At 44.9% G+C, this 131996-nt stretch overlaps 3 protein-coding genes and 1 long non-coding RNA gene across 10 annotated transcripts; 3 read left to right on the plus strand and 1 right to left on the minus strand.

Annotated features, from left to right (window-relative positions):
* Positions 1-11644: 11644 nt before the first annotated feature.
* On the minus strand, positions 11645-18124 carry LOC133162985 (uncharacterized). The gene is made up of 3 exons (XR_009716309.1): positions 13028-18124; positions 12625-12914; positions 11645-12268 (listed from the first exon to the last, which is right to left on the minus strand). It is a non-coding gene; the product is annotated as an uncharacterized LOC133162985 (long non-coding RNA).
* A 22012-nt stretch (positions 18125-40136) lies between these two features.
* On the plus strand, positions 40137-47761 carry stc2a (stanniocalcin 2a). The gene is made up of 4 exons (XM_061284281.1): positions 40137-40454; positions 41908-42050; positions 42682-42893; positions 43002-47761. Exons 1-4 carry the CDS (start codon positions 40316-40318, stop codon positions 43354-43356), a joined length of 849 nt encoding a protein of 282 aa, XP_061140265.1. The 5' UTR covers positions 40137-40315; the 3' UTR covers positions 43357-47761.
* An 11477-nt stretch (positions 47762-59238) lies between these two features.
* LOC133151356 (cytoplasmic polyadenylation element-binding protein 4-like) lies at positions 59239-94186 on the plus strand. Of its 3 annotated transcripts, none has more exons than XR_009713894.1 (11): positions 59239-59391; positions 60266-61382; positions 61838-61936; positions 63982-64075; positions 85725-85775; positions 86144-86320; positions 86405-86494; positions 86576-86694; positions 86772-86833; positions 90286-90400; positions 90481-90620. XR_009713894.1 is itself a non-coding variant. In XM_061274315.1 (11 exons), exons 2-11 carry the CDS (start codon positions 60324-60326, stop codon positions 91514-91516), a joined length of 2214 nt encoding a protein of 737 aa, XP_061130299.1. In that variant the 5' UTR covers positions 59239-59391; positions 60266-60323; the 3' UTR covers positions 91517-94186. The 3 variants fall into 3 exon arrangements, 2 of the variants coding, with proteins under 2 accessions (XP_061130299.1, XP_061130305.1); XM_061274315.1 differs by lacking the exon at positions 86772-86833 and adding an exon at positions 91289-94186 and having other exon boundaries at positions 90481-90662; XM_061274321.1 differs by lacking the exons at positions 59239-59391; positions 86772-86833 and adding exons at positions 59467-59833; positions 91289-94186 and having other exon boundaries at positions 90481-90662.
* A 9841-nt stretch (positions 94187-104027) lies between these two features.
* LOC133154093 (GPI mannosyltransferase 3-like) lies at positions 104028-113750 on the plus strand. Of its 5 annotated transcripts, none has more exons than XM_061278515.1 (12): positions 104034-104443; positions 108333-108480; positions 108671-108788; positions 108875-108979; positions 109054-109184; positions 109264-109404; positions 109488-109539; positions 110162-110373; positions 110453-110517; positions 112292-112496; positions 113290-113467; positions 113538-113750. In XM_061278515.1, the coding sequence occupies exons 1-12, from the start codon at positions 104335-104337 to the stop codon at positions 113652-113654; spliced, it is 1581 nt and encodes a 526-aa protein (XP_061134499.1). In that variant the 5' UTR covers positions 104034-104334; the 3' UTR covers positions 113655-113750. The 5 variants fall into 5 exon arrangements, with proteins under 5 accessions (XP_061134516.1, XP_061134499.1, XP_061134535.1 ...); XM_061278524.1 differs by having other exon boundaries at positions 104050-104443; positions 108357-108480; XM_061278532.1 differs by lacking the exon at positions 113538-113750 and having other exon boundaries at positions 104028-104443; positions 112292-113433.
* The last annotated feature ends 18246 nt before the right edge of the window (positions 113751-131996 follow it).

Below are 131996 nucleotides of genomic sequence, written 5' to 3' on the forward strand. Positions count from 1 at the left end.
TGGAAAATTTACTCCTAACACACAAGTTCAAGTGTGACCGGTTGTAAGTTCAGTGCATTGCTTGGTTTTTGCCGTTCAAAATTTCAGAGTGCACCAAATACAGAGTGGCAGTGTGCGCACCCGGCACTCTGACTCGGGACATGGTGCGCCAATGCGTCCCGAAGTACAAGGGTAGCGGCGCACGCACTCTGCCTCTCAAAACACGTCCACTCGCAGAGTAGTGCATGGGAGCCAGTATTAAACATGCTAAAAAAAATATTCATATGCTGTGCTAATAAATCCCTAACCTGAAAAATCAATGTTAAAATGTTCGCAAATGCTGCTAGTCCAACTCGCTATAGAAGCGTGCATGAAACTGGGCCCCTCATACAACACCATTTTGTTCGTAGCGAGCCAATGTGAAATGGCATAGTCACAGGTCAGCCATCTTGAGACAAGGCTGCTGGATCACTCAGCACCTGAACATTTCTCACACTCGTTAGTGCACCCAAAAGTCTGACATCTCAGCAACACTCTAATAAGTGTATTGATTCAGAGGCTAGGTGGCAATGTCGAGGTTGGAATATAGAACAATATCCTGATTTATAACAATTCATACGCAAAATCAACAAGGTACTGCAAACTCTTTATTTAGGAAATTACAAGAGTATTGTAGTATACAAAGTGCTTATTCTAACACTGAACTTTGATGTCGTGTTTTTTCTTTAAATGTGCGGCGAGATTTGTGGTCCCTGAATATTTGATCACCGCATGGCAGGATTTACAAACTGCACGTGTCTTGTCCGTTGAGCCATCTTTTCTTTGGAATCCAAAGTGCTTCCAAACAAATGATTTGAAGCCTAAAGGGGAGCAAATTTCCTCGTCTTTTTGGACACTAGCCATAGCACCAGCCCAGGAGCCGCGTACTAGTTGTCGACTCCCCTTTCACGTGCCTGCTCTGCTCACAACACAACAGTGCCGCGCGCACTGCTCCCGGAAAGAGGAAGCAAGCAACAATTAACTGGATTTCAAAATAAAGTCGCGTCTAATGTCCGAGGTCAAACACGGCGATATAAATCGATGTTTACGTTTAGCATCGATGCCAATAAATCGTAGAGCATTACCGTTTTTTTCCGTGTATAGTGCGCAATATTTTCCTAATTTATTGTCCTAAAATCTGGGGTGCGTATTATACATGGGTACAAAAAAAAAAAATTTTAATTTTTTTTTTTTAAATTTTTTTTTTTTTTTTTTCTTAAAGAAAGTCATGGTACAACAAAACCAACAACAGGACTGACCGACAAAGTCGTGGAACAAAAAGACAGGGTGACATTACCAAAGACAGGAACAGAATGACAGTAACACATGCAATGATCCAACGGTGAGCGAGGGGCAGACAGGACTTAAATACAAAACACGTTACATCGATTGAGGTGACACAGGAAGAGCGGGGTGACACGAACAGAAACTATGGCAACCTAGACACATAGCAAAACTGGGGACGAGACATGACAAATCTCCCCCGAAATAAAACTCACCTTTCTTCTTGTTTGTTGTCAATCGCGCATCGCATTCAGCCATCCTGCCCAACACACTTAGTAAAATTCATAATTGACGACACATCGTTTGATGCGATGGTGCAATCCTCGATGGTGTGTTATTGTCAAATATTGTTTGTTTTTTAATCTCCATCGCGGACCGGACGTCATACGGAGGCCGCCATTACAGATGCGCAGAACGGTTGCGCAAGACACGTCAGCTATATAAAGAGCGAGAGTTCAGTTCTCCACCTATTAGTTTCAATTCACAGTTTAATTAGCAGTTTCAATCAGCAAATAACAAAATGCGTATTACAGGTAATATTTTATTTCACAACATTTTGCCTTGTTCCTTTCGTCTCTGCTGTTCATTTCAAACACGCTCCATACGACCGCAATGCTCTTGTATCAGACGCTCGCTCGATCACCTGCTAGTTTGCCGTCTGTCACAATGTACCCTACACAAATCCGAAACATTTGTTGCGGCTCCGAGTCACGACGAGGGGCAAGTTTTGGTTTCCAAGGGTGTTTTTATTCCTCTTCAACGTCTCTCCCATACAGAGCCGCCGTGTGCGCACGGAGCGCGGTGGTGCGTTTAGGGGCAGTCGGAGAAATCAACGCCAACAAAAAAAATGACATCCAGCCTAGTTAAGACCATACCAAAGACTTTAAAAATGGGACCCATTGCCTCCCTGCGTGTGTGACGATCTTTGGGACTTAAAAAAAATAAATAAATAAATTAAAAATTTTTTTTTAAAGAATTCATAAAAATTGGGTGCGTATTATACATGGGTACAAGCTTTTTTCCAGCATCAGCATGCCATTGTTAGGGGTGCGTACTATACATGGGGGCGCACTATACACGGAAAAAAACGGTATATCGATTAATCGATGTGTATCGATGAATCGTTACACCCCTAGTAAACAGTGTTGACGGTGCACTACTTCCCCCTCCTGAGACGCCGAATGGTGGACCAGAATTTCCTCGAAGCCGTCCGGAAGTCAATCTCCATGGCCTCGCCAAACTCCTCCCACGCCCGGGTTTTTTCCTCAGCAACCGCTGAAGCCGCGTTCCGCTTGGCCATCCAGTACCTGTCAGCTGCCTCCGGAGTTTCGCAGGCCAAAATGGCCCGATAGGACTCCTTCTTCAGCTTGACGGCATCCCTTACCCCCAGTGTCCACCAGCGGGTTAGGGGATTGCCGGCACGACAAGCACCGACCACCTTACGACCACAGCTCCGGTCGGCTGGTTCAACAATGGAGGCATGGAACATGGTCCTGCAGCGCATAGTGAACACGGCTGGTAAGATTATTGGTGCTTCCCTCCCCTCCTTGAAAGACATTTACCGTTTTTTTCCGTGTATAGTGCACCCCCATGTATAATACGCACTCTAAAAATGGTATGCTGATGCTGGAAAAAAGCCTGTACCCATGTATAATACGCACCCAATTTTTATGAATTTTTTTTTATGACATTTTTTTTTTTTTTTTTAAGTCCCAATGATCGTCACACACGCAGGGAGGCAATGGGTCCCATTTTTATAGTCTTTGGTATGGTCTTAACTAGGCTGGATGTAATTTTTTTTGTTGGCGTCGATTTCTCCGACTGCCCATAAACGCACCACCGCGCTCCGTGCGCGCACGGGAAAGAGGCGTGCGGACGTGAAAAAGGCGGCTCTGTATGGGAGAGACGTTGAAGAGGAATCAAAACACCCTTGGAAACCAAAACTTGCCCCTCGTCGTGACTCGGAGCCGCAACAAATGTTTCGGATTTGGGTAGGGTACATTGTGACAGCAAACGAGCAGGTGATCGAGCAAGCCTTGTCTGATACGAGAGCATTGCGCTCGTATGGAGCGTGTTTGAAGTGAACGGCAGAGACGAAAGGAACAAGGCAAAGTGTTGTGAAATAAAATATGACCGACCTGTAATACGCATTTTGTTATTTGCTGATTGTATTAAACTATCCCATTCATTGTCAGTCAAGAAGAGAAGAGGACTATATTGCTGAAGCCTTCGCTGTATCAAATTGATTTTTTTTCTTCCTCCAGAGTCTTATGTTTGACTCATTGACGTCAAATTGGCGCGCAGCTGCCCTATTGCCTAATTCTTCTGCCACTTCAATGACTTTCTTTCGAAATGCTACAGTATAACTTGCTCTCTTATCCATTCTGATGAAAATGCTAATTAAACCAAACTCTCGCTAATTAGTAAATAGCTGACGTGTCTTGCGCATCCGTTCTGCGCAGCTGACCCATAGTGCGCATGCGCAGTCATACTGCTTCCGCGCAAGCACAGTCATACTGCTTCCGCATGACGTCCGGTCCGCGATGGAGATTAAAAACCAAACAATATTTGACAATAACACACCATCAAGGATTGCACCATCGCATCAAACGATGTGTCGTCAATTATGGATTTTTTTGACTAAGTGTGTTGGGACAGGATGGCTGAATGCGATGCGCGATTGACAACAAACAAGAAGAAAGGTGATTACAAGTTTTATTTCGGGGGAGATTTGTCATGTCTCGTCCCCAGTTTTGCTATGTGTCTAGGTTGCCATAGTTTCTGTTCGCGTCGCCCCTCTCTTCCTGTGTCACCTCAATCGATGTAACGTGTTTTGTATTTAAGTCCTGTCTGCCCCTCGCTCACCGTCGGATCATTGCATGTGTTACTGTCATGATGTCTGTTTGCTTTCTGTTCCTGTCTTTGGTAATGTCACCCTGTCTTTTTGTTCCACGACTTTGTCGGTCAGTCCTGTTGTTGGTTTTGTTTTCTTAAAAAAAAAAAAAAAAAATTTTAAAAAAATTAAAATATTTTTGTACCCATGTATAATGCGCACCCCAGATCTTAGGACAATAAATTCGTTAAATTTTGCGCACTATACACGGAAAAAAACGGTAATTTGTTGTGAGTTCATGCATTGTGTTGGTTTTGTTCTTTGAACAAGTGATGTTCATGCACGGCTCATTATTTGCACCAGTAAAAACATCTATGTGTTAAATTTGATAAAAAGAATGTTATTTTTCATTAAAGAGGGGTTTGGTGAATGCGTATATGAAACTGGTGGACTTCGGTACCTCCGGCAAAGTTAAGAACCGCTGCTCTAGTGTTAACTTGTAAATAGGATGTTTTGGTGTGGCACATGGGACATTTCCAATAAATGCCTTAACAACGTTTCTGCCGTTGGTGCGTAAAAGTTGCACTTATTGTACATCAATTCCGTTCACTTATGCAGTAGATCTGCAAACTCGAACAAAATTATTTAAAGTATTTCAAACAGCCAATAAAGTTATCACAATGGTTAGCATCTTCTCAGAAAAACACGAGGTTTTGGGTTCAAATCTTAGCTTACACCCTCCTGTGTGGAATTCATTTATCAATTCTTCATAGGTGTGAATGGTTGTTTGTGACACTATACACATGCCTGCCGACCTGTCACCAGTGTATCCTAGCAAAGGTCAGTCAGAATGGGCTCCATCTCACCCACGTCTGTAAAGAAGACAAGCGGTAGAGAAAATAGCTGAATAGTAAACGTCGTAGATTTAGAAATGTGTTATGTGCTGAAGCACATAACAATAGAAATCTATAAATGCAAGACGACATATGGTAAAACTGTACTTGAAGTGATTGTCACAGAGATTTTCTCTCCATTTATTCCCTCTTTCTTCTCAAAGGTTCTACATCCAATCTGCTCTTAATTTTGGTTGTCACTATCCACATGTGTTGATGTAGCTAGATGAGTAATTGGAATGTGCACATGTGTTTGTACGTGCATGCACATGTTCATTCGATGAGTGCTGGGGTTGCAATGGTCCAAGGAGACTTTTCATCTGCTGCTGCAGCACAGCCCCCGCTGCTTTCAACTAGCTTTGCGGAAAAATCCAATGAGTCCCGACACGCACATCACAGCGATCAATTACCCCTAACGTTGTAACGCACATTGTAAACAACAAATATCCCAAGACATCCTACAATTGAAACATGATAGCATTGTGGTTCAGAAGCATATGGGAAATGTCAGTTTGATCAAGATTGACCACTAACTCATGAGCTGACTAATTAACCACAGCTATTCTAAATATATAGTGTGCTTTATTTATATCATGGCCAGTCTCCCGCTTGAAAAGCATATGTTTTTCTTCAAATAACACTGAAAAGGAATTATATGGGACCATTATGCTACAGCTATAAAAGTTTTTTTTTTGTTATCAGAAATGCCAGGATTTATATGAGTGTTTTCCAAAGAGGCCTTATAAAACAACACGTTCTCAATGGGATACCCAACAAGGTCATTATTATTATTATATTGTTATTATATTATTATAAATAAGGTCTGCAGAAAAGATAATCGGGACCAACCATCTATCCAAGACTTGTATCTCTCCAGGACCAGGAAACGTCCAAGTAATATCTCTGCAGACCCTTCTCACCCAGGTCACAGTCTGTTCAAACTACTCCCCTCCGGACGGCGTTACAGAGCGCTGTACGCCAAAACCAGCAGACACAGACACAGCTTCTTCTCCCAGGCTGTCGCTCTGATGAACTCACACCACTCATAGAGACTCAGAGACATCACTATGCAATAACATCCTGCTCTCACCACTTAAATGTTGTTAGTTACCTGAATGTTGTCAGTCACTTAAATGTTGTACCAAGGCTGAGAGCAACCGGAGTCAAATTCCCTCTTTGGCATGCAGAAAGTTAGTCAATAAAGCTGATTCTGATTCTGACAAACCTGATGTCAAAGTAAACATTAGCCTTTTCAAATCAGTTCTCACTATAATACATCCCATCCTCAGTGAGCCGTGGCATGGGTGCTGTTGACAGAGGTGGCAGGTTAAAGCTTTCAAGATTCAAGATTCAAGAGTGTTTTTATTCGCCATGTTTGAGCGTGCCAAACAAGAAATTTGACTTCGGTAAAACACACCCTCTGTTCAACATTTAGGTGACTAACAACACTCAGGACATGTGAAAAATGGCAAAAAAGGTGTGAAGAGCTGGATGTTATTGCACAGTAATGTCTCTGAGACCCTAAGAGTGGTGTGAGTTCATCAGAGCAACAGCCTGGGGGAAGAAGCTGTCTCTGTGTCTGCTGGTTTTGGCGTACCGAGCTCTATAACGCCGTCCGGGGGGGAGTAGTTCAAACAGACTGCAACCTGGGTGAGAAGGGTCTGTAGAGATGTTCGTTGCACGTTTCCTGGTTTCCTGTGCTTGTCTGGTTTGGAGGCCGATCCAAACCAGACAGTGAAGGAGGTGCAGAGGACAGACAGGATGATGGCAGTGTAGAAGGTCTTCAGAAGCTCTCGCGGCACGTTGAACCTCTTGAGCTGTCTCAGGTAGTACAGCCTCTGCTGGGCCTTCTTCCGGACAGAGTCTATGTGGCCGGTCCATTTCAGGTCGCGAGAGATTGTGGTTCCCAGGAACTTGAATGTGTCTGTGGAGAGAATAGTATTACTGCGGATAGTGAGGGGTAAAAGTGGTGAAGGGTCTCGCCTGAAGTCCACTGTCATCTCCACGGTCTTGAGCGGGTTCACCTCCAGGTGGTTTTGGCTGCACCAGTGGACCAGCCGCTCCACCTCTTGTCTCTACGCAGTTTCATCACCGTCCTGGATCAGTCCGATGAGAGTGGGGTCTGCACACTTCAGGAGCTTCACAGGAGAGTCACCTGAGGAGAAATCATTGGTGTAGAGAGAGAAGAGCAGTGGGGAGAGGACGCACCCCTGAGGGGCTCCAGTATTGGTGGTCCGGGTGTCAGATGTGATGCCCACCGGCCTCACACGCTGTCTCCTTTTGGTCAGGAAGCTGGTGATCCACTGACAGGTGGAGGCAGGCAGGAGCGATGGTGTTGAACCCCGAGCTGACGTCCACGAACAGGATCCTGGCGTACGTTCCTGGGGTTTCCAGGTGGTGCAGGATGTAGTGCAGTCCCATGTTGACCGCATCATCCACTGACCTGTTTGCCCGGTAGGCAAACTGGAGGGGGTCAAGCAGGGGGCCCGTGACATCCTTCAGGTGGTTCAGCACTAACCTCTCGAAAGATTTCATGACCACAGATGTCAGTGCGACAGGTCTGTAGTCATTCAAACCTGTGATGGCGGGCTTCTTGGCCACTGTAACGATGGTGGAGCTCTTGAAGCACGAGGGCACCTCACACAGCTCCAGAGAACGGTTGAAGATCCGTGCAAAGGTGGGCGCCAGCTGCTCAGCGCAGACTTTCAAGCAGGAAGGTGACACGCCGTCTTGGCCCGGTGCCTTCCTGGTCTTTTGTCTTTGGAACATCTGGCGCACTTCCTCCTCGCGGACCTGGAGTGCGGGCGCGGCCTCTGCAAGAGAGAGAGTGGGGAACAGTGATGATAGAGGTGTGGACAGAGCAGTTGAGGACTGTGAGGAAATAGACAGTGGAGTCAAAGCAGGACCTCCAAGCCTGCTTTGACTGCACCGATTGGGGTGTTTTTGAAACTGCAACTTCAGACTTGCATGAACTCACTGACACTGTCACATCATACGTCAGTTTTTGTGAGGATCTGTGTGTGCAGATTAAGACCTTCTGCACGTACAACAACGACAAACCTTGGTTTACACCGAACCTCAGGATGCTGCGCAAAGTCAAGGAGGGGGCCTACAGGAGTGGGGACCGTGACCTGTTCAGGCAGGCCAGAAACACACTGACCCGAGAGATCCGGAAAGCTAAGAGGAGCTATGGGCAGAGTTTGGAGAGACACCTCTCTTCTAATCCTGATCCCTCATCGGTGTGGAAAGGCCTGCAGAGCATCACGGGCTTCAAGAGACCAATCTCCCCTGTGGTCTCCTGTGGAGAACCCAAAGCTTGCAAACCACCTAAACAGGTTTTACTGCAGGTTTGAACGGTCCAGTCACACAACAGGACATCCTGCATCACAATCAACCCACCCCCAACCTCCCTGTTTACACCTCCATTACTATTATCACCCACTCTCTCTCTTTCAGAAGCCGCGCCCGCACTTCAGAGCCGCGAGGAGGAGATGTGTCCGATGTTGCGGAGACAGAAGGTCCCCCTCCTGCCTGAAAGTCTGTGCTGAACAGCTGGCACCCACCTTTGCTCGGATCTTCATCCGTTCCCTGGAGTTGTGTGAGGTGCCCTCGTGGTTCAGAAGCTCCACCATCGTACCGGTGTCCAAGAAGCCCGCCATCACAGGTTTGAATGATTTCAGACCTATCGCCCTGACATCTGTTGTCATGAAATCTTATGTGGTTCCCACGTGTTTTTATAAGGTACATAACTGAGTGTGAGGAGCTCAAGTTCAGACTATAGTCTCTATTCTTACACATCTTCTGTATCAAGAGGAGCATGTGTGCATTTTCGGGACAAAGTGTCATCACATTTGTGTCATAGGACAAATGTATGGGACAAAACGGGACCTTTGCGTCATGAATTGAAGTCAAAAGTCACTAAACCTCTCACTTTCACATGGTCACTTCTGTTTTTTCCATGCACCACCTTGGGTCAATAGCATTCGACTGTTTGAATTTGCATAACATGCTTCTCGGTTGCTCTTAAAATGGTGCACTCTTGCTGGGTGTTATAACAATGGCAAGAGAGGGAAAGATGTATCCATATATTTGATGCTACTATATTCCATTCAAGCAGCACTGCCGGTCCCAGCCAGTAGTCTTGAATGGCATTGTCTGCAGCAACCGCTGGCAAGTATTAACAGAAACAACATTTATAGTACATATAAAACATAGACAGAAATCATCCTGAGTAGGTCGATACGATTTGTCAGAGCTGAGTGGTGAAGGAAAAGGACTTCCCTGACACAGCCATCTTGGTTAGAGAAATATTTTATTTCTGCTCACGAAGTCTCCCCAGTACATGATGTCTGCACGTCCGTATGTCCGTGCGAGCGTGTCCGCTTACCCAGCGACCCCTTCTTTAAGGACACAGCCTGGATATGTAAGTGTACTGAGCACTACTGCTTCTATAGGATCATGTTCCCTTTGAGGCAAATGGTCACAATACATTGCAATTACCTTCTTTGCCATCAGGAACTGATAACACCTTCAAGCAACTATAAACTGGGTAAGGGCAAGCAACCCTTTGTTTTCTTGACTTGCAAATTGACAGAAGGTCTACGTATATGTAAATCAATTTACGTATCAGACTGTAACTTAAAGTCTACTAATTATTGTGAATGTCATACTAAATGTGCATATGGGGAATATACCTCAGAAACAAAAATGAATCTTCATTATTGATGTCTAAAGGGTTTGTGGCTCTTGTGTTTTTTTTTTATGAGACGTGTTCATATTGCCAACTTCAAAAAAATATGTTCCTCATCACTTGCCGTACAGTGATTGTGCCAGGGATGGTCTCAACAACTAATTAAAAAAATAAACTGCAACCAAAATTCATGTTGACGTCTCCACTTATGCGCACATCAACCTCTGAAAATATTACAGGAATCACCCCTATATTATAACTATGTAGCATTTACCTTTCTGTAGCTCACTACAGAAGCTTTTGTTGCTTAAGCATTAAAGCGCTCTGTCCTTAAAATACAAAATATTGGGCTGATTTTTGTCATGTATTCTTAGGTCGATGTACGTAGGCATAAGTAGTGATGTCCACATACCGTACAATTTGGTGACGAGTGATTGCAGTTTTCTGTTATTTTAAGCAACATAATCTTTTTTTACCCTTACCGTTTTTTTCCATGTATAATGCGCCCCCATGTATAATACGCACCCTAAAAATGGCATGTCGATACTGGAAAAAAGCCTGTACCCATGTATAATACGCATCCAATTTTTTTTTTTTAAGTCCCAATGATCATCACACACGCATCTGGGTGTGGTGAAATTTGTCCTCTGCATTTGACCCATCCTCGTGTGATTTCGATCCATCCCCTGGGAGAGAGGGGAGCAGTAGGGGTGTAACGATACATCGATACACATCGATTAATCGATATAATGCTCTACGATTTATTGGCATCGATGCTAAAGGTAAACATCGATTTATATTGCCGTGTTTGACCTCGGACATTAGACGCGACTTTATTTTGAAATCCAGTTCATTGTTGCTTGCTTCCTCTTTCCGGGAGCAGTGCGCCCGGCGTTGTTGTGTTGTGAGCAGAGCACGCGCGTGAAAGGGGAGGCGACAACTAGTACGCGGCTCCTGGGCTGGTGCTATGGCTAGTGTCCAAAGAGACGAGGAAATCACCTCCCCTTTAGGCTTCAAGTCATTCGTTTGGAAGCACTATGGATTCCAAAGAAAAGATGGCTCAACGGACAAGACACGTGCAGTTTGTAAATCCTGCCATGCGGTGATCAAATATTCAGGGAGCACAAATCTCGCCGCACATTTAAAGAAAAAACACGACATCAAAGTTCAGTGTTAAAATAAGCACTTTGTATACTACAATACTCTTGTAATTTCCTAAATAAAGAGTTTGCAGTACCTTGTTGATTTTGCGTATGAATTGTTATAAATCAGGATATTGTTCTATATTTTTTATTAAAAAAAAAAAAAAAAATCGATCGTAGAGCACTATATCGCGATATATCGTGAATGAATCGCAGCAGGCTTTAAGATATCGGCAAATATCGTATCGTAGTTCTTTATATCGATATTGTATCGTATCGTGAAAAAACCCGCGATTTACACCCCTAGGGAGCAGTGAGCAACAGCAGCGCTGCGCTCGGGAATCATTTGGTGATCTCACCCCCCAATTCCAACCCTTAATGCTGAGTGCCAAGCAGGGAGGCAATGGGTCCCATTTTTATAGTCTTTGGTATGGTCTTAACTAGGCTGGATGTATTTTTTTTGTTGGCGTTGATTTCTCCGACTGCCCGTAAAGGCACCACCGCGATCAGTTCGTTTAAAATGAAAAGAGGAAAGTGACGTGCGGACATGTAAAAAAGGCGGCTCTGTATGGGAGAGAAGTTGGAGAGGAATAGAAACACCCTTGGAAACCAAAACTTGCCCCTCGTCGTGACTCGAAGCCGCAACAAACGTTTCAGATTTGTGTAGGGTATATTGTGACAGCAAACGAGCAGGTGATCGAGCAAGCGTCTGATACGAGAGCATTGCGTTCGTATGGAGCGTGTTTGAAGTGAACAGCAGAGACAAAAGGAACAAGGCAAAGTGTTGTGAAGTAAAATATTACCTGTAATACGCATTTTGTTATTTGCTGATTGTATTAAACTATCACATTTATTGTCAGTCAAGAAGAGGACTATTCGCATCGGATCTATACTGCCTCCGTATGACGTCCAGTCCGCGATGGAGATTAAAAAACAAACAATATTTGCCAATAACACAGGTTTCTGTTCCTGTCTTTGGTAACGTCACCCTGTCTTTTTGTTCCACGTCTTTGTCGGTCAGTCCTGTTGTTGGTTTTGTTAGAGAGTTATGTTAGTTTACCAAGTCTGTGTCTCAGGAAGTACAGCCTCTGCTGGGCCTTCTTCCGGACAGAGTCTATGTGGCCGGTCCATTTCAGGTCCCGAGAGATTGTGGTTCCCAGGAACTTGAAGGTGTCTGTGGAGAGAATAGTATTACTGCGGATAGTGAGGGGTAAAAGTGGTGAAGGGACTCGCCTGAAATCCACTGTCATCTCCACGGTCTTGAGCAGGTTCAGCTCCAGGTGGTTTTGGCTGCACCAGTGGACCAGTCGCTCCACCTCCTGTCTGTACGCAGTCTCATCACCATCCTGGATCAGTCCGATGAGAGTGGTATCGTCTGCATACTTCAGGAGCTTCACAGGAAAGTCACCTGAGGAGAAATCATTGGTGTTGAGCAAGGGTCACCAACCCGCGGCGACCACATCAGTCACCCGCAGCGACCACATCAGTCGGCTATAGGCCAGTTCTAAAAATAGTTTACAGTACACTGGTGAAGAGCATGCAATGCCAGGCTTCCCACTAACATTTATGTTCAGTGTCTTCACATAGAATATCATTAATAAAAATATAAAATTAAAGGTACACTGTGTAACTTTGTTATTTCTGAAGTGTATTATCAAAGTGGTCGCCCTTTGCATTATTCGGTGCCCTTGAAGTAGCTCCCGACTTCAAAAAGGTTGGTGACCCCTGGTGTAGAGAGAGAAGAGCAGCGAGGAGAGGACGCACCCCTGAGGGGCTCCAGTATTGGTGGTCCGGGTGTCAGATGTGATGCCCCCCAGCCTCACACGCTGTCTCCTGTTGGTTAGGAAGCTGGTGATCCACTGACAGGTGGAGGCAGGCACCGCAAGCTGGATGAGCTTCTGTTGGAGGATGTCAGGAGCGATGGTGTTGAACCCCGAGCTGAAGTCCACGAACAGGATCCTGGCGTACGTTCCTGGGTTGTCCAGGTGGTGCAGGATGTAGTGCAGTCCCATGTTGACCGCATCATCCACTGACCTGTTTGCCCGGTAGGCAAACTGGAGGGGGTCAGGCAGGGGGCCTGTGACCTTCTTCGGGTGGTTCAGCACTAACCTCTCGAAAGATTTCATGACCACAGATGTCAGTGCGACGGGTCTATAGTCATTCAAACCTGTGATGGCGGGCTTCTTGGCCACTGGAACGATGGTGGAGCTCTTGAAGCACGAGGGCACCTCACACAGCTCCAGAGAACGGTTGAAGATCCGTGCAAAGGTGGGCGCCAGCTGCTCAGCGCAGACTTTCAAGCAGGAAGGTGACACGCCGTCTTGGCCCGGTGCCTTCCTGGTCTTTTGTCTTTGAAACATCTGGCGCACTTCCTCCTCGCGGACCTGGAGTGCGGGCGCGGCCTCTGCAAGAGAGAGAGTGGGTAACAGCGATGATAGAGGTGTGGACAAAGCAGCTGTGGGGAGAGGTGAGTACCGTTTTTTTCCGTGTATAGTGCGCCCCCATGTATAATACGCACCGCACCCTAAAAATGGCATGCTGATGCTGGAAAAAAGCCTGTACCCATGTATAATACGCACCCAATTTTTATGAATTTTTTTTAATGATTTTTTTTTTTTTTTTTTAAGTCCCAATGATTGTCACACACGCAGGGAGGCAATGGGTCCCATTTTTATAGTCTTTGGTATGGTCTTAACTAGGCTGGATGTAATTTTTTTTGGTGGCGTTGATTTCTCCGACTGCCCATAAACGCACCACCGAGGCGTGCGGACGTGAAAAAGGCGGCTCTGTATGGGAGAGACGTTGAAGAGGAATAAAAACACCCTTGGAAACCAAAACTTGGTGATTTCAAGTTTCATTTCGAGGGACATTTGTCACGTCTCGTCCCCAGTTTTGCTATGTGTCTAGGTTGCCATAGTTTCTGTTCGCGTCGCCCCTTTTAAAAATTAAAAAAAATTTGTACCCATGTATAATGCGCACCCCAGATTTTAGGACAATAAATTCGTTAGATTTTGCGCACTATACACGGAAAACAACGGTAAGTGTGTTGGGCAGGATGGCTGAATGCGATGCGCGATTGACAACAAACAAGAAGAAAGGTGATTTCAAGTTTTATTTCGAGGGAGATTTGTCATGTCTCGTCCCCAGTTTTGCTATGTGTCTAGGTTGCCATAGTTTCTGTTCGCGTCGCCCCTCTCTTCCTGTGTCGCCTCAATCGATGTAACGTGTTTTGGATTTAAGTCCTGTCTGCCCCTCGCTCACCGTTGGATCATTGCATGTGTTACTGTCATGATGTCTGTTTGGGTTCTGTTCCTGTCTTTGGTAATGTCACCCTGTCTTTTTGTTCCACGACTTTGTCGGTCAGTCCTGTTGTTGGTTTTGTTGTACCATGACTTTCTTTAAAAAAAAAAAAAAAATTAAAAAAAAATTTTTTTTAATTTTTTTGTACCCATGTATAATGCGCACCCCAGATTTTAGGACAATAAATTAGTTAAATTTTGCGCACTACACACGGAAAAAAACGGTATATAGATTGTGCTGCAGGAAGTCCCGTTGTGTGGGAGATCCGATCAAACCAGCAGTAGAACTTGTTTAGCTAGTTAGCAAGCCTTGGGCTCTGTCACGGCTTCGGAGTGGAGAAATGGAGCAGGGCGACCAAGTGCAGCTTGGACCAGGGTTTATTGCAACAAACTCAAAAAGACTAGGCAAACTGACGTGACTAACCAACAAACTAACAAGACTAACCGACTAAATTGCGAAACAAAAGACAGGAACAAAACCAACCGTGACCGTGAGACATGCATGGTCCACGTGTTACACACGCACACACAGACACACAATGCTCCGACAGCGAGTGACACTCAAACAGAACTTAAATACAACACAGGTAACGAGAGGCAGGTGCGTGTGATCACTCTAAACAAGGGCACACAGGAAGGGAGGGGCGAGCACACAGACACAGAAACGATGACACATAACCAAAACTGGGAACGAGGCATGACAGAACCCCCCCCACAAGGGACGGCTCCCGACGTCCCAAAAATCCAATCCCTCACGACGGCACGCGGGGGGGCGGGGGGGCAGAGAGCCGCACTCGGGCGACGACTAGGGGCAGAGAGCCGCACTCGGGCGGCGACTAGGGGCAGAGAGCCGCACTCGGGGGGCGGCGACTAGGGGCAGAGAGCCGCACTCGAGGGGCGGCGACTAGGGGCAGAGAGCCGCACTCGGGCGGCGGCGACTAGGGGCAGAGAACCGCACTCGGGCGGCGGCGACTAGGGGCAGAGAGCCGCACTCGGGGGGCGGCGACTAGGGGCAGAGAGCCGCACTCGGGGGGCGGCGACTAGGGGCAGAGAGCCGCACTCGGGCGGCGACTAGGGGCAGAGAGCCGCACTGGGGCGGCGACTAAGGGCAGAGAGCCGCACTGGGGCGGCAACTAGGGGCAAACAGATCCGCACTCGGGCGGCGACTAGGGGCAGAGAGCCGCACTCGGGCGGCGGCTAGGGGCAGAGAGCCGCACTGGGGCGGCGGCTAGGGGCAGAGAGCCGCACTGGGGCGGCGGCTAGGGGCAGAGAGCCGCACTCGGGCGGCGGCTAGGGGCAGAGAGCCGCACTCGGGCGGCGGCTAGGGGCAGAGAGCCGCACTCGGGCGGCGGCGACTAGGGGCAGAGAGCCGCACTCGGGCGGCGACTAGGGCACACGGAGCCGCAATCGGCGGACACCCGGGGAAACAGAGCCGCAATCGGCGGACACCCGGGGAAACAGAGCCGTAATCGGCGGACACCCGGGGAAACAAAACCGCAATCGGCGGACACCCGGGGAAACAGAGCCGCAATCGGCGGACACCCGGGGAAACAGAGCCGCAATCGGCGGACACCCGGGGAAACAGAGCCGCAATCGGGCGGACACCCGGGGAAACAAAACTGCAATCGGCGGACACCCGGGGAAACAAAACCGCAATCGGCGGACACTCGGGAAAACAGATCCGCAATCGGCGGCAACTCGGGGAAACAGATCCGCAATCGGCGGCATTCGGGGAGTCCATGCCGCAATCGGCGGGATTCGGGGAGGCGGAGTTGTGCGCAGCGGCACGAGTCAAGCATGTTGCCTTCCTAGATGTCGGGTGATGATCGCAGGTTCTGGCGCTGCTGGCACAAAGACCAACGGCGGCCGTGGGTCCAGCGTCGCTGGAGCAAAGTCCGATGGCAGCCGTCGAGTCTGGTGTCGCCGATGGGCGAAGTCCGATGGCAACAGCGGAGCCGGTCGCACCGGGAGGAACTCTGATGGCGGCCGCGAAGCCCATGGTGCTGGAACCTGCTCGGACGACGGCCGTGGATTGCAGGTCGCGGACGGGAGCTGATCCTGGAAGGTCCAAGCGCTGGTCGCTGTGATGGTCGGAGCATTCTGTCACGGCTTCGGAGTGGAGAAATGGAGCAGGGCGACCAAGTGCAGCTTGGACCAGGGTTTATTGCAACAAACTCAAAAAGACTAGGCAAACTGACGTGACTAACCAACAAACTAACAAGACTAACCGACTAAATTGCGAAACAAAAGACGGGAACAAAACCAACCGTGACCGTGAGACATGCATGGTCCACGTGTTACACACGCACACACAGACACACAATGCTCCGACAGCAAGTGACACTCAAACAGAACTTAAATACAACACAGGTAACGAGAGGCAGGTGCGTGTGATCACTCTAAACAAGGGCACACAGGAAGGGAGGGGCGAGCACACAGACACAGAAACGATGACACATAACAAAAACTGGGAACGAGGCATGACAGGCTCTCCACAGGACGGTTCGTTTCTTGTAGCCTGTGATGCTCTGCAGACCCTTCCACACTGTTGAGGGATCAGGATTGGCAGAGATGTGTCTCTTCATGGTCTCCCCGTAACACCTCCTGGCTTTCCTGACCTCTCGGTTCAGTGTGTTTCTGGTCTGCCTGAACAGGTCGCGGTCGCCGCTCCTGTAGGCCTCCTCCTTGACTTTGCACAGCCTCCTGAGGTTCGGTGTAAACCAAGGTTTGTCGTTGTTGTACGTGCAGAAGGTCTTAATCTGCACACACAGATCCTCACAAAAACTGATGTATGATGTGACAGTGTCAGTGAGTTCATGCAAGTCTGAAGCTGCAGCTTCGAAAGCTCCCCAATCGGTGCAGTCAAAGCAGGCTTGGACCCTGCCTTGACTCCACTGTCCACTTCCTCACAGTCCTCACCACAGGCTTAGAAGTTTTTAGTTTCTGCCTGTAGGCCGGGATCAGATGAACTAGACCAGGGGTGGGCAAACTACGGCCCGCGGGCCACATCCGGCCCACGGGACCGTTTAATCCGGCCCGCCAACCCTGAACAAATTGTATTATTAAACTTTGTTTTTGGGTCATTTTTCCTGCAATGACTGCGTTTCCCCAGTAGATGGCGAAGCGCTCGCCTGCGCATTTACTACCGGAAGCCGTGTCAGAAAGCTCGGTGCACACTCAAGTGCGTATACGTACTCAGTAGTACGGGCATGAGCGCGCTCTCGCTCTATTCGTTGCAGTCCCGAATTTAGAGCTGAATTTTCAGATGCAGTTTTGCGCTAAAGCCACCCACAAACCTTCCCCTGGAATCCTTCCATTAAAATGAGTGGCCCGAAGAAAAGAAGTGAGTGCCGAATGTTAAAAAAGAGTGGCCAATTTGGCTCGACGTACGCGACGTGACGTTCAGCCACATGAACGTCAACATCAACCCGTCACAGATCGAGGTAAACGGACCAACACCTCGGATCTCTCCTAAGAATTGCCACAACAAATTTTACTCCAGACTATGACGCAGTAGCAAAAAAGGGAGACCAACCACACTGTTCCCACTGAAAATGAAGGGGAGGCATTTTGAATATGATTTATACACATAGCACGGATTGAAACTAGCGACCATTCTCATTTTCAAACAATGCAGGATGCTCAAGGACATTGATGCACCACCTATTTGCGACTAATCTTAACCTGTAAAGTTCTTAAGGCTTACGGGAAGTGTTTCCCGTTTCCTCACCTCTGTTACCAGGTGTTTGTGAGTTAAAACTCTGCTCTGATTTTCAGATACCCCTCACCGTGTTGCTGTTTTGATTACTTTATTTGGATGTATGCTTTCACCGATTCTTCAAGATGATATATTTGGTCAGAATGTTTGCCGTTTGATGTGATCTCATAAAATAAACATCTTTCATTAATCTGACCTGCAGGCACTGAAGTGATGGAGACTGTTATTCATAATAACAGTGTCGTATTTTATGAGAATCACCGATAGCAGTTTTTTAGTGAATTATTATTATTATTGTTTTTTAATGCTGTTAATAAATGCATTTGTTTTCAAAAAACTTGTTTGGAATATCCATGCTTTACTACCTACTAAAGGCCAAAATCTTTTATGCAATGACCTTTACAGGTCGCTTATATGACTTCACACAAAGCCTACGTCCATCTGCTCCTGGTTCGGCCCTCCGGTCCAAATTTAGAACCCAGTTCGGCCCGCGAGTCAAAAAGTTTGCCCACCCCTGAACTAGACAGTGGTCCGAGAGTCCTAAAGCTGCACGATCCGCAGAGTGGTATGCATCCTTGATCAGGGTGTAGCAGTGGTCCAGAGTCTGTGCCGCTCTGGTGGGACACGTTACGTGCTGTCTGTACCTGGGGAGTTCGTGTGCGAGGTTCGCCCTGTTAAGATCACCCAGAACAATGATTAGTGAGTTTGGTAGAAGTTTCTCCATGTCTGTTACCTGGTCAGCCAGTTTCTGCGTGGCTTCACTTGCACGTGCGTGTGGTGGAATGTAAACAGCCGCCATGACGATCGAGGAGAACTCCCGTGGTGAATAGAACGGCCGGCAGTTTATGACAAGTATTTCTAGGAGAGGGCTGCAAAACTCTTTCAACACTGTGACATCAGTACACCAACGTTCATTAATGTAGAAACAGAGACCACCTCCCTTTGATTTTCCGGAGAGCTCCGCGCTGCGATCTGCTCGCGTTAGCTGGAACCCCGCTAGCTCCACGGTGTGGTGGGGGGTTCGTTCGCTGAGCCACGTTTCCACAAAGCACAGCGCGGCGGATCTGCTGAAGTCCGTGTTCCTTGAAGTGAGGAGCAGCAGTTCGTCCATCTTGTTTGCCAGTGAGCGGACATTTGCCAGATGAATTGACGGTAGGGCAGAACGGAACCCTCTCTGCCTCAGCCTTACGAGTGCTCCGGCTCGTTTTCCGCGCCGCCGTCGTCGCGCTAGCTTGTACAGCACCGCCGCTCAGGCTAGAATCTCCGACAAACAGAACAGGAGAGAAAATACCAGAAGAAGACTGTCCGATGTTTAACAGCGCTTCTCTGGTAAAAGTGATCCGGGATGGACAGCAGAGGACAGAGAAAACACACAAAATAAGACAAAGAAACAGAGAGCGACTCACCGTGGCTGCCATCCGCGGCGCCATCATATGGCCTTGTGCAGAGGCTTGTGCAGTTAACATCATTTTCAATGAGGCTGATAGGCTGTATATTTTTATTCTCTAAGTGAGAAACAACTTACCATAACATTATCATTTCACAACACAAATTTAGCTGATATGATCAAATATATTTATAAAAAAAAATCCATCTATCCATTTCTGAACTGCTTATTCCCACTCATGGGGGTGGGGATGTGTGTACAGGCACCTTCGTGGGCGGGCGCGGACCCTTATGGCCTGCTTGCGGGATGCATCTGAGTAACAGTATTGCTTTAGATGAGCATGTAATTATTGACCGACTTTGTTTTACTAACCAGTGAATCCATAAATAGATAGCTGGTGTCACAAACCCCTATAAGCACACATTAGTCCCCCCCACCCCCTTTTAGAATTACAATAGACAGAGGTATTGTTCCACTGCAAGAATACTGTGAGCGGGCTTGTCTTCTAACACGGTCTAATGATGCAGCAACAAACGTTTCTCCACTAACACTCTTTGTCTACGTGCACTTCCCTGAATATTGTCAATAATCCCCCATGGGTTGGCTGACCTGACTCTCAATGTGGGTCAGAGGCCGCACAATCACCTGGTAATTAACAGAGAGTAAACAACCCAAGCCAATGGAGAGCTTTTAATGATTGTCAGGCTGCCACAAAGGGCCCTTCATCTCTAATGAGAAGTAAGTGTGTCATATTATATTGCATAATTGTTGGATCTGACCAACACGATGAATATAGTATCTCTGGCTGCAATGTTATGGGATCAGGGAAAATTTGAGGGCTGATGTGTGATAGGAGTGTAACTCTGGCCTCTGTGATCTGGTGGTGTGTGGTGTGATCTGAAATGACCTTACATAATAAGCCCTTTGCCCAGTTCTTGAATCAGATGATTAATTGCTCAGCAGTCTTTCAGCAGCTATGACACCATGTGCCACCCACGGAGTGTATTTTGGCCTCCTGTCTCAGGCTCATTAAATGGGGCCTTTGTCTACAAGCTGCTCCTCATTTGTCCCAGCGCGTCCACCTATCAGAGAGGTCGACCCCTGTGTCTCTAGTCGAGATGACATCACCTTCTCATCAAGGCGAAGGTGATGTCTCTCTGTGGGCCATCTCTTTCCCCTTATCACTCAATCACTCCTTTGTGCTTGCCAGGCCTGCGGGATTATATGGACGGTAATGAGACTTTGCAATGTGCCAGCGCAATATAAACCAAACAAAGCAACGTCCATAATAGCACATTGTTTTAAGTGAGGTTCATGGGATGAGGTGCGCTCTAGTGTTGTGTCCCTCGAGAAGGATTCGTTCAAAAAGAACGAATCTATTCAGTGAACGCGAGTGAACGAATCACTTCATTTGACCTCAACCAACATGCAATTATGTAACTTATCCAACACAGTAGGTGGCGGTAATGCGTCTTTAAGCTGATGCCTCTCTGCCGTAAAACAAAATGAAGAAGAAGAGTTACGTAACTTCCCGTTCACGAACGAGTCAGTGAACTGCATTTCTCGTTCATCAATCGAATGGATCAGTGAGTGAACTGCCTTTACCGTTCAACAACTGAACGGATTAGTGAGTGAACGACTTGAACATGCTTACTTTCCCGTGAGTGAGTGAGTGAGTGAGTGAGTGAGTGAGTGAGTGAGTGAGTGAGTGAGTGAGTGAGTGAGTGAGTGAGTGAGTGAGTGAGTGAGTGAGTGAGTGAGTGAGTGAGTGAGTGAGTGAGTGAGTGAGTGAGTGAACTGCCTTTCCCGTTCATCACATGAACCAATCAGTGATTCGTGAGTGAACTGCGTTTCCGTGCATCAACAGATCACGAAGTGAACCGATCAGTGAGTGAACAACTAAACGTGCTGACTTTCTTGTTAAAGTTAAAAAAGTTAAAGTCCCAATGATCATCGTCACACACACATCTGGGTGTGGTGAAATTTGTCCTCTGCATTTAACCATGTGATTTTGATCCGTCTCCTGGGGGAGAGGGGACCAGTGAGTAGCAGCGGTGCGCGCTCGAGAATCATTTGGTGATCTAACCCCCCAATTCCAACCCTTAATGCTGAGTGCCAAGCAGGGAGGCAACGGGTCCCATTTTTATAGTCTTTGGTATGACCCGGCCGGGGTTTAAACCCACAACTTTGCTGTCTCAGGGCGGACACTCTACCACTAGGCCACAAAAGAGTGCATGCATGTTTGCGAAAGAGTCAAAGTCAAAAGTCAAAATCTGCTTTATTGTCAACATCTTCACATGCCGAGACACACAAAGACATTGAAATTACGTTTTCCCTATCCCACGGTGACAAGACATATTACACGATAGACACACAAGTAAACAACGCAATATAAAAAATAAGAAGGCACAAACAATAAATAAGAGTAACAATAAATAATAAATAAATAGATAACACAACGAATAAAAGCCAGTGTGCATACAGACAGTAAAAGTACAGGATGCTAAGCAGAAAGGGGAAGCAAGTTCAGGATCCTGACTGCCTGGAGTATGAAGCTGTTTGAGAGTCTGGTGGTGCGGGAGCGCAGGCTTCTGTACCTCTTCCCAGAGGGCAGAAGCTCGAACAAAGAGTGAGCGGGGTGACTCACATCACTCACAATCGTGGTCGCCTTGCGGGTGAGATGGGAGGTGTAAATGTCTTTCAAGGAGGGGAGCGAAGCACCAATAATCTTACCAGCCGTGTTCACTATGCGCTGCAGGGCCTTCAAGTTGTAGTCAGTGCAGCCGCCACCCCAAACAGCAATACAGCTGGAGAGGACGCTCTCAATGGTGCCGCGGTAAAATATAGTCATGACGGCCGGAGGGGCGCTCGCTCGCCTGGGTTTCCGCAGGAAGTACAGGCGGCGCTGGGCTTTCTTTGTCAGTGATGCGGTGTTGGTGGACCAGGAGAGATCCTCACTGATGTGCACCCCCAGGAACTTGGCGCTGCTCACTCTCTCCACCACAGCACCGTCGATGGTCAGCGGCAGGTGTTGGGTGTGACCCTTCCGGAAGTCCACAACAATCTCCTTGGTCTTGTCGACGTTCAGCAGGAGGTTGTTGTCCCTGCACCACGTGGTCAGAAAGTCAACCTCCAGCCTGTATTGAGTCTCGTCTCCCTTGGTGATGAGACCCACCAGAGTCGTGTCGTCAGCAAACTTCACTATACGGTTGTCGCTGTAGGTTGCAGTGCAGTCATGCGTCAGGAGGGTGAAGAGCAGCGGACTGAGCACACAGCCTTGGGGGGCCCCCGTGCTCAGCGTGATGCTGGCGAAGATTTTGTCGCCAACACGTACTACCTGTGGCCTCTGACAGAGGAAGTCCAGTAGCCAGTTGCTGAGGTAGGTACTGAGGCCCAGCGTGTCAAGTTTGCTGATGAGGCGTTGTGGCACAATGGTGTTGAAGGCAGAACTGAAGTCCACAAACAGCAATCTCACATACGAGTCCCTTCTCTCCAGGTGGGTGAGGGCCGAGTGGAGGGCAGAGCAGATGGCATCCTCAGAGGACCGTTTGGCTTGGTACGCAAACTGGAAGGGGTCAATGGTGGGGGGGAGAACGGATCGGATGTGCTCCATGACAAGCCGCTCAAAGCACTATGTGATGATGGGCGTAAGTGCCACGGGGCGGTAGTCATTGAAGCAGGACGGAGCGGGTTTCTTCGGCACAGGTACGATGGTGGCAGCTTTGAAACATGACGGGACGATGGCCTGCTGCAGGGAAGTGTTAAAGATGTCTGTGAAGACATCCGTCAGCTCACCAGCGCAGTCCTTCAGCGCAAGACCCGGGATGTTGTCAGGGCCCGCCACCTTACGGATGTTGATAGCGGCAAGCGCCCTCCTCACGCTGTCGGCGGAGAGGGACAGGGGCAGCTCGTTTGAAGGGGGAGTGGCCTTCAGCGGGCAAGTGCTGTTCTGAGCGTCGAAGCGAGCAAAGAAGCGGTTGAGGTCATTGAGCAGACGGACGTCGCCCTCACAGCTCTGCGGCGCGGGCTTGTAATCCGTGATGCCCTGCCAAAGGCTCCGTGCGTCCCTGCTGTCCTTGAAGTGGGCGGTAATTTTGCACGAGAACGCCCTCTTTGCATCTTTGATGCCCCGGGACAGGTCAGCCCTCGCAGTCCTCAAGCCAGCCTCATCCCCCGCTCTAAAGGCTTTGTCCGTGGCCCTCAAAAGCCTGAAGACAGCCCCCGTCAGCCATGGCTTCCGGTTAGCCCGAGTGACGATGGATTTTGAGTGAGTCACATCATCAATGCACTTCCTGATGTAGAAGGAAACAGAGTCAGTATACTCCTCAATGTCTGTCCGATCGTCGCAAGTGGCAGCCCTCCTAAACATGTCCCAGTCAGTAGAGCCAAAGCAGTCACGCAGTGCATCAGAGGCACCCTCAGGCCACACCCGTACCTGCTTGTGAACTGGCCTGGACGCTCTCACCATTTGTCTGTATGCGTGCAAAAGCATAACAGTGATATGGTCAGAAAGTCCAAGATGGGGGAGGGGGGCGGCTTTGAAAGCTCCTTTATGCGAAGAGTAGACCAGGTCCAGGAAGCTGTCGCCACGCGTAGGAAAATTAACATGCTGGTGAAGCCTCGGAAAAACAGACTTCAGGTTAGCATGATTAAAATCCCCAGCGAAGATGGTGAAACCGTCAGGGTGCGCTGTCTGTTGTTCACTGACAGCCTGGTACAGTTCACTAACAGCCACGATCCTGTCGCCTTCGATGTTGGAAGGCGGGATGTAAACCGCGACGAGCAGAATCGCGGTAAATTCCCTTGGCAGGTAAAAAGGACGGCACTTAATGATCACGAACTCCGCCAGTGGCGAGCAGTGCTTGCATACCACTACAGAGTCCCGGCACCATTCGTCACGGATGTAGACGCAAATTCCACCTCCACGAGATTTCCCCCCTTGTACAATGGCCCTGTCCGCCCGATAGCACGCTAGTCGCTCCAGATGTACAGCAGAGTCCGGAATGTTGACAGTCAACCAAGTCTCCGTGAACACGAGCACACAGCAGTCCTGCACTGTCCGGTTTGCAGATCGCAGCAAGCGAATGTAATTTTTGTAAATGTAAAATTTCAATAAAAAAAAATTCATAGAAATTGGGTGCGTATTATACATGGGTACAGGCTTTTTTCCAGCATCAGCATGCCATTTTTAGGGCGCGTATTATACATGGGGGCGCACTATACACGGGAAAAAATGGTATATGTATATAAGTCACTCCTGAGTAAAAGTCGCCCCCCCCACCCAAACTATGAAAAAAAACGCGACTTATAGTCCGAAAATTCCGGTAAATGTATTATTTATTTATATAAATGCCGGTCCGCGAAAATATTTCTGACATCTAACCGGTCCGTGGCGCAAAAAAGGTTGGGGACCACTGGTGTAGGGTACATTGTGACAGCAAACGAGCAGGTGATCGCGCAAGCGTCTGATACGAGAGCCTTGTGTTCGTATGGAGCGTGTTTGAAGTGAACAGCAGAGAAGAAAGGAACAAGGCAAAGTGTTGTGAAATAAAATATTACCTGTAATACGCATTTAGGTACAGAACTGAAGTCTCGCTCTTTATATAGCTGACGTGTCTTGCGCATCCGTTCTGCGCATCTGTAATGGTGGCCTCCGTATGATATCCGGTTTGCGATGGAGATTAAAAAACTACCGTTTTTTTCCGTGTATAGTGCGCAAAATTTTACTAATTTATTGTCCTAAAATCCGGGGTGCGCATTATACATGGGTACAAAAAAAAAAAAAATAATTTTTTTTTTTTAAGTTTTTTTTCTTTTTTTTTTTTTTTTTTTTTTTTAAGTCCCAATGATCGTCACACACGCAGGGAGGCAATGGGTCCCATTTTTATAGTCTTTGGTATGGTCTTAACTAGGCTGGATGTAATTTTTTTTGTTGGCGTTGATTTCTCCGACTGCCCGTAAACGCACCACCGCGCTTCGTGCGCGCACGGGACAGCAAACGAGCAGGTGATCGAGCAAGCGTCTGATACGAGAGCATTGCGGTCGCATGGAGCGTGTTTGAAGTGAGCAGCAGAGAAGAAAGGCAAAGTGTTGTGAAATAAAATGCACAGAACGGATGCGCAAGACACGTCAGCTATATAAAGAGCGAGAGTTGTTTTCTTCCTATTAGTTTCAATTCACAGTTTAATTAGCAGTTTCAATCAGCAAATAACAAAATGCGTATTACAGGTAATATTTTATTTCACAACACTTTGCCTTGTTCCTTTGGTCTCTGCTGTTCATCCTAAAACACAAAGGCGCTCTTTAAGCAATGCGACAGTGAGCGCCCGGCGCGCTGCGGTTGCGCGACCGCACCAAATTAAGCTCCCTGCGCAGTGCGCACTGAGGTCCACTTAAATTTTAGAAAGTACATCAGGACTTTAAAAATATCTTCTAAATTTCAGCGACGGCTCTGTCACAATAATCGGCCAGCCCGGTGCAGTTGGGCGGTCGGCGGCGCGCTACGGTTGAGCGTTCTCTCGCACGCTCTCTCTCTCGCTCTCTCTCGCTCTCGCACACACGCAAACCGGATATCATACGGAGGCCGCCATTACAGATGCGCAGAACGGATGAGCAAGACACGTCAGCTATATAAAGAGCGAGAGTTCAGTTCTCTACCTAAATCCGTATTACAGGTAATATTTCATTTCACAACACTTTGCCTTGTTCCTTTCTTCTCTGCTGTTCACTTCAAACACGCTCCATGCGCACGGAGCGCGGTGGTGCGTTTACGGGCAGTCGGAGAAATCAACGCCAACAAAAAAAATTACATCCAGCCTAGTTAAGACTATACCAAAGACTATAAAAATGGGACCCATTGCCTCCCTGCGTGTGTGACGATCATTGGGACTTAAAAAAAAAAAAAAAAAAAAAAAAAAAAATTAATTTTTTTTTTAAAAAAAATTCATAAAAATTCGGTGCGTATTATACATGGGTACAAGCTTTTTTCCAGCATCAGCATGCCATTTTTAGGGGTGCGTACTATACATGGGGGCGCACTATACACGGAAAAAAACGGTAACAATATTTGACAATAAAACACCATCAAGGATTGCACCATCGCATCAAACGATGTTGTCAATTATGAATTTTACTAAGTGTGTTGGGCAGGATGGCTGAATGCTATGCGCGATTGACGAGTCTTGCGCATCCGTTCTGCGCATACTGTCATGGCGGCCTCCGTATGATATCCGGTCTGCGATGGAGATTAAAAAACAAACAATATTTGACAATAACACACCATCAAGGATTCCACCATCGCATCAAACGATGTGTCGTCAATTAGGAATTTTACTGACTAAGTGTGTTGGGCAGGATGGCTGCATGCGATGCGCGATTGACAACAAACAAGAAGAAAGGTGATTTTATTTCAAGGAAGATTTTCTTCAAAAATTGTTTTACCCATGTATAATGCGCACCCCAGATTTTAGGACAATAAATTAGTTACATTTTGTGCATTATACATGGAAAAAGACGGTATTTCATTATCATGTATACTAAATAATGATGGGATTCTGTTACGCGTTTTACGTTTCAGTTTTTATACCACTTGTGGTTACAAGCGGTATGACAGGGGTTTAAGGGGGTGCATCGGGCTGTAGTTGGGGACACCCTGAACCGGTTGCCAGCCAATTGCAAGGCACACACAAACAAACAATCATCCGCACTCGCACTCACACCTAGGGGCAATTTGGAGTCCTCAATCAGCCTACCATGCATGTTTTTGGTATGTGGGAGGAAACCGGAGTGGCCGGAGAAAATCCATGTGTGCACAGGGAGAACATGCAAACTCCACACACGGAGGGCCGAACCCGAACTGTGAGGCAGACGTGCGCCACTGTGCCGCCCAATAAGTTATACAATATTGGGTATATGGAGATCACAGATAGGTGAATTGGGCACTTGTGCCACAGCAAATGGGATCATTTAAAAAATATCTAGTAAATATGGTAGTAATAATAATAATAACAATACAATCATTAAAATTTTCTGCAATGATTCAGAGGGTTTACTGCACACTGTTTTCACATGTATGAAGGAAATACAATGACATCCACCACACATCCAGTGAGCTTAAATCTTTCTGCGCCATTCATTAGATGTCGTTCCAGCACTTAGAGAAGTGCACACTCAAGTGCAGCGGTCTCTTCTCCAAATATGCTGCCATTTATCTTTAGGTTTTTCCTTCTGTAATATTGACCAGCTATTATTTGTTATTTGTCAGTTTGTTTTGTAGCTTTTACTGTATATAATATGAGGTGCTGATACATTGATTTGGGTTGACAGTCATAATGGCCCTCCGAAAGAAGCTATGACCACAATGCGGCCCTAGAAAAACATGCGTTTGACACCCTTGGTGTAGAGCAGTGCTTCTCAATTATTTTCTGTTACGCCCCCCCCCCCTAGCAAGAAGAAAACTATTCGCGCCCCCCCTCCCCACCGTGACTATCCTAACTTGTCTTGTAAGTCGTAAAATGTTGCACTGTCGCAAACGTGACAGAAGTAACAATGAGAGCGCCACTGCCCCCTGCTGTAGTAAACGCGCAATTACACTTTATTCTAGTACTGCCAAAAAAAAAGCCTGTTCCCCAGGGTCACACGCGCCCCCCCAGGAATAGCACCGCGCCCCCCAAGGGGGGCGCGCCCCACTATTTGAGAAGCACTGGTGTAGAGTAACATAAGTGTGAAGGCCTTTGCCTTCACACTAATTAAATGAATCATACTTTAGATAGTAAGATGAATTTTGTCTCACATTTTTCTTCTTAATGAACAAATTGGTGGAAACTAAAAAAGGCAGCATGTTGTGTGACTTTCGGAAAGGAGTTGAGACAGGCTCTGGGTGGGCAGGAGGCGCTTCCAGATGACTGGACAATTACAGCTAATGTGATCAGGGAGACAGGCAGGAGGGTACTTGGTGTGGAAAGTCGATAAGGAGACTTGGTGGTGGAACGAGAACGTGCAGGACTGTATATGTGGCAAAAGGTTAGCTAAGAAGAAGAAGACACCGAGAAGACTGAAGAGAGTATACAGGGATACAGGGAAATACAGCGTAAGGCGAAAGCAGAAGTGGCAAAGGCCAAACAAAGAGCATACGAAAACCTGTATGCCAGGTTGGACACTAAGGAGGGAGAGAAGGATTTGTGCAAGCTGGCAAGACAGAGAGACAGAGATGGGAAGGGCGTGCAGCAGGTTAGGGTGATGAAAGATAGACATGGAAATGTTTTCACAGATACTAGAAGTGTGATAGGAAGATGGAAAGAGTACTTTGAAGAGTTGATGAATGAGGAAAACGAGAGAGAACGAAGCGTAGAAGAGGTGGCCACTGTAACCAGAAAGTTGCGAAGATCAGTAGGGATGAAGTGAGGAGGGCACTGATGAGGATGAAGAGTGGAAAGGCAGTTGGATTGGATGATCTACCTGTGTAGATTTGGAAGTGTCTTGGAGAAGTGTCTGTAGAGTTTTTGACCAGACTGTTCAATGACATCCTAGAGAATGAGAGGATGCCGGGGGAATGGAAGACAAGTGTATTGATACCTACCGTTTTTTTCCGTGTATAGTGCGCAATATTTAACTAATTTATTGTCCCAAAATCTGGGGTGCGTATTATACATGGGTACACAAAAAAAATTTAATTTTTTTTTTTTTTAATTTTTTTTTTTTTTGAAAGTCATGGTACAACAAAACCAACAACAGGACTGACCGACAAAGTCGTGGAACAAAAAAACAGGGTGACATTACCAAAGACAGGAACAAAATGACAGTAACACATGCAATGATCCAACGGTGAGCGAGGGGCAGACAGGACTTAAATACAAAACACGTTACATCGATTGAGGTGACACAGGAAGAGAGGGGTGACGCGAACAGAAACTATGGCAACCTAGACACATAGCAAAACTGGGGACGAGACATGACAAATCTCCCTCGAAATAAAACTCACCTTTCTTCTTGTTTGTTGTCAATCGCGCATCGCATTCAGCCATCCTGCCCAACACACTTAGTAAAATTCATAATTGACGACACATCGTTTGATGCGATGGTGCAATCCTCGATGGTGTGTTATTGTCAAATATTGTTTGTTTTTTAATCTCCATTGCGGACCGGACGTCATACGGAGGCCGCCATTACAGATGCGCAGAACGGTTGCGCAAGACACGTCAGCTATATAGTAAAGAGCGAGAGTTCAGTTCTCCACCTATTAGTTTCAATTCACAGTTTAATTAGCAGTTTCAATCAGCAAATAACAAAATGCGTATTACAGGTAATATTTTATTTCACAACACTTTGCCTTGTTCCTTTCGTCTCTGCTGTTCATTTCAAACACGCTCCATACGACCGCAATGCTCTTGTATCAGACGCTCGCTCGATCACCTGGTAGTTTGCCGTCTGTCACAATGTACCCTACACAAATCCGAAACATTTGTTGCGGCTCCGAGTCACGACGAGGGGCAAGTTTTGGTTTCCAAGGGTGTTTTTATTCCTCTTCAACGTCTCGCCCATACAGAGCCGCCTCTTTCCCGTGCGCGCACGGAGCGTGGTGGTGCGTTTAGGGGCAGTCGGAGAAATCAACGCCAACAAAAAAAATGACATCCAGCCTAGTTAAGACCATACCAAAGACTATAAAAATGGGACCCATCGCCTCCCTGCGTGTGTGACGATCTTTGGGACTTTAAAAAAAAAAAAAAAAAAAAAATTAAATTTTTTTTTTTTAAAAAATTCATAAAAATTGGGTGCGTATTATACATGGGTACAAGCTTTTTTCCAGCATCAGCATGCCATTTTTAGGGTGCGTACTATACATGGGGGCGCACTATACACAGAAAAAAACGGTATCTATAAGAACAAGGGGGATGCGCAGAGTTGTGGCAACTACAGAGGAATAAAGTTAATGAATCATACAATGAAGTTATGGGAAAGAGTGGTGGAAGCTAGACTTAGAGCAGAAGTGAGTATCCTTGAGCAGCAGTATGGTTTCATGCCCAGAAAGAGTACTACAGATGCAGTATACAGAGAGGGTCAGAAGGAGCTGCATTGTGTCTTTGTAGATCTGGAGAAAGTATATGACAGGGTGGCCAGAGAGGAACTGTGGTATTGTATGAAGAAGTCTGGAGTGGCAGAGAAGTATGTGAGAGTGATACAGGATATGTATGAAAGCTGCAGGACAGGAGTGAGATGCGCTGTAGAAATGACAGAGGTGGAGGTAGGACTGCATCAAAGACAGGAGAGAGATGTGGTGTAGGAAAGACAGAGGTGGAGGTGGGACTGCATCAAGGCTGAGCTCTGAGCCCCTTCTTGTTCGCTATGGTGATGGACAGGCTGACAAATGAGGTCAGACAGGAATCTCCATGGACCATGATGTGCGCAGTTGACATTGTGAACTGTAGTGAGAGTAGGGAGCAGGTGGAGGGAAATCTAAAGTGGAGGTATGCCCTAGAAAGGAGAGGAATGAAGATTAGCTGAAAGAAGACAGAATACACGTGTGTGAATGAGAGGGATCCAAGTGGAACGGTGCGGCTACACGGAGAAGAGATCCAGAAGGAAGAGAATTTTAAGGACTTAGGGTCAACAGTCCAGAGCAACGGAGAGTGTGAAAAAGAGATGAAGAAGCGCATCCAAGCAGGGTGAAACTGGTAGAGAAAAGTGTCAGGGGAGATGTGTGATAAAAGAGTATCAGCAAAAATGAATGAAAAGTTGTACAAGACAGTGGTGAGACCAGCAATGCTGTATGGTTTTAGAGACAGTGGCACTGGGGAAAAGGCAGAAGGCGGAGAAGGAGGTAGCGGAGATGAAGATGCTGAGGTTCTCTTTGGGAGTGACACGGTTGGATAAATCGGGAATGAGTAAATCAGAGGGACAGCGCATGTTAGGTGTTTCGGAGATAAAGCCAGAGATGCCAGACCGGGCTGGTTCGGACATGTTCAGAGAACGGATAGTGAATATATTGGTAGAAGGAACCTGAGGATGGAACCACCAGGCAGGAGGTCAAGAGGAAGACCAAAGAGGAGATTTATGGATGGAGTGAAAGAGGGCATGAAGTTAGTTGGGGTGAGAGAAAGGATTCACAGGATTGGGTGAGATGGAAACAGATGGTTCACTGTGGCGACCCCTGAGGGGAAAAGCCGAAAGGAAAAGAAGAAGACTATCCCTGGCACAAAATAAAAAAATATTACATGTGCGAAAAGCAGAAGTCATTAATTTTATTGTGATGTCATGCACTAATCTTCAACCTCTCTTTGAAGTTTTTGATTGACCTTAAATTGACCTAGTAATTTTTCCAGGATATCATTACTGAAATGCCAAGTTTACCACTTTGAGGATATTCAAGGTTCTACTGTTAAAAAAAACTACTGTTATTGCTGAAGTGTTTCCAAGGCAACCTTGTGCAAAATGGTTTGCGTGTTTTTCAGAAGTGTGAAAATGTTAATGCTTTTGGCATCAATAGGAGCATGTCTTTAAATGATGAACATACTTGTCTAGAGCCATCGTATTAGTTTGGGTTTGACCACATTTCTTCCCATGGATTGTGAATGCAGCATCAGACAGAGGTGACTCGCATTAGTGGCCTGTGGTCAGATGCAACTCACTGATTGGATCAAATTGAGGGTGTGTTTATAGCGAGGGTGGGTTTCAACCGACATCAGTTGAGCAGGAGATTCCAGTTTGTGGTTAAAGCTTGAGTGGAAACATGCAAACCCTCCCGAGATGTGTGCCATGGTGCGTTACACTCTCCTAATGTGAGTTACCCAAATATTGTATTGCTGCATTGCAATTTCCACTCTGCTCCCGTCAACCTAAAACATTTTGTGGTGCATAGACTGAAACTTTTTTTTGTTTTTTGTTTGAGTGTTATGTGATTATTAAAAGAGTCCATCATGTGATTATCTTATTGAAATAAATATGAGGGTGAATAAATACGAGAATTATTTTTCCTACATTTCCCTAAATATTAAACCCATCTATTTCCTATATTGCTTAACCTCAATCGGCTCGATAGTGAAGCCTAATCTAAGAAGAGGCGGCGTGCATTTTGACTGAGGTGACTAACCACGCACCCACCATTCCACCCCAAATAAGACAATGAGAAGGAAATTGAAATGCTGAGGTTTTGAAATTATTTACTAGTAGGGGTGTAAATCGCGGGTTTTGTCACAATACGATATCATATCGATACAAAGAACTACAATACGATATTTGCCGATATCTTAAAGCCTGCTGCGATTCATTCACGATATATCACGATATAGTGCTCTACGATCGATATATATATATTTTTTAATAAAAAATATAGAACAATATCCTGATTTATAACAATTCATACGCAAAATCTACAAGGTACTGCAAACTCTTTATTTAGGAAATTACAAGAGTATTGTAGTATACAAAGTGCTTATTTTAACACTGAACTTTGATGTTGTATTTTTTCTTTAAATGTGCGGCGAGATTTGTGATCACCGCGTGGCAGGATTTACAAACTGCACGTGTCTTGTCCTTTGAGCCATCTTTTCTTTGGACTCCAAAGTGCTTCCAAACGAATGACTTGAAGCTTAAAGGGGAGCCAATTTCCTCGTCCTTTTGGACACTAGCCATAGCACCAGCCCAGGAGCCGCGTACTAGTTGTCGACTCCCCTTTCACGTGCCTGCTCTGCTCACAACACAACATGCCGCGGCGCGCACTGCTCCCGGAAAGAGGAAGCAAGCAACAATGAACTGGGTTTCAAAATAAAGTCGCGTCCAATGTCCGAGGTCAAAAACGGCGATATAAATCGATGTTTACGTTTAGCATCGATGCCAATAAATCGTAGAGCATTATATCGATTAATCGATGTGTATCGATGAATTGTTACACCCCTATTAACTAGCTAAAATACTCAACTGCACATTCCACTAATTAACTTCCATTAACATTCCACTAATTACCCTCCATTAAAATGATGGATATTACCATTATATATACTGTTTTTTTCCGTGTATAGTGTGCCCCCATGTATAATACGCACCCTAAAAATGGCATGCTGATGCTGGAAAAAAGCCTGTACCCATGTATAATACGCACCCAATTTTTATGAATTTTCTTTTATGAAATTTTTCTTTTTTTTTTTAAGTCCCAATGATCGTCACACACGCAGGGAGGCAATGGGTCCCATTTTTATAGTCTTTGGTATGGTCTTAACTAGGCTGGATGTAATTTTTTTTGTTGGCGTTGATTTCTCCGACTGCCCGTAAACGCACCACCGCGCTCCGTGCACGCACGGGAAAGAGGCGTGCGGACGTGAAAAAGGCGGCTCTGTATGGGAGAGACGTTGAAGAGGAATAAAAACACCCTTGGAAACCAAAACTTGCCCCTCGTCGTGACTCGGAGCCGCAACAAATGTTTCGGATTTGTGTAGGGTACATTGTGACAGACAGCAAACAAGCAGGTGATCGAGCAAGCCTTGTCTGATACGAGAGCATTGCGCTCGTATGGAGCGTGTTTGAAGTGAACAGCAGAGACGAAAGGAACTAGGCAAAGTGTTGTGAAATAAAATATGACCGACCTGTAATACGCATTTTGTTATTTGCTGATTGAAACTGCAAATTAAACTGTGAATTGAAACTAATAGGTGGAGTGGAGTTGGTTGGCATAATTCACCCGGAACCTAAGTTTATGTTGCCGAGTTCCGGTGGGATGGTTTAGAGGTGTGGGAGTTTCCTGTTTGGTTTAGTTGGTGTTAGGATCTCGAGGGGAAAAGAGTCGGCCCGTGGTTGAATGAAGATAATTATAAATGTCATTAAAACAACTGCCGTTGGCACCGTCATTTGTCACTCCGCCTCCAACTCCAGTCCTTGCACACCACAGGAGAACTGAACTCTCGCTCTTTATATAGCTGACGTGTCTTGCGCATCCGTTCTGCGCATCTGTAATGGCGGCCTCCGTATGACGTCCGGTCCGCGATGGAGATTAAAAAACAAACAATATTTGACAATAACACACCATCAAGGATTGCACCATCGCATCAAACGATGTGTCGTCAATTATGTTTTTTTTGACTAAGTGTGTTGGGACAGGATGGCTGAATGCGATGCGCGATTGACAACAAACAAGAAGAAAGGTGGTTACAAGTTTTATTTGGGGGGACATTTGTCATGTCTCGTCCTCAGTTTTGCTATTTGTCTAGGTTGCCATAGTTTCTGTTTGCGTCGCCCCTCTCTTCCTGTGTCACCTCAATCGATGTAACGTGTTTTGTATTTAAGTCCTGTCTGCCCCTCGCTCACCGTCGGATCATTGCATGTGTTACTGTCATGATGTCTGTTTGCTTTCTGTTCCTGTCTTTGGTAATGTCACCCTGTCTTTTTGTTCCACGACTTTGTCGGTCAGTCCTGTTGTTAGTTTTGTTTTCTAAAAAAAAAAGAAAAATAAATAAATAATAATAAATTAAAAAAAAAAAAAAAAAGTTTTGTACCCATGTATAATGCGCACCCCAGATTTTAGGACAATAAATTCGTTAAATTTTGCGCACTATACACGGAAAAAAACGCTATTCAAAATAAAAATGCTTGTATAAAAATATTTTTCGAGTTGAAAATAGTTTTGCTTCGCATTGGTAAATTACTATTAATATAATATTTAAAACTATTTATTTTCAGGTTTCACCTCCATTTATTTTTAAGTTTTGAGGTGTTTTTTTTCCAGTTACGTGTTTTATATTTTCAGATTCATCTCTTTTGTTCAGGTTCAACTCTTGTTTTTTCAGATTATTATTGTTTAGATTTAAATCTTTCTTTCGAGTTTCACACTTTTGATCCAAATTTGACGTGGGGGGCGAGGTACTAGCTAAGCGGGGCGTGGCATCACAAGTGACAGCCTATTTTCAACCGTTGGTCCGCGGTCCTCTAGTGGTTCGTGGTGGTATTGCGGGTGGTCCACCATATTGGAAATGGAAAATAATCATAACTTTTTAAAAAAGTTTATTTTTTTTATTATTGAGACTTGATTTATTTTCCAGCTAATTTTGTAAATTGTTTACCATCCAAATTATGTCAACTGTATCTGTGATTTCTTCTGTATTCCTTCAGTGCAAAACAAAAATAATATTCCGCCAAAGCAGTGAGTGGTCCCTGAGTTGCCTCTTAGTTATAATGGTGGTAACTGGACAAACCAGGTGTAAATAGTATAATTACACTTCGCATGTAAAATGATTCATATAACTATAACTTCACATATTTTAATATAACTAATATATAACTACTACTTTATATTACTTCATATACGGTCAGATCTGAGTAAGGTTAAATTAATATGTCTAATTCGTTGTCCAACTTGCCGCATGTACTACCGTAATTTTCGGACTATAAGTCGCGTTTCTTTTCATAGTTTGGGTAGGGGGGCGACTTATTCTCAGGAGCGACTTACGGTATATGTTTTTTTCCACAAATATTTACTTGATCATTAACACATCACTTACAAGTATAGTTGACCACTTCATATGTTATTTTTAGTATAGTTGATCACTTCACATGCTTTGATATGTTTATCTTGAACATATTCAAAACATGAAAAATAGAGAGAAAAAATCAAATAAAGTGATTAACACTTTAAAGCGCCATATCCTCTGGACATGTCCTCTGTCACCAGGATGACATAAAGGACGAGAAATTTGATCGATGGATTTAATGATTTGGAGTGACACAAATGGTTTGATAATATTGTTGTTTATGTGATAGTTGTTTAAAATAGTTTATATATCGTTGTATGGGCCTGTGGAATAATTTGAACTGCGGCGCGGCACACGCTATTCTTGACAAAGGACGATCGATAAAAGACGAGAAATTGAATCGATGGATTTAATGATTTGGAGTGACACAAATGTTTTGATAATATTGTTGTTTATGTGATAGTTATTTAAAATATAGTTTATATATCGTTGTATGGGCCTGTGGAATAATTTGAACTGCGGGGAGGCACACGGCATTGTTGACAAAGGACGATCGATGGATTTAGTGAATTGGAGTGACACAGATGGTTTTATAAACGTGTTATTTGTGTAATAGTTTTTTTTAAATAACTGAATGTCAGGCCCGTTCTCAGCTCCTCGTTTGTGTTTGTCACGTTAGCATACCGTATCGTTTAGCCTGTTTTTGCTCGTTCATGTCTGTTCTTGGTGTTGGATTTTGTCGAATAAATTGTGCTTTGCAACAAAACTGTTACAAGTTTGGTTATTGGGCCTACTTATTTCCTTTTGGTTAATGTTGGCCCGTAATTACCGTTTTTTTCCGTGCATAGTGCGCCCCCATGTATAATACGCACCCTAAAAATGGCATGCTGATGCTGGAAAAAAGCCTGTACCCATGTATAATACGCACCCAATTTTTATGAGTTTTTTTTTAATTTTTTTTTTTTTTTTTTAAGTCCCAATGATCGTCACACACGCAGGGAGGCAATGGGTCCCATTTTTATAGTCTTTGGTATGGTCTTAACTAGGCTGGATGTAATTTTTTTTGTTGGCGTTGATTTCTCCGACTGCCCGTAAACCAGTGCTTCTCGAATAGTGGGGCGCGCCCCCCTTGGGGGGCGCCGTGCTATACCTGGGGGGGCGCGTGTGACCCTGGGGAACAGGCTTTTTTTTTGCAGTACTAGAATAAAGTGTAATTGCGCATCTTCCCAGCAGGGGGCAGTGGCGCTCTCATTGTTACTTCTGTGACGTTTGCGACAGTGCAACATTTTACGACTTACAAGACAAGTTAGGATAGTCACGGTGGGGAGGGGGGGGGGCGCGAATAGTTTTCTTCTTGCTAAGGGGGGGCGCGAATAGTTTTCTTCTTGCTAAGGGGGGGCGTAACAGAAAATAATTGAGAAGCACTGCCGTAAACGCACCACCGCGCTCCGTGCGCGCACGGGACAGCAAACGAGCAGGTGATCGAACAAGCGTCTGATACGAGAGCATTGCGGTCGCATGGAGCGTGTTTGAAGTGAACAGCAGAGAAGAAAGGAACAAGGCAAAGTGTTGTGAAATAAAATATTACCTGTAATACGGATTTAGGTAGAGAACTGAACTCTCGCTCTTTATATAGCTGACGTGTCTTGCGCATCTGTAATGGCGGCCTCCGTATAATATCCGGTTTGCGTGTGTGCGCGTGTGCGTGTGTGCGCGTGTGTGCGAGAGCGAGAGAGAGCGAGAGAGAGAGCGCGAGAGAGAACGCTCAACCGTAGCGCGCCGCCGACCGCCCAACTGCACCGCGCTGGTCGATTATTGTGACAGAGCCGTCGCTGAAATTTAGAAGATATTTTTAAAGTCCTGATGTACTTTCTAAAATGTAAGTGGACCTCAGTGCGCACTGCGCAGGGAGCTTAATTTGGTGCGGTCGCGCAACCGCAGCGCGCCGGGCGCTCACTGTCGCATTGCTTAAAGAGCGCCTTTGTGTTTTAGGATGAACAGCAGAGACCAAAGGAACAAGGCAAAGTGTTGTGAAATAAAATATTACCTGTAATACGCATTTTGTTATTTGCTGATTGAAACTGCTAATTAAACTGTGAATTGAAACTAATAGGAAGAAAACAACTCTCGCTCTTTATATAGCTGACGTGTCTTGCGCATCCGTTCTGTGCATTTTATTTCACAACACTTTGCCTTGTTCCTTTCTTCTCTGCTGTTCACTTCAAACACGCTCCATGCGACCGCAATGCTCTCGTATCAGACGCTTGCTCGATCACCTGCTCGTTTGCTGTCCCGTGCGCGCACGGAGCGCGGTGGTGCGTTTACGGGCAGTCGGAGAAATCAACGCCAACAAAAAAAATTACATCCAGCCTAGTTAAGACCATACCAAAGACTATAAAAATGGGGCCTGAATTGCCTCCCTGCGTGTGTGACGATCATTGGGACTTAACAAAAAAAAAAAAGTTAAAAAAAATAAAATAAATTTTTTGTACCCATGTATAATGCGCACCCCAGATTTTAGGACAATAAATTAGTTAAATTTTGCGCACTATACACGGAAAAAAACGGTAGCTAATGTTCATTCCTGAAACTACCGTGTCTTTCCATGCAGAATGTGCAAAATTTAACTTATTTATTGTCTTAAAATCTGGGGTGCGCATTATGCATGGGTGCAACAATTTTTTAAAAAAAATCCCTCAAAATAAAACTTGAAATCACACCTTTCTTGTTTGTTGTCAATCGCGCATTGCATTCAGCCATCCTACCCAACACACTTAGTCAGTAAAATTCATAATTGACGACACATCGTTTTATGCGATGGTGCAATCCTTGATGGTGTGTTATTTTCAAATATTGTTTGTTTTTTAATCTCCATCGCAAACCGGATATCATACGGAGGCCGCCATTACAGATGCGCAGAACGGATGCGCAAGACACGTCAGCTATATAAGGAGCGAGACTTCAGTTCTCTACCTAAATGCGTATTACAGGTAATATTTTATTTCAAAACACTTTGCCTTGTTCCTTTCTTCTCTGCTGTTCACTTCAAACACGCTCCATACGAACACAATGCTCTCATATCAGACGCTTGCTTGATCACCTGCTCGTTTGCTGTCAAAATGTACCCTACACAAATCCGAAACATTTCTTCGCTATCGAGTTTGCTAGCGCATGCGCAGTGATACTGACCGGCAGAATAACATCCGGTTGTTCCCAAAGAGGCGGGCCGGTGGCGCACTGGGTAGCACGTCCGCCTCACAGTTAGCAGGGTGCGGGTTCAATTACACCTCCGGCCCTCCCTGTGTGGAGTTTGCATGTTCTCCCCGGGCCCGCGAGGGTTTTTTCCGAGCACTCCGGTTTCCTCCCACATCCCAAAAACATGCTTGATAGGCCGATTGAAAATTCCAAATTGTCCCTAGGTGTGAGTGTGAATGGCTGTTTGTCTCTGTGTGCCCTGCGATTGGCTGGCAACCGGTTCACGGTGTCCCCCGCCTACTGCCCGATGACGGCTGGGATAGGCTCCAGGGGGACTAAGCCGTTCAGAAAATGGATGGATGGATGTTCCCAAAGATGATCTTTTTTCTGAAATAATTTTACGTTGACGGACTTAAGTAAGAGTCAAAATTTGGGTGCATATTATACATGGGTACAGGCTTTTTTCCAGCATTGACATGCCATTTTTAGGGTGCGTATTATGCACGGGGGCGAATTCTGCATGAAAAAACACGATAGTTCCACAGACATACATTTGTCATTTGCTCGCACAACTATATTTTGTGACAACTGTTTTTTGTGTCACAACTGGAAGTGGGCTAGGCACAGAATTCGGGGCAGTCACCGAGGAGCTAATCGGTCCTCCTTCCTTGAAAGACTGATTAATGTCGATTATGACATTCATTACATCATTATTTTAATTATTACTTCAATTATTATGGTATTTACGTGAATGATATTTACCTTGCGGCAAGCCCGCGACCCCCGTGGGGATACAGCGGTACAGAAAATGGATGGATGGATCGATATTTACCTTGTAAACGCATGTTTATTTAAATTCATAATTCACGGAGGGATGTTTTGTACTATTAGGAGATATTTAGAGTTATATTGTGGTATATCAAGTTCAATTATAATTGCATTTACAGGAGCTATTTTCAAATATTTTGGTGCATATGCTGTTCTCAGAAAAAAAAAACGTCTGTGTGAAATAAAATTCGGGTTTTTGGGGGGGGGGCGCTCGGAAGTAGTCTCGATCAGTGAAGAACCGCAACTGATTCCAGTTTACTGTCGAGCGTTTCTTTATTAGACCCACAGTTTTGTGTTAAACTTTATGTGGCCACGCCCTCTCCAAGCAACGGACTTGGATGTCGAGGCCTCTGATTGGCTGAGAGGGGCCGAGCGACAACACCTGCTTAACTCCTTCATCCAAATTGACACGCGCGACTCTGAGAGATATAGCAGCATCCAAGGGAGCGCATGCATTCATTTCGACACCGAGCCGCAGCTGCGCGGTTCCCACATCTAAGGTGAACTATCACGTGCCATCCAGGCACGCTTTCCACGGATACTGGCGGATCTTTGCCGGAGAAGAGGCGGAGACGCAATGTTTCTTAAAGTGGCCGTAGCGCTGCTGGTTCTCTCCGTACTGGAGCAAGTGGTGGGCTCGGATAATATCGATATTTACGACACCCCGCCGGAGAAACCTGCCATCCCCAAAGGACGCCTCTCCTTGCAAAATACAGGTTAGCAACAGAGTGCAATTAATTAAGAGGCTATACGTGGTGGAGCCAGTAGGACACGTGTGTGTAAAGGGGAGCGTAGGAGTCGGGTCCAGCCATTAGGATATTTCTTTACAGCTTTATGCTGGAATGCGTAATATAGGAAGACACAATGCAATATATTGATGTCCAAATAATTGTGCAATGGAATTTAGTATGTTGCCAATCAAATCATAGTTTGTTCTAATGCAAATACGTTACCCAATCTTTATTGAGCAAAGGCATTACATTAAAAGAAAAATCCCGACTGCACACCAACAAACCCAAACGTCACAAACAGGAGATACACAGGTTAATTGTGTACCTTCTGCCATCTAGTGGAAGATAATTTCATTTTTCTGCATGTACGTCGCTGACATAGATGGGTAATCAAAGCGTTACATGTGTACTATATGTAGTCAATAATTTCAGTGAGTATAATCTTTTTGCAGATTGACCTCAGGCAATTGGTCATGTGTAAGATGGTACTTCTAGTCAAAGACAGTGTGACATCCTCACAACTAATTACTTGTTTTATGAGCTTGCACCTGTATACATTATAGAATGCAGCCCCAATCATTCGCTGTAGCCGAGGTATTGGAGGCTGATTCTCTTGGTAAAATGACAAATTCCACAGCGGGTTTAATAGTGGACCCCCGCCCCCTTTCCCCCTCCAAGTCCCGCAACAGCAGTGTGTAACTCAATGCTCGTACGATCCAAGCACATTCCCCTGATGCCAAAACAAGCACTGCCATCAGCGGCTCACTTTTCCTGCACTCTTAAGTTCAACTAAGGCCTACAAACCAGGTTGTTTGTGTGCCGATTTTGCACACAAAGCTTTCCGAGCTAACTTACCATTGATCACGCTTACTCGAGTCCAACAATTGTGATGCAGAACAAAAAATCTCGACTTTCAGCAGTATTTATGTGGCTTGTCCGTGTCATTCACGACTGTAGTGAGTCAGAAAGTGTGATGCAGAACACAAAATCTTAAGTGATTGACTTTCAGCAGTATTTATGTGGCTTGGTCGTGTCATTCACGACTGTAGTGAGTCAGAAAAGGAACAACCAGTAAGCAGTTTCCACCGAGTTTGCTCCTGTTTACAGTTGTACATATTCTCTAATTATTGTGTAATATTTAGCCAACTTAAATGATGGCATGCACAGTGGAGTCTACCAGAAGAAATTAAGCCTGCATGCATCTGTAATGCACCATCCAATGTTGAATTCAGCCATAGCAGGTGGACCATGGTGCAGTTATTTCAACCGCCAAGGGAAATAAGACCTTAGCTCCTCTTGTGTCCTGCTTGTATTTTTCTTTTTCAGGCTAACCATTCACTTACATTTGTGCAAATATTTGTATGCGACGTGTCCAGCAGCTTCACTTTCAACTCACTGCTGCTGCCACCTCACGCAACATGTTCTATTCTTATTCCAGCTGAGATCCAGCACTGTTTGGTGGGCGCAGGCGACGTCGGCTGCGGCGTGTTTGAATGCTTTGAGAATAACTCCTGCGAGATACGAGGGCTGCAGGAGATCTGCATGACGTTCCTGCATAATGCTGGAAAATTTGACTCTCAGGTATTACGGGACTGTTTGCAACAATTGTGTAACCAGAGAGCAACATTCCTGAACACTGACTCGGTGCTCCAGACTCATCTGCGAAGATTTATTTTTGTTTGCGCATGCCTCAAAAGAGGGGATTGGTTTTGTAAAAATGCAACCATGGCATCACCTTTTCTAACTGCTTAAGTTGATGCACATAACAGTTATGACTAAGTTTCAAGCTGGCTGGCCAAAAGTCAATTAAGCCAGTTTATTCAGAGCTGTTTGTAATAATTCCACACGTGCATGGTGGGCTGGCTCTAACATTCTTTACCATTATGTGAATCTTTTTACTTGGCACAGTGTGCCTGTATTACCTCCGAATGGGACATGATTTTGTATTGTCATTAACTATATTCTAGTGTGACATCACTTGCTGTTAGTCTACGTGATTTGCTTAATTGTAGTTATTGAAATTGTTCCCCTTTCTTCACCATTCTGTGGCATTTGTTTAACAACCACAGAGTGAATGTTTGTGTGGACAAAGATTTGCAGTGTCAGCACTATTTTGGGGCTGAAATGATATGTTTGGCTCCCATTATAATTTAAATGGAGAGTACGCCATTAATGACATGCCTTTGTGGTGGGTTTTTCCCTCTTTTTCCAGGGTAAATCCTTCATCAAGGATGCTCTGAAATGTATGGCCCACGGTCTTCGCCACAAGTTTAGCTGCATTAGTAGAAAGTGTGTTTCCATTAAGGAGATGGTGTTCCAGCTGCAAAGGGAGTGTTATGTCAAACACAATCTGTGCTCCGCTGCTAAAGAGAATGTGGCCGTCATGGTGGAGATGATCCATTTCCAAGATCTGTTTCCCAAAGGGTAAGTGATTGGACAGTGTGGTTTGAAATAAATGAAATAAATAATAAAGTGTGTGTGTGTGTGTGCGCGTGTGCGTGCGCGCGCATGTATGTGTGTGTGTGTACCTAGTCCTTATGTGGAGCTGGTGAATATTCTACTGGGTTGCGGAGAGGAAGTGAAGGAGGCGTTAACTCGTAGTGTCCGGCTTCAGTGTGAGCAGAACTGGGGAGCTTTGTGCGACAGCCTCAGCCTCTGCTCCTCCCTGACGCCCTCGCCCTCAGCTGCCGAGCAACGCCGCCCCTCGCCATCCCACCCACAGCTTGAGCACCCTCGCCACGCACGCCACGGCGACAGGGACAAAGCCAGCAAGGCTGGGTTCCACACCCACCCTCGCGGTCGCAATCAGGGACTGCGCCGCCAGGGTTCAGATGTTGGTGTTGCAGTAGAGCAGGAAGACCCAGAGGCAAGTGACATTAGGAGGTGAAAATATGTGGGAGATTACAACACTGATAACCCTTATCACCATCTAATAGCACACTTGGACATTGACACACACACACACACGCACACACACACACACACACACACACTGAGCAGAGGGAAACAAATCCTTTTTCTATGTTTATTTTTTTCACCTTCTCCAGTCATTCCAGCAGTCCCACGTGGTAAACTTGCAGGGCAATTGTGGCATAGCATGTATTGTTACTAGGGGTGTAAATCGCAGGTTTTGTCACGATACGATATCGATACAAAGAGCTACGATACGATATTTGCCGATATCTTAAAGCCTGCTGCGATTCATTCACGATATATCACGATATAGTGCTCTACGATCGATATATGTATATTTTTTTTTACTAAAAAATATACCGTTTTTTTCCGTGTATAGTGCGCAAAATTTAACTAATTTATTGTCCTAAAATCTGGGGTGCGCATTATACATGGGTACAAAAAAAAAAATTTAATTTTTTTTTAAATTTTTTTTTTTTTTTAAGTCCCAATGATCGTCACACACGCAGGGAGGCAATGGGTCCCATTTTTATAGTCTTTGGTATGGTCTTAACTAGGCTGGATGTAATTTTTTTTTGTTGGCGTTGATTTCTCCGACTGCCCGTAAACGCACCACCGCGCACGGGAAAGACGCGGCTCTGTATGGGAGAGACGTTGAAGAGGAATAAAAACACCCTTGGAAACCAAAACTTGCCCCTCGTCGTGACTCAGAGCCGCAACAAATGTTTCGGATTTGTGTAGGGTACATTGTGAGACAGCAAACGAGCAGGTGATCGAGCAAGCCTTGTCTGATACGAGAGCATTGCGGTCGCATGGAGCGTGTTTGAAGTGAACAGCAGAGAAGAAAGGAACAAGCCTAGTTAAGACCATACCAAAGACTATAAAAATGGGACCCATTGCCTCCCTGCGTGTGTGACGATCATTGGGACTTAAAAAAAAAAAAAAAAAAAAATTAAATTTTTTTTAAAAAATTCATAAAAATTGGGTGCGAATTATACATGGGTACAAGCTTTTTTCCAGCATCAGCATGCCATTTTTAGGGGTGCGTACTATACATGGGGGCGCACTATACACGGAAAAAAACGGTAGAACAATATCCTGATTTATAACAATTCATACGCAAAATCAACAAGGTACTGCAAACTCTTTATTTAGGAAATTACAAGAGTATTGTAGTATACAAAGTGCTTATTTTAACACTGAACTTTGATGTCGTGTATTTTCTTTAAATGTGCGGCGAGATTTGTGGTCCTTGAATATTTGATCACCGCATGGCAGGATTTACAAACTGCGCGTGTTTTGTCCGTTGAGCCATCTTTTCTTTGGAATCCAAAGTGCTTCCAAACGAATGACTTGAAGCCTAAAGGGGAGCCAATTTCCTCATCTTTTTGGACACTAGCCATAGCACCAGCCCAGGAGCCGCGTACTAGTTGTTGACTCCCCTTTCACGTGCCTGCTCTGCTCACAACACAACAACGCCGCGCATCGCTCCCGGAAAGAGGAAGCAAGTAACAATGAACTGGATTTCAAAATAGAGTTGCGTCTAATGTCTGAGGTCAAACACGGCGATATAAATCGATGTTTACGTTTAGCATCGATCCCAATAAATCGTAGAGCATTATATCGATTAATCGATGAATCGTTACAACCCTAATTGTTACGCCTGACTGTAGGCCACTTGGGTTTTTGTTTTTCTAACAAATGATGGTTGTCATTATTATGATTATTTCTATTTTTAGGACTGTTTTTGCTCTAATCTAGCATTTCTTTAATCCTACTTAATGTCAGATTTGACTCTTTGTATTATTTATTTTCTTCTTTATGCAATGTTGAAATATACAAATGTAAATAGGTGGGAAAAGTTATCTATATTTATATGAACATGTATAAATATAGTAAAATCTAGACGTTAGAGGTAATATACAGTGTTTTCCTTACAGTATTGCACCTATCTCACATTGTTCTGTAGATATGTAACATATACAGTCTTGTTTGCAAGTGGAAATGTGTCTTGTAATTGTATAGCTACTTGATAGTGGAATACCAATTGTACATGTTTGAAGTCCACTTCTGGCACATATTAATCATTGCGCATCGACACCAACAGAAAAGTAAAATTAGAAAACGACCAAACAATTAATTGATTCCGCATCAGGTAAAACTTCAAATTGTTGAAAAAATTAACTCCCTGCAGACATGAGTAATTAACTTGGATTTTCTTTTTTATTTCTATGCAGAAAAAAGTCAGATCATTCATTGAACAGAACAGACAGATGTTACTTTTAAGCTGTTCTTGAGCACCGGCAAACGTTTCACCATTCTCTTCATCCTTCTTTTTCATGTAGCCATCCGCACGAGTTACATCTCACAGGTGAACTATTAGGCAACGAAAGGGCGTTCTATTAAAAAAAGTGGGGTAATTGAGTGTTCTGTCTTTATGATTTTGAGCGACAAATGTCTTTGTTGTTGTACTTTCGTTAGCTTTTGTTGGACTGCTGAAAGTCTAAGACAGGGGTCCCCAAACTTTTTCCTGTGAGGGCCACATAACCTTTCCCTTCTCTGATGGGGGGCCGGTGTCTGTTTGTAACAGAAAAAGTGTGACGATCGTAGGGGAGCTTAAAAAATGTATTGTTTTCCAGAAAGCCACACATAACCAAATAACGGTTATATAATAACCCTTTCCAGGTTCTTTACAGAAAAAAAGTCAGGAAACAAATAATAACACTATAAATGAAATAAATAATAACTAAATAACCCTCTCTGAGTTCTTCACAGAAAAAACAGGAAATAAATAATAACTAAATAACTCTCTCTGGGTTCTTCATAGAAAAAAAAACATGGAACATTAATTTTCTGTTGTGCCATGCACAATCTTAACAGATAAAAGTTCAGCTCAGGTGTCAGAGCAGAATCTCTCTGACGTATATGAGCAGTCTCTTAAAGTTCTTGTGTTCCTTCCTTATAATCCTTTTGTAAATTCCAGTAGGCTTGTAGACACCGCTGTCTTTTTTGTTAAAGTTTGCTAGTGCGTCATAGTCTTGAGTAAAATTTGTTGTGGCAATTCTTAGGCGAGATCCGAGGTGTTGGTCCGTTTACCTCGATCTGTGACGGGTTGATGTTGACGTTCATGTGGCTGAACGTCACGTCGCGTACGTCGAGCCAAATTGGCCACTCTCTTTTAAACGCTCGCCACTGTGTCCACCTTGCTTTTCCTTGGGCGACTCATTTTAATGGAAGGATTCCAGGGAAAGGTTTGTGGGTGGCTTTAGCGCAAAACTGCGTCTGAAAGCTCAGCGCGCGAATTACAAGAATGCTGTCGTCACAGCCCACGCTCTAAATTCGGGACTGATACAAATAGAGCGCGAGTGCGCCATGTCCATACACGCACTTGTGAGTGTGCACCGAGCTTTCTAACACGGCTTCCGGTAGTAAATGCGCAGGCGAGCGCTTCCCCATCTACTGGGGAAACGCAGTCATTGCAGGCAAAATGACCCAAAAAAAAGTTTAATAATACAATTTGTTCAGGGTTGGCGGGCCGGATTAAACGGTCCCGTGGGCCGTATCCGGCCCGCGGGCCGTAGTTTGGTGACCCCTGGTCTAAGAGAACAAACCATGTGACCCACCATCAACCCTCTCAACAATCTACTACTTAATTCGACCAAGCATCATCTATCACCAAGTCCTGTATGTGTGCTCATTGATCTGGGCTGGATTGAGCCATGTCACCCATTGCTGTGCCCCCCCCCCCCACACACACACACACACACACACACCTTGCATACACCCTTGAAAGTAGTCCCCCTCTGCAGCAATGTGGGGGCCTGTTATTCAGTCTGTTTAAGATGCAGGCAATACATCAAGGACCCAGGAATAGGGTTACATCCACACATGGGATATGTTATTATAAATGTTATATTTACAGAGGCCACCAGAGCATTCCTCTGGGCCTCATCCAAGAGCCAGCAACTCCAGGAGGCAAGCCTGTGTAGGAAGGAGCCGATAAAAACCTTCTCTCAGACACAGGCTGCTGACCTTTTAAGGCCAGCCATGCTTTTGCAGTAGAAATCAAGTTCAGAAGCATGTCATAAATCACTTCCAATGGCAATGTACAATCAATACAATTTCACTTTTCATTTTGTTAGCTGTAATGTAAAACCCTGTAATTTAGAAATCAATACAAACTCCATTTTTAAAAGTTTTTCCCCCCCTCCATTCTGTTAGAGGTTGGCGACCTAACGAGACCTAAGCTATTTTTATTGACTATGTACTGTATATGTGTAACATGACATTCTCTGTAATATAGAGGCTTTTCTTTATATATTTATATGTACATGTATGTATGAATGGTTGGAGAACAATAAACTAACCTGTTCCTTTTATCATCACCCCATGATGTATTTTATGTTCCTTATATACCAGTGGTTCACAACTTTTTTGTGTTCACAAAACCTATCTGTTGGAATAATTGTTTTTGCAGAAGCGCTGGTCGGCCTGAACCGGAGGCCTCATATGTTCGCTCAAGCAAACATATCTGTCTAGCTCTGGGGAGTTCTTCGACTCCCTTCCTTTTCTTATCTGTGAGAGGCCCTCACTAGTTATGAACAGAACACCTTTGTTCTTTGTTTAGTTCAAGAGAAGTTCTTTCTCTTTTATACTTAGTAGTTTCTATTCATAAACTGTTGTTGACCGGGACAGTTTTTAAGTTATCCCATATTTACTCCATGTTTGTTTAAGTAGACTTCATGCAAGTTATCTCACTTCAACTTAACGTTTGTTGGAGTGTATGCACGAGAGGTATCTGATTATTTACTCATTATTATTATTGTGTGATACTTAGCAAGAAAGTCTGGAGTGTTGTTTTACAGGGACACGGCACCCAGCACGTTTGAAGATCGCAGCCTAGGACGAGACTGCCAACCAACTAAGGACTGACTGCATTGCTGGGGTCACATATCGGCCAAGGCCTCGCACCACACAACATCCTTTAGTTAGCTAAATCAGTGTTGCCACAGCCACAATCTCCCCTCCCTTTAGTGTAGCAATGCCTCTTGTAACCAGGGCAACCCAAAATAAAAAGAGGAGATAGCGGAAGAAGAGTACAGAATTTGTGGAGGACTAACTGGGCCTTCTACGTAATTCTCCTCGTGAGCAAAAGGAACACTGGTTGTCTTCTCCTCTTCTTTCAGTGTATAAAATAATGTCTTGTGGTACTTAGACCTGACACTATCATACAATGAATACCCCCTCACTCATGGGTTGATGATTCGCCAAAAGTAGAATGTAACACTTATTTTATGTACTAAGTCATCCATCCATCGATTTTCTGTACCGCTTGTCCCCACGGGGACTAGAGCCTATCCCAGCAGTCATTGGGCAGTAGGCAGGGGACACCCTGAACACGGTTGCCTGCCAATTGCAGGGCACACAGAGACAAACAACCATTCGCACAAGCACTCACACTTAGAGGCAAGTTGGAGTGCTCAATCAGGTTGCCATGCATGTTTTTGGGAAGTGGGAGGAAACCAGAGTGGCCGGAGAAAACCCTCACAGGCACGGGGAGAACATGCAAACTCCACACAGGGAAGGCTGGGGATTGAATCGAACCTGCACCCTCTGAACTGTGAGGTGGATATGCTAACCAGTGCGCACCGCGCTCTGAGAGTCATTATTTTTTAATTCTCAGGCATCACTGTATCTTCTTTTTCAAGTCAAGTGAATTATATTTATATAGCCTAAACTTGTCTCAAAGGGCTTTACATGGCCTCAGTTGACGATAAATCTCGACATCCGCTTATCTTAACTCCCAGGAGGGCAAGGAGAAACTCCCAAAACCTCAACTGGGGGAGATTTTTATTAACTAATTATAAATAATTAAACAACTTAATTAGTTTGATTTAAAACTTAAACATAAATTGATCACCATCCATCCATCCATTTTCTTCTGCTTATTCCTTCTCCCCAGCCACTTCATCCAGCTCATCCCGGGGTATCCCAAGGCGTTCCCAAGCCAGCCGAGAGACATAGTCTCTCCAGCGCGCCCTTGGTCGTCCACGGGGTCTCCTACCGGTGGGACATGCCCGGAACACCTCCCCAGGGAGGCGTCTGGGAGGTATTCTGATGAGATGCCCGAGCCACCTTGTCAGGGTTTTCCAAACTATCTTGATCTGTGATTATGTTGGAATGTATGTAACCGGTAATAAATAACTTAGCTTGTCCCATCCTACACAATGTCGTAAAACATCCCCTGCTCTGCTAATCTAGAGGTCAACAGCTTTAACTTGTTTATTCAGTCCACTGTCACCCCCACCCTTTTTCTCTTAATAAAGATGCTCTTGTGGGAAACGAGAGTCAGACTTCATTCGACCATCGCTGTAAGCACAGCGACGAGTGAACTCTCCGCCTGCAGGTGTCTAAAACGACTAACTTGTCTCCGAGTGGTTCTTGCAAAATAAGTTAGAGTGAGCACCACTCTAACACACCTCATCTGGCTCCTCTCAACGTGGAGGAGCAGCGGCTCTACTCTGAGTCTCTCCCGGATGACCGAACTTCTCACCTTATCTCTAAGGAAGAGCCTGGACACCCTGTGGAGGAAACTCATTTCGGCCGCTTGTATCCGGGATCTCGTTCTTTTGGTCACGACCCATAGGTGAGGGTAGGAGCATAGATGGACCGGTAAATTGAGAGCTTTGTTTTTTGGCTCAGCTTTCTCTTCACCACCACGGACCGGTACAGAGTCTCCATTACTGCCAACGCTGCACCGATACGCCTGTCGATCTCGCGCTCCATACTGCCCTCACTCGTGAACAAGACCCCAAGATACTTGAACTTCTCCACTTGGGGCAGGATCTCGTCCCCGATCCGGAGAGGGCATTCCACCCTTTACCAACCGAGGACCATGGACTCGGATTTGGAGGTGCTGACCCTCATCCCAACCGCTTCACACTCGGCTGCGAACCGCTCCAGTGAGAGCTGGAGATCACGGCTTGAAGAAGCCAACAGCACCACGTCGTCTGCAAAAAGCAGAGACGCAATGCTGAGGTCCCCAAACCGGACACGCTCAACGCCTTGGCTGCGGCTAGAAATTCTGTCCATAAAAGTTATGAACAGAATCGGTGAAAAAGGGCATCCTTGGTAGAGTCCAACCCTCACTGAAAACGAATCCGACTTACTGCCGGAAATGCGGACCAAACTCTGGCATCGGTAATAAAGGGACCGAACCGCCTTTATCAGTTGGGTCGGCATCCCGTACTCCCAAAGCACCCTCCACAGAACTTCCCGAGGGACCCGGTCGAACGCCTTCTGTGTGTGATTCCTTGAATGTAAACCAGCGGTGTCCAAACTACGGCCCGCGGGCCGCAGTCCAATTTTTATTGGCCCGCAGCAAATTCTGAAACCATAATTGAATATGGCCCGCACAAGAAGCTCGAGCTCAACTCTGTTGCACTTCTCAGTTTCGACACTAGATGGAGCCCGCCAAACAAATGAAATCAAGCAAAGAAAAACTTTTACCGCGAGTCCCCAGAAATGGCTGCACCGAAGAAACGCAAAAAAACAAGTGAGTGTAGAATATTTCAAACACGTTGGGAAAATGAGTATTTCTTCAAAGAAATCAACAGAGAGTGTCTCTTTGATTTGTAATGAAGATGCTGTGATGAAAGAGTATAATGTCCACGCATTTACTCCCGGGAGCCGTGTCAGAAAGCTCGGTGCACACTCACAAGTGCGTGTGCGTACTCAATAGTACGTAGTATTTTCATCTATCAGTGCCGAATTTCGAGTGTCAGCTGTGACGTCAATATTCTCGTAATTCGCACGCTGAGTTTTCAGATAGTTTTATGCTAATGCCACCCACAAACCTTCCCCTGGAATCCTTCCATTAAAAAGAGTGGCCCGAAGAAGAGAAAGGTGGACACTGATCCTGATTGACTGATGGATCTGTGACGTCACTCGGACACTCCATTAGGTACACACCCATTTTGAGGTGTACCTCCTGATTGGCTGTTGGATCTGTGACGTCACAAGGACACTCCATTAGGTACACAGGTTTCAGGTTTACCTAATTTTTGTTTTTTCCTCAATAACAGGCCACTTGATTAGGGAAAAGTCACGATCAAAGCTTAAGTGAAAGTGCCAATTTGAAACTCATGTAAATGTAAGGTATTTCAAACAGTTTGTTCAATGTTAACTGATTCTTCAGATATGAATGAAAGGCAGAATGTGTTTTTAGAGTTGTTCACATCTGCCTGAATGGGTTATATTTGGTTATTTTGTCATTTGAAAAATAAAGACAATTGTGACAATGAAATTTGTGTGTATTTGCATGACATTTTTGTAGTTAAAAAATGTCTGAAAAAACTATTGGCCCCCGGGCACCTTCACTTTACTAAATCTGGCCCTCCTTGCAAAAAGTTTGGACACCCCTGATCTAAACTAAGGATGTAATAGACATTTTAAAAAGAAATCAATTATTCTGAAGATGAATGAATGAATGAAGGAATGAATGAATGAATGAATGAATGAATGAATGAATGAATGAATGAATGAATGAATGAATGAATGAATGAATGAATGAATGAATGAATGAATGAACGAATGAACGAATGAACGAATGATTTGATTTCTCCAGGGAAATAAGTTGTAGAGCACCATATTATTAACGGGTTTATGAAATGACAGTGAATAATTAGTTATTTCTAACCCAAATTTTGGGTGTGGTGATAGAAAATGACCACTAAGTGGAGACATTTGTCAGCTGTTCTCCAGAGGGAAGTTGAAGCAAAGCAAAGCAGGTGTTGTGCTTGATTTGGTTCCCCCGTGAGATTTTGTTCCCCCTGCCGCGGGAGCGCGCACGCCTTATTTGGAAAGCAAAAACCGATGTCGTACGGCGTTGTACGGCGTCAGCACTACGTTGTTTTCAATAAAAACATGAAGAACTCATGTTTGCGTCAGTCAATTTTAATTTTTATAAAGGATTATTCTCATTTGATGTCTTTAAATTCATCCGCGTTCTGCCTTTGAAGCGGGGTGCGTTCAAAAACCAGTCGTACAGGCGGAATGCTCATTCACTTCACAAAAACGCAACAATATAATTACGTGAGCTCTTTGCATAAACCTCGATGCAAAGAAACTCCTCTTTTTGGGTACAGGCTACAAGGAGTATATATTACAAAGGAGACTTTCTACTTAATTGTGATCATCATTCATCCATCCATTTTATTTTATTACTCAGGTATTTTCAAAGCAAATTAATATTGTTGCATTTATTAATTTGCTTTAACATGACAGCGCAATATAATTAAAAGCGGACACGATAGCAATGTCAAACGTGTTCATTTAAGAAAAAGCCACACACGTTTTGTGATCAAATCCTTCATAACGAGAATGATTTGAGTGAATTGATTTGAATGAATAGTTGAGAAGAAATTTCAGTTCTGTAGGCTCCTTTTGTCCCAAGCAAAGTGACAGATGGTGGGGAGGGGGGATAAAAATTGTAACAAGAACTCTATAAAAAATGTCAAGCCGTGAGGATATGTTTACCCCATCCCCCCGCCACCCCCTTTATTTTGAGAACGGTGAGTGCTGGACTCCAGCAGTTTTTTTTCTGTCTTCCTTGGTGTCCTTTCAGGTTGTGTGGTCAATTTGAACAGGTTCCCTCATTCTTAGGCCAAATTACAGGGGGGGGACAAATCCTCACAGCTGCCCCGTGAGAATATGTCCCCCCCCCCCTTATTTTGAGAACGGTGAGTGCTGGACTCCAGCTGTTTTTTTTCTGTCTCCCTGGGGGTCTGTTCAGGTTGTGTGCCAAATTTGAACAGGTTCCCTCATTCCTAGGCCAAATTACAAGGGGGGAACAAATCCTCACAGCTGCCCCGTGAGAATATGTTCCCCCCCCCCCTTATTTTGAGAACGGTGAGTGTTGGACTCCAGCAGTTTTTTTTTCTGTCTTCCTGGGGGTCCTTTCAGGTTGTGTGGAAAATTTGAACAGGTTCCCTCATTCCTAGGCCAAATTACAGGGGGGGAACTAATAGGGGGGGGGAACAAATCCTCACAGCTGCCCCGTGAGAATATGTTCCCCCCCCCCCCCCCCCCTTATTTTGAGAACCGTGAGTGCTGGACTCCAGCTGTTTTTTTTCTGTCTTCCTGGGGGTCCTTTCAGGCTGTGTGCCAAATTTGAACAGGTTCCCTCATTCCTAGGCCAAACTGGACTCCAGCTCTTTTTTGTCTGATGATTTGGTGGGTGGCGGCGGGGATGGGGTAAACATATCCTCACGGCTTGACATTTTTTATAGAGTTCTTGTTACAATTTTTATCCCCCCTCCCCACCATCTGTCACTTTGCTTGGGACAAAAGGAGCCTTCAGAACTGAAATTTCTTCTCAATTATCCATTCAAATCAATTCACTCAAATCATTCTCGTTATGAAAGATTTGATCACAAAACGTGTGTGGCTTTTTCTTAAATGAACACGTTTGACATTGCTATAGTGTCAGCTTTTAATTATATTGCGCTGTCATGTTAAAGCAAATTAATAAATGCAACAATATTAATTTGCTTTGAAAATACCTGAGTAATAAAATAAAATGGATGAATGATGATCACAATTAAGTATAAAGTCTCCTTTGTAATATATAGTCCTTGTAGCCTGTACCCAAAAAGAGGAGTTTCTTTGCATCGAGGTTTATGCAAAGAGCTCACGTAATTATATTGTTGCGTTTTGGTGAAGTGAATGAGTGTTCCGTCTGTAGGACTGGTCTTTGAATGCACCCCGCTTCAATGGCAGAACGCGGATGAATTTCATTCATGTGTTTCGATAGTTGTGGGGTCGTCACTAATTATTTGTGTTTAGATAAATGTCTGAGCTATAATGGTGTAATTAATTATTAAAACTTGAAAGTATCTGTTTATTGTATTCATTTATATGTTTAATAAAGACAAAGCCCTCACAAAACTGTTGTATTTATTTAGAGTTTGATCTAAATTAGCCTTGAATAAAGACTAAGCAGTCACATGAATTAACAGGTCTTAATGGACAGCCGGACTCGGACTCCTGGTCAAGAGGCCGGACTCGGACTCGGTCCAAAAATCCGACCGAGTCCACAGCCCTGCTATGAACTCAGATTCAGTCATTGAATGTACAATCTCACCTCTCACCCCCTCCAGCACATTGTGCGATCCCTAAGCAGCTCGTTTAGCAGCAGACTTTTACACCCACGGTGTAGGAAGGAACGGTTCCGCAGGTCATTCATTCTCTCTGCTGTCAGACTTTACTACACGCGTGGCACCTGATAAAATTATGTTTTGTCTCTACTCGCGACACTTGTATTTGTCCTTGTCTGTTATTTTTCCTTTTTTGAAAATTTGGCACTTGTATTCTTGCACTCGTATGTGCTGCTGTGACAAGTAAATTTCCCCGCTGTGGGATGAATAAAGTTCTATCATCATCATTATCATCATCATATGTATGCATATACAGTGATCCCCGCCACTTCTGTCATGTGCCGTGCCACCTGCCCCCCAGCAGGTAACTTTCCACCGCAGACTATTAGCCACACCCACTCAACAATCACCTGCACTTGTCCCCGCTCGTTAAGATCACTATTCAAACCCCATGAATCCAACCAGCCCCTGTCAGTTTGTCTTGTTACTACCTAGTCCTGTTCGCCCGTTTCCATGGCTGTGATACCAGCCCTCATGCTACCCGTGCCTTGTATCTTGCGACTTGCTTCCCAGTTGCCGACACTACTGCACAACTGACCGACCACACTCAAACGCCGCCAGCCTTAACCGGAGTGCCCGGAGAAAACCCACGCGGGCCCGGGGAGAACATGCAAACTCCACACAGGGAGGGCCGGAGGTGGAATCGAACCCGCACCCTCCTAACTGTGAGGCGGACGTGCTACCCAGTCTTCACAGAAAAAACAGGAAATAAATAATAACTAAATAATAGGGGTGTAAATCGCGGGTTTTGTCACGATACGATATCATATCGATACAAAAGAACACGATACGATATTTGCCGATATCTTAAAGCCTGCTGTGATTCAATCACGATATATCACGATATAGTGCTCTACGATCGATATATATATTTTTTTAAAATAAAAAATATAGAACAATATCCTGATTTATAACAATTCATACGCAAAATCAACAAAGTACTGCAAACTCTTTATTTAGGAAATTACAAGGGTATTGTAGTATACAAATTGCTTACTTTAACACTGAACTTTGATGTCGTGTTTTTTCTTTAAATGTGCGGCGAGATTTGTGCTCCCTGAATATTTGATCACCGCATGGCAGGATTTACAAACTGCACGTGTCTTGTCCGTTGAGCCATCTTTTCTTTGGAATCCAAAGTGCTTCCAAACGAATGACTTGAAGTCTAAAGGGGAGCAAATTTCCTCGTCTTTTTGGACACTAGCCATAGCACCAGCCCAGGAGCCGCGTACTAGTTGTCGCCTCCCCTTTCACGTGCGTGCTCTGCTCACAACACAACAACGCCGGGCGCACTGCTCCCGGAAAGAAAAAGCAAGCAACAATGAACTGGATTTCAAAATAAAGTCGCGTCTAATGTCCGAGGTCAAACACGGCGATATAAATCGATGTTTACGTTTAGCATCGATGCCAATAAATCGTAGAGCATTATATCGATTAATCGATGTGTATCGATGTATCGTTACACCCCTAGTATCGATGAATCGTTACACCCCTAATTAACAGCGTTAAAAAAATATTTCACCAAAAAACTACTATCAGTGATTCTTATTAAATACGACACTGTTATGATGAATAACATTTTCCATCACTTCAGCGCCTGCACGTCAGATTTATGAAATATGTTTATCTAATGAGGCAAAATCACATCCAACGGCAAACATTCTGACTAGGGGTGTAACGATACATCGATATACATCGATTAATCGATATAATGCTCTACGATTTATTGGCATCGATGCTAAAGGTAAACATCGATTTATATCGCCGTGTTTGACCTCGGACATTAGACGCGACTTAATTTTGAAATCCAGTTCATTGTTGCTTGCTTTTTCTTTCCGGGAGCAGTGCGCCCGGCGTTGTTGTGTTGTGAGCAGAGCACGCACGTGAAAGGGGAGGCGACAACTAGTACGCGGCTCCTGGGCTGGTGCTATGGCTAGTGTCCAAAAAGACGAGGGAATTTGCTCCCCTTTAGACTTCAAGTCATTCCTTTGGAAGCACTTTGGATTCCAAAGAAAAGATGGCTCAACGGACAAGACACGTGCAGTTTGTAAATCCTGCCATGCGGTGATCAAATATTCAGGGAGCCACACATTTAAAGAAAAAACACGACATCAAAGTTCAGTGTTAAAGTAAGCAATTTGTATACTACAATACCCTTGTAATTTCCTAAATAAAGAGTTTGCAGTACCTTGTTGATTTTGCGTATGAATTGTTATAAATCAGGATATTGTTCTATATTTTTTATTAAAAAAAAAAAAATCTATCGTAGAGCACTATATCGCGATATATCGTGAATGAATCGCAGCAGGCTTTAAGATATCGGCAAATATCGTATCGTAGTTCTTTATATCGATATTATATCGTATCGTGACAAAACCCGCGATTTACACCCCTAATTCTGACCAAATACTAGGGGTGTAACGATACATCGATACACATCGATTAATCGATATAATGCTCTACGATTTATTGGTATCGATGCTAAAGGTAAACATCGATTTATATCGCCGTGTTTGACCTCGGACATTAGACGCGACTTTATTTTGAAATCCAGTTCATTGTTGCTTGCTTCCTCTTTCCGGCGTTGTTGTGTTGTGAGCAGAGCACGCGCGTGAAAGGGGAGGGGACAACTAGTCCGCGGCTCCTGGGCTGGTGCTATGGCTAGTGTCCAAAAAGACGAGGAAATTGGCTCCCCTTTAGGCTTCAAGTCATTCTTTTGGAAGCACTTTGGATTCCAAAGAAAAGATGGCTCAACGGCCAAGACACGTGCAGTTTGTAAATCCTGCCATGCGGTGATCAAATAGTCAGGGAGCACAAATCTCGCCGCACATTTAAAGAAAAAACACGACATCAAAGTTCAGTGTTAAAGTAAGCAATTTGTATACTACAATACTTTTGTCATTTCCTAAATAAAGAGTTTGCAGTGCCTTGTTGATTTCGCGTATGAATTGTTATAAATCAGGATATTGTTGTATATTTTTTACAAAAAAAAAAAAATATCGATCGTAGAGCACTATACCGCGATATATCGTGAATGAATCGCAGCAGGCTTTAAGATATCGGCAAATATCGTATCGTAGTTCTTTATATCGATATTATATCGTATCGTGACAAAACCCGCGATTTACACCCCTACCAAATACATAATCTTGAAGAATCAGTGAAAGAATACATCTAAATAAAGTAATAAAGAAATCAATAGTATTGTTGGTTTCCCTTTTTTGCTAGTGCATCATAGTCTTGAGTAAAATTTGTTGTGGTAATTCTTAGGATAGAACCGAGGTGTCGGTCCGTTAACCTAGATCTGTGACGGACTTTGTTGACGTTCATGTGGCTGAACGTCTTCTCACACACGTAGGTCGAGCCAAATCGTCCCGTTTTTTTAACATTCGGCACTCAGTGTCCACCTTTGTTTTCTTCGGGTCACTCATTTTAATGGAATGATTCCAGGGGAAGGTTTGTGGGTGGCATTAGCGTAAAACTGTATCTGAAAACTCAGCCCGCGAATTACGAGAATATTGACCTCACAGCCGACACTCGAAATTCGGCACTGATAGATGAAACTACTACGTACTACTGAGTACGCACATGCACTTGTGAGTGTGCACCGAGCTTTCTGACACGGCTCCCGGGAGTAAATGCACGGGTGGGCGCTTCCCCATCTACTGGGGAAACATAGTAAATGCAGGGAAAATGACCCCAAAAAAAATTAATAATACAATTTATTCAGGTTTGGCGGGCCGGATTAAACGGCCCCGTGGGCCGGATGTGGCCCGCGGGCCGTAGTTTGCACATTGTCTGGGGTAGTGAGTGCAGCATAGAAGGGACATAAATGAGCTGTGGCTGGTTGGCCTGGTACTAAACATACAGAGGAGACAATATTGCTAAAGAAAATGACCTATAAAAAATCTTATTATCTCTAGATATTTTGCATCGGTACTAACAAATCAACATATAAAGCATTGTTGCAGAATTGCAAAGGCATTTACATTTGGTCAGAATAGGCAGCATCAGTAACTCCAACTGGAACTGAATCATGTTTTGGTTGAACAAGTTTAATGCAAGTCATTTTACTCCAACATGAATAATGTATAATGCAGCCCCTCATTTGAAGAGCTTCTCTGTTAGAGTGAGAGTGGAAAATGAAAATCAAGCCTAGCAGCATGTACACATGTATGCTTTTCGACACAAACAAAAGATTTTAAAAATATATTATAAGAGTGAAATGATTCTGGAGAAAATTACGAGGTAGTGAATTTCCTGATCTGTCATGAGCTGCTGGGTGAGGTGGAGGGCCAACTTTGTTTAATCGGATCGTGCCCACTGCATTTTTCACTAAATTGGTGAAAATAGTGCACCACTCTGCTTAACCCGTTTATTTTGCCTGAAATGACCTCATTCCAAAAAGGTCTTAGACAAACATTACAGCAGGATATCTACATTTGATCATTAACGTGCTCCCCTGCAACTCCTCCCTTTAAATTCAATGCATCCTTATGTGGGTGGAGAACATGTGCCATTTGTTGAATTAAGGCGTGCCATAGCGCGGCTACACGATAATTATCCAATCAAACGGAAGATAACGGGGCGGGACTAAAGTGAAAACCCTGACGCTCATTGGCTTCCTGGTCGCAGTCAGGGCGGGGCTTGGACTCGGAAGTGTCCGCCGACTGGCTCAGCTGTCATCTGGATGAAAGGAGAAACCACTTACACCGACCGTCTGTGAAATGCAGAAAAAGTACAAACGCTGAAATATGGCAACATCAAAACGAGGTCATGACGCCGAACTGAAGGTAGTTATGACCAAGTTGCTACCGATTTACTCGGTACTTTAGGGAAGCAGAGGCAGTTGCAATGCGTTGTTTCGAGGTGAAAATTTGATGGCTTTGCTGTGTGACATTGAACATACAGGGCACGAAATAGACAAGGGCGTTTAAATAGCCAACTCCATTTGCCACTTGTAATGCCTGGTAATTTCCACCGAGCTTCCGTCCGTGATGGTGTCGCGTACTTTCGTTCGTTTCGTTTGACACTGTTATCCGCAGAAAGCGCTTTAATGCTAGCCAGCTGCTGTGCAAATATGCTAGCGTTGTGTCAACGTCCCTTGAGCTAGCATAGCGGATCCAGTAAGAGAACTACCCTACATTGAGTACCGACGATAGACGTCATCAGCATTTTCCTGTATTTAAATGGCTACGTGTGAGGAGGTCATTGCTTAGAAAGGAAAATTTCACGGTAGGTGTCCACGCTGTTGCCCACCTCGGCGCAGGCCGGTTCTGTCACAAATACACAGTAATGCTGCGGGGTGCTTTAAAATAGCTTGGTTCGTGTGCATGATGAAAAGGACACATGCAAGGTGGTGGAGTCGATGTTAGCTTTGCCGCTAGCTGCGCAACGACCTTTGTAGGCGTCAAGCCGGCCGTTTAGTTGCTGCCTATGCTGGTTCTTTTGGGTGTTATCCCTAGTTGCATTTACCAGCATTATCACCCCAGCTAGACGCATCTTTCGTTTCTGTTCTTGCATTAGAAAACAAACATGATGCGATGTAAGTACTAATCCACTGCCATACGTATATGTTGTTTTTAATAACCAGACTCATTCAAGGTGTACTTTGATGTGAGATTTTTCATCATTCTAATCCAATTGTGCAATTGTTCTCTTTTTCAGGATTAAAAAAAAAATTGGTGAAAGCCTAAACCTACTGAATATTTACTGGGTGTCCTAAATGGGGGACTACGGGTTTGGAGTTCTGGTGAAAAACAGCAGTGGTAACAATTCTGCTTTCCCTGTAAGGATCCCTCCACTACTCCAACCCCAGCACCCTCACCATCCCTCCAACCCTCCAAGCCCCCCCTCCTTTGTAAACAACACCTGCTCCACCAATGGGGGAAGTGGTTGGCTGTTCCCTGCAGTAGCCCAACAAAGTAGCATGCAAGATGAGATTCTGGAGTCGGACAAGTCCAAGGCTTTAGACCTCCAGGAAATGCAAGAAAAGGCTCAGGTCCAGGCTCAGCCTCAGGCCCTCTCTCTAGGCCAGCAGGAGGCTGGCGCTTCCTTAGGAGATCAGGAGGGAGCCCTTCCTGAAGACAACTTATCGGAGAAAGGTTCTCTGGAGAGCAGTGGTGGGAAGGAGAAGCTAAGGATGGAGTCACCAGTGCTAACTGCGTTTGATTACCAGGATACCCTGGGAATGGGTACAGGGTGCACACAGTCCCCCACTTCCTCACTGACGAGCTTCAACAACTGGTCCCCTGCTGTTCCTTGTACCCAGTCTCCAGTGGTAGGTGATGATGTTGGGGGCTTCTTTGGGCCTGCTGGCTCCAATGGGAATGCACCTCCTCTGCTGTTCCAGAGCTTCTCCCACCACACCGGGCCTGGCTTTGGTGCAGGTGGCAATTTTTCCCCACAGATTGGACCAGTCTCCCAGCACCATCCTCCCGCACCTCAGCCCCCGCCCTATCATCCTCACGGACAAGGCGTTCCACCGCAGCACCGGCGCTCTCCGGCAAGCCCTCATGCTCCTCAGCCCTCCTTTCCTCCGCACGCTCATCGGACTGGAGGCTTCCCCCAGCTGCCCCACCTCACTCCTGCCCAGAGCAAACACCCTTCACCCTGGGGAAGCTTCCAGAGCCCCCCCACACCCACATCAACCACCTGGAGCCCGGGCAGCTATGGAGGCTGGGGGAGCACACATGGGGTTCGAGAATACCGACGTGGTGTAGGTGGAGGAATGGCTGGCCTTAACTCCATCTCTCCGCTAAAGAAGTCCTTCCCCAACAGTCAGGTAGATTCAAATGTCCCGCGTCATCAAAACGTGTGTACATGTAAATCTGCAAAGTGGATGTTGATATTGTTTTTGCATAGTAATTGACATTGAATGGCTACTATTATCTAGTGGTATTTTATAAGGGTTGCTTAACTTAATAAGTTGGACATTGGTCCACAGGCAGTACAACAGCACTTGTTTTGTGGTTGCTTTGTCTCAATATTGTATACTGTTTTATACACGTAAATATTAGGAATTAAATGTTTCAATATGACGCATGCTATATTCCAGAAAGTTAGATTATTTTAAAAGATCATTTCCGTCACTACCGTATTTAGTGCATCTAGTCTTTTAGCTGCTAGTAGCTATGTAAGCAGGTGCCTGATTTAAAATATGTTATGCAATTTCATATTAAGAGTAGTATGAATACAAAATAATGTTGGCCTGTGGATGAAAGTCTTCCTGTTCCTCAGGTTCCTTCCCAGAAGTTTCCCCGAAATAACTCTGGCTTCAATCACAAGGGTTGGGTGGAGGATGCTGTGACCCGCAGTGATAATGTCTACCCTTTCCAGGTGAAGCTATCACAATATATCAATTAATTTTGTTTAGCTGGTTGTGACGCTATGGTCATGTCTTCCACTGGGGTTCCTGTAGGTCATCAGTGAGAACTAGTATGTCCTCCTTGGGCCTTATAATTCTCATACAATTGACTACATTTGTCTGCAAATGCATTAGCCATTGACAAAATAGGATACGTGATGGTCATGTGTACGTCACTTAGCCGGAGGGAATTATTCTCATTCCCTGGCTTGCTTACGCTCATTTCAGAAGTCCTGTGCTATATGTAAGTATACTGATGCTTTGTCTGCTTTAAAGCCTCTTAAATGTACATCACGCTTTGCAGAATTTGCTTCAAATGCCAAAAACATGCTTGGTAGAACAATTGAGTACTCCAAAATGCCCCTGGGTGTGAGTGTGCCCTGCTATTAGCTGGCAACCGGTTCAGGGTGTCCCCCGCCTACTGCCCGATGACTGCTGGGATAGGCTCCAGCACGCCTGCAACCCCCGTGGGGACAGGACACGACCGACCGACCGAAAACATTTTGTTTCGTGTCATTGACTCCCCCAGGATAAGTAGGGTTAGGGTTATTTTAGTTTGTGAATTTTTATTCATACAGTGAATGTTGCCAGGTACCTATTGTGAGTAATCCTGCCATACATGCATTAATTATCTGAACCGCTTCAAGAGGGTAATTTTCAATAAAGAATTGCTTTTTTGTGTAACTAAATGTGAACGAAAGCTCACCAAAAGTACAAAAACAAGATGTCTGTAGCACCCCACTCCCTACAATGGTTGAACAAATCCCTGTCCTGGTACATTTGACCTACAGCTACAAAAATTGAGCGTAACATGGCGCTTCTAAACGTACAAAAATGACTGGCAATTTTATGTTTTCAGTGTAATATATGATAGGGGCTGGGCATCAAATTTTGTGGTTTTACTCACTTGAAATTGTGAGGCATGTCACAAGCCACGACGTACAAGAAAGGTCTTCCACTTTGATTTACTTTGAAATTTTCCACCATTTTTGGGGACCTTTCTATTGAGACAGCTAGAGATTTTTGTTTGATTGTTTGCAAACTTTGTATGTTTGATTTAAAATTGAAGTCATATTTCAACAAACGCCAACAGATTTAATCCGATTCTCTTCAAACTGAGCGTTTTTTAACAAGTTTTGACATGAAACATTGCCAATACAAAATAATTTTTTTGTTGCCATTCACCCCCCCCCCCCCAAAACATGGCTGTATAGACCCCCCCCCCCCCCCCCCCCACACACACACACACAGACACCAAATTTTAACGAAGTACTCCCAGTTCTACATTTCCCGTAGATCCCTGAAAATTCACCTACATACATAACAGCCCAAGACCCACAAAATGTCTTTGGGAGTCACATACCAAACTTAACAGGCAGGCCACCAATTTGACTTCATTTTGGAATTGTGAGCCATTGTGCTGTTTTTTTTTTTTTTTTTTTTTTTTGGAAGATCTAAACAGGCACATTGATGAAACTGTGCACACATCAGGCCTGGCTAAAACATTTATATTTTAGAGAGATTTTGCGCCAGGACCCCAATGAGGCCAGTGTTGTGAGGACCCTTTAAAGCTCCTTGCAGTTGGTTTTCATTACGTTTTTGGGACAATGTTTAATTTTGATTTTTTTTTTTTTGTAATATGGTGTATTTGTTAGATGAGAGATGTTTTGAAAAGGCCACAATAAGTATTTTTTTTAAAAAAAAACATGGAAATCTGTGATGAATGCAGTGTTGTCTTAAATTATGTTCAACAATATAACACATTTGACCACTTCGAATTGATTGAAGTTGAATACACTAAAGTTAAGCCTATATACCTAATTTCTAGTAAGTAGCCCACTCCCTCCTATATGTTTATAAACGTGGGCCTCATCGAAAAAAATGAGGACACCTTTGGCCTATGCAGTTTATTATAACCTTGCTAACCACTAGCAGCTAACTGTGTCAGGGCTGACAGTGCCTCAGGTGGTGATGGAAAAACTGTGAGGAGGCTAATTGTTTCTTCCTCTCTTTTTAGCAAGAGAGAACCCGCTCCTTTGATGGTTTCAACATGCACTCTCTGGAGAACTCGTTGATTGACATAATGAGGGCTGAACAGGATTCCTTGAAAGGTTAGTTCTCACAATAACAATAGTGAGGATGAGCTCTGTTGCTGTTGGCTATAAATAAATAGAGCCTTTATATGACAGAAGTTTTAGGTGTCTTCGCATAGCATGCAGTTAAAAGTGTAGAAACACAGTAGAGGAAAAAATTGAAAATGAAAATTGTATTTTGTACATAATGTACAGGACGTTTTTTAAATGTATTTATTTATCGACGGTAACACCCAGATGTTTACGGTTTGGCATTTGGGAATTCAGTTATTCGCAGATTTTTGCGAGATTCACCCATTTGCTGTTTTTTTTATTTTATTTTTTTATTTGCTAATAAGTATTGCTTTGGCGACATCTTGATTTGTGAAAGTGAGTTTTAGTGCTTTACTATCATCCTATGAGGATTTAAAACAAAATCCATGCTTTGCCACCATCTTGTAACATTTATAAGGCAATTCTTTTTTTATGGGGGGATTACTTCCAGATTTTTGCTATTGGCGTCAGAGCTCTGTATACTTTTTAAAAACTTCAGTCACATACTATGTATTATAATAGATACATTATGAATAAAATAAGACATCTAAACAATGATGAATGAATTTTTATTCGTCTCAAACATGTAAACAATACATCAATAAAGCAAAGAAACAAAGTTAAAGTCATGTAAATTGACTTTGTATGAGTGCTAGATGCAAACAATACAAAATACAGCACATAATGGGCAGTATTTACATACCGTAATTTTCGAACTAAAAGTCGCACCGGAGTATAAGTCGCACAAGCCATAAAATGCCCAAAAAAGCGAAAAAACAAAACATATATGTCGCTCCGGAGTATAAGTCGCATTTTAGGGGGCAATTTATTTGACAAAATCCAACACCAAGAACAGTCATGAACGAGCAACAACAGGCTAAACGATAGCTATGCTAACGTGACATAAACACAAACTAAGAGCTGAGAACGGCCCTAACGTAAAATTCAGAGTTATTCAAAAAACTATTACATAAATAACACGTTAATAAAACCATCTGCGTCACTCCAATTCATTAAATCCATCAATCGTCCTTTGTCAACAATGCGTGCGCGCCGCTGACGGCTCTTGCACTTCAAAATATTCCACAGGCCCATATAACGATATATAAATTATATATCAAATAAGTATTATATAAGCAATAATGTTAGCAAATCATCTGTGCACTCTAAATCATTAAATCCATGGATCAAATTCCTCGTCCTTTGTCAACATCGCCGCGCGTGCGCCCTGACGTCAGCCTCGTCGTTATTCCACAGATCTACTCGATCTTTGTCCTTTATGCAAACAACCGCCGCGCTGCTGACGAGAAGAGAGCTCCGTCGAGTGACTCGCGACGTCGCGCTGCTGACGTCAGCAGCCCTTCACAGCAAAGCGCCAATCACATGTGCTTCTTCTTCTACTACTACTACTTTGGGATTTGGCTTCATAGAGATACATAGAAACACTAGATGATCGCTTTAGCTGGTTGACGACGTGCAGACCTGTCCACCATCTTGAACCGGGAGTCACGGGAAATGGTCATGCTGACGTCAGCAGCGCGACGCGACGCGACGTCGCGGTCGCGCATCAGCAGCGCGACGCGACGTCGCGGTCGCGCATCAGCAGCGCGACGCGAGCGACGCGACGTCGCGGTCGCGCATCAGCAGCGCGACGTCGCGTCAACAGCGCGGCGGTTGTTTACATAAAGGACAAAGATCGACTCGTCCAGGGACGGTGAATCGGGCTCTTTCACTTCCGTGGCTGGAAGTCCACGCCGCCACACACCTGTAAGTTTGTTTTGTTAATTAAAGAGTCGTTTACCAAACCCACGTCTTTCCTTGAACTTTGTTAACGCTACAATATAGTTATATAGTAGATTCAAGATTCAAGAGTTTTTTATTCGCCATGTTTGATTTAGGTGACTAACAACATTCAGGACATGTGAATAATGGCAAAAACAGTGTAGACAAATTCAAAAAGGTGTGAGGAGCAGGAACTGTGGAACCCCCTATCTAATTTAAAAGTATTTTTTAGTTACCTGTAACAAAGTTGTTACTTTACATATTACTTTCACATGTACAGAAAAGAAGAGGAAAACCACAATAACATTATTGAATTTCAATGTGATCATAATTCACAAGTATCAATTACTTAAATTTCTTTTGAAACATCACCATACTTGAGCATAGTTTCAGGTTTTGATTCAGATTGTTCCAGAGTTTAACACCTGTAATGGAGATACAAAAGCTTTTTATTGTTATTCTGTGTTGGAGTAGAGTAAATTTGCTGTCATTATCCCTTAGTGTGTAATCACTGTGATGTTGGTGAAAATGCATATGAATGTTTTTAGGCAAGGACTTTTGCTGTGCTTTTAACATCATTTGAGCAGTTTGATAATCTACAAGATCCTTGAATTTAGGAATCAGTGATAAAAAAAAAATAGCATGTTAGTGTGTTCTAGATACTGTACTTTTTGCACCAAAAGGCGCACTGGATTATAAGGCGCACCCTCATTGAATTTTTTTATTTCAGAAATTATTTCATATAAAGGGCGCACCGTATTAAAAGGCTCATAAAATAGAAGTTATACTGCAACAGATTGAGGTTGACTAGGGTTGCAGTATGCATCCACTAGCTAATAACCACTGAGCCCTCTGTAAATAATCGCGTTTCTCAAACTATCTCCGATAAAATGATCGGAACTGACTAAAGTTCGATCCAACACATTGGTACTGCTTACCTATGTTTGCCTTCCATATCGATCCGTAAATTTACTCGAAACATTAACAGAGCAGCTTACCGTTTTTTTCCGTGTATAGTGCGCCCCCATGTATAGTACGCACCCCTAAAAATGGCATGCTGATGCTGGAAAAAAGCTTGTACCCATGTATAATACGCACCGAATTTTTATGAATTTTTTTTTAATTTTTTTTTTTTTTTTTTTTTTTTTTTTTTTTTAAGTCCCAATGGTCGTCACACACGCAGGGAGGCAATGGGTCCCATTTTTATAGTCTTTGGTATAGTCTTAACTAGGCTGGATGTAATTTTTTTTGTTGGCGTTGATTTCTCCGACTGCCCGTAAACGCACCACCGCGCTCCGTGCGCATGGAGCGTGTTTGAAGTGAACAGCAGAGAAGAAAGGAACAAGGCAAAGTGTTGTGAAATAAAATATTACCTGTAATACGGATTTAGGTAGAGAACTGAACTCTCGCTCTTTATATAGCTGACGTGTCTTGCTCATCCGTTCTGCGCATCTGTAATGGCGGCCTCCGTATGATATCCGGTTTGCGTGTGTGCGAGAGCGAGAGAGAGCGAGAGAGAGAGCGTGCGAGAGAACGCTCAACCGTAGCGCGCCGCCGACCGCCCAACTGCACCGGGCTGGCCGATTATTGTGACAGAGCCGTCGCTGAAATTTAGAAGATATTTTTAAAGTCCTGATGTACTTTCTAAAATTTAAGTGGACCTCAGTGCGCACTGCGCAGGGAGCTTAATTTGGTGCAGCGCGCCGGGCGCTCACTGTCGCATTGCTTAAAGAGCGCCTTTGTGTTTTAGGATGAACAGCAGAGACCAAAGGAACAAGGCAAAGTGTTGTGAAATAAAATATTACCTGTAATACGCATTTTGTTATTTGCTGATTGAAACTGCTAATTAAACTGTGAATTGAAACTAATAGGAAGAAAACAACTCTCGCTCTTTATATAGCTGACGTGTCTTGCGCATCCGTTCTGTGCATTTTATTTCACAACACTTTGCCTTTCTTCTCTGCTGTTCACTTCAAACACGCTCCATGCGACCGCAATGCTCTCGTATCAGACGCTTGCTCGATCACCTGCTCGTTTGCTGTCCCGTGCGCGCACGAAGCGCGGTGGTGCGTTTACGGGCAGTCGGAGAAATCAACGCCAACAAAAAAAATTACATCCAGCCTAGTTAAGACCATACCAAAGACTATAAAAATGGGACCCATTGCCTCCCTGCGTGTGTGACGATCATTGGGACTTAAAAAAAAAAAAAAAAAAAAATTAAAAAAAAAAAAAAATTTTTTTTTTTTTTTTTGTACCCATGTATAATGCGCACCCCGGATTTTAGGACAATAAATTAGTAAAATTTTGCGCACTATACACGGAAAAAAACGGTATTTTGAAATGAAATAGCCTCGTGCGTATAGCAGCTACCATTATAGCATTAGCCACCCGCAAACTCCCATGAGCCTCAGCTCGCAGACTCCCATGAGCCTCAACATAGTGTTGTGGCAGCCCCCTGTAAACAATCGCGTTTCTCAAACTATCTCCTATAAAATGATCGAAACTGACTAAAGTTCGATCTAACACATTGGTACTGCTTACCTATGTTTCCCTTCCATATCAATCCGTAAATTTACTCTAAACATTAAAGGAGCAGCCTATTTTGAAATGAAATCGCCTTGTGCGTATAGCAGCTATCATTATAGCATTAGCAAACCGCAAACTCCCATGAGCCTCAGCTCACAGACTCCCATGAGCCTCAGCAAAGTCTCGTGGCAGCCCGCTGTAAACAATCACGTTTCTCAAACCCTCTCCCATAAAAGTGATCGGAACCTACTAAAGACTGATTTAACACATTGGTGCTGCTTATTTATGATTTCCTTGGATATTGATCCGTAAACGTACTCAAAAACAAACGGAACAGCCGATTTTGAAATTAAATAGCCTCGCGGGTACAACAGCTAACAGTTGCCGTAATGCTGGGAAGCGATGCGACCTTGTAATTTACTAGTTATACTAAAATCTACTGAAACATTTTGGCAGAGCGCTGTGTACAACCAGTATGGATCAACGAATTCATCAATCCATATACTACGTATAAGGCGGTCTGCATTATAAGGCGCAATGGGTTCGATTCCGCCTCCGGCCCTCCCTGTGTGGAGTTTGCATGTTCTCCCCAGGCCCTCGTGGGTTTTCTCCGGCCACTCTGGTTTCCTCCCACTTCCCCAAAACATGCTTGGTAGGCCGATTGAGCACTCCAAATTGTCCCTAGGTGTGAGTGCGAGTGCAAATGGTTGTCTCTGTGTACCCTGCGATTGGCTGGCAACCGGTTCAGGGTGTTCCTCGCCTACTGCCCGTTGACGGCTGGGATAGGCTCCAGCACACCCGCGACCCCTGTGGGGACTAAGCGGTTCAGAAGATGGATGGATGGATGGATGGATGGATGGATGGATGGAGTTGAGGATGTTCCACATGCCTTGTACATTTTCTGTTCTCTTGTCTTTTAGTAATCTATGGTATGGAATATACTATAAGCTTTATCAACATCATTACTGCAATAAACCTCATTCCAATTCTGATCATTTAAGTCATTTTTCAGAGTATTAAGAGTCTCTTGTGACTTGACTCTTTTCCAAATCATATTCTTATTGTTCTCTTGCAGTTTAGATTTGGTATTAAAAGTGGTAAATATTATTAAAAGTGGTAAATATTGGCAAGTGATTGCTGATATGATAGTGACTAACAGAGTCATTGGCTACATCATTTGTAAATATATTGTCAATCAATGTGCCACTTCCAGTTATTATGGTTGGTCGTGTAATTTTAGGGTACAAGTTTAAGCAATGCATGGTGTTTAGAAAATCCTAGATGGGTTTATGTTCATTTGCTTTTAATAAATCAATATTGAATTCCCCACAAATATACATAATTTTATCTGAGGTGAGCGAAAACGTAGTCTATCCAATTAATGTCTAAATGTCTCAAGGCTCATGCCAGTAACCTGATACACACAACTAATAATAATATTTTTCTTTTTTTCATAACTGATTTAAATTGGAATGCACTCCAAAACATTTTCGATGGCAGTTGACATTCTCTTGATGATTTTATATTGATGAGAGCTCTCAATAAATAGAGCAACATTTGGTCTATTTATATATCATATATACCGTAATTTTCGGACTATAAGTCACGGTTTTTTTTCATAGTTTGGGTGGGGGGCGACTTATACTCAGGAGCGACTTCTATGTTTTTTTTCACAAATTTTTACTTGATCATTAACACATCACTTACTTACAAGTATAGTTGACCACTTCACATGTTATTTTTAGTATAGTTGATCACTTCACATGCTTTGATATCTTTTTCTTGAGCATATTCAAAACATGAAGAATAGAGAGAAAAAATCTACTAAAGTAATTAACATTTTAAAGCGCCATATCCTCTGGACATGTCTTCTGTCACCAGGATGACATATAGGACGAGAAATTTGATCGATGGATTTAATGATTTGAAGTGACACAAATGGTTTGATAATATTGTTGTTCATGTGATAGTTATTTAAAATATAGTTTATATATCGTTGTATGGGCCTGTGGAATAATTTGAAATGCGGCGCGGCACACGACATTGTTGACAAAGGACGATCGATAAAAGATGAAAAATTTGATCGATGGATTTAATGATTTGGAGTGACACAAATGGTTTGATAATATTGTTGTTTATGTGATAGTTATTTAAAATATAGTTTATATATCGTTGTATGGGCCTGTGGAATAATTTGAACTGCGGCGCGGCGCACGGCATTGCTGACAAAGGACGATTGATGGACTTAATGAATTGGAGTGACACACATGGTTTTATAAACGTGTTATTTATGTAATAGTTTTTTTTAAATAACTGAATGTTACGTCAGGCCCGTTCTCAGGTCCTCGTTTGTGTTTGTCAGGTTAGCATACCGTATCGTTTAGCCTGTTGTTGCTCGTTCATGTCTGTTCTTGGTGTTGGATTTTGTCGAATAAATTGCCCCCCAAAACGCGACTTATACTCCGGAGTAGAGATGCACCGATCCGACTTTTTCAGTTCCGATACCGATACCGATGCCGTGGCTTTGCGTATCGGTCGATACCCGATACCGATCCGATATTATGGTTGACTTAACAAGCTACATAACTCTACATGTGGAACAGAAAAGACCAAAGGCAATGGCATCAGGCAGACTACACAGTTCTTTGCTCTAAATTAGGGGTGTCCAAACTAACGGTCCAGTTTTTATTGGCCCGCAGCAAATTCTGAAAACATAATTGAATATGGCCCGCACAAGAAGCTTGAGCTCAGTTTCCACACTAGATGGAGCCCGCCACACAAAGCGTTTGACGTCCCATTAACACCCCCCCCGGAAGAGAAGCGAACACGCAGCGTTTGACATCCGATTAGCCTCCGCCCCCCCCCCCCCCCATTCGGGAGAGAAGCGAACGCGCAGCCTTTGACGTCTCATTAGCAACCCGAAGAGAAGCGAACGCGCAGGGTTTGACGTCCGCTTAGCAACCCGGGGAAGAGAAGCGAACGTTCGCTCCATGTTTGCGTCTGTTTAGAAAACTCTCGTGGCATGCGGCACACGTGCTGCTGACGTATGACGTAGCCCGCGTCCCAATAGATTAAGGAAAGTATCGGCTCACAGATCGGCTGTATTTTCCGATATCCGATCCATCTATTTTGTTGATATCGGGGCCGATATCCGATCCAGATATCGGATCGGTGCATCTCTAATCGTGAATGAATCGCAGCAGGCTTTAAGATATCGGCAAATATCGTATCACAGTTCTTTATATCGATATTATATTGTATCGTGACAAAACCCGCGATTTACACCCCTAGTTTAGAGCCCTTTGACGCAGGTCACCTAGCGTGCATTCCTACTAAAGCTCATAATAGTCACAAGCAACACAGCCAGAATAAGCAGCAGCCATAGTAGTGTTTCAAAATAGTATTTTTGTTGTTGTTTTTTTCTTCAAGATACCGCAGTGTATAAAAGTAATCAAGTCATCACAAAAATCCCGAAAAAAATCCTTATATAAGCCGCACCTGACTATAAGCCGCAGGGTTCAAAATTTTGGAAAAAAGTTGCGGCTTATAGTCCGGAATTTACGGTACTCTGTTTTGTTCGGTGAGCGTTTTGCTGTAATAATACGATATCTATTAGTTTCGTGTTTTGATGTTTGAGTCCAAATAATAATTATATCATATAGATTTTCACCAAGAACAATGATGTTATTCTCCAAATGCAAACATGTGTATCTTAGTACGCATTACCCTACTGCTATTTCCCGATACACTCATATGCATGGCTCTGTGGCGGGCTCCATCTAGTGTGGAAACTGAGAAGCTGAGCTCAAGCTTCTTGTGCGGGCCATATTCAATTATGTTTTCAGAATTTGCTGCGGGCCAATAAAAACTGGACCGTTAGTTTGGACACCCCTAATTTAGAGCAAAGAACTGTGTAGTCTGCCTGATGCCATTGCCTTTGGTCTTTTCTGTTCCACATGTAGAGTTATGTAGCTTGTTAAGTCAACCATAATATCGGATCGGTATCGGGTATCGACCGATATGCAAAGCCACGGCATCGGTATCGGTATCGGAACTGAAAAAGTCGGATCGGTGCATCTCTATTCACGATATATCGCGATATAATGCTCTACGATCGATTTTTTTTTTTTTTTTAATAAAAAATATAGAACAATATCCTGATTTATAACAATTCATACCCAAAATCAACAAGGTACTGCAAACTCTTGATTTAGGAAATTACAAGAGTATTGTAGTATACAAATTGCTTACTTTAACACTGAACTTTGATGTCGTGTTTTTTCTTTAAATGTGCGGCGAGATTTGTGCTCCCTGAATATTTGATCACCGCATGGCAGGATTTACAAACTGCACGTGTCTTGTCCGTTGAGCCATCTTTTCTTTGGAATCCAAAGTCCTTCCAAACGAATGACTTGAAGCCTAAAGGGGAGCAAATGTCCTCGTCTTTTTGGACACTAGCCATAGCACCAGCCCAGGAGCCGCGTACTAGTTGTCGCCTCCCCTTTCACCAGCGTGCTCTGCTCACAACACAACAACACCGGGCGCACTGCTCCCAGAAAGAGGAAGCAAGCAACAATGAACTGGATTTCAAAATAAAGTCGCGTCTAATGTCCGGGGTCAAACACGGCGATATAAATCGATGTTTACGTTTAGCATCGATGCCAATAAATCGTAGAGCATTATATCGATTAATCGATGTGTATCGATGTATCGTTACACCCCTACTCTAAACCCTTCGTCACAGGCAATGTTGAGAAAGACATGTTAAAGTATGTTATAAAAACTTTAAAAAGGCTTTCTGTGAACGGTCTTTCTTTGTAAAAAAAACGCGTGTGCATGTGCGGCTTATAGTCCGGTGCGGCTTATATAAGAAAAAAACTAAAATATCCCCCAATTTTAGCTGGTGCGGCTTATAGTCCGGTGCGGTTTATAGTCCGGAATTTACGGTACTCGAGAAATAAAAAAGACTTGAAGACATAGACATATGTGACGTTATGTGAAATAAAAATGAAAGTTTTGATATCTGAAACAGAGCTCGTCCATAAACTGTGACGTGTAATGTTGCATTGTTAGATTGCACACGTTCGTGACTTTAAAGTAATCCCAAAAGTCGTTCTTAATTTCCATGTTTAAAATAGTCAATAATACGCTTTTGCTTTACAGCTTTAGTCCGTTGCTTCCTTGCGAAATCTAGGATGTCTCAAAGATGCATCACGTACATGGCGTCCACCTCCGGAGTTTCTAACTATTTACGGATAGCGATCATGTAGGGACATCCTATCCTATTAGCATGAGCATAACAGCCCTTACCTATCGCTGTCTCTGTGGTAGTTGCGTGTTGTTTTCCAAATGTTATAAGGTTAGTAGTAAAATGTATTTACAACTAAAAAATCGGGGTGTTGTTTTCCAAATGTTATAAGGTTAGTAGTAAAATGTATTTACAACAAAAAACTTGGGGTCCCCAACCAAGTCGCATTAGACAAAGAATCGTGCAGAATCGATGCGTGTAAAGTTGAGGCATAGCTCTATTTGGCCACTAGGAGCAACACTAGTCAACATTAGTCTTTAGGACTATGTATCACTAAGTTTCAGTCAATGGAGACTTTTCTTAAGTGGAGACACTCCTTCGGCGATTGCGTCCACACCATTGTTTTTCATGTTGTAATTGTTCAAACTTATGGTTTCCCCAGTGATATCTTTTTTTTTTTTTTTTAATGAAGTCTCATTGAACTGCTGCAGAATAATAAATACTAGTCTTTTTTATTACTAATCTTCTTTGTATCACATGTTGCATGATGCATGAACTGGCAACTGTGTTTTGTGCTTGTATGTTGCTTAACAGTAAAGTGTCTTCAATAACATCAATATCCTTAGAATTATCAGCGCTCAGGCTGTTGGTTGCAGATACTGCTTCTTGTTACATTGTATTTGGATGAACAAACACTGGCTCTTGCTGGGTAACTTCAATGCTCACAATGGCAATGACAGTAAGATCTGGAAAGGGCATGATTGGGAGGAATCCCCACCCCCAACCCTCCATCAAGTTTTGTTTCTAAACTTAATGTAACGGATTGTCCATAACAAACACCTTGTTCAAACATAAGGGCATCCATTTATCCCTTTAGCACCAGGACACCCTATGCCCCAGTTTGATGCTTGACTTTGTAGTTGTCATTAGATTTTCTGCCACATTTTTGGCGCTACCAACTGATCACCACCTAGTCAAGTCAAGTTTATTTGTATAGCCCTAAATCACAAGCAGTCTCAAAGGGCTTCACATGGACAAAAATTGGCAATTATTCTCAAAGCATCCCCTGATCTTAAGCTCCTAAAAGGGCAAGGAAAAACTAAAAAAAAACCTACCAGGGAAAAATGAGAAACCTTGAGAAGGGACCACAGATGGAAGGATCCCCCTTTCAGGATCACCAGGCTGCAATGGATGCAGAGAGGGCACAAATAATAGATAATATGAAAATCAATGAAAAAGTGGATGTCCAAGTTAAAGCGAAGAGCTGCCAGAGGTGCCCTCGACTGTCCTGGCAGTGACTTTGAGGAGCGTGAGCTGCAGTTACTCATCCTGAATTGGTCCACGAGAATCCAGATAGCCACTGTCAGCTTGGGTGCCACCTAACCACCTCCCCAGCCGGGGAGGGGGGTGGGTTAGAGGGAGTGAAAACAAACTCCAGCCGAATCGGCCACTACAGGTTAATTAAAGGCCATATCATTGAAATGTGTCCTAAATGTTTCTAATGAGGCAGCAGTTCTAATATCCATTGGTAGGGCATTCCAAAGCTCTGGAGCCCGAATAGAAAATGCTCTAGACCAGGGGTGGGAAAACTTTTTGACTTGCGGGCCGAATTGGGTTCTAAATTTTGATCGGGGGGCCGAACCAGGAGCAGATGGATGTAGTGTTTGTGTGAAGTAATATAGATCATTGGTCCCCAACCTTTTTTGCGCCACGGACCGGGTACATGTCCGAAATATTTTCGCGGACCGGCATTTATATAAACAAATAATACATGACAAAAATAAAACTCACCATTACGTTGAATTAGTGGGAGCACTGAGTTTGTTTCTCAGAAACGAGCCGGTCCCATCTAGACGTAATCGGAGACAATGACACCCGAAGTGATTAAGGTTTGTATTTTATTGCAGGATGCTTGATCTCCATGTGTTGAAGCAGTTTGAATGCTTCATTGCCTGGTTAGTTAGCCTGTCGTCACATATTCATATTCAGAGTAAGCTTTATTGTCAATTCCTTCATGCCAAGACACACAAAGAAATCGAAATTACGTTTCCTCCATCCCACGGTGACGAGACACAGTACACGAGTAACATACAGTAAACAATGGGGGAGAGAGTTCAGCACCCCAAAAGCCTGGACATCACAAACTTCGCCAGAGGCGAGCAGTGCTTGCATCCCACCACAGAGTCCCGGCACCATTCGCGCATTCCACCTCCTCGCGATGTTCCCCCTCGTACAATGGCCCGGTCCGCCCGATAGCACGCTAGCCGCTCCAGATGCACAGCAGTTACGCACTGTCCGGTTCGTAGATCTCAGCAGGCATGTTGATGCCCAGCGATCGAACGTTCGCCAGAAGAAAGGAAGGCACGGCCGGGCGAGCTGGGTTGGCCGCCAGCCTGGCCCGGACGCCCCCGCTCTCGCCCCTCTTTAGCCTCCTCGCACACCGCTTCCGAGGCTTCAGGACGGAGCAGACCGAGCGCCTTTAATGTCCCCGCTTCAAAGTCCAGATCGCCACAAAACTCGCTTTCGCCGATGTCGAGCAGAACCAGCCCGCTGTACTTGTAGCACAACCCGGTGCGACGAGACAAACACACTAAACTGTCGGACAAACCCACATTAAACGACAAAACAAAACACCGTTCGGGACAGAGAGAGGCCGCTGCGTGTGCACGCGCCGCCATCTTACTACCGGGCTCGACTGGGGAAACATGTCACGTGACCGGGACGAGTGTCTTGACCGCAATTAATTGATCGTCTATATATATATATATTTTTTTTTTCTGTGCGGCTTGGCGGCCCGGTACCAAGTGACCCACGGACCGGTACCGGTCAGCGGCCCGGTGGTTGGGGACCACTGATATAGATGACATGTAAAGGTCATTGCATAAAAGGTTTTTACTTTTATAGTAGATACTAAAGCATGGATATTAAAAAAAAGCTTTTTGAAAACAAATGCATTTATTAACAGCATTAAGAAAAATATTTCACCCAAAAACTATCAGTGATTCTTATTAAATACGACACTGTTATGATGAATAACATTTTCCATCACTTCAGCGCCTGCAGGTCAGATTTATGAAATATGTTTATCTAATGAGGCGAAATCTCATCCAACGGCAAATTTTATTTGATATATAATTTATATATCGTTATATGGGCCTGTGGAATATTTTGAAGTGCAAGAGCCGTCAGCGGCGCGCACGCATTGTTGACAAAGGACGATTGATGGATTTAATGAATTGGAGTGACACAGATGGTTTTATTAATGTGTTATTTATGTAATAGTTTTTTGAATAACTCTGAAATTCACGTCAGGGCCGTTCTCAGCTCTTAGTTTGTGTTTATGTCACGTTAGCATAGCTATCGTTTAGCCTGTTGTTGCTCGTTCATGACTGTTCTTGGTGTTGGATTTTGTCGAATAAATTGCCCCCCAAAATGCGACTTATACTCCGGAGCGACTTATATGTTTTTTTTCGCTTTTTTGGGCATTTTATGGCTGGTGCGACTTATACTCCGGTGCGACTTTTAGTCCGAAAATTACGGTAATTGCAGGGAAAATGAAACCAAAAAAAATTAATAATACAATTTATTTAGGTTTGGCGGACCCCGTAGACCGGATGTGGCCCGCGGGCCGTAGTTTGCCCATGTCTGCTCTAGACCCTGCAGACATTTTCTTGGTCTTCTGTCTCACTAAAAGACTAGCGTTTTGCGAACGAAGGTTACGAGACGGAACATAAGGAACAACTAGGTCGATAAGATATGAAGGCGGTAAGGCATGCAGTGATTTATAGGTTAATAGAAGAATCTTGAAGTCACATCTTAAATGGACCGAGAGCGAAATGTAAGTTGGCTTATGCGGTAATGTGATCAAGTTTTCTTGTCCGTGAGAGCAGCCTCGCAGCAGCATTTTGTACTAACTGTAGACTTTTGATCCTGGACTTTTAGGAAGACCAGAGAATAATGCATGACAGTAGTCCAGGCGCGACGGGATGTACGCATGCATAATAGTTTCCGCATCACCGGTCGAGAGGATCGGACGAATCTTAGCAATATTACGAAGGTGAAAAAAACGCAATTCTGGTTATATTCTTAATGTGCTTTTGAAAGGAGAGCGTTTGGTCAAATATTACCCCGAGATTAGTTACAGTATCGCTCTGAGTGATAGTACGGTTATCTATAGTTATAGTGGTTTCCTTAAATAAGTGTTATTAACGAGCTGGACCAATTATCAACATCTCAGTTTTATCTGGGTTAAGACGAAGGAAGTTGAGAGACATCCATTGCTTGATCTCGGCAAGGCAGTCCCGCGGATCTGTCATCGATAACGGCATATATAATTGGGTGTCATCCGCGTAACATTGAAAACTAATATTATATTTACGTATTATGTCCCCAAGCGGAATCATATAAATATTAAATAGAATTGGTCCGAGTCCCGATCCCTGTGGGACACCACATGTAACATTATAGAGCTCAGAGGACGTATTGCCATGGACCACTCGGTACGTCTTGTCTGATAGATAGGAATAGAACCAGCCTAGTGCTGACCCTGAAATACCAACACAACTCTTAAGACGCCCTAATAAAATATCGAAGTCCACAGTGTCGAAGGCAGCACTAAGATCGAGTAGTAACAATACCGATGAAGTGTTTGAATCCATAGCTATGAGGAGTTCATTAGTCGCTTTAGCAAGTGCTGTCTCAGTGGAATGATTAGCTCTAAAACCAGACTGAAAAGATTCATATTGATTATTGGCGACCATGTAATCAATAAGCTGCTGCGCTACTACTTTTTCAAGAAGTTTTGTTAGGAATGGGAGGTTTGAAACTGGCCTATAATCACTGAGACAGTCCGGGTCAAGATTTGGTCGCTTAAGTAACGGTTTAATGATAGCGGTTGTTGGCACTATCCCAGAGGAGACAGACAGATTGATTATATTTAAGACGGACGGTCCTAAAATTTGAGATAATTCTTTCAGTAGTTTGGCTGGAAGCGGGTCGAGTAAACATGTTGTTTGTTTAGCCGCACTTACCAATTGCGTAAGCCTTTCAAGGGTCGTGCTTTTAAAATTTTAGAGGGTTATTGCATGATCATCAGCGCCGGTAATCGGCGGTCTCGACTGAGCAATTGGAATGGTATTCTTGATCTCGTCCCTAATGGATTCAATCTTTTGAGTGAAACATTTCATGAACTCGTCAGCTGAGTGGAAAGAGCCATGGGGGGGTCGGCTGGCGTAGTGTTAGCTTTGCCACTATATCAAATAGGTATTTAGGATTGTTTTTATTGAGATTGTTTTACGAAAAATAACGAGTTTTGCTAAGATAAGCGGATCTTTATATTTCAGGAGGCTGTCCTGCCATGCCTGATGGAAAACTCAAGTTTGGTTAAACGCCATCTGCGCTCATGCTTTCTACATAATTGCTGAAGTGTACGTGTTTGATCTGTGAACCACGGAGTAGGCAATCTACGGCGAGTTTTCAGACGTAGGCGCGCCACAGAGTTGATGGCATTTAACAATGTCGCATTGAATTCATTTGTAAGATTATCAATAGAGCCGATATATGCGGGAAATATGGCAGTTGCCGGTGACAGTAACTCAGATAGCGCAGTTGCAGTCATGGAGTTAATATTACGGCTGCTATAATTCTGATTGTTCTCTTGTCTTTGACAAAGAACTAAAATTTCAAAATTTTTTAAGTAATGATCAGACAAAGTAGTAGTGTATGACAGTACTGTTATATTTGAGGTTGCAAGTCCTCGGGATAATACCAGATCTAAGGTATTTCCATTCTTATGTCTGTACGGCTTGCGTAAAACCAAACGTATCAGTTAAAGTCTGAAACGCTGAAGTGGCTCTGATGGTAAATTCATGTGGATATTGAAATCGCCCATGATTATTATATTATCCGCATTTGTCACTAGATCAGCCACGATTTCTGAAAATTCATCCAGGAAGCCAAAATGACGGTAAAGCGGTGGATCGGACAGTGAGAGCTTCAAATGTTTTGAATACATTTATCGAACGAGGCCTAAATCTAAGCTCAGAATTTGAGATGAGGGCGACACCCCCACCCTTTTTTTGAGGACGCGCCACATGGGAGCTCACAAAATTTGGAGGCGAGGCCTCGTTAAGCGGCAGCAGTTCATTAGGTTTTAACCAGGTCTCGCAAAGACCAAAACGTGTACTGTAGCACTATTCAAACTGTGACGCTCTAGTCTACACAAGGAGCTACAGTGCCTTGCGAAAGTATTCAGCCCCCTTGAACCTTTCAACATTTCGCGACATTTTAGGCTTCAAACAAAGATATAAAAGTTTAATTTTTTTGTCAAGAATTAACAAGTGGGACACAATCGTGAAGTGGAACAAAATTTATTAGATAATTTAAACTTTTTTAACAAATAAAAAACTGAAAAATGGGGCGTGCAATATTATTCGGCCCCCTTGCGCGAATACTTTGTAGCGCCACATTTTGCTGCAATTACAGCTGCAAGTCGCTTGGGGTATGTCAGTTTTGCACATTGAGAGACTGGAATTCTTGCCCCATTCTTCCTTGCAAAACAGCTCGAGCTCAGTGAGGTTGGATGGAGAGCGTTTGAACAGCAGTCTTCAGCTCGGGATTCAGGTCTGGACTTTGACTTGGCCATTCTAACACCTGGATACGTCTTTTTCTGAACCATTCCATTGTAGATTTGGCTTTATGTTTTGGATCATTGTCCTGTTGGAAGATAAATCTCTGTCCCAGTCTCAGGTCTTTTGCAGACTCCAACAGGGTTTCTTCCAGAATGGTCCTGTATTTGGCTCCATCCATCTTCCCATCAATTTTAGCCATCTTCCCTGTCCCTGCTGAAGAAAAGCAGGCCCAAACCATAATGCTGCCACCACCATGTTTGACTGTGGGGATGGTGTGTTCAGGGTGATGAGCTGTTTTGCTTTTACGCCAAACGTATCGTTTTCCATTGTGGCCAAAAGGTTCGATTTTGGATTAATCTGACCAGAGCACCTTCTTCCACATGTTTGGTGTGTCTCCCAGGTGGCTTGTGGCAAACTTTAAACAAGACTTTTTATGTATATCTTGAAATGGCTTTCTTCTTGCCACTCTTGGCCTGACGTCAGCCTCGTCGTTATTCCACAAATCTAGTATATAACTATATTGTAGCGTTAACAAAGTACAAGGAAAGACGTGGGTTTGGTAAACGGCTTTTTATTTAACAAAACAAACTTCCAGGCGTGTGGCGGCGTGGACTTCCAGCCACGGAGGTGGAAGAGAGATCCATAGAATAGGACCGGGCGTGTGTAAAAGCCATGACCGAGCCCCATCCACCCGGCCGAGCGTCGGCCCCCGACTTCTATCCACGGAGGTGAAAGAGAGCTTCGTAGAGTAGTGCGTAAAAGCCGTAATAGTTTTTCAAACCTTCTGTGTCACTCCAAATCCTTGAATCCATCAAACTCTTCATCCTCCGTGTCACTTAGAAACAAAGCCGCTAATAATGCCGGTAGTACGTGGGGCCCTTCGTCATCTTCGTCATCCCGTGATCAATCTTTGTCCTTGTCGCGCTGCTGTCACTTGCACTTACAGTAATCCCTTGCTACATCGCAGTTCGTTTATCGCGGTCGCAGAGATTTTTTGAAAAACCCCCACAAAAATCGCTCCTTATTATAAGTCGCCCCCCCACCCAAACTATGAAAAAAAACGCGACATAGTCCGAAAATTACGGTAATACTACCGTTTTTTTCCATGTATACACATTGAGGGAACCTGTTCAAATTTGCCACACAACCTGAACTGACCCCCAGGAAGACAGAAAAAAAAAAACAGCTGGAGTCCAGCCCTCACCGTTTTCAAAATAAGGGGGGGAACATATCCTCACGGGGCAGCCGTGAGGATTTGTTCCCCCCCCCTGTAATTTGGCCTAGGAATGAGGGAACCTGTTCAAATTTGCCACACAACCTGAACAGACCCCCAGGAAGACAGAAAAAAACAGCTGGAATCCACCACTCACCGTTCTCAAAATAAGTGGGGGGGGGGAACATATCCTCACGGGGCAGCTGTGAGGATTTGTTCCCCCCCCTGTAATTTGGCCTAGAAATGAGGGAACCTGTTCAAATTTGCCACACAACCTGAACTGACCCCCAGGAAGACAGAAAAAAAAGAGCTGGAGTCCAGCACTCACCGTTCTCAAAATAAGGGGGGGGGGTGACATATCCTCACGGCTTGACATTTTTTATAGAGTTCTTGTTACAATTTTTATCCCCCCTCCCCACCATCTGTCACTTTGCTTGGGACAAAAGGAGCCTTCAGAACTGAGATTTCTTAATTATTCATTCAAATCAATTCACTCAAATCATTCTCGTTATGAAAGATTTGATCACAAAACGTGTGTGGCTTTTTCTTAAATGAACACGTCTGACATGTGTCCGTGTATAGTGTCCGCTTTTAATTATATTGCGCTGTCATGTTAAAGCAAATTAATAAATGCAACAATATTAATTTGCTTTGAAAATACCTGAGTAATAAAATAAAATGGATGGATGGATGAATGATGATCACAATTAAGTAGAAAGTCTCCTTTGTATACTCCTTGTAGCATGTAACGGTACCCAAAAAGAGGAGTTTCTTTGCACCGAGAGGTGTATGCAAAGAGCTCACGTAATTATATTGTTGCTTTTTGGTGAAGTGATTGAGTGGTCCGTTTGTACGACTGGTCTTTGAAAGACAACAAACGAGAATAATCCTTTATAAAAATTAAAATTGACTGACGGAAACGTGAGTTCATGTTTTTATTGAAAACAACATAGTGCTGACGCCGTACGACATCGGTTTTTCGCTTTCCAAACAAGGCGTGCGTGCTCCCGCGGCAGGGGGAACAAAATCTCACGGGGGAACCAAATCAAGCACAACACCGGTCCATGTGTCACTTGGTACCGGACCGCCAAGTCGCACAGAAAGAAAAAAAATATTGTTTTTTAATGACGATCATTTAATTCAGGTCAAGACTCGTCCCGGTCAGGTGACAGGTTTCCCCAGTCGAGCCCGCAAAGCTAGCAAAAATGAGTAAAAATTTATTTTGAAAAATATTAAAATATTGGGATTCTTTCCCAATTACATCCGTCGGTTCAAGTCAAGACGCTCGTCTCGGTCATGTGACATGCCACCTCAGTCGAGCCCACGAAGCAAGCAAAAATGAGAAACAGAGATGTTTGGAAAGCTTCTTCGGAAAGGGAAAAAAGCCCAATGAGGAGACGGAAGAAGAAGAGGCTACGACTTCTAAGAAAAGGAAAGCTGCATTTAAAAGAACATTTCTGGAGTCCTACTTAAAATATGGATTTATCGCCACAGGTGACTCTGACGCGCCAAGCCCACTCTGCATAATATGTGGCGACAGGCTAGCTAACGAGGCAATGAAGCCTTCAAAACTGCTTCGGCACATGGAGACCAAGCATCCTGCATTAAAAGACAAACCTTAACCACTTCGGGTGTCATTGTCTCCGATTACGCCTAGATGGGACTGGCTCGTTTCTGAGAAACAAGCTCAGTGCTCCCACTAATTCAACGTAATGGTGAGTTTTATTTTCATGTTGTTTATACTTGTTTTTATGCCATTCGTATCATTTTATTTCATTGTATTTATACATTTATTATAAATGTATTATTTATTTATACAAAGGTCGGTCCGCGAAAATATTTCTGACATGTAACCGGTCCGTGGCGCAAAAAAGGTTGGGGACCACTGCTTTACAGGATGACTTAAAAGGATTACATAATGAAAATTGAAAACCATTCATGTTATTTTGTACTACTGTACAGTGTTATACAATTCGTAGTGCAGTTTTTGTTTGCTTCCACATTTATGAATAAATGATTGTAAATAAGGGATTATTTGTCAATTGAATATTTTGTAAGGTCATATTGACTGCTAACCATTGAGGGAAATAAGGTAGTTCCTGTTAGTTACATGATTTGAAGCCTTTCCTGTTTTTGTCAGTCAATCAATCAATCAATGTTTTATTTGCCAGGTTTGAGCATGCCAAACAAGGAATTTGACTCTGGTAGATCTTGGCCTCTGTACAACATTTAGGTAGCTAATATTCAGGACAACATGCGCAAAAATTGACAATTATTCTCAAACATCCCCTGATCCTAAACTCTCAGAAGGGCAAGCAAAAACTCGAAACTCCTACTAGGGGAAATGAGAAACCTTGAGAAGATACCACAGATGGGAGGATCCCTCTTCCAGGATGACCAGGGTGCAATGGATGCAGAGAGGACACATAGTACACATAATATGGACAATCCAAAGGTAAAGCATCGAGAGCAGGATGTTATTGCACAGTAGTCTCTGAGACTCTGAGTGGTGTGAGTTCATCAGAGCGACAGCCTGGGGGAAGAAGCTGTGTCCGTGTCTGCTGGTTTTGGCGTTCAGTGCTCTGTAACGCCGTCCGGAGGGGAGTAGCTCGAACAGACTGCAACCTGGGTGAGAAGGGTCTGTAGAGATGTTATTTGCACGTTTCCTGGTGCTGGACAGGTACAAGTCCTGGATAGATGGGAGGTTGGTCCTGATGATCTTTTCTGCAGTCCTGATTGTCCGTTGCAATCTGTGCTTGTCTTGTTTGGTGGCCGATCCAAACCAGGTAGTGATGGAGGTGCAGAGGATAGACTGGATGATGACAGTATAGAAGGTCTTCAGCAGCTCCTGTGGCAAGTTGAACTTCCTGAGCTGTCTCAGAAAGTACAGCCTCTGCTGGACCTTCTTCCGGACAGAGTCTATGTGGCCGGTCCATTTCACGTCTCGAGAGATTGTGGATCCCAGGAACTTGAAGGTGTCTGTGGAGAGAATAGTATTACTGTGGATAGTGAGGGGTGGAAGCGGTGAAGAGTCTTGAAGTCCACGGTCATCTCTAAGGTCTTGAGCGGGTTCAGCTCCAAGTGGTTTTGCTCCCCCTCCTGTCTGTACGCAGTCTCGTCACCGTCCCGGATCAGTCTAATGAGAGTGGTGTCATCAGCATATTTCAGGAGCAACCACAGAAGAGTCGCCTGAGGAGCAATTGTTACTGTGTAGAGAGAGAAGAGCAGTGGGGAGAGGACGCACCCCTGGGGGGCACCAGTATTGGTGGTCGGATGTGATGGTCCCCAGCCTCACATGCTGTCTCCTCAGACCAGCTCAGTGGCCTAGTGGTAGAGTGTCCGCCCTGAAACTGGAAGGTTGTGGGTTCAAACCCCGGCCGGGTCATACCAAAGACTATAAAAATGGGACCCATTGCCTCCCTGCTTGGCGCTCAGCATTAAGGGTTGGAATTGGGGGGTTAGATCACCAAATTATTCCCGAGTGCGGCACCGCTGCGGCTCACTGCTCCCCTCTCCCCCAGGGGATGGATTAAAATCACACGGGGATGGGTTAAATGCAGAGGACAAATTTCACCACACCCAGATGTGTGTGTGACGATCATTGTGACTTTAACTTAACTTTAACTGTTGGTCAGGAAGCTGGTGATCCACTGACAGGTGGAGGCAGGCACCGCGAGCTGGATGAGCTTCTGGTGGAGGATCTCAGGAGCGATGGTATTGAACGCTGAGCTGAAGTCCATAAATAGAATCCTGGCGTACGTTCCTGGGGTGTCCAGGTGGTGCAGGATGTAGTGCAGTCCAATGTTGACCGCATCGTCCACCGACCTGTTTGCCCGGTAGGCAAACTGCAGGGGGTCGAGCAGGGGGCCCGTGATGTCCTTCAGGTGGTTCAACACTAACCTCTCGAAGGATTTCATGACCACAGATGTCAGGGCGACGGGTCTATAGTCATTCAAACCTGTGATGGCGGGCTTCTTGGCCACCGGTACGATGATGGAGATCTTGAAGCACGAGGACACCTCACACAGTTCCCGGGAACGGTTGAAGATCTGTGCAAAGGTCGGTGCCAGTTTCAGACTTTCAGGCAGACACGCCGTCTGGGCCTGGTGCCTTCCTGACCTTTAGTCTCCGGAACATCTGACACACCTCCTCCTCGCGGCTCTGAAGTGCGGGCGCGGCTTCTGTAAGAGAGAGAGTAGGTAATAACGATGATTCCTGTTTTGTCATTTACTGTAGGACGCTTCAGCTTCTCTCACCAGGGTGGAGATGGGCTTCTGCCTATGAATGGTATGTAACTTGCATGCATGAAAAGCACCAAGGCATAATTGAAATTGATACCTGACACTGCCACACTTCCCACTTAATTTAGAAACTGATGCGTTTGCGTATTTTAAGAGCACCATTTTTAATTTGAGGCAGCTGTTTAACCCCAGAACTTTAAGGTTTTGTTGTGATGTTTTACATGCAGCGAGAAGCTATGGCAGAAGACGAGGTAAATGCTGTAATGTACTTGTTGGGGGAAAAGAAAAGAAAAAAGCTTTTTGAAATAATTGAACTTTGCTGCAGCAGCATCGCAGCCCCATGTTTGCGTTGAAATCTGCCTTCAATTAAGCATACTTCAGTTTTAATTTTATTTTTCTTTATCCACTTGCTAGGCCATTCCTCTCTGTTCCCCATGGAGGATGAGCGCTCTTTTGGGGAGGATGAGACCACTGACCAGGGGCTCGGGGGACTTGGGTCGGCACACTGTTTCCCCCACCTGAATGGGGAGCGCATAGAACGCTACTCTCGCAAAGTGTTTGTCGGAGGGCTGCCCCCAGACATAGACGAAGGTACAGCGACGATCCGAAAGACATTATGCTAGTGTCAGGGTTACTACGCCAGTATGGAAATAAATGTGATCATTTGTCTTACAGATGAAATTACAGCCAGTTTTCGTCGTTTTGGTCACTTGTTTGTTGACTGGCCTCACAAGGCAGAGAGCAAATCCTATTTCCCCCCAAAAGGTGAATACTGCTACACGCCTGTTCTCTTTTGGATTCCACAGCACTTTGATGGTCACTGCTCTTCTCATCACACCTCCCCAGGATACGCCTTCCTGCTCTTTCAAGATGAGAGCTCTGTTCAGGCTCTGATCGATGCCTGCATCCAAGAGGATGGGAAACTGTATCTGTGTGTCTCAAGCCCCACCATCAAAGACAAGCCTGTAAGTATTTGCATGCACATTATCTATTGTACGTTCCACCTCGCGACATGCGTTGACCGCTATTTTGACGTTGTCAGGTTTCCTTTATATGCCTTGGCCAAGGACTTGCCCTGCGTCGAAAAGTCAGCCGGAACCCGAAGTAGGTCTATTGAGATCCCGGACGAGCCCCCAAAAATCTGTCAGGTTCAAAATCAGCAAAAGGATCAGCAGACAAAACCAGTGAGGCAGAATGTTGAGTCTTTTCTCGCGAGGAGTGCAACCAGACTTACAGCAGTCCAAAATACACTAAAGATCTGTCACACCCCTCGCTCTTTTTATTTTGGAATGCCCTACCTACAATGTGAGACTAGCCCCTAACAGGTGGGGGGGGGAAAGCATGGCCTAGTCTCATGAGAAACAAAAAGAGCGCAAGGACAAAATGCTATGTAAAACAAGTGCTCACAAGACGTCATGAGAAAATAAAGGAGCGCAAGGACATAAACAAGTAGTCACAGACAAGACGTCATGACAAAATTCTATGTGAAACAAGTAGTTACAGACAGGACGCCATGGGAAAGGAGTGCAAGGACAGAATGCCATGTGCAGACATCAACAGAGTAGATTGAGCTATCAGCAACTTTCTTGGATTCCCAGAGGTGTAGAAGGTCAGGAAGCCCCAGACAGCATCGTATGACTTGTTGTGGACTGGTGGACGTCTGCAAGGCGAAACAGCAAGCATTCTGCGCAATAACTTATTAATAAGTACTCATTAGGGAACGCATGATAACATATATATACAATTTATCTAACAGACGTGATTATACTGACGTTAACCTTTCGTTGTCTTTATTCGAGATGCCACATTTCCACTGTAATTTGTTTTGTTTTTTGTACAATAATGAAATGAGTTTTGGACTTCTTTCACTGCATCCTTCACAAAGGCAACCTTCATGTTGAAAATGGTATATAAATGAGGACTTTTTTTTTTAAACAAAATTTTGTAAGCAACCCAAAATTGTTAATTAAAAAGGGATGGATGCTATTCCACTGTATGTACATTTGTACCTGAAGATACAAGAAACTGGTCTTTCTCTCCCCCCTACCCGTTATTCCACTATGTACATTTGTTGTTGTTTGTACAAGACACTGGTCCTTATTTTCACAACATATTTTACAATAACCAATGCTTTGACAAATAACACTTCATCGAAGAGGCTTCAAGCTTTTAGTTGCCACTCGCAGTGGGCTGTTACCCTGTTACAACATATAATGCCCAACAATTTTTTCTTATTAATAGTTTGGCCTTAATCATCTTCTCATGATGCTTACCACCTCTGCTAAAATTACTTACCGTAATTTTCGGACTACAAGTCGCTCCGGAGTATAAGTCGCATTTTTCGGGGCAATTTATTCGACAAAATCTAACACCAAGAACAGACATGAACGAGCAACAACAGGCTAAACGATACGGTATGCTAACGTGACAAACATAAACGAGGAGCTGAGAACGGGCCTGATGTAACATTTAGTTATTTAAAAAAAACTATTACATAAATAACATGTTTACAAAACCATCTGTGTCACTCCAATTCATTAAATCCATCGATCGTCCTTTGTCAACAATGCCGTGTGCCGCGCCGCAGTTCAAATTATTCCACAGGCCCATGCAACGATGTATAAACTATATTTTAAATAACTATCACATAAACAACAATATTATCAAACCATTTGTGTCACTCCAAATCATTAAATCCACCGATCAAATTTCTCATCCTTTATGTCATCCTCCTGAGTATAAGTCGCCCCCCCCCCACCCAAACTATGGAAAAAAAAACGCGATTTATAAAATTACGGTACATCCCCAGTTTACAGATCTTGCAAAATATTTAATATTATTTCTTATGAATGAACACAGTCAAACCTCTACATACGAATTTAATTTATTCCGGGACCTACTTCATATGTTGAAATAATCAACAATAATCAAATATTCCCATAGGAATGCACTGTAATTCGTTTAATTTGTTCCTTAATAAATACTGCAGATAATTACACATAGCAATAAAATAAATGCATTATATCAGGGAGATGTAAAATGAAATAAATTGCAAAGAATTAATAAATGTTTTAGTGTCCGTAACTTACTGTAACCTACAGTATGTAAACTTATATATATATATACGGATAAGCGGAAGAAGATGGATGGATGAGTATTGTATATATATTTTTTTCTATTTTTCAGTTTTCATTTTATCCAACTTGCATAATGTTAACATAACCCAATATATGGCCTTCTCACATATGATTATTTCAGTGGTCGTTTCGCCAGCAATCTCCTTGTCCTTTATCCATACAAACAGAAGGCGTTCCAGCTCTTCCAGGGTCGGGCTGTGGTGACGTTTAGAGGTGATGGTGATCCCCTTGGATGATTTGACCGCTATGAGGGCTTCCTTCTGCTTAATGATCGTTGAAACTGTTGACACGTTTTTACGGCCATAATGTTTCACAAGATCATGCCGCGCTCATGGTTTCTTATGATTGCTTGTTTTAATTGTAATGAAATCATCACTTTCAACCTTTCATCCTACTACCATTTGGGTTAGCCTTCTTGACGTCATCTCGACGTGCTGCTGTCTAGCGGGCTAACTATGATGGTGTCGAATGTTGGGAACATTTGTATATTTAAGCAATCTTATGTTGAGGTTTGACTGTATGTTATATTCATTCTTTAAGTTGCTTGTGTTTTCTTAAAAAAGAACAGAAATGAATTACACTGTGTATTTAAAATAGACCAAAAACTGCCAAATAAAAGGCCCTGCTAGCTTAATTATAATGTCATAGATCAGTGGTCCCCAACCCGCGGACCGGACGATCTGTGGATCATTTGGTACCGGGCCACACAAGAAAGAATAAATAACTTTCATTTTTTCTGTTTTGTCTGAGTCTGAACGAGCTTTTATTTTGAAAAATGGACCGGATTCTCCCCGGTCATTAACATAATAATAATAATATTAATATATTAATATTAATAACATTACATATATTATGTTGTTGACGCGATGTTATGAGGATGCTGCTAGTAAAGTTGCATAGGAGTACACAGTGGATTCATGTTTATTATTATACCATTGTTTTATGCCGGTCGTATTAATTTTATTTTGCTGTATTTATCCGCCACACCTTAAAAGCCAGTCCGTGGAAATATTGTCTGACATTAATCCGGTCCTTGGTGCTAAAAAGGTTGGGGACTGCTGTCATAGATCATCTTGTTGTAGTTCTTGAACCCTTTTCAGAAACCGATGAGCACGAATGGTTCAACAACAAAGGCTACAGCAGGTCTTAAAACTCAGAGTTCAGATTTTTGGGTGAAATTTTGATTTATTTATTAATATTTTTTAGGGGGGTGTGGGAGTTAAGCGTTCTCAAGGTGATTTGATAGTGTTTCAAGTTCCAAGTGACAAAATGGCCGGGTTCGTAAGAGACCTGCTCGTTCTGTAATCTGTGGTTCCCTCTGTTTTGTGTAAACACAACCTCAACAACATTGCAAACACTGGAAACTGCCATCTAAACCTGCTGCATTTCTGTAATGTGTGTATATTTGATATATTCCAGGTCCAAATCAGACCATGGAACCTAAATGATAGTGACTTTGTGATGGATGGCTCTCAGCCTTTGGATCCAAGGAAGACCATCTTTGTAGGAGGTGTCCCTCGCCCTCTACGAGCAGGTACATTTGGATAATGGCCTCCCTGTGCGGTACACTGCCGTTGTTACACCGACTCAATTTGTCTGTTGCTGTCCTTCCAGTGGAGCTGGCCATGATCATGGACCGTCTCTATGGTGGAGTGTGCTATGCTGGTATTGACACTGACCCTGAACTGAAATACCCTAAGGGGGCAGGGCGAGTGGCTTTCTCCAATCAGCAAAGCTACATTGCAGCCATTAGCGCCAGATTTGTTCAACTGCAGCATGGGGAGATTGACAAAAGGGTAAGTCAATTTGTGATTAATTTTAGACTTAACATCAACCTAATTGGCTAGATTAGATTGGCTAGTATATTGCATATTTCTGTTTTCTTTTGTTTGTTTGTTTGCATTTTACCAGGGTATGGTGAATGGGTTTAGTTTGCATGCTTCTTCTTGGGAGCTAGTTACTGTGTGCTAGCAAGCATGCGTGTTAAGGGAAAAAAAGATGCAAATTCACTGTCAAAAATTTGAGAAGACTCAAACATGAAGCTACCAGGAACCCATTATCCTTCAGAGCTACAATATTCCGGAACATCAATCTACATGGGGTGCGCTGGTTTAAAAGGTTTAAAACAGGTTTTGAAAAACCAGAATAAAACTGTTTTGTCTGCCACGCAAAACGTATGCGAGCGAGCGTGCATGTGTGTGCATATGTAGGTATGGTATCCATGATAAGTGATGAGAAAAATGACGGAGGACCCGGGAGAGTCATCTCAGGGGGAGTCGAGTCAATTACTACATTAACTGTACTGTTATAAATGTGCGGCCCGAGTTCAGTTGAATGACATTCTGTGGTGTTCTCCTGATTTCAGCTTCAATATGCATAGTCCTTCCATTTTAACACTCAATACATTACTGTACATCTCCAGGTGGAAGTGAAGCCATATGTGCTGGATGACCAGCTGTGTGACGAGTGCCAGGGCACACGCTGCGGGGGGAAGTTTGCTCCTTTCTTCTGCGCCAACGTGACCTGCTTGCAGTACTACTGTGAATACTGCTGGGCGGCCATCCACTCCCGGGCCGGTCGCGAGTTTCACAAGCCCCTGGTGAAGGAAGGTGGTGACCGACCGCGGCATATCTCCTTCCGCTGGAACTAAGGCAAGGGAGAGAGAACCTAGGATTAGGGAGGGTCTTAGAGAAAGGGGTAGCTAAGGAACGGGGTTATTGGATGACTTATGATATGAAAAATATAAATGCACTTTTCTTTTAAGTTAAAAAAAAAAAAATCTACTTAATTTTTGTATTTTTTTAAATTGGGCCCTCCAAATGGTAACTGCTAAGAAGAGAGTAAAATCCCATTTCTGTTGTGACTTAAAGTGTGCATGAACATATGAATGCATTCTTTTTGGATTTAGATGTTTTCTTACCAGACTGTAGTTTTGTTTGGTGTTAGCTGGCAAAGCTGCTTACATTTGTTATCAAGAGTAACAAAATTTAATTAAGATTCATCATAATACCTAAATCAGTATACTGACTATGGAAGCTACATTACAGAGAGCATTTTTTTTGTGTGCAGAATTTGAGAACAAGTACCATTTACCAAAGTTTGAGTTGGATTAGAATAGAGGAGGAAAGATTGTTTTAGATGCTGAATTGATTTTTCTGGAAGCTGGCCAACGTCACATCAGTCTCCCCTGCCTCTGGCAAAAGCTGCGCTTGTATCGCTTTCAATTGTTTGAGGTCTCTGATTAAAGTTGACGCTATGTAACAGGAAAGGGCAAACCAAAGATTTGCATGAAACGCATCGTCGAGAGCAGACGTCATCGCGGGGTTATGGCGTCCTCTCGTCACGCGGCAGAGGAAGTACTGGTAGTCTTCTGGAGTTTAAGCTCATTAAGGCTCAGCCCTCGCGGCTCAGGTATTGGCAGTAGTATTTGCTCGCTTTATATTGTCAGGGATATTAGCACTGGAAGCTAACATGCTAATGTAGTACAAACTATGGGAATGCACAGTCCATTCTCCCTGAGCTGTCTTCATGGTGTACCACTGCACGCTCTACCTGGATTGGAGCTGCTCTCACTAATGTTGTGATTGGATATGGTTGTAGCTCAAATTTGCTGTCACAGAGAAACATATTATTTTATACATGGCCTGCTGATTTTTGTACAGCGTTTTATAGCTGATTATTTTGTCATGGACATATATACATTTATTATGCACTACTTTTCTAAATATTTTTTTCAATAGTCATTTAAGGCACATTTTTCACAGATGGGAGAACTCCTTTTGCAATACCTCATTTTTTTTCACTTGATGAAAAATAATTTTGTACCTTTGTTACTAAGAGATCCACAATTATGGTAAACTTAATTTAAGAAAAGAAAATGAATGATAATATAATTTTCAATTAGCTTTTATATATTGAAGTGCTGGTAAATCTGAACATTGTCTGGTGTATTGGTGTGATTCTGGAGCTTCAAAATAGGCTGTCATTAGCCAGTCATACATGCGTAGATTCTCCTCTGCCCTGATTAACATTATTACAGGATCCTAAGGCATGGCAAGACCTTTGTAAAAGATTTTGATAGTCTTGAAAATACATATATATTCTGGTATTTCACTCGTAGGTGTAGTTGATATGATTATGAGTAAAATGTTTTGGCTGCGGTCAACATGTCATCCTTCTATCACCTGAGTGGGTTTGAATATTTAGCTCCTCTTTCTGGGACTGCCTGTAAGTTCTACTTCTTGGCATGCATACCGTAATTATGTACTACAGAAACTACATGGCTAGTGATAATGCAGGACCTAATGATCTAATGCACTGGCGCTCCTTCCTTTTCATTGTCTCTTGGAGATCACCTCTCTCTACACGATGGAGTCTGCCTTCCTCACACAGAAACGTTTATGCAATCTACACTTTTGTAATGTAGAGAACACATGGTGTAGTACATAGGTGAGAAGACTTGATGATTTGACCCCTTTTGTGATGTGGCATGCTTTGGGACATATCCTGAATGTGATGTAATGTTGCAAGTTAACTGTGAGCCATTATGTGCAATACTTATTTTTCTTTCCGAAAGCAAGTCTTCGCAGTCAGTCATTCAATCCATAAATCATGCAGTCACATTATCGTTCCCTCCTTTTTGTTCCCTCCTTTTTATTCCCTCATTCGGATGTCTGCGAGACATAAATATAATATATATATTAAAAAAGTTAATTTATATATGAATTTATTTTTAAACATTTAGTTTTGTGCTTATGTACTTATTTTGCTACTACCATGCAACTGTGATTGAAAACATTGTATAAACAAGATTGATAATGTATTACATTTGCTATATTTTCAATTGAAATGTATGACTATGAATTGGATCAGATTTTTGTTATATTTTTGGGTGTGTTTAACTTGATGTCTAGTTTTTCTAATTGCTGTTTTGTGCTCTGCATTTTCAGATGCAATTGAATATGTCCCTTAGTACTACTTGATTGCAAATGTTCAATAGTTTTTAATTGTATGCTGGGAAAGTTATATAAACTTTTTTTTTTACCTAATATAATTTGAATTTTTATTTAGTAGTTTCACATTTATAATTTGGATTTTAAACTAATTTCACATTTATACACAAGTTCTAATTTTTATATTTTCCTCCTGATTATTATATACTACAATACGGACATCTGTTTTGATTGCTGATTTGTGGAAGTGAAGTAAAAACAAAGATCCAATGTCATTCATTAGCTGCCAACCTTGTTTAACTGTCTGCATACGTTTGAAGTATTTGTAACGTGCGATGTTGAATGAATAAAAGAGCTGTGAGGAAGAATCAAGTACTTTGGATTTAATGGGGGGCTTCCGTGAAGAAATGTTTCTTTATTTATATATATATATATATATATATATATATATATATATATATATATATATATATATATATATACCGTTTTTTTCCGTGTATAATGCGCCCCCATGTATAATACGCACCCTAAAAATGGCATGGTGATGCTGGAAAAAAGCCTGTACCCATGTATAATACGCACCCAATTTTTTTTTTTTGTTTGGTTTTTTTAAGTCCCAATGATCGTCACACACGCAGGGAGGCAATGGGTCCCATTTTTATAGTCTTTGGTATGGTCTTAACTAGGCTGGATTTTTTTTTTTTTTGTTGGCGTTGATTTCTCAGACTGCCCATAAAGGCACCACCGCGATCAGTGCGGACATGTGAAAAAGGCGTGCGGACATGTGAAAAAGGTGGCTCTGTATGGGAGAGAACTTGAAGAGGAATAAAAACACCCTTGGAAACCAAAACTTACCCCTCGTCGTGACTCGGAGCCGCAACAAATGTTTCTGATTTGTGTAGGGTACATTGTGACAGCAAACGAGCAGGTGATCGAGCAAGCGTCTGATACGAGAGCATTGCGTTCGTATGGAGCGTGTTTGAAGTGAACAGCAGAGACGAAAGGAACAAGGCAAACTGTTGTGAAATAAAATATTACCTGTAATACGCATTTTGTTATTTGCTGATTGAAACTGCTAATTAAACTGTGAATTGAAACTAATAGGAAGAAAACAACTCTCGCTCTTCATATAGCTGACGTGTCTTGCGCATCCGTTCTGCGCATCGGATCCATAGTGCGCATGCTCAGTGATACTGCCTTCGTATGACGTCCGGTCCGCAATGGAGATTAAAAAAACAAACAATATTTGACAATAACACACCATCAAGGATTGCACCATCGCATCAAACGATGTGTCGTCAATTATGAATTTTGCTGACTGTGTTGGGCAGGATGGCTGAATGCGATGCGCGATTGACAACAAACAAGAAGAAAGGTGATTTCAAGTTTTATTTCGAGGGAGATTTGTCACGTCTCGTCCCCAGTTTCGCTATGTGTCTAGGTTGCCATAGTTTCTGTTCGCGTCGCCCCTCCCTTCCTGTGTCACCTCAATCAATGTAACGTGTTTTGTATTTAAGTCCTGTCTGCCCCTCGCTCACCGTCGGATCATTGCATGTGTTACTGTCATGATATCTGTTTGGTTTCTGTTCCTGTCTTTGGTAATGTCACCCTGTCTTTTTGTTCCACGACTTTGTCGTTCAGTCCTGTTGTTGGTTTTGTTGTACCATGATTTTCTTACAAAAAAAAATAAAAAATTTAAAAAATAAATAAATTTGTACCCATGTATAATGCGCACCCCAGATTTTAGGACAATAAATTAGTTAAATTTTGCGCATTATACACGGAAAAAAACGGTATATACATAATAGGGGTGTAACGATTCATCGATACACATCCATTAATCGATATAATGCTCTACGATTTATTGGCATCGATGCTAAACGTAAACATCGAGTTATATCGCCGTGTTTGACCTCGGACATTAGACGCGACTATTTTGAAATCCAGTTCATTGTTGCTTGCTTCCTCTTTCCGGGAGCAGTGCGCGCCGTTGTTGTGTTGAGCAGAGCAGGCACGTGAAAGGGGAGTCGACAACTAGTACGCAGCTCCTGGGCTGGTCCTATGGCTAGTGTCCAAAAAGATGAGGAAATTTGCTCCCCTTTAGGCTTCAAGTCATTCGTTTGGAAGCACTTTGGATTCCAAAGAAAAGATGGCTCAACGGACAAGACACGTGGAGTTTGTAAATCCTGCCATGCGGTGATCAAATATTCAGGGACTACAAATCTCTATATTTATATTTAAAGAAAAAACACGACATCAAAGTTCAGTGTTAAAATAAGCACTTTGTATACTACAATACTCTTGTAATTTCCTAAATAAAGAGTTTGCAGTACTTTGTTGATTTTGCGTATGAATTGTTATAAATCAGGATATTGTTCTATATTTTGTATTAAAAATAAATAAATAAATCAATCGTAGAGCACTATATGTATTGTGAATGAATCACAACAGGCTTTAAGATATCGGCAAATATCGTATCGTGTATCTTTGTATCGATATATCGTATCGTGACAAAACCCGCGATTTACACCCCTAATATATATATATAAAAAAAAAAAATTCCCCTCTCACCCTCCGCGGGTGGTCTCCCACTCCAAGCTCGGGTCCTCTACCAGAGGCCTGGGAGCTTGAGGGTTCTGCGCAGTATTTTGGCTGTTCCTAGCACTGCACTCTTCTGGACTGAGATGTCTGATGTTGTTCCTGGAATCTGCTGCAGCCACTCCTCCAGTTTGGGGGTCACTGCCCCAAGTGCCCCAATGACCACGGGCACCACCGAGGCCTTCACTTTCCAGGCCTTCTCAAGCTCTTCTTTGAGGCCCTGGTATTTCTCTAGTTTCTCAAGTTCTTTTTTCCTGATGTTGCCATCGCTTGGTATTGCTATATCCACTACAACGGCATTCTTCTGCTGTTTGTCCACCACCACAATGTCCGGTTGGTTCGCCATCACCATCTTGTCAGTCTGGATCTGGAAGTCCCACAGGATCTTGGCTCGCCCGTTCTCTGCCACCTTAGGGGGTGCTTCCCACTTTGAACTAGGGGCTTCCAGTCCATACTCTGCACAGATGTTCCTGTACACCAGTGCTTCTCAATTATTTTCTGTTACGCCCCCCCCTAGCAAGAAGAAAACTATTCGCGCCCCCCCTCCCCACTGTGACTATCCTAACTTGTCTTGTAAGTCATAAAATGTTGCACTGTCGCAAACGTGACAGAAGTAACAATGAGAGCGCCACTGCCCCCTGCTGTAGTAAACGCGCAATTACACTTTATTCTAGTACTGCCAAAAAAAAAGCCTGTTCCCCAGGGTCACACGCGCCCCCCCAGGAATAGCAACGCGCCCCCCAAGGGGGGCGCGCCCCACTATTTGAGAAGCACTGCTGTACACTATGCCAGCCACTTGGTTATGACGTTCCATGTATGCTTTCCCTGCTAGCATCTTACACCCTGCTGTTATGTGCTGGACTGTCTCAGGGGCCTCTTTGCACAGCCTACACCTTGGGTCTTGTCTGGTGTGGTAGATCTTGGCCTCTATTGCTCTGGTGTTCAGAGCTTGTTCCTGTGCAGCCATGATGAGTGCCTCTGTGCTGTCCTTCAGTCCAGCTATTTCCAGCCATTGGTAGGATTTCTTGATGTCAGCCACTTCACTTATCTGCCGATGGTACATCCCATGTAGGGGTTTGTCCTCCCACGATGGTGTCTCTAGCCACTCTTCCTCTGTTTGCCATTGTCTGAGACATTCACTGAGCACGTCATCCATTCGGGCCTTTTCCTTGATGTACTCATGGATCTTGGCTGTTTCATCCCGAACAGTGGCTCTCACACTCAGTAGTCCTCGGCCTCCTTCTTTACGGCTAGTGTACAGTCTCAGGGTGCTGGACTTAGGGTGGAACCCTCCGTGCATGGTTAGGAGCTTCCGTGTCTTGACATCTGTGGTCTGCGTCTCTTCCTTTGGCCAGCTTATTATTCCTGCAGGGTATCTGGTATCTGACTGGCAGGGCGTAGCTGTTTATTGCCCGGATCTTGTTCTTGCCATTTAGCTGACTGAGGACTTGCCTTACTCGTTGTAGGTATTTGGCTGTGGCTCCTCTCCTTGTGGCTTCATCGAGGTTGCCATTTGCTTGTGGGATACCAAGGTACTTGTAGCTGTCCTCAATGTCTGTTATTGTTCCTTCTGGGAGTGAGACCCCTTCTGTATGGACTACCTTCCCTCTCTTTGTCACCATGCGACTGCACTTCTCTAGTCCGAATGACATTCCAATGTCTGTGCTGTAGATCCTGGTTGTGTGGATCAGTGAACCGATGTCTCGCTCGCTCTTGGCATACAACTTTATGTCATCCATGTATAGGAGGTGACTGATGGTGGCCCCATTTTTGAGTCGGTATCCGTAGCCAGTCTTGTTGATTATTTGGCTGAGGGGGTTCAGACCTATGCAGAACAGCAGTGGGGACAGAGCATCTCCTTGGTATATGCCACATTTGATGGAGACTTGTGCAATTGGCTTGTAATTGGCCTCAAGGGTTGTTTTCCACAGTCCCATCGAGTTTGCAATGAAGGCTCTCAGGTTCCTGTTGATGTTGTACAGTTCCAAGCATTCAGTGATCCATGAGTGTGGCATGGAGTCGTAGGCTTTCTTGTAATCAATCCAGGCAGTGCACAGGTTGGTGTGTCGAGTCTTGCAGTCTCGGGCAACTGTTCCGTCAACCAGCAGCTGGTGTTTGGCTCCTCTGGTATTGTTGCCTATGCCTTTCTGTGTTGTGCTCATGTATTGAGCCATGTGTACACTTATCTTAGCCGCTATGATGCCTGACATGATCTTCCATGTTGTAGGGAGACAGGTTATTGGCCGATAGTTGGATGGGACTGTACCCTTTGTGGGATCCTTCAGGATCAAGATTGTGCGTCCTTCAGTTAACCATTCGGGGTGAGTTCCAACTTTTAGTAGCAGGTTCATTTGTTCTGTTAGGCGCTCATGGAGTGCAGTGAGCTTCTTAATCCAGTAGGCATGGATCATATCTGGCCCGGGTGCTGTCCAGTTCTTCATACCTGAGACTCTCTCTTGGATGTCTGCCACAGTGATGGTAACTGGGTTCTGCTCAGGGTGGTTGCTGTGGTCTTCTCTTAGAGAGACTAGCCATTGTGCCTCACTGTTGTGTGATGTGTCCTTCTCCCATATGCCCTTTCAGTATTGCTCAGTCTCCAGCCTTGGTGGGTCTGTTCTGCTGTTGTTACCCTGCCATTGAGAGTACACTTTTCCTGGTTGGGTTGTGAAGAGGCTGTTTATTCGCCTGGCTTCACTTTCTCTTGTGCAACCTTAGGCGACTGGACAGGGCTAGGAGCCTCTGTTTGGCAGTCTCCAGTGCTTCAGGTACGTTCATCTGGCTGTACTTCTTGGGTGCTGGTTTCTTCATTGCATCTGGATCTCTGATAGTTGGCTCACGTCTCTCCGCACTGTCTTGATCTTAGCCTCCAACCTTCTTTTCCATGGTGGGACTTGTATCTCATGCTTGATATTGTTCTTGTAACCAAGCATCTCCAGGATCACTGTTGCTGAAGTGTATATCAACTCATTGGTTTCAGTGATGGTGGTTGTAGGGATTGCTTTCAGTGCTGCATTCAGATTTTCAACCAGACTTTCTGGTGGTGCTTCACTTAGCCTTTGTAGTTGGGCGTCGGGGTTGGCCGCTGTTCATTCGAGTCATGATTTTATCTTTCAGGTTTGTTGCTGTCTTGTTCAGGCTTGCATATCCTCTTGGGGCTGTGTACCCAATTTTTTGGGCAGACAAAGCACGGCTCAAAAAGCCCCTTATGATGAAGAATATACATGGAAACAGATTTCCCTCGCCCGGACGCGGGTCACCGGGGCCCCCCTCTGGAGCCAGGCCTGGAGGCGGGGCTCGAAGGCGAGCGTCTGGTGGCCGGGCCTCCGCCCATGGGGCCCGGCCGGGCAAAGCCCGAAAAGGAAATGTGGGTCCCCCTTCCCATGGGCTCACCACCTGTGGGAGGGGCCAAAGGGGTCGGGTGCAGTGTGAGCTGGGCGGCGGCCAAAGGCAGGGACCTTGGCGGTCTGATCCCCGGCTGCAGAAGCTGGCTCTTGGGACATGGAATGTCACCTCTCTGGCTGGAAAGGAGCCCGAGCTGGTGTGCGAGGCAGAAAAGTTCCGACTAGATATAGTCGGACTTGCCTCCACGCACAGTTTGGGTTCCGGTTCAAGCCCTCTCGAGAGGGGCTGGACTCTCTTCCACTCTGGAGTTGCCCACGGTGAGAGGCGTCGAGCAGGTGTGGGTATACTTATTGCCCCCCGGCTGGGCGCCTGCACATTGGGGTTCACCCCGGTGAACGAGAGGGTAGCCTCCCTCCGCCTTCGGGTGGGGGGACGGGTCCTCACTGTTGTTTGTGTCTATGCACCAAACGGCAGTTCAGAGTACCCACCCTTTTTGGAGTCCCTGGAGGAGGTGCTGGAGAGCGCTCCTTCTGGGGACTCCATCGTTCTACTGGGTGACTTCAATGCTCACGTGGGCAATGACAGTGAGACCTGGAAGGGCGTGATTGGGAGGAACGGCCCCCCCGATCTGAACCCGAGCGGTGTTCTATTATTGGACTTCTGTGCTCGACACGGATTTTCTATAATGATCACCATGTTCAAACATAAGGGTGTCCATGTGTGCACTTGGCACCAGGACACCCTAGGCCGCAGTTCGATGATCGACTTTGTAGTCGTGTCATCGGATTTGCGGCCGCATGTTTTGGACACTCGGGCGAAGAGAGGGGCGGAGCTGTCAACTGATCACCACCTGGTGGTGGGTTGGCTCCGATGGTGGGGGAAGATGCCGGTCCGACCTGGCAGACCCAAACGTTCTGTGAGGGTCTGCTGGGAACGTCTGGCGGAATCCCCTGTCAGGAAGAGCTTCAACTCCCACCTCCAGCAGAACTTTTCCCAGGTCCCGGGGGAGGCGGGGGACATTGAGTCCGAGTGGACCTTGTTCCGCGCCTCCATTGTTGAGGCGGCCGACCGGAGCTGCGGTCGTAAGGTCATTGGTGCCTGTCGTGGCGGCAATCCCCGAACCCGCTGGTGGACACCGGCGGTAAGGGATGCTGTCAAGCTGAAGAAGGAGTCCTATCGGGCCGTTTTGGCCTGCGGGACTCCCAAGGCAGCTGACAGGTACCGGATGGCCAAGCGGAACGCGGCTTCGGCGGTTGCTGAGGCAAAAACCCGGGCGTGGGAGGAGTTTGGCGAGGCCATGGAGAATGACTTCCGGACGGCTTCGAGGAAATTCTGGTCCACCATCCGGCGTCTCAGGAGGGGGAAGCAGTGCAACGTCAACACTGTTTACAGTGGAGATGGCGTGCTGCTGACCTCGACTAGGGACGTCGTGTGTCGGTGGGGAGAATACTTCGAAGACCTCCTCAATTCCACCGACACGCCTTCCATTGTGGAGGCAGGGCCTGGGGACTCTGAGGCGGACTCTCCAATCTCTGGGGTTGAAGTCACTGAGGTAGTTAAAAAACTCCTCGGTGGCAAGGCCCCGGGGGTGGATGAGATCCGCCCGGAGTTCTTAAGGGCTCTGGATGTTGTGGGGCTGTCATGGCTGACACGTCTCTACAGCATCGCGTGGACATCGGGGACAGTGCCTCTGGATTGGCAGACTGGGGTGGTGGTTCCCCTCTTTAAGAAGGGGGACCGGAGGGTGTGTTCCAATCACAGGGGAATTACACTCCTCAGCCTCCCTGGGAAGGTCTATTCAGGGGTGCTGGAGAGGAGGGTCCGTCGGGAGGTCGAACCTCGGATTCAGGAGGAACAGTGTGGCTTTCGTCCTGGCCGTGGAACAGTGGACCAGCTCTTCACCCTCAGCAGGATCCTCGAGGGTGCATGGGAGTTCGCCCAACCAGTCCACATGTGTTTTGTGGACTTGGAGAAGGCGTTCGACCGTGTCCCTCGGGAGGTTCTCTGGGGGGTGCTTCGGGAGTACGGGGTACCGAGCCAACTGATAAGGGCGGTTCGGTCCCTGTATCACCGATGCCAGAGTTTGGTCCGCATTTCCGGCAGTAAGTCGGATTCGTTCTCAGTGAGGGTTGGACTCCGCCAAGGCTGCCCTTTGTCACCGATTCTGTTCATAGTTTTTATGGACAGAATTTCTAGGCGCAGCCGAGGCGTTGAGGGTGTCCGGTTTGGGGACCTCAGCATCGCGTCTCTGCTTTATGCAGACGACGTGGTGCTGTTGGCTTCTTCAGGCCGTGATCTCCAGCTCTCACTGGAGCGGTTCGCAGCCGAGTGTGAAGCGGTCGGGATGAGGGTCAGCACCTCCAAATCCGAGTCCATGGTCCTCGATCGGAAAAGGGTGGAATGCCCTCTCCAGGTCGGGGATGAGATCCTGCCCCAAGTGGAGGAGTTTAAGTATCTTGGGGTCTTGTTCACGAGTGAGGGGAGGATGGAGCGCGAGATCGACAGGCGGATCGGTGCAGCGTCGGCAGTAATGCGGACTTTGTACCGGTCCGTCGTGGTAAAGAGAGAGCTGAGCCAAAAGGCAAAGCTCTCAATTTACCGGTCGATTTACGCTCCTACCCTCACCTATGGTCACGAGCTATGGGTCGTGACCGAAAGAACGAGATCCCGGATACAAGCGGCCGAAATGAGTTTTCTCCGCAGGATGTCCGGGCTCTCCCTTAGAGATAGGGTGAGAAGTTCGGTCATCCGGGAGAGACTCGGAGTAGAGTCGCTGCTCCTCCACGTTGAGAGGAGCCAGATGAGGTGGCTCGGGCATCTCATCAGGATGCCTCCTGGACGCCTCCCTGGGGAGGTGTTCCGGGCATGTCCCACCGGTAGGAGACCCCGGGGACGACCCAGGACGCGCTGGAAAGACTATGTCTCTCAGCTGGCCTGGGAACGCCTTGGGATCCCCCGGGATGAGCTAGATGAAGTGGCTGGGGAGAGGGAAGTCTGGGAGTCCCTCCTGAAGCTGCTGCCCCCGCGACCCGATCGCGGATAAGCGGAAGAAGATGGATGGATGGATGGATGGCATTTATATAAATAAATAATACATTTATATAAATAAATAAATAATACATTTATAATAAATATATAAATACGATGAAATAAAATGATACGACTGACATAAAAACAATTACAAATGACAAAAATAAAACTCACCATTACGTTGAATTAGTGGGAGCACTGAGTTTGTGTCTCAGAAACGAGCCGGTCCCATCTAGACGTAATTGGAGACAATGACACCCGAAGTGATTAAGGTTTGTCTTTTATTGCAGGATGCTTGGTCTCCATGTGTTGAAGCAGTTTTGAATGCTTCATTGCCTGGTTAGTTAGCCTGTCGCCACATATTACCTTTGCGGGCTCGACTGGGGAAACATGTCACGTGACCGGGACGAGTCTCTTGACCTGAATTAATTGATCGTCGATAAAAAAAGAATTCTGTGCGGCTTGGCGGCCCGGTACCAAGTGACCCACGGACCGGTACCGGTCCGCGGCCCGGTGGTTGGGGACCACTGGTATATATAACAGGAGTGGAGCTCTCTACAAGCCCTAGGCTTCGTCTCCCTCCTTGAACTGTTATTGCTGTAATAATATGTGCTAAACAATAAACCAACCAACCAGTGCGCTACGAGCCGCCCCTGCAGATATTCTCCTACAATAGAATTGATCACCTACCGAAAATTAGGGGCTTCTACAGTGGCAAATGGGTGCAAGCCTTTAACTACAAACTTTGTCACTGCACGATAACATTCCTCAGTCCCTTCCTTAGACATGTTGCGCCTCCCTGCCTCTGTGAACGGATAAGCACTTGGCCTATCAGAATGACTAAATGTCGCACACATATTTAGTAGAATGTAGGTAAGCATGTGTAGTATGTATAAACATCAATATTTTTCGACAAAGACCCGTGTACTTGAGCAAGAAATAAACACTATCGCTATTTTAATGACGAAATAATTCACAAAATTCCGTGAAAGAAAAGGATCCTTTAGATTTAGTTCATTTGAACATGTATGTCAGTTGCACATGATTAAATGAGGTCGCTGCATGTGCCTTTTCCGTCTTCTCAAAATAAATGACTTTTTCTTTTTAAACTTTTCACATGCTGGGGAGGTTGCGTGCGAGCCAGGTTACACACGTCCAGAGGCGTAGCCAAGCCGGGCCGAGCCGGGGCGGCGCCCCGGTTAGGACTCCCTGCGCCCCGGTTGAAAAAAAAAATCGAGCTTTTTCGATTCTTCATTTTCATGCCGTTTTTTTCTTTCGGTCTTGCGCGAATGTGCTTGCGCTATTCTATGTGCGCGATATTATCCATTCACCGTTTGCCTCCCGGACCCGGATGTTGTTTTAGCGATCAGCGAACGGCGTGGGTGATGTTCGATTTTTTTTTTTCCTGTGGGCGTGCGCCCCTACTGAAAAAATTCCTGGCTACGCCTCTGCACACGTCTCATTTCCATGCAGAGAGTAAACCAAGTAGATTTCCTCCCCTGCTCTGGCCGCGCGTCTGCAGCAGGTGTAAGGACGCAACATCCACATGGAGACTTTAAGACAGCGTTCACGGTTCGAGAGGAATGGGACGGAGGTGAAACTTGAGGAAACCGAATCACCGTTAAAAACCAAAGACAATGCCCCTCTCAGCACAGGTGGGTTAGTTCCCCTATACAGTGTGATGTCATTAGAAAGTTGTGATAGCTTTGTCTATTCACTCCAGTGTAAATGATGCTTGCCGATGATGCTTGAATGCTGCGTGTGGACCAAGGCGGAAGTAATCTGGGGAGAGGACGCTGGCGCTGCTTGTTCGCCGCTTCTCCACCAGAATTAGAATTAGTTTAGTTTTAGTGTTTTTATTTATTTATTTTTTAGCCATTATTAAGTTTAGTTTTTAGCTTCTAGTTTTAGTGTGCAGTGCGCCTGGACTGCGGCGAACCTCCACAGAGCCTGCTACCTACTACGGCGCGCCCACCCCACCACCCCCCCGCCAAGGCATCCTGGCTAGGCTAGCCAATGGCTAACACTCAAGTTCAGTGTTCTCCAACCGGCACTATATTAACTTACTCCATCCCCCGCTTGCTGGAGCTGAGTAATCACACCATTCCAGGGTGTGTCTCAGTCATCAAACAACTCGGACTTCTCCGCAGACCACGTTACATCCACAGAAGCACCCGTCGTAACTTTGTTTTCTCCCAACCCGTCCATAACAGTGTACCATCCATCTGCTCCTCCTCCGCCCGACACCCCGTCGCATGTAAAACACGTCATCAGATACCTGGCGCACTTGGATCTTATCTTAGCAACCATGCGGGGCTGCAGTACTCCAGGTGGCCTGGAAAACATGGTGCGGACTGTACTCCTACACGGAGCAGACTCCGACACAAGACGGACACCGGGTCGCCGGGAAAACACGGAGTGTTAATTTCTCCAGCACGGAACGGACACCAACACGGAGTGGATCTTACTCCAACCCAGAGTGGATTGCACTGCATGCGGCACAGAAAACGTGGAGTGGATTTCTCTCTACTTCGCCCCCTACCTAAACACAGCCCCACAGCCACAATCAAAATGGATCTCCTCAACATCCAAGCACTCACCCGTAAATCCTCATTTATTCACGACCTCATCCTGGACAAAGGCCTAGACATAATGTGCCTGACTGAGACCTGGCAACCACCTGATGTCTATCAATCCCTCAATGAAGCCTGTCCCTCTGGTTATAGATACATAACTAAACCTCGCAGCATTGGCCGTGGCGGTGGCCTGGCTGTACTCCACCGTCTTGATCTAGAGCTGTCCCCCCTCCCTCTACCTGATCACTCCTCATTCGAATCCCTTGCATTCAAATGTAAACCTCCATATCCCATCACAGTTTTACTTATTTACCGCCCTCCTAAACCAAACTCCTCTTTCATTCCAGAACTACACGATCTACTCACTACCCTCTGTACCTCCACTTCCTCTAATCTAATCATACTGGGTGATGTTAACATCCACGTCGACACCCCCTCCAGCCCCCCTGCCTCTGACCTGTTGCAACTATTGGACTGTTTACACCTCACCCAATATGTAAATGTCCCCACACATGACAAAGGGCATACACTTGACCTTGTCATCTCCTCATCGGCAATAAGCAACCTGCAAGTTCTCGAGGTCGGTGTGTCTGACCACAAACTTATTCAAATGGAACTTCCTTTCCCACGCCCCCACTCCAAACCCAAGCGGCAAATCTCATTCAGAAATTTCAAAAACATCAATCAAGACACTCTCGCACAGGACCTCCAGTTTCTCTCCTCCTCCTCTGCAACCTTTACATCAGTCAGCAAGGCAGTGGACCATTACAATAACTCTTTGGCCAAACTTCTAAGTATCCATGCCCCCCAAAAAACCAAAACAGTCACTTTTTCACACTCAGCCCCCTGGTACACCAGTGAGCTGCGTCTGTTGAAGTCAACTGGGCGCATCCTGGAGCGTCGTCTTAAAGCCTCAGGACTGACCGTGCACAAACAGGCCTACAAAGAACACCAGAAGGCCTACTCAAAAGCCCTTGCGACTGCACGTGCCCAGTTCTATTCCAATATCATAAACAATACCCCTGGAAACTCAAAACAACTCTTTTCAACCATTAACCACTTTCTCAAACCCCATCACACCACTCCAACAGAATTCTCAGAGGTAGTGTCCAATAACTTTATGACCTTTTTTACCGCTAAGGTTAACAACATCCGCACCCAGCTCCTCTCCTCTTCTGGCACCACCACTTCACCTCCTCCCCCCTTCCTTCCACCCGGGACAGTCCAGCCTCTCCGCTGCTTCTCCCCTATCTTGCAGTCGGAGGTAGAGGACATCATCAAAAAGATGAAGCCCTCCACATGTGCCCTGGACCCTTTCCCCACAGCCCTCATTAAACAACAAACCTCAGCCATTAGTCCCCTAATAACCAATGTCATCAACCTCTCACTCCAGTCTGGCTCTGTACCCCCTGCACTGAAGACTGCCATTATTAACCCCCTGCTCAAAAAACCCTCACTTGACCCGGACAACCTTGCCAACTACAGACCAATATCTAAACTCCCGTTCCTCTCCAAGGTTCTGGAAAAAGTGGTAGCTGCCCAACTTCACACTCATCTTACCCGCAATAACATCGCTGAGAAATTTCAATCCGGGTTCCGCTCTGGCCACAGCACTGAAACAGCACTTGTTAGGGTCACCAACGACCTTCTCATGGCTGCCGATGCAGGCTCCCCGTCACTTCTCATCCTGTTGGATCTGTCCGCTGCATTTGACACTGTCCACCACAATATCCTCCTTAACCAGCTTCACTCCATTGGATTCTCTGGCACTGCTCTAACCTGGCTTCAGTCCTACCTCTCAAACCGGACCGAGTACGTTTCCCTGGGGGGGAAAAAATCCGACACTCACACTGTCACCTCCGGTGTCCCCCAGGGATCTGTACTCGGTCCTACCCTCTTCACTCTCTACATACTACCCCTCGGCAATATAATCAGGAAGTTCGGCATCTCATTTCATTGTTATGCGGACGACACCCAGCTATACCTCAAACTTGACCCCCCGCCCTCCATAACCCAGCCTTCTCCATCTCCCTCATCCATCCTCTCCCTGTGTCTGGAGGAGATAAAGGCGTGGATGAATCTCAGCTTCCTGCAAGTTAACAGTGACAAAACCCAAGCCATGTTAATTGGCACTCCCCATCAGATCCATACCTGCCCAATAACAAGCATCTTATTCGCCGGTCTCACTATTCCCCTCTCAGCCACTGTCACCAACCTGGGTGTGAAACTGGACCCTCAACTCAACCTTGAGTCACACATAAAACACATCTGCAAAACCTCCTTCTTCCACCTCAGAAATATCTCCAAACTCCGCCCCACACTTACCCTGACGGATGCTGAGAAACTTGTCCACGCCTTTGTCTCCTCAAGGATAGACTATTGTAACGCACTCCTCATCGGGATCCCTAGCAAGAGCCTCCATAGGCTTCAGTACATTCAAAACAGCGCTGCTAGGATCCTGATGGGGGTGCGGAAAAGCAATCACATCACACCCATCCTCCGTTCTCTGCACTGGCTCCCCATCAAATTCCGAATTGATTATAAGATCGCCCTCCTCACTCACCATTGTATCCTTGGACATGCTCCCCCATACCTCAAAGAACTCCTTGCCCCAAAACCTGCCACCCGAAGCCTCCGCTCATCCAATTCACACCTTCTCCACGTTCCTAAAACCAAGCTGCGCACCATGGGCGACCGGGCCTTCTGCCATACAGCCCCTACACTATGGAACTCCCTCCCCGACCACCTAAGAGCACCCCAATCCACTGACTCTTTCAAAACTGGACTTAAAACTCACCTCTTTACCTTAGCATTTCCGTAATTTCTCTCATATCTTGGTTGTCGTCCAGTTGTTCTAAACTTGTCCTTGTTTTGTTCTCTTGTTTTTTATCTGCCATGTAGCACTTTGAGATTCCCCCAAATGTAAAGTGCGTTATAAATATAATTTATTATTATTATTATTATAAAGTTATTGTTTCTTTTCTCTATACAGAAGTGCTGAGGATTGCGTCATTTTGTGTTATCTTCCGCGTCTTGAACTGTTTTCTGGTTCAGAGCAGCTTCGTTCCAGATGAGTACTGGCAGGCTGTGGAAGTCGCCCACCACATGGCCTTCAAATATTCTTTAAACTCAATTCATTTTGACAGCATCTATGCATTTTTTCAGCCGTGTCCTTTTTTTTCAACTCGAGCCTATTCCAGTGGACTTTGGTCTCAAATTTAGTACACACCAAAAATGTAGTTAAATCAGCTAGTCACATTCAGTAAACTTATGTTACCGTTTTTGTGAACACCTTAACAATGTGACATATGGCCATCTGACATGGGAATGGAAGGAAGGCATAAGAGGCTTCACCTATCCCCTTTTTTTCGCCATCATTTATAAAGTACTACATTGGATACACTGTGACTCTGTGTATATTATGGCAAGTGTATTATTTTTCATCTGTTCATTCAGTCATGTTTAGTTCAGATATGGTTTTTTATTTGAATTAGTTTGTTTTCTCTGCAGATATGGCTGCCCCGCCTACTTCATGCACTATTCACTGCGTTTGCAGATTTCAAATTCCTCTTCCTTGTTGAAGAGCTGGAAAATCAACATGTTGCGAAATGGACGGTACCTAGCCCTACCTGTTTCTTTCTTGAGGAAATATCCATTCCATCATGTTTTGTTTGCATTTGTGCGTGCAGTTCTTCTGCCACCTGTGCTCGTGGTTCACATGGTACTGTTGCAGCAGAACGCTGAGTAACAGCGTGGAGGCCACCATCACTTGCCTTGCTCTCTGTTACTTCCCCCTGCCTGGATCCAAAACACACAGCAGGTCTACTTCATGTCATCAACATTTCTAGATGTGCCACGAATTTCTGGTTGACACCTCGTTCGTGCTTTTTCCCCTTCAGCAAAAAATATTTGAGCCTCGTTGCACTGGCCGCTATTGTTCGCCCGACGGCCTTGATTCTCTGGCTTCCGCTGTTGATTTATCATTTCTGGCAAGAAGATAACAAACTGAGACTGGTGGTGCATGACTACATTCCCATTGGGTAATTGTGTTTCTAATTTGACCATCATATTTCTTTTTTTTCACGCCTGTTTAGGAACAACAGTGCTTTTGTCTCCTTTGTAGGGCTTTGGCCATTGTGATTCCAACCATAATTGACTCCATTTTCTATGAAAAGGTGAAATATATACACTCGCTGAACACAATTACGCAATTGTTGATGATGTCGTCACATCTTCTGTAAAAAGACTAAAGATCTGTAATCCAAAGATTCCTGCAAATCCCGAAATGTTGAGTTTTCCAGAGATGTGAACTCCATAGAAATCTATTCCATGATGAGGGTAAAGTAGCATCGCAATGTGTGCGTTTTAATGAACATATTTTGGATTTATTAATCAATATTCAGAAGTGAAATACAGTTAGTTGTCAACCAAAAATGACATTACGTACATGTGCTAATGGCTCAGGTACCGACCAGTCGTGGCTCACCTCATGTTCGCAAGCTGAGCCGTGATTGGTCGCAAGGTTTTTTTTTTTTACCAGTCACCCTTAATTAGTTTCACCGTTATAATAATGGCCCTCTGAAATAAACCATAACTTCGATAAACGAGTTTGACTCCACTGGTATAATTATATGCTGAAAGTATGGCTTTTAGTTTTGGTTTATCACCCCAAGAATTTAAGGGTCTCCATATTTGTCCACCCGAATGAAACATTTCTGAAGGTGCCACTGTCCAGTGTGCCACTGCGCCAGTGTCTAGTGGATGTTTTTGGTGCATCAGTTGTTTTCTTTTGTGTAGTGGGTCTTCGTACATTTCAACTTCCTGAAGGTTAATGTCTTGGACGGATTGGCCAGTTATTTCGGCACCCACCCATGGCACTGGTACCTCACTCAGGGCTTCCCGGTCATAATTGGCCCCCATCTGCCATTCTTTTTATTTGGATGCTTCCTGGCTTTTAGAAGGTACAAAATCCTGCTGGTGGCCATTGCCTGGACCATCGGGGCATACAGGTAAAGCATCATAATTGTCTCTCTTGCTTTACTACTTGTAGGAATCCTTGTCAGCTTGCACCATACTCTTTGTTTTCAGCCTGCTTCCTCACAAGGAGTTTAGATTCATCTACCCTGTGCTTCCCTTTTGCATGATCTTCTGTGGTAAGTCCCTGTTACAACTATTTAGTCACACAATCTAGTGTGTAAATTCTCTTTGAGCTTGACTGTTTACTGCAGTATTTTCTCTTTTGTTATGGATAGTACATGAGTAGTCACCTGAAAATGGTGATATCATCATGAATATGGATTTAGAGACTACCACATTGTCTTTCACTCTATTGAAGACGTTACCGTTTTTTTCCGTGTATAATGCGCAAAATTTAACTAATTTATTGTCCTAAAATCCGGGGTGCGCATTATACATGGGTACAAAATTTTTTAAATTTTATTTTATTTTTTTAAAAAAAATTTTTAAGAAAGTCATGGTACAACAAAACCAACAACAGGACTGACCGACAAAGACGTGGAACAAAAAGACAGGGTGACATTACCAAAGACAGGAACAGAAACCAAACAGACATCATGACAGTAACACATGCAATGATCAGACGGTGAGCGAGGGGCAGACAGGACTTAAATACAAAACACGTTACATTGATTGAGGTGACACAGGAAGAGAGGGGCGACGCGAACAGAAACTATGGCAACCTAGACACATAGCAAAACTGGGGACGAGACATGACAAATCTCCCTCATAATCAAACTTGAAATGACCTTTCTTCTTGTTTGTTGTCAATCGCGCATCGCATCCAGCCATCCTGCCCAACACACTTAGTCAGTAAAATTCATAATTGACGACACATCGTTTAATGCGATGGTGCAATCCTTGATGGTGTGTTATTGTCAAATATTGTTTGTTTTTTAATCTCCATCGCGGACCGGACGTCATACGGAGGCAGTATCACTGCGCATGCGCACTATGGATCCGATGCGCAGAACGGATGCGCAAGACACGTCAGCTATATAAAGAGCGAGAGTTGTTTTCTTCCTATTAGTTTCAATTCACAGTTTAATTAGCAGTTTCAATCAGCAAATAACAAAATGCGTATTACAGGTAATATTTTATTTCACAACACTTTGCCTTGTTCCTTTCGTCTCTGCTGTTCACTTCAAACACGCTCCATACGACCGCAATGCTCTCGTATCAGACAAGGCTTGCTTGATCACCTGCTCGTTTGCTGTCTGTCACAATGTACCCTACACAAATCCGAAACATTTGTTGCGGCTCCGAGTCACGACGAGGGGCAAGTTTTGGTTTCCAAGGGTGTTTTTATTCCTCTTCAACGTCTCTCCCATACAGAGCCGCCTTTTTCACATGTCCGCACGCCACTTTCCTCTCTTTTCATCTGATCGCGGTGGTGCCTTTATGAGCAGTCGGAGAAATCAACGCCAACAAAATAAATTACATCCAGCCTAGTTAAGACCATACCAAAGACTATAAAAATGGGACCCATTGCCTCCCTGCGTATGTGACGATCATTGGGACTTAAAAAAAATATATATATATTATTATTTTTTTTAATTTTAAAACATTTTTTTATTTTTTATTTTTAAAAAAAAATTAAAAAATTGGGTGCGTATTATACATGGGTACAGGCTTTTTTCCAGCATCAACATGCCATTTTTAGGGTGCGTATTATACATGGGGGCGCATTATACACGGAAAAAAACGGTAGATCTTTATTTGTCATTGGAAGGAAAATGTCAGGTCCACCAAATATGGTCACCACCAGAGGTTGCATATTCCCCATACTAACGCCAATGATGGACATTATAATGTATTGTGAATTCTCTCTTGATAGTATAAGTGCTTGATGGGTTTGGAATAAAGGATGGCTGAACCATTTCATGTTTAAGCATTTGCGTGTGTTACCAGGGGCAACGATGGCTCGTATGAAAGCTTGGCGACGAGCAGCCACTGCCGGTTTGCTGGCCTCCAACCTGCCCATAGCTCTATACACAGGCCTGATTCACCAGCGTGGAGCTCTGGATGTCATGAGCCACATCCATGTCCTTTGTCACAATGTCTCACAGCCGGACGTCCTCTTTGCAATGTCCTGCCACTCAACACCTTACTACAGGTGCCAAATGCTCCATGGGATCCGGAAAGCCTTCTGAGTGTTTCTCTATGAACTGTGCAACTCAATTGTAAAAAGAAAAACGATAATGAGGTTACACAAGTTTGCACACCCAATTATAATGGGGGATGTGGGTAGTTATGGGTAACTAATCATATTCAAACTCATGTTCAATTGGTGAATGCCTCTGCTTAATCCATCCATCAATTTTCTGTACCAGTTTGTCCCCACGGGGGTCGCAGGCGTGCTGGAGCCTATCCCAGCGGTCATCGGGTAGTAGGCGGGGGACACCCTGAACCGGTTGCCAGCCAATCGCAGGGCAAACAGAGACGAACAACCATCCGTACTCGCACTCACATCTATCAAGCATGTTTTTGGGATGTGGGAGGAAACCGGAGTGCCCGGGGGAAACCCACACAGGCTCGGGGAAAACATACAAACTCCATACAGGGAGGGTCGGAGGTGGAAAATTAGCACCCTCCTAACTGTGAGGCGGACGTGCTAACCTATGCTCCACCGAGCCACCACCTCTGCTTAATCTCAAAGAAATTTAAAAATGTTCTAGTAGGCTTTTCATTTTCTCATCTGCTCCTTGTATTTCAACACTGCCAATTTTATTAGATACTGTTTGGCAAAAAGGCTCTTTCCCTGGGGTCCCAACAAAAAACATTATTCCAGAGTGTTCTAATTAATTTTTTTGAGTAGGGTCATAATATGACGAAATGTGAGCAAAAGCACTGAATAATGTCTGGATGCACTGTATGGAGATTTTCAGTTATTTTTCCTCCCCTTGCAGCCACGTCCACTGCCCACTAAAGATGAGGTTCCTCGAGGGCCTGCGTGATCTCAGCCAGCTGGACCATGAGACTGAATCAGAAAGATTCATCAATGACCCACTTCTCTGGCTCCGAACTTCGTATCCACTTGAGCATTCACTTCCTACTCACTTGGTTCTCTTTGACGTAATGGAAAAGGTAGAGGAAAAGTGCAGCCAAATCTGGCTAAAAATCTTTACTTAAATGCTGGCGCGCTTTTATATTGTAGAAGATCACAGCATTTCTGCGTGAAAACAACTACAGGAAAACGACGGACATATTTCACACTCATTTTCCCGACGGAGGAGTTGGAGGAAGAATCTTTATTTATGAGAGGCACCGATGACTGCAGGAACTCATCTGATTTTACCTACTGTATGTTTAAAATGTTTTGAGAAGAATATCTAATCTTGTTAGACCAATTATACTTCTTTTACCACTATTTGTGTGTAAATTATTTTGAGTGTTAATTTATTTTCTATGGTGGAAAGTCTGGGATTATTTGCTGGACCAAATATCAGTTCCAATGTATATATTATAAAATAAATTATACTAATACAAATGTTAAGCAAAGGTAATGTTTTCCCACCATAGCATCAAAACATTTAACATTATAGCCCACACTATAACGTTCAAGATCCTCATTATAATTTAACATTACCAGGTACGTTAGGGTGGCAAAATGAGCATTTTCCTCTTAAAGTGTCAAAAACCATTGTTATTAATTTAATGCCCGGTTTTAAAAAGTAAAAGTAACTTAAACATGTTGAACTCATCCTGTCCTGTTTCACGTGCCCTCTCTCGGGGCATTTTCTGTCTCATTCATCATTCACACCAGACATGTCACTCACACTGTTGTGCACTTTCCCCATTAAGTCTTATGCTATTTTTTCCATTTTTATTTGCCTTTTTTCCTTTTTTCTATTTTTATTGAACATTCTCATTTTTCTATTGGGGCTACTCCCCCCTTTCAAAATCCACATCTCGTCGACATTCAGCTAGGGGAGACAAATCCCCCTCCCTTCTTGCCAGCCACTGCCACACCAGGCCCATTAACTGACCCGCTTAGGAGCCACTCCATCCCCCCCCACACCAGGCACGAGCACCTCGCAATACTGTGAGTGAAAGCTTCTCACCTCAAACTCAGCCTGCCGGCCGGACGCTCGATGCTCACACCCAGGCGGGCGAGGGCTCCCTGAAGGACAAGAGAACTGTTCGTGACGCCAAAAATTGTGGTGAATTCTCTTCGATGGTCAGCTGGTCTTCCAAACAAAATGGTGAAAAAGTGGCTGGCTTGGGGAAGGAAAACTTCAATCACACACGGCTGATTGGGGAAAGATTTTATTCAACCAATGTCAGAGAGAAGTGTCTCGCGCCCTAGCCAAGATGTCGAGTTCCTTTGTCTCCTCTCGCCCTAAACCTTATACTCTTGCGCTTCCCTCCACGCAGGAGCGCGCACATGGGGCTGTTGGCCTGCCTCCCTATCTCTACATGGTGTGTATCTTAGCAGTTGTTAATGGAAGCCAGATGTGTCTGGCCCCAATGAGTCTACCTTCCTGGACCAAGCCCCAAACAACCCCACACGAACCTGACCCGAACATGACCCGGTCACACTTAGGCTTACTAGTGAGATAAACATTGTATGATACCAGAATAAAAATTCACAACAAAAGTCACATAAGACGTGGACTTGAGTTTGGCGACAGAACCGATGGAGGATAGAAATTTTAGCTGTGTGAATGAGGCGAAAACACAGATATGATTGAACACTGTTGCGACAGGAAACGACCCGCCCCAGATGTAGTTTCTGGAAAAGCCGAGACACTGCAGTCGCACCTAATGGCCGTACGGGCCAAGTGCGGTTGTCGAGATGTTCGGTGGCCGTGGAAGTCTCTGTCAAAGTTGTACAAAAAAGGGAGGCTTGGGCTGACCGCGTTTGGCAAATAGGAAAAGTGTGCAGCCTTGGCATCCGTAACTGTGAGCATGAATGTGGAAGTGACCCGGCCAGACCCAGTTATGGGTGCCCGAGATCCGGTCAGATTTTGAAGGGTACCGAGGAAAATAGAGCGCGCGTAAGCCACGTCGTTTGGAAACGGATCGAATTAGAAGTGTTTGTGGGTTACAAGGCTCCTCGATTTAAACGCTGGTGCAAGGAAATGACAGGTAAACCCGGTGGGCTGTCATTTTCGAATACCGAGGCAGCTGGTGCGTTTTTGAGACAACGATCCGATCCCGATTTGTCGAGGCGTACTGTAATAGCATGCACGTCTGTCAAAGTTTGATAAATTTGAGCCTGCGACAAAACCGCTATTGGACGAAGGTTTTGTGCGGCTGCTGTGTGAAAATGGAAAACGTGGAAAAGAGGCCTCTGGGGGGTTTAATGTTGGTATACCATGGGAGAAAAAGTAATTTGTGTGCACACTTAAGTTAAATTCTGCAGAATAAAGGGGAATAAATATACAGCGCTATTAGGAACGAAACGAAACGAAACAAAAGTTAAGTAAGACGTGCGTATTTGTCAGTGCATCTGCTCTGATGACAGTTAAAATGACCAAACTGCTCAGCAGCAGTTGGAAAGAAGCAAAATGTGGACTGGATTCGAATCCCGTTGTATGTCTTCTGTGTCCGTGTGTAATCTTTGTGAACTCTGTCAGCTTAATGTTGTCTGTTTGAGCTTCCGAATGAATGGACGCTTGAAGTGTGTATTTGTTGGGCCCCGTAAGTGTGCGTGTGTGTATGTGTGTGTGTATGTGTGTGCGTGTGTGTGCGCGCGTGTCCGTAAGTACGTGTGTGTGTGTGAATGTGCTCATGAGCGCGCATGGGGGTGAGTTTGGGTGTTTGGAAAACCACCCAAAATAACGGATAGTAGAGTGCGCTCTTGTTGCTCTGGGGCGCGTGCACGCCTGCGATGCCCGCGCGCGGGGCGAGATCTGGCGGTGGGTAGGGCAGGGAGTGGCCAACCTGTATCTGCCCACTGTGTTTTAAGGCTAGCCCCTCCCCGCGCGGTGATGTCGAGGCGGGGCGCAGGGCGGAATTTATGCCCAATTAAGGGGGCCTGCCCTGCCAGCAACGAGAGAAACTACGATAGAATGGTGGAAGACGGAATGCTGAAGGAGCAAAAGAATGCATGACTAAGAGGAGAAATAGGAGAATGCGTGTGTTTCCCAATACGACACTAATATAGATGTGCATGTAAGTTGAGACGACAAGCTGTGGCTGAAGAGGGTAGCCCCCTCGTAAAGAATGGGGGACCCTATTAAGGCCAGCTGGCGCCACCTTTAGCATTCTGAGAGGAACGGCAAGGTGGAACTGAAGAAGAGCCCAACTTGTTAATTTAAATTATGAAGGATGACAAATTTAAAACAAATTAGTGATACTGCTCCGTTTCTTTGGGACTCTCCTCAATACTTCAGATTTTCTGTTCGCATTTAAAACCTGAGACGGCGGATACATCCGTTTTCTCCAGGAGGACAAAGAGACACAGACTGAACTTACCGGTCGTCTGGGGAAGAGCTTCGTGGAGCGCCGCATCCAAAATTCTTAAGGCCAGTGTGATTTATCCACAAACTCTTGCATTTCACTCTCACCCGGGATCAAAGGATTGCATAGTAGACTGACAACAGACTGATCATCATAAAGATTGTGAATAACTGTTTTTCAGACAAATCATCATCTCAAACATAAGTCGAGTGCTGGTACAGGAATAGTGCGTGCGGAGTACACCAAATTAAATATCAAGAAAGCGCATGACAATACGGTCCTAAGGGTCACATCTGAAGTTGGCAAAATCTTATGTCAATTGTTTAATTGACATTGAATCAAAAAAAAAATGGGAGAAAGGAGCTTTGCAAGCCCAATGATGACTACCCCTATAGAGGTGGTGTTGAGAAACAACCCGCTTATCAAGGGGGTCAAAGAAATATCTAAGAGATAGAATAAGAGATGGCCGGTGTTAGGGTTTGCAGAATATCTTCATCGTATGATTATGTTGGAATGTAACCTGTAATAATTTAACTAGCTTGTCCTGTCTTAACAAAAGTAGTAGACCAAAGTGCTAAGATCTTTTCAACTTATTGACTAGCTGCAGAGAAAGCAATCAAAGTTGCTTTGTTCACAGAATGTCGTAAAAGGTCCCCTGCTATGCTTTGATCAGCAGGGGACCGTCTTCACCTTATCCTGTGTGTTCCCACACCCCCACTTTCAACCCCACTCTGTTTCTCTCAATAAATAAGCACCTGACGAGGCCTGAGTCAGACTTCATTCGACCATCGCTGTAAGCACAGCGACGAGTGAACTCTCCGCCTGCAGGTGTCTAAAATGACTTGCTTGACTCCTGTGTGGTTCTTGCAAAATAGGTTAGAGTGAGCACCACCCTAACAGCCGGATATTGAAAGGCCTTGGCCGGTGGAAGGGACTTTTAACAGGGAAGTAATCGAGACTATACGAGTACTTGTATCAGCATACAAGGCAGGACATAAAAAAGGAAAAATGGGAGAAAAAAGGAAGGAAAAAAGAGAATGGGAATTGGGATTGTTGAAAATATTTGACGAAGAAGGACTCAAATTGAACCGAGAGTTCAAACAGAAAAAAGAGAAAATGACAGCTGAAATGCTGAAAAATGTGGAGGAAGCTAGGAAACTAATGGAAAAAGCAAACACGCCTTTTTCACATGTGTCCCCTGTTAAGAATCCGCCACCGTATGATGCGAGTGAAAACAACGGTAATGTCTATCCACAACTCCCGATAATCAACCAAGAAGGAAGTTATCAGCTGGAGACGGAGGATAAAGACATTGTCGAAACAGGAAGAGCGAAGACAACCATCATCATGCACCCCAGCCCTACCCACAAAAGAAATAAAACACGATTTGCGAAGCAAGGCACCTTTGACTACACCAGAAAGGAGGCGCGGTATGACAGCCAGAGTGACGCTGAAGGAGCAGCTGGGGGTTATGCCCCCACAATTAAAAGCATTTTAAAAAGAGCGGAGGAAAAAGGACGCACTACATGAAAAAAGATTAGGACAAAAACATATTTTAGTAGTACCGACAGTGGGAGTGACAGTAGTGATGACGAGAGGGGCGTCAAGGTCCTAACGCCCACCTCATGCTCCACCCCCACGGCTATAGAGGATTGGAGACAAACTGCTTTAATAAGCATTACGACCAAGAAAAAGCAATGCCTGGAGGAATTGGACTGGAGTGTGGAACCCAGGGAGCAAGAGGAGCTGGAAGAACAATTGCAAAGATTAGAGGTTGCTAAGATTAGAGGTTGCTGAACGCGAGCTGAAGAAAGAAGCATCCAAACTACCGGCGAATCCTTTGGGTCATGGGCGAAGATCGAGGGGAGCGCATGCAATTCTGCCAGTTTTGGTAAGAGGACAACAGTTGGAATACAAGCCATGGCAGAATTCCGACATGTCAGCCATCCTTGAGAAGCTACCCACCATTCAGGATGGAGCACACCCTTGGATATCCAAGTTGGAGGAGTGCATGGTGGGGACGCAGTTTGCGGTAGGCGACATTAAGAGGCTCCTGGCTAATGTGGTAGGAGTCCATACCATGAAAGACCTTTTGGGAAAAGCAGGGCTACATCAATTTGCCACAACATCAGCGAATGACTCCGACCTGTTTGCAGCAGTCCGAGGCCAGATGTGGGGAGCACTGAAGGCAGCTTATCCGACCAATGCAAACCCCGATAATATTGTGATCGAGCCCCTGGGACCGATGGAGAATGCACGCTCATACGTGGCAAGAGCGCATCAAACTTGGAGACACATTACTGGAAACGACCCGGACACAACCCAAATGGAAAAATCTATCTTGCGGGATAAGATCCAGAAGGGCCTGCCCCTGCAAGTGAGGAGCAAACTGGCTGAAGTAGTGGTACTGAGAAGCATGACGACTAATGTCTACACTGATCACATAGCTCATCAAGTTGATTGGTTCCGCAAGAAGGAGATGGCCCAAAAGGAACAAGACCAAGAAGTGGTGAGGAGGCTGAACCAGGTGCAACTCGCGGACAATAAGAAGGAGAAGAAGCAGACGGTCGTGGTGCAAGCTCCACCGCAACAAATCATATTACAGCCTACGCCCCCGCCTGGACAACCGCCGCAGTCAGCTATGGCAGTGCCCTTCGGTCCAGCCCCTCAATGGGGAAATAGACAGACCCATCTCTGGGAAGCCAAAGCCCGTGGAGACAAAGGGGGCCTACAACAGAGACCTACTGTGTGTTACAATTGCGGGCGACCAGGCCACATGGCTCGCCACTGTGACAGACCCAACAACAACTGCCCTGGAGGTGGCTTCAGAGGGGGCGTCAAACAACGAGTCCAAATGCCCCAAGGCCCGGTACACCCCTTTGGGGGCCCGGAGCCCGAATTTTAGGGGTGCCCAGAGTGCCCTAAGGGGGGATGTCAGCAGCTAGTGTCAGGTCCGGAACAGGAGCCAATAACAGTGAAAGTAAATGATCAACCATTAACAGCTATGGTTGAAGCGGAGCTGCTTTCACTTGGATCCGGCCCGAAGATGCTACACATCTCCCCATGTCCGGTCATTTTGTGCGGACAATAGGGTTCGAGGGTATTAAGCAGCTGATCCCTTCCACAAGACCAGTAAAGCTCTGCTGGCAAGACCACACGATAAGAATACCAGTCCTGGTGTCAGACCGTACACCTATTGCCCTCCTCGGTAGAGATGCTTTGTGTGGATTAAACTGCACCATAAAGTGTTCCCCCGATGGATGTGAGGTTGAAATCCCATACCAAGCGTGCCATCAGGTGATGATGCTGTCAGAGTCCAGGAAGTCAACGCCCACTGTATTTTGGGTAGGAAAGGTCAGCGACGACCTGTTGGAACCATACAAGAAATGGGAAAGGTTTATCCAGTCCAATAAACCAGGGGCAAGGACCCCCGAGTACCCATTCCACTGTACATTACAATACCACAAAGACCTAACGCATGAACAGGCAGAAGAGTGGTTACGTCAGCAACCCCATGAAGTGCAATTGAATGGGACTTGTATTGTCCTGGGACCACAGGGAGTGGCCATGAAGATACAGAGAGACATATACATCAACAAGGAATTCAAAGTCAAAAATAGCATCCCACATGTGACCTTGTTGGTAGCAGAGGACTGTGAGCAACAACATGTAGGGGAGATGATGGTGGAAGCGGAGAGGCTCAAGTTTTCCTCGCTGGAAGGAAACGTTGCCCTGTGGGTGAGCGCTGATAAGCGGTGTATGAAAATCATGATTTCAGGGCATGGACACGGACAACCCCAAACGGTGCAGCTATCGCACGACTCCATCCTCAGTATGGCGACTGATCAACTCAAAGAGGACATGTTACGGCAGGTCTCTGACTACCTGTGGTCGCGCCATAGTACAGATATTGGACTTGTAAAATCAGCGCAACCGGTAAAAGTGGATCTTCGGCCAGGCTGCAGGCCTCCGTGGAAAACACAGTATCCACTGAAAGAGGAAGCAGTTCGAGGGATCGAGACACAGATTGAAGGGTTGCTCGTGCCAAATGTGTTAAGAATAACGCAGACTCCTCTTAGTAATACGCCAATATTGCCCTTGAAAAAGCCTGACAACACCCATCGGCTGGTACATGATCTTCGAGCAGTGAACGAGGTGGTAATTGACAATGTGCCGATGTGCCAGATCCGCACACCCTGCTGGCACAGATACCGCCGGATGCTGAGTGCTTCTCAGTGGTGGACCTTTGTATCGCCTTTTTCAGTGTCCCACTCAGCTGCGAATCACAAGGACTGTTCGGGTTTACATTCAAGGGGCAGTTTTATCAATATCTGAGACTTCCTATGGGCTATAAACATAGCCCTCATGTGTTTACCAAAGTCTTAAAAGATGACCTCGAAGGGCTGGAACGACAGGTGCAGAGCACTGTTATTCAATATGTGGACGATATTATTGTCTGTGCAGTAGATGTTGAAACGTGTCACAAAGACTCAATCACTGTTGCAAATTTTGGCAGAAAATGGTCATAAAGTGTCCCAATAGAAATTGCAATACTGTAAAAAACAAGTTGACTATTTGGGTCAGAAAATATCATATGGACAGAGACGTATCTCAGATGGCCATTTGGAAGCGATACGGACGGCTCCGAAACCCAGAACTGTCAGGCAAATGTTAACATTTCTGGGAATTGCGGGCTATTCAGCCTCCTGGGTCGAAGAATACGCCAAATTGGTAGGGCCGCTAAGGGCTATGATCAAAGACACAGGCAATAATGATCTCCAGGCAGCACTGGATTGGACACAGGATGGCCATGTGGCGTTTGAAACAACCAAAGCAAGGTTGCCAGAGGCCCCGGCATTGGCTCTTACCAGACTATTCCAAAAATTTTGTGTTATTCACGTCAATCTCAGCAGGGGGAAGGTTCGCATGTGCGATTCTTTCTCAGCCTAGAGGCACCAGGTCTGGACCCCAACCTGTGGCATATTATTCAACATCCTATTCCGAGGTGGAGATGGGACTGCCGCTCTGCTATAGAGCTATGGTGGGAGTCTATTTGATGTACGACAAAGCCTCTGCCATAACCATGGGCTATCCTGTGACAATTCTGACTAACCATAGTCTTCGGACTCTGTTAAACCATGGCAAGTACACCTTGACAGAGCTAGACTATTACCAGCTCAATGACCTAGTGGTAGAGTGTCCGCCCTGAGACTGGAAGGTTGTGGGTTCGAACCCCGGCCGGGACATACCAAAGACTATAAAAATGGGACCCATTGCCTACCTGCTTGGCACTCAGCATTAAGGGTTGGAATTGGGGGGTTAGATCGCCAAATGATTCCCGAGCGCGGTACCGCTGCTGCTCACTGCTCCCCTCTCCCCCAGGGGATGGATCAAAATCACACGGGGATGGGTTAAATGCAGAGGACAAATTTCACCACACCCAGATGTGTGTGTGACGATCATTGGGACTTTAACTTTAACTTTGGAGCAAGAGGATGTCACTCTATCAAGGTGTACTACTGTAAACCCAGCTGAATTTTTGCCAACTTCAGAGAACGGAGACCCTCACGATTGCTTGCATGAGTCAGAAAGATACTCGAGATTACAGTCTGATTTGCAAGCCATCCCCCTGGGAGAGGCGGATCTCGAACTCTGGACGGACGGCTCTTGTTATCGAGTCGGAGAAAATTTGTGCGCTGGCTATGCAGTGGTACAAGCGCAAGGAACTGAGTTTGTGACAATCAAAGCCAAAGTGGTGCCACAACCAGCCTCGGCCCAGCTTGCCGAACTGGTGGGGTTAACGGAAGCGTGCTTGCTCGTGGAAGGGAAAAGAGTGACAATCTATACAGATTCAGCATACGCGCACAGTGTGTGCTACCTGTTTCGTGCTGTTTGGAGGAATCGGGGGTTCAAGAAAACTGACAGTTCCCCCATCCAGCATCATGTGCAGATATCGAGACTACTGATGGCTATGATGAAACCCAGTGAAATAGCCATTGCAAAATGTGCAGCGTCCGATGCGTCCAGAGTTACGCAGGGAAACAAGATGGCAGACGAGGCAGCCAGGGCTGTCACGAAAGGAAGTCAGAAGGGAAGAGTTTTGTTAGTTACGCATGAGGTTGACCTCGAGGACAGGGTTACGCTCAGAGATGTACTATTGATGCAAGCGGCCGTTAATCCGATGGACAAACATCTTTGGGCGCAAACGGGGGCGAGTCAGGACTCTACCGGCGTATGGAGAAATCACGAGGATCTGATAGTGGCGCCGCCAGATTTGTTGGTACTGTTAATCCAGGAGGCACATGGGTTAGCCCATGTGTCAAGGGGGAAGGTGAAGCGAAAAATAACCGCAGAATATGGGTTTTGGGCACCATATCTACTAGAACAAATCGACCAGGTCATTGGAAGATGTGTAGTTTGTTTGAAAAACAATGTGAGGAGAGGGCTAGCCACCCCCACGGGTTACATCCCGATTCCTAATGGCCCCATGAGAGAACTAGTGGTAGATTTCGTTGACATGATACAACCTGTGGAAGGGAAAAGATACGTGTTGGTGGTCGTAGACCGATTCTCAAGATGGCCGGAGGCCTGTCCAACTAAACGAAAAGATGCTCAGTCTGTGGCCAAGTTTCTGTGCCGTGAAGTCATCAGCAGATGGGGTCTGCCGGATAGGATTTCTTCAGATAACGGGAGAGAGTTTGTGGATAAAACGGTCAAAATCATATTTCAAAAATTGGGAATCAAACAGCGGCTTGGCGCAGTATAACATCCACAAAGCCAAGGCATTTGTGAAAAAATGAACGGCGTTTCAAAAAATAAAATTTCCGAAATCTGTCAAGATACAGGCTTGAATTGGATAGCTGCCTTACCACTGGCACTGATGGTCTGCAGGTCGAGTCAACTACGCGATTTGCATTTGACCCCACACGAATTGGTAACCGGTAGACGCATGCCTTCACCATGTTTGCGCACCAGTGGGAAAGGCCCGAGCAATTTTGGAGGACGAAATGAAAGCCTATGTCAAACACTTAACCACGATACATAGGAATATTTCCACCTATGTTGTTGACAGGCAGAAACAAGAAGAAGCACAAGAGAGACTCGAGGCAAATACTAAAGACACTGTTCAGCCAGGAGACAAGGTGTATGTGAAAGTAGGGGTGTAAATCGCGGGTTTTGTCACGATACGATATAATATTGATACAAAGAACTACGATACGATATTTGCCGATATCTTAAAGCCTGCTGCGATTCATTCACGATACATCGCGATATAGTGCTCTACGATCGATTATTATTTTATTTATTTTTTTAATAAAAAATATAGAACAATAACCTGATTTGTAACAATTCATACGCAAAATCAACAAGGTACTGCAAACTCTTTATTTAGGAAATTACAAGAGTATTGTAGTATACAAAGTGCTTATTTTAACACTAAACTTTGATGTCGTGTTTTTTCTTTAAATGTGCGGCGAGATTTGTGCTCCCTGAATATTTGATCACCGCATGGCAGGATTTACAAACTGTGTCTTGTCCGTTGAGCCATCTTTTCTTTGGAATCCAAAGTGCTTCCAAACGAATGACTTGAAGCCTAAAGGGGAGCAAATTTCCTCGTCTTTTTGGACACTAGGCATTGCACCAGCCCCGGAGCCGCGTACTAGTTGTCGACTCCCCTTTCACGTGCGTGCTCTGCTCACAACACAACACGCGCAGTGCGCTCCCGGAAAGAGCTAGCAAGCAACAATGAACTGGATTTCAAAATAAAGTCGCGTCTAATGTCCGAGGTCAAACACGGCGATATAAATCGATGTTTACGTTTAGCATCGATGCCAATAAATCGTAGAGCATTATATCGATTAATCGATGTGTATCGATGTATCGTTACACCCGTATGTGAAAGTGTTCCGTCGCAAGTGGTTCAACGATTTAAATCGCGATTTACACCCCTACTTGACACACTGCGTTAAGTAGGGGTGTAAATCGCGGGTTTTGTCACGATACGATATCATATCGATACAAAGAACCACGATACGATATTTGCCGATAAAGCCTGCTGTGATTCATTCACGATACATCGCGATATAGTGCTCTTCGCTCGATTTTTTTTTTTTTTAATAAAAAATATAGAACAATATCCTGATTTATAACAATTCATACGCAAAATCAACAAGGTACTGCAAACTCTTTATTTAGGAAATTACAAGAGTATTGTAGTATACAAAGTGCTTATTGTATTACTGAACTTTGATGTCGTGGTTTTTCTTTAAATATAAATATAGAGATTTGTGGTCCCTGAATATTTGATCACCGCATGGCAGGATTTACAAACTGCACGTGTCTTGCCCGTTGAGCCATCTTTTCTTTGGAATCCAAAGTGCTTCCAAACGAATGACTTGAAGCCTAAAGGGGAGCAGATTTTCTCGTCTTTTTGGACACTAGCCATAGCACCAGCCCAGGAGCCGCGTAGTAGTTGTCGACTCCCCTTTCACGTGCCTGCTCTGCTCACAACACAACACGCCGCTCACTGCTCCCGGAAAGAGGAAGCAAGCAACAATGAACTGGATTTCAAAATAAAGTCGCGTCTAATGTCCCAGGTCAAACACGGCGATATAAATCGATGTTTACGTTTAGCATCGATGCCAATAAATCGGAGAGCATTATATCGATTAATCGATGTGTATCGATGAATCGTTACACCCCTAGCGTCAAGGTGCCCAAAGATGAAGATCCCCAAAGAGGGAGTCGCGACTGCGAAACCTCAGAACCACTGCCAGAACAAGAGGCGCCAGGGGGCCCGGATCGGGACAAAGATGGGCAGGATCAAGCTGTGGTGGATAATGTGTCTGCTGAACCTGTCCCTGAGGACATCGTGGGCAGCACAGCCGACGACAGAGAAAACTAACAATTCAACGATATCAATCTTGACGACGCACCCTCCCCAGGCGCAGATGACAACCCTCAGCACAGCAACACTGAGCCAACTACCGCCAGAGGTAGTGCCCCCAGAGGACAAAGCCACCCAGCAGAACCAGCGGCAGACGCCCAGTCCGCCACAGAGTCCGGCCGGAGCGGTACATTGAGCAATGTTGAGGGAGTGTTGGGTGGGGCCGCAATACTGCCATGCAATTGCACAAAGGAAGAAGGGTCCCTGTGCAGACGCACCGCCGAATGGGAAGACAGCCGCTTCAGGGACGCTCATGTCGAAGGTAGAGGCTGTAGAGCCGACGCCTGACGTTCCAGAAAATGTCAACGAAGCGCTTGCAGAATCGAACTGGTCCCCGGCGGAGGTGCAAGCCAATTTGCATGCTATGGCGAGACGGGAGGCTGCATGGAAGGCTTATGGGTTCGATGCCTCGGCATTACCTGGGGTTGATGAATGGGCAGGACATGTGGTATCAACTGATGGTGCATTCGATTAAATCGTCTAAGGCAGTGAGTGGGCCGTGTTTAGTAAGGGTAAAATCACCAAGTACGCTAAAGGCTGTTTTTCAGACCATACCAGTGCCGGTATCCGACAATTGCCAGCTTAGATTACTGCTTTGGTTGGTGTACGAACAGTCGTGAAAGGCACCTGAAACCGACGCGCAGGTCAGGAAGCCCGCAGGGGAGTGCCCCTGGATAAGCGAACTTCCCTACTTGGATTTGCTCGCCGTGCATGAGGACATCCAAGTCGCGGTGCCGGAATCCATAGATGTGCCATCTGTAAAGGTGCCCGCCTGTTTTTGCTCTAATGCAGTGCCTCTCAAATAGTGGGGGGCGCGGTGCTATACCTGGGGGGGCGCGTGTGACCCTGGGGAACAGGCTTTTTTTTTGGCAGTACTAGAATAAAGTGTAATTGCGCATTTTCCCAGCAGGGGGCAGTGGCGCTCTCATTGTTACTTCTGTGACGTTTGCGACAGTGCAACATTTTACGACTTACAAGACAAGTTAGGATAGTCACGGTGGGGAGGGGGGGGGGGGGCGCGAATAGTTTTCTTCTTGCTAGGGGTGGGCGTAACAGAAAATAATTGAGAAGCACTGCTCTAATGTGACACATGGAGGGCCGGGGGTGCCTAGGGGTGGCAGACTGCGACTATTACTCCATGCAATTCCCAGGAGAAGCATGGGGGGAGAGGGGAGCTGTCCATCCGCTGACCTTTGCTCTACCAGACTCCTATCAGGCGATTACTGTGATGGTGGAGAATCGCACGGTGCCTGGGAACACGACTGTAGGGAATCTTAGAGACATCTGGTGGGTTTGTGGAACTAAAGCTTATTTGTTTTTGCCGTATGGATGGATGGGTTGCTGCTATTCTGCTACCCTGAAGCTTCCGTTCGAAGTAATGGCGATTAGGAAGGGCCACAAGCCTGAGGAGAAGGCTTTTAAGGAGGTCCCTAGTAGGGCTAAGAGGGAGATGGCGGAGTTTCATACTACAGACGCATATCATTGGAGAATTAGCTTGGGAGAAAAATGGGGCCTTGGGATTTTCCCCTGGTATGGGGTCACATTTTTGGCAGATCACATTGATAACATCACGTATACCCTTCAGGGGTTCGCGAACGAGACGATCAAGGGTTTCAGACAGTTGTCGCTTACCCAAAAGAGCCATCGGCTGACTCTGTTTAAACACGACATGGCTTTGGATTATATCTTGGCAAGGCAAGGGGGGTTGTGCGTAGCCCTAAATTTGACGGACGACGCTTGCTACACTTTGATCCCAGATAACACTGACAACATCACCAGTATCATCGACGCGCTTAGAGTCATTCGGGATTCTTTTGGGCCGTCCGAGGGCGCTGGTTGGTCAGCGACGGGCTGGATACAGGATAGACTGGGACCGGCCGGGTCATACCAAAGACTGTAAAAATGAGACCCATTGCCTCCCTGCTTGGCACTCAGCATTAAGGGTTGGAATTGGGAGTTAGAAGGAGTGGAGCTCTTTACAAGCCCTAGGCTTCGTCTCCCTCCTTGCACAGTTACTGATATAATAATATGTGCTAAACAATAAAAACAAAACAAAAACTGTGGGAACGATAATGGCGCAGGTGTTGGGGGCACTCGGGATATCGCTGTGTGTAATGTTTTGTTTTTGCACTGTGATATCGACTTGCGCAAGGGCCATAATATTACGGTGGATAGGTGTGGTAATGCCGAGGGACCAGACCCAGATGCCGTTACTCCCGTTCGACCACGATGCAGATCTGAAATGCGCGGATGGGATGGTAGTGAATGATAGGTACTCGGATTAAAGTTAACAAATTGGCGACGTGAGTGCAAAGGAAGGGAGGACCGATAGTAGCGATATAAAAAAAAAAAAAGAACTAAAAATAAATACAAAACCGGAGATAGGACAGTGATGAGAGCGGACAACCAGGTGTAGGGAACAAAATCACAGCACCAATGTCTTGGTATTCCTGTTTTCAGTTTTCTTTTTGTGTGCTGTGTTGCATGATTCCAGTGTGATGTGGTCCACCGTACAGTGTTGCCCGGCCCTTGACAGACTTTACCACCTTCGTTACGTCAAAGTTGCATGTGTGCTTTGTGTTTCGTGCCATTGCCATCACTCGATACTGGCAGAAGTTCTCATTCGTTGCAGAACCCCTGGATGTGGACCGGGGCCGTGCAAGGGACTCTATGGACAGTGAACTGGACATAAGGACTTTGTATGGACAGCAGGCCCTGGGCAGGGGTACCTGACACGACCCACCACTGGAGATTCGGTGGACTGGACTCTGCTTCAGCACGCACTCACACATGCGAAGGGGGGCTACATTTCGGAGTCTTGAGTCGATAAGCATGTTTTGATACCTCATTATTGTATACCTCATTGTTTTATTACATTCTTTTATACCTCATTTTGTTAAATCATGGCATGTTGATTATGTGACGATGCAACTTGACTGTTTGGCAGTCGTTGAACGTGTCATTTCTTTTCCTTACTGTTTTATGAGCTCATACTGTTTTGTGGATTGTGATGTGTGCCAGGACTCCTTGTACCTGGCTGACGCCAGGTGGAGGGAATCACTGGGGATGTTAGAAGGGACCTCCCTCTTTTTCCTTGTCATTAGACTGGCGGGGTTTTTTCTCGAGGGAGGGCCGGCAGCTTTTTGGGGTTTCTAACGGACCACGCCAAATTCATTACTTCCCAAATTATCGACGGTGTTACGGTATTACCTAAGGGGGGTGGTTATCGTCATTTGGAGGAGGTGGACTTCAATTTTCTTTATTTGTGGTTCCTGAGAGGCCTCAGATTGCTGTCAGGGAGCAGTTGGATACCTAAATAGTTTGAGCTTTCCTAGACAAAGTAACCTTACGTAGCATGTCTTGAGCGTGATTTAGGCTGAGAATTTCTAGGCCAAATTGTAGACGTGACTGTAGAATTTGGTTGGGTGAAGATTTTTGGATGTTTACCGATGTCATCTCTTTTTTTGGACCGTTTTCGGGACATTTCTAACGTCCCGGAGCGGGGAATGAGGTAAATTTTAGATTCTACGCGTCGCTGTATGTCACCTTAAATCAGTGCTTCTCAATTATTTTCTGTTACGCCCCCCCCTAGCAAGAAGAAAACTATTCGCGCCCCCCCCCCCTCCCCACCGTGACTATCCTAACTTGTCTTGTAAGTCGTAAAATGTTGCACTGTCGCAAACGTGACAGAAGTAACAATGAGAGCGCCACTGCCCCCTGCTGTAGTAAACGCGCAATTACACTTTATTCTAGTACTGCCAAAAAAAAAGCCTGTTCCCCAGGGTCACACGCGCCCCCCCAGGAATAGCACCGCGCCCCCCAAGGGGGGCGCGCCCCACTATTTGAGAAGCACTGCCTTAAATGGTGACTTAGCTGCAGTGAGGAGACCATAAGCTATTTTGGCTGGCCAGAGATGCCTCAGTTTCTGCAAGGTATAGCAACTTAAAATATGGAAGGGCGCAGCTGTTGTTATGCAGGGGAAAGAGTGTTCTACATGTCCTTCTTAGGACATTTGGGAGCAACGAGTACAAACAGCAGCTGCACTCCAAGTCATGACATCAACGGTTTGGGCAGGTATGAGATAGGCTTGTCTGTTAGAGGGGGGGAGCTTTTTTGGGGCGAACATCTGTGCCGTCGAGAGCTGAAACATCTTTGCTTTTGGGGCCACTCAAACTTTTGGAGAGACATCACTTTGACATCGGTTGAATAAAATATTTTCCTAATCAGCCGTGTGTCACTGGAGTGCTTGGCCGGGACAGCCATTGTCCACTGAGTGTTTTTTTTTTGGAGACCAGCGAAACAACAAAGACCATTCACCACACTACAACAACTCCAGCTCCACCAAGCAGACTCAAGGCACGCCACCCTTACAACATGGCAGCACAAGAGATGCTCAATTCCATCCCTGAAGACATCTCCAGAGATGCCTGGCTGGCAGCAGCTTAGAAGCATGCACCGTTATGTCTGGGAACCAGGAGACGTCGCCATAGGAGGAGACGAACTACCTCGCCAGCAGTGGACCACACTGAACCGCTTAAGAACTGCTGTTGGGCGCTTCAACACGTCTGTGGCAGTGGGGACTGGTGGACAGTGCGGCATGCGAGCGTGGCGCCCCCGAGCAGACAGCCGACCACATCATCAACACTTGCCCCCTATATATACCACCCTCAGAGGCCGGCCTCTTCGACCTGGGACCAGAGATGCTGGCGTGGCTCCACGACACCAAGTTGGAGCTCTGACGTTACACGAGAGACAGTAAATATGTCAGTGAATGTCTCCAAAATAAGGCGTGGTGTGGAGTGTTGGTCATCTCAAGAGCACTCTGAGAGCTATAAGAATGCACAGCCATTTTTCCTCGTGAGTGTGTGTGCGTCTGTGTCCTGGCAAAAGGCATGGGGAACACCTGTTCATAAGACTCTTCCTGTCTGAATTTGCTGTTGGACAGTAGATTGCAAACCTCCTTCACGTCGTTGGTCAGCTTTCTCAAAAGCATCTGTGACAATGTGACACGCAAAGAGCAAAAGTATCAGTATGGGTGCCAATGTCTGTGAGTTGAGGTGGACGTTCCCAGGCCCGTATTCAAAAAGCCCAAATTCAAAGTCATGACCACAGGCTTTGTCCACAGACGTTGGCATCAGGCCGGCTATATTATGGTGATTCAGGGATGAAGGCCTCCTCGTCTTCTTCAGAGGTGTCCTCTTCCCGCATGAATTTTCTCTATGTGGTTGCTGTGTAATTGAGGAAAAGCAGCAGACAGAATAAAATGAGCACCTCTTGGAACCTAAATGAATCTAAAGAGTTCATAGTCTGAGACCTAAACATACGTACTGCAGTTTTACGAGCGAGTTGTAAAACTGTATTATACTGCCCTCGATGACCAAAGCACACACTGCTCTAATTGATTTGTGGTAATTGGATCGTTTGCCTCTGAGCTCATTTTTTTCTTAACATTTTAGCTGTAATAATCAATTTGCTACTATAGAACTATAGCGAGTCAGGTTCCATGTCTACGGAAGAGGATGAGGGCCATCTGTACATGTCACACTCAATCTCACGAAGAAAACTTCTCAGTGCCTCGACTGCTTCTACGCTAGTGGTTGGATTCATCTGAGTTATGTGAATATACGATTTGTACAGATTTTAGATAGCCCAATTTATATATATACTATATAGTGGACCACACTGAACCGCTTAAGAACTGCTTATATATATACTATATATAAATATACATATATATATATATATATATATATATATATATATATATATATATATATATATATAAATATATATTCATGTCTTTTATATATAAAATATAAAATGAAACAAATTTCAAATCAAGATGACATGGAACGTGAACTGTGAATATATATATATATATATATATATACATATATACATAAACACACACGCACAGACACATATCCATCTTGGACTTTCTGACCATATCACTGTTATGCTTTTGCCCGCATACAGACAAATGGTGAGAGCGTCCAGGCCAGTTCGCAAGCAGGTACGGGTGTGGCCTGAGGGTGCCTCTGATGCGCTTCGTGACTGCTTTGGCTCTACTGACTGGGACATGTTTAGGAGGGCTGCCACTTGCGACGATTGGACAGACATTGAGGAGTATACTGACTGTTTCCTCCTACATCAGGAAGTGCATTGATGATGTGACTCTCTCAAAATCCATCGTCACTCGGGCTAACCGGAAGCCATGGCTGATTGGTGCTGTCTTCAGGCTGCTGAGGGCCAGGGACAAAG

Source organism: Syngnathus typhle, linkage group LG1, assembly GCF_033458585.1.
Source record: "Syngnathus typhle isolate RoL2023-S1 ecotype Sweden linkage group LG1, RoL_Styp_1.0, whole genome shotgun sequence".
NCBI classification, from domain to species: Eukaryota; Metazoa; Chordata; class Actinopteri; order Syngnathiformes; family Syngnathidae; genus Syngnathus; species Syngnathus typhle.

Excerpts from the sequence above, each read along its gene's own strand:
- LOC133151356 (XM_061274315.1), top strand. The coding sequence starts at position 60,324 with ATGGGGGACTACGGGTTTGGAGTTCTGGTGAAAAACAGCAGTGGTAAC. Across the intron at positions 86,321-86,404 it reads GCCCCCAGACATAGACGAAG|ATGAAATTACAGCCAGTTTT; the intron begins GTACAGCGACGA and ends TTTGTCTTACAG. Across the intron at positions 90,663-91,288 it reads ATGGGGAGATTGACAAAAGG|GTGGAAGTGAAGCCATATGT; the intron begins GTAAGTCAATTT and ends GTACATCTCCAG.
- LOC133154093 (XM_061278515.1), top strand. The coding sequence starts at position 104,335 with ATGGAGACTTTAAGACAGCGTTCACGGTTCGAGAGGAATGGGACGGAG. Across the intron at positions 108,789-108,874 it reads GTGACTCTGTGTATATTATG|ATATGGCTGCCCCGCCTACT; the intron begins GCAAGTGTATTA and ends TTTTCTCTGCAG. Across the intron at positions 110,518-112,291 it reads CTTTTGCATGATCTTCTGTG|GGGCAACGATGGCTCGTATG; the intron begins GTAAGTCCCTGT and ends GTGTGTTACCAG.
- stc2a (XM_061284281.1), top strand. The coding sequence starts at position 40,316 with ATGTTTCTTAAAGTGGCCGTAGCGCTGCTGGTTCTCTCCGTACTGGAG. Across the intron at positions 40,455-41,907 it reads CCTCTCCTTGCAAAATACAG|CTGAGATCCAGCACTGTTTG; the intron begins GTTAGCAACAGA and ends TTCTTATTCCAG. Across the intron at positions 42,051-42,681 it reads CTGGAAAATTTGACTCTCAG|GGTAAATCCTTCATCAAGGA; the intron begins GTATTACGGGAC and ends CTCTTTTTCCAG.